Below are 144,179 nucleotides of genomic sequence, written 5' to 3'. Positions count from 1 at the left end.
GGTGTTCCAGGTCTTGGCGGCCAGGTAGGAGAAGGACCTTGCTCCAGTTGTTGCTCTTCGGATGCGGGGGACGGCGGCGAGGGCGTGGTTGGTCGATCGGAGGTGGCGTTTGGGAGCGTAGAAGTTGAGGCGGTTGTTAAGGTAGCTCGGGCCTTGGTCGTGTAGGGCTTTGTGTGCGTGGGTGAGGAGACGGAAGGTGATTCTCTTGTTGACGGGGAGCCAGTGCAGGCCTAAAGATTCTTTTTTAATACATAATGATCATCCCTCGGCTCAGACCTAAAAGCTCTTAGAGTACAGGACATAGTATTTAAAAGGTAGGACATATGTTTTTAGGTTTAACGTGTCCTGGTAGTGAAAAACTACAACATTTGTTTTCTACAACTGTAAGACTTATATCTCCCATAGGATAACATTGGGTTACTTTATTACATTTAATAAGTGCTAACGTTTGATTGGGAACACATAGGGATGGCAAGTTTGGACTCAAATGAATTGTAATTTAAAATCCTCTTTAATGGTGAATGGGATTTGACGTCTGTAACGACCGGATTTTTGGACCAGGTAGAATCAGCTCACAAAACACCATCAAACCCAGCCGAAACGTAACCACCTCCCTCGTCAGGACCTACTTACAAAAGGCACCTGGGTACCTACCTGAGGATGGGGAATTAGCAATATACAAGCTCATATCATCAAAAACACCACTAAATCTATAGGGATTACTAGAAATACTCACTGATTACTAAGGACTTCCATGCTCTACACCACACTCATACCTTATAGTCTCGCGGCAACTCAGACCCAGACTATGCTACCCTCCTACTCATAGTGAAGGGGGCAGTTCCGATTACTTACCATTACACACTGATCACAATCAGTGCTCGTGCAAGCCACAATCTTGTGGGTATACACACTGTGTCCTCCCAGTGCTCTCACTATTTCATACATACACAAACCACAATCCTGTGGGTATACACATTGACCACAGTCAATGCTCTCATTAACGCCACTTTCCCTAGCGGCGATCTCATTACACACCGGGTCCCTCCGGTGCTCTCGCAAGCCACAATCTTGTGGGTATATACATTGATCACAATCAATGCTCTCATTAACGCCGCTACACAACGACGATCACTGTCATATGAATACCTTCAGCTCTTTCTCTCTCTATTGGGAAGTTTCTCTATATATCTAATATCTACTGGGGATGTCTCATATACAATTGTTATATTTTATGTAGTACACAAGAATGGCCAAATCACAATATGCAAAGGTTATTCCTCAATTTAAGTGCTCCTCTACTCCCTTGCTCAGTTACCATTTACCTGGACGGGAGATGCATCCGTTCACATAACAGCATCTGACTAGAAGAAAGGTTAACTTTATTATGAATAATAACACTTGCACAGCTGTTCACTAAGAACTGGGGTTCCTTATTATAACATCACAATAACTGGCAATCTAGACATAGCCTGAAAGGTAAAGGGGAATAGACACATACACATATCTGCGGGGTCTCTTTATTATAATGGAAAGCTTTATTACTAACACATAAAAAGGGAAATGGATTATAACAGACGGCACACCGCTGAAAGAAAAGGGATTATTCAGTATAGCAATACAGTAGGGAATCTAGCCTAGGAAATAAAAGACAAGATTAATGTTTAAGTGTAAAGCAAACTAATTTAGAATACCTCACCTTATAAGAAATGAATGTTTCTCTCTCTCTCTGGTGGAATCAGGGCTCTCTCTCCCTCTAGCACCAAGGCTTCATCCACTGTCTCCAACTGCTTCAATAGCTCCAACTGGCAGCTCCAACTTTTCCATCTGACTGGAAACTGCTTTAATACATTCTGATAAACTGGCATCTCCAGCTGACAGTTCCAACTTCATTCCAAGATTCATCTGACTGCTCTCTCCAGCTCCAGCAACCAACTGACTGCTCTCTCCAGCTCCAGCAATCATCTGAACTCTACCATTCCAAGAACCGACTGACTACTCCGCCTCTTCTGCACTACGCTAATATGGAATGCTCTCCCCTCATGGAAATTTCCAACAGAAACTACCTCCCACCGAATTCCTGTGCCAGCTCCAAGGCTCTCCGTGCAAACGCAGTGGCCATCTGCATGTTACGTCTGGGCCCAAGAGACAAACACATTCTTTCGAAAAGATCCAGTCTCCGCTAGTTTTCCCCTAGCACACAACAGGATTAACTATAAACATCACCTTTACCCTGCAAGCTTCTCAGTCAGCAGGGGCAGAAAGCAAAATGGAGTCTCTCTGGTTCTGGGCCTTGTAGGCCCGAAAAGGATGAAATAGACACTTAACTCTATACACAAACCCTACCAATAGATAATATAAAGTCAGAACTACAGGATCCACCCTCTACTATAGGTAGGATGATGAAAGGACACATAATTATGTCAAAGCCAATAGGCAATAGATGGATTAGAGTCAGGAATAAGGGATCTATCATCATATAAAGCGGCTATCCTCTAGTGTATGCTTCTAGGTCTGAGAAGAGGCCTAAAAGGACCAAAACAAGCTAAGAATAGGGATCTAGGATGGTAGCAAGCTTAAAGTCACCATCACTCAGAAATAGAGCCAAAAACCCGGTCAGGACAACGTCACAGTTCTAAAAATGGATATATCAAAAAAGAGAGGGTACGCAGTTCACCAGTGTTAAAAACTCTGAAGACAGTTGAAACCAAAGTGAGTGAAGGCAAAAGGAAGGGGATCCTCCTTGTTGGAACTAGAGTCCTCACACACCCAGCAAGCTGGGTGTCATGCTTCATATGAGTTCGCTCCTCGTTGGGTCCGCGGTGCAATACCCGACGGGCACCCATAAAGGGGCTCTTTAGTGGAGATCTTCTGTTCCTGCCGTATGATGCCATGGGTGTGAGGGCCCTAGGGAAGGAAGTGAATGGTGTAGATGTGTGTAGGTGATTAAAAAGTTGGGTTGTCCACAACGGACTTTGAATAAAGTGGTAACCCACCTCACTAAAAACAAGAAGAGCGGTTGCTCTCTAGCTTAAGGGTCGAGGGAAGCAATGTCCTACTCTATATAGCGATGGTCGACATGTTTCATGCAATTAAGTTCCAAATGATACAGTGCATTTCTTCAGGACCTAAAAGAACTATCTACACTACTAGGTAAGGGTGGGTAGTGTCCACTACCTACTAATCAGTGTGCAAGCACGGAGTCCTGCCAAGGCTGGAACCCGAGTCATAGAAAGCGTCTGCTACAACGGTTTCCCCTGGCATTGACACCTCACTGTAAATGTCCTGTCCATGGTGGGACCAACATCGGAATCCTACCCCAACGCCTATGCCGGGGAACTGGGCAACTCGTTGTACCAGCTCCCTGTCATAGGCGCTGGGGTATGAGCTCTTAACAATACAAGTCTGATTTTGGATAGGCCTCTGAGGAGGGTCAAGGCATAATATAAGCAATATATCACATGGGTTGAAACTGATAATTTCAGAATATTTGTTTTTATGCTTTTGATCTCTTTAAATTGAATTCTTTCCCACTACTTGGATGTAGTACTTAAGGTGCATACTTTCATAAAAAAGAGAACCTAGGGATGTATTATTGTGCAGACTTATGGTGCGCACAGCCACCCTGGAGTTTCCCGGCGCAGGATAAAAGCAGCAGATAGGAGCTTCAGCGGATAGCTAAAAATGCCATATATTCAGATTCTTACGAAAGATAAGTAAGGAGTGACAGTTCCTAAGAGAGACCGGGAGTGAGTTCCAGAGTTTCAGGTCCAGGTAGGCAAACAAGCGTCCCTTTATGTGAGCAAGATGAAATCTGGGTGTCGCGAACAGTGAGAGGTTGGATGATCTCAGCTGTTGAGTAGGCACCTAGGGTGTCACCGTACCTTAAATGTATGAGGGTGCCAAACCATGTTGGGCCCTGAAAATATAGCACATAGCCTTGAATACAATATCCTTATCAATATTTAGTCAGTGCAGTTCATGAAGCAGAGGAGACGTCGAGGCATGTCCAGGCAGCTGGAAGGACAGCGAGCTGCTGCATTCTGAATAATCTGCAAACAACAAATTGAAGATTTTTCAGTGCCCAAGTACAGTACATTGGCGTAATCAAATCTAGATATCACCAGAGCTTAACAGGGCTTTGGGGTGGGGAGGGCAACTAGCGGGAGGCCTGCCCCTCTCAGGGGGTTTTGGGCCGGGGGGGGAGGGTAGCCAGCAGCTCAGTGAGGCTGGTTGGGCTGGTTGGGATCCTTGGGCTGGGTGGGTTAATTTTGGGCTTCTGCAATATTTATAGGGCCATTTTGGGGAACTACCCACCATTTTGGTGATAGTGACCCAGCAGCTGGTTGTAGGTTTCCTGGGGGCTTTTTGTGGTGATTTAGGCCTATTGCACGTGACTTGCTGGCATTCGGCCTCTGAGCAGTGCTTGCTGATATTGGGCTGTCAGGCGACGGTGGTGCTCGTGTCAGCGGACGGTGTGCAGCGAAGTACATGAGCGCGTCGTGTCTCTCCGGCTGCAGAATGGCACATCTCGAGGATCCCGGGTGGTGGAGGCCCTCCGCCTCCTTGAAGATTAGGGCCGCATGGACATACTGCGGCCTAGTATCAAGGTGAGGCCGCGGCGGCGAGCAATGCCGCCGCGAGTGAAGCAGCAGCTGGGGCAGAGGGAGGGGGGCGCAGCCGGGGACGAGGTATACTGCTTGGCGTGGGCACTTGTCTGATGCAGCAGCGTCGGGTGTGCAAAGGAAGGGAAAGAAGCAGGGCGCGGCCCAGAGGCCATCTTTGAAGTTTGTGGAAGGGGCCTCGAGTGTGGTGGCACAAGCGATAGTAACATCGCAGTAGGGACGGGCGTGGCAGAGCTAGGCACCGGGGGCAGGGCCTGAAAGGGTGCAAGGACGCACAGGAGTGGGAGCAGGTGGGGGGATGCCCCCACACAGGAGAGCGATGGGGGCATCTCCCCTCCTGCTAGACAGTTCAGGGGGGAAGAGGAGGAAGGGGTAGAGGCAGGAGGAGCTGGGGAGAGGGCCGGATGCCCACGGGGAGAGTGGAGGCCCTTGGGGGTGGCGAGTAGGCCGCAGACTCCAGGGAGAGGGGCGGGAGATGGAGAAAAAGGAGTGTGGCGCTAAGGGAGTGGGGGGGAGTTGGCGGAAGGAGGGCGGGGATTAGCTATGGGCTGGCGGATCAAGGGGCCCGAGCCGGCGCGTACGGTGCAGTCTTGGCCCGTGGGCGTGCAGGAGGGATGGGGCGGTCAGGGGCCAGTAGAGGGGAATAGTGGGGGATGTGGGGAGCGCCAAGGGCGAGGTAGGACTGCAGGGTTGTTGGGGAGGTGGGGAGGGGTTTCTGTGTGTCAGGAAGTCGAGTCGCTGGTGTGGAGCGAGCGTAAAGAGGAAGTGGGTGGCTGGGGGGATAGGGGGTGGGGCAGGAGGGGCCGGGGTGGGAAGATGGGGGTATGGCGGGATACCCCTTCGCATCGGGAGGGTCATTAGTCGGGGTGTGGAGGGGCGCGGGGGGCTTGGTGGGGCGGGGGGAGTGGGAGTGGCAGGGGAGATTTTTAACCCCGGCATGTTGGACTCCACTTATTTTTCCCGACAGGAACGCGTGGTGAGGTGCTCGGGAGACCAGCATGTGGCTCCAATCTGCAGAGGGGATGGGCCGGCTCTGCCTTATGCGAGCGGTCGTGATCCTACGAGGGACTGGACAAGAGCGTCCTGTGGGAGACGGGGTAGTAAGTCCCCATCAGCCCCACCCAAAGGGTCAAGACGGCCGCCAGGAGACGGGGGCGGAGGTCGTCAGCATTGATCGGGACCCTGAAGAGGAGCAGGATGAGAGGAGAAGGGAGAGTGTGGATCTGGAGGAACTGCTACGTGTTTGTAGGGAAAGGGCAGGACTTAGCCGGCTGCAGCCCATGGAGGGCGGGCGAGGGCAAAATTTGGTAGGTGGCACAGGTTTTGATCTGGAGGAAGTTAGGTCCCAGCTGGATTATGATGAAGACAGAACGGAGGAGGGGGAAATACAATAGGGGGGGGACAGGATGGGGGGAGCAGAGTAATGTTACTAGTGTTTTGCTGGAAAAAAGGAGGTGCAGAGCAGAGAGAGTGGAGGCCCCCATGCTCCACTGGTTAGGCGGCAGGATCCGGTGCGGATGCCGATCTTGACCCCAGGTAAGGAAAGCGGGGAGTGGGTCGGGGGGGCCCACTGGGGTACGGTGTCGGTGGGGATGAATGCAAAAGGAGAGGAGGAGGGAGTGCGTCTTAATAAGGGAACTTATTTGAAGGACACAGGGGTGGGTCCGGACGAACTGGCGTCGGTGGGGCCAGGGGGCGCTAAGCCGAACGGGTTGAGTAAAGGGGGCACCGAGGGGAAGGAGAGTCATGATATACCGGTGCGCAAACTGCCTTATATGGGCATCACAAATACTCTGGGGGCGCACCTGTCATTGGCAAAGAAGGAGAAGATTTGGAAAGGGGACTATGTGGATATTTTGAAGCTCTTACATCGTGAGCTGACGGTGAAGGAGGGGTCGAAGGAGGAGGAGCAGGAACTGGCTAAGCGGCCCAAGGTTCCTCTTAATATAGAGAACTGGATTTGATATTTTCCAGCGCGCACTGTGAGAAGTACCCGGAGCGGGCGGTCGTGCTTTTTAAATATATTGACGTGATACAGAGGCCACAGGTCACGTATGGGGGTTACGTGTGGTTGCATTATGATGAGGAGTTTCGAGCATGCTTGGCGGCGGATCCAGAGGTGAAGTGGGGGGAGCTCGACTCTGATTTGTATCAGCAGACCATGGGGGGAGCGAAGTTTGGTAAGACAATCTTTACCGTCAGCGGCCTGTTGCTAGCGCCCCACCCCTTTTCGACCCGCCCCACCTGTGGCGGGTTGGGGCAGGGAGAGGGTGCCACTAACACCACCGTCTGCACATGTTGGGCCAGTGGGACAAGGCTTGTACGCCGGTTAGACAGGATCGGCTGGAGACCCTCCTAGCCTCTTATTCACAGACCGAAGACGCAGGTGTGTTGTGGCGGGGATTTCGGGAGGGTTTCCGGCTAGGGTACGAGGGTTCGAGGATTGCCAGGTGGGTCGAGAACCTGAAGTCGCTCAATGCGCACAAGGCGGTGGTGCGGGACAAGCGGTTTAAGGAGGTGGGGGGGGGGGGGGGCATATGGCGGGCCCCTTTCGGGAGGCGCCCTTTAGGGATTTGATTATTTCTCTGATCGGCGTGGTGCCTAAGAAGGAGCCAGGGTGTCTTACTCGTCCGTGGATGTGGCACGGGGGCTAGTGGCGTCGGTTGGGGTGGGCACCCTTATGGCAAAACGCGACATTAAGTCAGCGTTGAGGCTGCTACCGGTACATCGAGAGGATCACCAGCTGTTGGGGATCCAGTTTGAGGGGGACATTTTCGTGGACAAGGCGTTGCCCATGGGGTTTTCGATCTCGTGCACTTTGAGCGCTTCAGTACCTTTTTGCAGTGGGCTTTTTTGTGACACACAGGCAATGAGACGGTGACGTACTACCTGGATGACTTCTTCTTGGTGGGCCGGCCTGGTTTAGCAGACTGCCAGCAGCAGCTGGACGGTTTTACGGAACTCATGGGCTACCTGGGTGTGCCCCTGGTGCCAGAGAAGATGCAGGGTCCCAGTACAGTGCTGTCATTTCTGGGAATAGAACTCGACTTCGTGGCCATGGAAGCACGCCTATCGGAGGACAAAAAGGTGCATTTGATGGCATTGGTGGACAACATGTTGAGGAAACAGAAGGTGACGGTTCGGGAGGGCAAGGTTCTTCCGGGGCATTTGAACTTTGCGTGCCGCGTCGTGCGGGTGGGCCGGACTTTTTGCAGACAGCTGGGTTTGGCGCTGTCCGGACTAACGTTGCCACATCATCACCTCCGATTGTCGGCGGGGACAAAGGAGGACCTGGGCATGTGGCGGGCCTTCTTGGAGCGCTTCAATGGTGCGCCCATGGCGCCCCCGAGGACTGGGAATAAAACTTAACCATGTCCTCGGATGCGGGGGGTGTGCGGTTTCGGTCTGTACTGGCAGGGGAGGTGGTGCGCGGAGGAATGGGCGCAGCATTGGCAAGGTGGGGGACGGAGCATTGCGTTCTAGGAGCTCTTCCCGCTGGTGGTGGCAGTGACTGTGTGGGCACGGGAGCTGGTGCACAAGCGGGTGATTTTCAAAGTGGACAACATGTCGGTAGTGCAGGCCATCAACAGACAGTCATCCAGGGATCCACAGGTGCTCAAGTTGAAGAGGGTGTTTATAATGAGTTGTTTGGAACATGACATTTTTTTTCAAGCCCGACATGTGCCGGGGGTGGACAATGACATTGCGGAAGCTTTGTCTCATTCACAGTGGCAGAGATTCCATGGGCTAGCCACGGAGGCGGACAAACACAAGACGCCAGTGCTGCTGGGACTGTGGTCAGAGGGAGAGACAGGGTCGTACAACTGGTAAGAGCGCTGGTGGCCATTTCTACATAGAAGGCGTATGAACAAGCCTGGCGGGAATTTTTGGAAGGTGGGGCTGTGCGGCAAGACGATCACTGGCTATGGGGCAAACAGGTGGTGCTGTTTATGCTGCGAATAATAGACCGGGGGATGACGAAAGCGACGATTGCCGGCAAGTTGTCAGCAGTCGCTTTCATGGGAAAGTTGTGGTGGGGCTACGCGCCGTCCGCGGGTGAATTATGAGAGCGTATATTGGAAGGTTGGGTGCGGGTGAGGAGTGCTAGGGTGAGTCAGCGTATGCCCAACACAGCGGGCATGCTGGTGGGTTTGATACAACTTTTGCCGTCAATTTGCCATAACCAGGCAGAGACCATTTTGTTTTCCACACTCATGTCATGGATGTATTTTGGGGCTTTTTGAGTTTCGGAACTGGTGGGGCTCAATGGGGAACCGAAGGTTCTGTGGGGGGAGGTGGAACTGAGGGATAGGGAGGTGGCAGTGAAGTTACGGCGTTCCAAAACCAACCAACCAACGGGGGCGGGGAAGTGGGTCGTAATGGGTCCAGTGGAGACAGGCGCAGTATGCCCATCACGGTTGGGGGGGGACTTCTGGCGTCCAAACAGTGTGTGGGGACGGGGGAAGATTTTTGATGGGTTGACAGGGGTAGGGTGAAAGCGCCTCAGTTGTTATGGGTTCGGGGGCACGTCCTGCGCGCCATGGATGAGGACCCACTCTTTCCGCATAGGGGCGGCAACGGATCCAGCAAGACAGGGTTGGGGGAGTGAGGAGCTCATGCGGTTGGGGTGGTGGAAATCGGATTGCTTTAAGACGTACATCAGGTTGAGGGGGATTGGGATGGAGGACCAGGCTTGATAGCGTTTTCTCTGTAGCTTACATGTGGTTCTTTTCAGGTGCGGTGGCGGGTCCGGACGAGGCTGTCCTGTTGATCCTCATTATGGGACATTCATTCGCGAAGCGGGCGGAGCGTGCAAAGTGGCATAAGACCCGGAGTTTGAATTTGGGATTGGATCCTGGGTTGTTTGTATGCCATTGGCAAGGAAAGGGGGGCATGAGGTGGCATGAACTGTTGCCAGCATTGAATCAGGTGGTTAGGAGGAGAGTGTGTCTAGATGTTTTAGTCATACACTTGGTGGAGAACGATTTGATTCAGTGCAAGGGCCTTGCGTTGGTAAAACGGATGAAAAGGGATTTGTTGGAGGTTCGGCGGCAGTGGTCTGGCTGCCGTGTCATATTGTCAGATTTGGTGCCTAGGCGGACTTAGTGAGGAGCAGAAGGCCGGGGGCCATAGATAAGGTGCGCAGGAAGATTACCTCTTTGAGAAAGAAGGTGTGGGTAGGAAGGAACATCCGGAGCTGCGCAATGGGGCAGTGTACTTTTTTAGGGAGGATGGGGTCCACCTCTCTTGGTATGGGATGGAGTTGTACATTGTGCAATTGAAGGAGGCTCTGGATAAGGTTATAGGGGTGTACAGATATCCAAAGAGACAGGACGCCTACGGGGGGGTCAAAAGTCATTAGGACGACTTTCGAGTGGCATTTTTCCTAAGTTCTGGGGGGATTTTAGGAGGACTGATTTACAGTTGGGGTAGATACAAGAAGTTATATAGTCAGGTAGGTAGGAAAGGTGGAATTACAAGTTGGTATTTATAATTGTTTGCAGGGGGAACTATGTTTAGGGGAGGGGGTGAGGGTATGTTAGGAAATTTATATTTAGTGAGGTTAATTTTTGTACGGCACAGGCCAAGGGAATTTATTTGTAAGGTGCATGTGTTTCCAATAAAGCAGCCTTTTTCACACCTACAAGCTGGTCTGTGGTATGTGCTGTCCCACCATTATGAGCCCAATAGGGCTTTGGGAGGGACGGGCGACCAGCGGGAGGCCTGCCACTCCCAGGGGGTTTTGAGCCGGGGGGGAGGGCAGCCAGTGAGGCTGGTTGGGCTCCTTGGGCTGGGTGCACTAATTTTGGTCTTCCTTTGGGCTTGTGCAATATTTATACGGCCATTTTGGGGAACTACCCACCATTTTGGTGGTAGTGACCCAGCAGCCGGTTGTAGGTTTCATGGGGGCTTTTTTGTTTCCCTCCCTCCTGCCCTCTTTGTTGTATAGGGTGGTTTCCTTTTGGGTGGTGACGGTTTTTTGGAGGTTGCAATTTTGCCTTGGCAAGGTGGTTTTGTTGGGAAAGGTTGCATCGGGGGGTACGTTGTATGGGGGTTTGTCGCTCGAGCAGGTGTTGGTGTGTTTATACAGTCCTTTGTGGTGGCATTTATCCTAAGTTCTGGGGGGGTTTAGGAGGACTGGTTTACAGTTGGGATAGATACAAGACGTTATATAGTTAGGTAGGTAGGAAAGGTGGAATTACAAGTTGGTGTTTTAATTGCTTGCAGGGGGGAACGATGTTTAGGGGAGGGGGTGAGGGTATGTTAAGAAGTTTATATTTAGTGAGGTTTAGTTTTGTTCGGCACAGGCCAAGTTAATTTATTTGTAAGGTGCACCTGTTTCCAATAAAGCTGCCCTTTTCACACCAACAAGCTGGTTTGCAGTATGTGCTGCCCCACCCCCACCCCATTATGGGCCCAAATATCTGTTCTCTGGGTGGAAGGAGGAATGCCAAAGGATCTTCTTGAACCACTTGAGAACAGAGAAGCAGGTGGCAGTGACCTTGGAAACCTGTGGTTTCAGGGAGAGCTTGTCGTTAATAATAGAGCTGAGATTCTTGACCTGTTGGTAGCAGCCCGTGGGATCTAAAAGGCATGACACCTTTCTGGGTAATAAAAGCATTCCTGTGTTAGAGTGGGTTAGAGAAATCCAATCTTGAGGTTATTATTCAAGTTTTTCTGTTACATCTGATAATGTGTTGTAAAAATATGACCTTCGAGCTATAGCTGGGTGTTATTGGGTACTGATGACAGATTACAACCAGTTATTTCATTAGATCACCAAACAGTCTAGCGTACAGGTCAAAAAGAGATGGGGCCAATGTGGAGTGAGGAGAAACACCAAGTGGAGCAGGAGTGTGATTAGAAGATATCTTTGTCTATTTCACTTTGTTCAGTGTTAACAGAGAGGTAGGGTATCAACCAATGCAATGCAGGTTTCCAACAAAAAGTGATATTAAATGAAGTCATAGCTGCTGAAGGAGTTGGGTTTCACGTTCTAGATCTACTCTGGAACCTCAGGTCGTTGACTCTTTTTATCAGCATCGAAGCGTAGAGGGGGAGAAAAATTGTTAGCCAATCAATCATTGCAGTTCCAATGAACTAGGACTCACACTAACTCTCAACTAAGTTTAGTTTGTTTATTACAAAGCCAATTGGGCATACATACAAGCACCTCAAGATGAGGGTGTGGAAATGTATCGGAACGAATACAAAGCCAAACCTACAGGTGAAGTTAAGGAGGTGCAGCATGCACAAGATAATCATTTTAAGTATCAGAATACAGAAGATGACAGCGCAGACGTCGAGATGCCCCTTCATTGGAAGTCCGTGGGTATAAACCTGTAGTCTGTCTCTATACTACAACTAGTGTGACATCCCTACTTATTATTTCCCAAGGGAAGATTGATTAAGGTGTCAGCGTGTGAAGTCCTTACTAAGAACTAAGAAGAAGTCTCTTCAGGTTAGATGTGTCAAGTAGCATAAAGCTACAGAGCTCGTTCTAAGATGCTCTCTCTCAAGGCAAGGCAGAGGTCCATTAACGGTTTCCCTAACTCTTATACACCAAACCCTTAGGTAGTATCCCAGGATGCATTGCAGCATCACTCCATTCCGTCAAGCCACCTCCTCGTAGTTGATTTTCCACTAGGCAGCAATGCTCCCAACCCTTGGCGAGATGACCTTGATTTCCAGTCTTGCACCGATGAGAAAGTACAGCAGTTGTTTATTATCAGTATCAACGTTCAATGTATCCTCTTCTCCTGAAGCCTAACTCCTAAAACAAAGACATTATTCTAACTAACATGGATGGATTCTCCACCTGCAACAGAAACTTTACAAAAAACAAATCCAACATGCCCTTGAAATTCACTGGTAAATCGAATGTGAGAGCTTCCAAGGGAGAAATACAATTCAGGCCTACAGAAATTACATTTATAAAATGTACATTAATTAATGAGCACATCAAAATTAACACATTACATAAGCACATCAATTATGTGAGTACTTGTCAGCGATATATATGGATTCTGCACGTTAATGTTTTTGGCTAAACACACGTAGTTGCAACGTTCATTTTTTCTCGTTTACATTAAAAATATCTATAACATGTCACTTTTCATGTTATCACACTTCACGTTCTAATGGCCTAAGTTAATCAAATAAAAGATTTTATGTAGGTGCGTACTACCCATAATCATAATGCAACCCTACAAATGAGCTCCAACACAGCTTTCATTTATTGTAATGGGAGAAAATATGGGCATCATTTGTTGCAGGTATGACAGATGTCATCAATTTCCATTAGTGTTGAACATTTCTAGGTGTGTGTGCGCAGTCCTAAATCCATATGAGCAAAGCTTACATTCTTGACTCTGTTGTCTTGTCTGTGAAACCACAGATGTCTTACTAACTTTGTAAAGACATAGAGGACTATGGTTGGATTTCTAGCTTTCCACGAGAATCATAACATAACATGTACACCTGTAAAACGCACGTATCACCCAAAGGTCTCAAGGCGCTGAATAACAGATGTATATTGTTACCCAACTCAAGGGTACTCATTTTATCGACCACAGATGGATGAAAGGCTGAGTGGACCCACCGGGATTAGAACCTGTGATCATGAGGTTGAACACAGGCCCCTACAGTGGATGCATTAGTCCACTGCGCCACCAGACCAGGCAATCAAAATCCATTTTTCAGGAGAGGTTTGATATGCGTGGTTTTGAGTCATTTAGATGCAACACTACTTTGGCTAGAGGAGATAATGGGGCCAATCAATGAGGGAGAAAGTCTTGAGATAGTTGTTTCATAAGAGAGGGCTTGATTGGGTCATCCAAGTATGAAGGCCCAAATTTCCTCACACCTTAGTGCCTTGCACTGGCTCACAGTGGACAAATGTCTCAACAAACGTGTGTTGACTTATACAGTGCTGCATCTAACTGGCCCTAGATATCTGTCAGCTACGATACACTCATATTGACTTAATAGGAAATTGTGATCTCCCAACAGAGTATTGGCTCAAGTATCTAGTATCTGCCGCTCAAAAACAAGAAGTCACCCTTTCATTTATCTTGGCCCCTCGGCATGGAATTACTCCATTTGGATCTCTGTCAAATTGACTCTGAACGACAGTTCAAAAGAAGCTAAAATGTGGCTCTTTTCTCAGATTTAAGCGTAGAAATTTACCACCATCTACGCTGTATTTAGAGCTGGGACACTCCTCGGAGTAGCTGTGCGCTCTTTAAGTCCCGTTTCATTCATTCATGAAGATGGCTTAGAGTCAGAGTTGTCAGAGATTAGCCCTTCTGCAGAGTTAGAAGATATGCTCCAAGTACATTTCAGGTTCTGTTGTTGTTGGGAAACAGGAACATGCATGGATACTCTGGAGAGTCCTTCTTCATTTTTTATCATTTTGATAGAGTTTGAAAAGGTACCCATCAACTCAAATTTATTGCAGCTGGTCGAGAAAACCTGATGTTCTTTCAATGATAGTGTATGCTGAAATAAGAAAACGTATTCGGGGCTTTGATTACATGATACCAGAGAGAATTTACTGTAATTTATGTTTTTTTAACTACTTTGTATCAATTCCACTCTGTATATACACAAATATATATATATATTTTTTTATACTGCTGTTTGAGACCTCAGCATGTAAGAATGGTCCTTCCAGACAGCTTTTTGATACAGTAATGGCCTTGTAAATTGAATTGTAGCATTCCTGAATAAGCTTCTAAGATTTGTCATCTAGGTAGATGCGTCACTTTGTAAACCCCTGCGCCACATTATACCTGCTCCAGGTATAATGTATGCAGGGTGGGTGTTTAGACGCAAGTAAGCCTCGTAGAAGTGACGCAGTGAAATCTATGAGATATCACTGCATCACTTCTAGCACGCAAATGCATAAATATTTTACGCCTGCCTCACAGCAGGCATAAGACTGATGCAGGCACATTTGAAATGGGACTTGCCCATGTGAAATGATCCATTGATGGAGTTGCGTCACTTTCGTGACACACTCTAGCAATGCGTCGTTTTTGCGCTACAGATAAGTCAGAAATACTGACCTATCTGTAACTCCTTGCGACAGAATGTGTCATACTGTAAATATGACGTATCCAGCATGTCGCAAGGAGGGCGCACTGAAAAGTGACGCATCGCTGTTTTCACACAGCGATGCGTCACCTTTCATACATAAGGCCCTATGAATTTAAATAGAACGCTTAAGAGAGGAAGATGATGGATACATTTTTAAAAATGCTGGGAAAGAGAAGTTGGTATGCACATTTTTTACTGTTCCTGTAGCACCTAAAGCATATTTTCAAATTTATTTGGAATCTGCGCTTAAAAAATACAGTGGTGTGCTGCACTTGTTTTTTTTTAAGTTTTCTTGGAAACAGTGCACACCGAGCAGGACAAAGAGCGTATGGTTTGTCTGGCTCACAGAGATATTACTGAAATATTTATTTTGTGCTACATTTGTTCAGAACCTTTGGATTTCTAACAGATATCTGTTCGAATTGGGCTGAAGAGAAAGTGGGACTAATCCACTTGGTGTACTTTGGGGCGGGTTTTGCCACCGATAATTTTTAATTTTCACTGGTCATCACTGGAAGCGGGTGATAAATTAGGACTGGCTTTAATTCATCAGGGTAGCATGCATTGAAATCTAGGTAGACGAACAAGCATTCAAACAGGAGTCTCGCGAGGGAGGCTTTATTTGGGTCACAAATGAAATAAGAATGCACCCATTTGCATTACTGTTTCAAATCGAAAGAAATAAATCAAATGTATCCCTCTTACTAAGTTCAGAGTATCTTTCAAGTGTGGCTCATGTGTTGTAATGCAAAGGTATTTTTTAAGGCCAAAAACGTTTGTTTCTTCATCTTTTTTAGCCAATGTATTCTTTTATATTAGTGAGGGTGTGACAGCTCCCCCAATAATAAAGTTTCATTTAAAAAACATGACAATGCAAACAGTCACAATGACAAACGAAGGAGGCTAGTAGCCAGCTCCTCACCTATTGGCTTTGCCATTGCTTGTGGTGACGCTGGGATTCCCACCTAGATTTTCACCTAACCATTCCGAGGAATCCCCAGGTCGACAGGTCTCTTTGGTCTGCTTGGAAGTATGAAGGAAGTTCTTTAAATTCAATATACCTTGACAGATTATCATAATCAATACATTTTAATCTAAAGGACCACTGACTCAGAGGAAAAGTTTAAGAATTTATTACGAAGCCAAAAATAACTGGACATACAAGCACCTCAACAAGAGGTTCAAAAAATAAACTGGCACTAATACAAACATAATCCTACGCAAGAGTCTCAGACGACTCAGAATAAAAAGCAGAGTTAATTCAAGAAGAATTAGACATGTGATCACTGTGCCCACTGGAAAACTCGAATGCATCGGTTCCAATGGCAAAGAAAAGATTAGCCTGCCCCTACACTAATTCTAAAGTGACATCCCTACATAACATGCCTCCTAGGCAAGAGAAAAAGGTGTCAGCTCTGAAGGCTCCCTAAGAAGCACTTTAGTTTTTTCCAGGTAAATAGCCCTAGCTACCGAGCTCGTTCTAAGATGCTCCTTAATTTCTCCTGCCTAGTCCCAACTAAGACCCATGTCTAACTGTGCATCCAACTGGACTGCCTTAGACAGGACTCAGTCTAAACCCAACTGGCCCTAACCCTAACTTTAATGGCAACTGACTCTCCACCCTCGGGGCACTTTCCCTAATACAAAATCCCCAAAACAAGGGGTACGCCCATGGCACTCTCCCTTCAGCAGGTACAGCCCCTCGTACTTTTCCAGTGTCGAACCTTCTTCTTACAAAAAAATGTTGCTGTATCCTTGGATCTCAGACACCTTCTCCGCCTAATGTTGTGAGTGCGCATTCCTGTAGACTCCTCTCGTCCGCACTCCTACTCTAAACAATGGCTCATTCTACCTAATGAGTTCTGTGGCATTGCACCTGCAAAAGAAATGCATGAGAACGACTTCCTTGTACGCTTTAAGTTTCAATCCCAAAATTCAACTTCAACCACAAGCTTCTTTCCAAAAACCCATTTCATTAATAAATCCTAATATTACATTCTATGTTATTGAACATTATTCTCATGTTAAAGCATTACGTTTCTCATTAAGTAGTCTACATGTGCAACTTTAATATGGCACGTTTAATCTCGAAGCACATTGTATACTCAGAGCATTTAATCCTAAGTTACATAAGGCATTATTCACTCGATTAAGCACTACATTAGTCAGTAAATGATATGAGCATAATGCTATATGTGGCAAGACTCTTGATTAGTCCTACATTTCTAAAAATCAAACATTAGTAGTGTCCTCTAAATATGCGGGTGCTAACTATGAACGATTATGATGCACCCCTACAATTTTCCAACAACATGGCGCTCTATCACTTGGTATAGTTATTTTTGTGGGGATGCATCTGCGCCAAAACCCCCTGGAGGGGGGCCAGCTTGTTTTCTGCACCCAGTCACTCAGTGCAGTGCGGGGCTGGTTGGTTCCCACAATTTTGCCACGGCTGCTTCGGTACCCAGTCGGGTGGCTCTAAATGCAGAACAACACAGTGGAGACGCCTTTTCCCCTCATGAGTGGCCCCAGAGGTAAATGGAGTAAAATCTAAAAATGTGCGAAGATGCTCTACTTTTCAGTCTACAACTCGAACACTCTATGCTTGTGCAGATTTCATCAATTTTCATCTAATCTACAGTAGACGAGTGTCTTGCTCTGGGTGGTTCACTGGTCCCGTAACATGCCATGGAACTAATGAAGAACAACGCGTGCTTCACTTAAGAAGTCAGAATAATGACTCTTATTTGCCAACTCTCTATGTGGAATCGAATGCAGAAATTCAGATGCTGGTTTACAATGACATATCTTTTCTTTTTATGCAAAGTAGCAAACCATTATAGTTCTATTTGTGCACCAGGCATCACTCCAGCCGCAAAGTGCCTTAATGCTTTGCCATCTGCAGATCAAGTGCTTCATGTGAAATGCAAAAATTGAATGTACCAGTCCAGAATTCCAGTCCTGGCAGGCTGAAAACCCCAGGAAAGATGGACATTTCACACCTAAGGTGGACAGTCTAGAATACTTTTGTCCATCCATGTGGCAGTGGATTGGAGACACATATTCCACACCCATGAACTATTTCCCTACCCCAACAGCATTTCTTTAATAATTAAGGATATGTGAGGTTCAAATTCTCATCAGTAACACTTTGGAAATGTTCTATATTATCAACGAAGGAGTATTGGATCAAGGCCTCCTTGGGAAGAAGGCCTGTAGCTGTGGCATTGGCCTGTAGACAGGCAGACTAGTTTCTCAACAGCTCCACAGGCAGAGGGTTTGGAATGCAAAAACAGAATGCCGAAGAGGTAACAAGTGACAAATCGGGCACTGCCCGCTTCACAATAAGGCACTTCAAGAGCTTTTCACTGCTTGGGAAGAATGAGAGACTGACCTGTTTACCTCAAAGACCTGCAGAGAATGGCAGCGGTTCTGCTCCCTGTGGTGACAACCCCTGGAAGGCGCCATCTCAGCAGCATTAAGTCTTCAGCTCAGATACGCCTTTCCACTCTTTCCTGAGTGAGTCAGTAAATAAGAACATCTGGTAATCCTCATTGCACCATAATCATCAGTTAAATCTTGGTATCTGTACCTTCTGGGTCACAGCCTTGGTCCCTACACATATTTTTCTACTCCTGGGAGAAGGTGCGTACGCTCTCCACTCTGCCTGGTCACTACAGGTTGGATTGCTTCCAGGAGACTTGATTATCAGTGACATCCATCTATATCTGGGTGTCATTCACTTATTCGTTAACTCAACAAGCTCCCTCGGTATGTCAGGTTTTCTCTCCAGAGACCCTCTCTGGCAGTCAGTGACACCCAACACAGAAGGTCAGTCACAGCCTGTGTCCAAGTACCGTAGATAAAATGGTGTGCAGGCTTTTCTGAGATGGCCTAAAAGTGCTTCCTCTGCTCACTTGGCCTCCTGGTGACCTCAGTCACTGCTGCCATGATTAGATTAGGTCTAAGCAATCCCCTAGACTGCTAGCTATTCCTTCCGCCTTCCTGCAAGAGATCATTGGCATCTGTTCAGATGGAGGAACATGATCTCCTTATTGACTGTGCGGGTGGTGCCAACAGCTGGAGCTACAGCATCCCAGAGTGAGTGACCACAGGTCCATGCTCACACCTTCCCAAATACATGGGTTTGTGCTCTAGTCTCCATCTGTTTATCCTCAGATCTCTGATTCGAAACCTGCAACAGCGTGTCTTGTGCTGTTGATGTTCACTCACCGTAACATGACTTCATCTAATTTTTACACAGCTTTGGCTCCTTCGTAAGCATGGCTGACAACATTATTTACCATAATTAATTTCTGGTCCACAATGCGCACAGTAACATTTTCACATATTTAGCCAACCCTCTTTCACTCAGAGAAAAAGATGACCGAGTACAAGTTTGTACTTGCCATATATCTGTATTTTTTAGAAAGATATTTAATTTGCATCTCTTAAACAGTAACTGGCTTTATATTTGTAATTTTCAACATTGGTGCTTTCCAGTCACAGCAGTTCATAGGTATTTCAAGAAAGGATTGAATTACTAAAGACTGAAAAATGATTCATCAGCACTTTCTATACTATTTCAAACACTAGAAAATACCCCAGTAAAAAAAGGTGCTCATCACCTGGGCCGTGATCGCTGTTCTACCTGATGGGTACAATGGAGGTGCATCAATATTACTAAATCATTACATTGTTTAGAACAACTTAAATATTTATGTTATATATTTCATTATGCTTTAACCCATAGTGCTTGCACAAATATAAAACGCTGAACCTTAACCACTTAAGTGCTGATGACGGAACCGCTCCGTCATCAGCTACGGGTGAGCTGTGCTGATGACGGAGCGGTTCCGTCATGGCCCGCTCGGCGCGCCTGCGCGGCGCGAATTTCGCGCCTGCGCTGACGTTCTATTGAGCGGGGCGGGCCATGACGGAACCGCTCCGTCACAAGCACAGGTCAACCGACGCTGGTGACGGAGCGATTCCGTCACCAGCATGCGGCCGCCGCGCGGCCGCCCCGCCCCCTTAGCACTGCGGCGGAATAGCCGCTGCAGTGAAGGGGTTAAACGAGAGGCAATGTAATAAATGTATGACCCGTGCACTGTAACTACATACCACAATAATTTGGATTTCGACTACTCACTAGACATCATGGGGAACACAGCATAATGATTTTGGGAAAATATCCAAATAATATGTGTTCACAAGGACTGGTGAAGGTGCACTTTGGGAGCATTTTCAACTGTTAACCTTTTTTGGATTGTTTTATTACATCAACTAAGGAAGAAGATGTAGTGATTTGCTATAGTCAACATCGGGACCTGCTTTAGCATCCAGCTGGGCACTTGACCTAAATCTGTGCAGTTCTGGGCAAATCACTTAATATCGGATGATACCTTAATTGTGTGTAACTGCCAGTTATTCAAAGGTGTAAGGCCTTACTATAAGCAACCTTGCTTTGTTTTCTATTACTCCCCATAAAATAAAACACGTCCTTGCTCCCCATCTACGTTTGTGCTACAACAAAATAGACATACATATGTTTTCACATTGTGAAGTTATTTTTCTTACTCAGCTATGTAAATGCAACTCCATTTTGAGCACTTTGTGAACCCCCTCATTTTGTGACCTTCAGATAGAAATATATAATTTTCTGTAGCCCAGACCACAAGTCACGCTTTTATTAGTGGTCATATAAGTCTACTTCTTGATGTCTGTGGGGACACTTTTGTGTGTTTATTGTGAGACCCCCATGCACATCTTCTTGCACCATGGAAGTATTTGTTTATTATGTGTCTGAAATTGCATCTGGTAAGAAAAGACACTTTTCCAACATGGCTTCAATTCTTTCTTTTGTGTGTGTCAGATACGCACACATGCAGAAGACTCACTCGGTACCAACCATCTTGCCGACATCCGCAGCTCGCAGGTGTTGTGAATACTCTTTATGCTACAGCGGTGCTTAGTGTCTGAGTAGATATTAATGGCAAAGCCAATATATCAGGTTGTAATTTTCTGGAGAATGAAAATATAGACAGGCACACATGCAGTTTGCATGCAGTAACACATTAAACGGAGACATATTGCAAATGTGTTCTCTTATACTGTTTGTGAGGATGGTTCTGTGTTATGTGGTAGCCCCACCACTGTGGCTTGAATTACTAGCCCTCTGAAGTTTGGGTCTAGTTGCGCCCCTGATGAGGGGTGGCATTAAGATTCTAGAAATGCTTACTTAAGTAACAGAGTTCTACTAAATGCAGAGGGAGGTATATCATTTGTTCATAAAATGATTCTGAGATTATGGAGTGTATGTCAGGAATAGTGTTAAGGCGAGAGGTTGCACTATGCCATGCATATTCCAACAGATTTGAGATGTACTCATTATTCCATCAGATTCCAGATGCACCTATTATATGCCATGGATGGCCACCATATAACAGGGATGGTCAACAAGTGCTATAGATACCTACCTTATGGCGGAAATGATAATCATATGAATAAAATGGCCACCAGATTACAGGAATAGCTTGCCCATCTCATAATAAATATTGCCTCTGTATGTCAGGAGTGGCAATAAGATATTTGGGTGATCTCATCTTACAGTACATCTGGCACCTCATACTAGAAATCTCCACCTTGTGCCAGGACTTGTCATTTTATGCCAGACTTGATCAACAAATCAATCAATCACTCATAACATTTCTAAGGTGCACAATATCCAAAATGATCTCTTGGCAAGGATACCTATATTATGCTAGCTTTGCCACCACATACAATATTGGTGACAAGATGCCAGGAACGAGATTCCCTCCCGATGTTTCAGCAGACCCACTGTCCGCGCAGACCTCCACCTCATTCCCACGGTGGCTGAGTTTGTGTTTTCAGGCTACAGGCATGCGGGATCATTCAGGTCCACAGTCCTAAATACAAATATTCCCATACAGCAGAGAGAGGCATGGCACAGCGGCCAGAGCAACTGACTCCAGAGCGTAGGGCTCACAGTTTAGTCCCTGCAGCAACTCAGCATTTTGTGACTCTGGGTAATAGTTCAATTAATCTCCCCGACTACCCCAGCGCCTTCAAACCTTTAAGGGGGTGATATGTTTGTGCTTTTCAAATAGGAATTATTATTACAGCATGCTTAGGGCTGGTGGACTATAAAGTTAGTTCTTGCCAAAGAGCACCCTCATGACATAACACAAGCTATGTTATTAAGCTCCAGCTCCCACCAACTAACGCGCCCTATCGGCTCCTTAACCACCCTCCCGACCCTGATACAGAGACCCATAAGAACTGTTACAGAGATCCCGACACAGAGACCTATTAGAACCAAAGCCGCAATGTCCTCACAAGAAGGGGCTGTTCTAGCCTCAACGTACGACTCTCCCCCACAGCATCCCCAAAATCCAAGATCCAAGTGATCACAGGTTTCGGAAGAAATTACCCCCTCCCTAAACCCGAAGACCCCACCCTTCCTCACCACCATACCTAGGAAAGAACCTCAGCAAATAAGGGTCTTCCACCAACTGCATGTTCATAAACTGCAGATCAGCCTCAAAACATGCAACTGAGCTAGCAGAAGCCATCCTCTCTCATGACATAGACATTGTGTTCATCACAGAGACTTGGCTAAATGCACTCTCCTCACCAAGCTTAGATATGCTTGTGCCCCCAGGCTTTAATATTATCAACAAAGACAGAAAAGATCAATGAGGTGGAGCTATCATACACAAGGACAACATCGCCATTGTGGAAATAGACACCTTCAAATACAGCACCTTTGAATGTCTGACCCCCAACATCAAGACAAAGTACAATAGAGCAATACTCTACCATCTTCTCTATCACCCCCCAGGCAACACCTCCGCATTCGGGGAACACTTCTCCAACTTGATTGCCCACTGGTCACTCAGTGACACTAGCAACTTAATTCTTGGTGACCTAAACCTACGTTGGAATGAAAAGATCAACTCACTAATTCAAACCCTAAACAATCTTCTCCGTGACAACAATCTATCCCAACACTGTTCAGAGAAAACGCACAATAAAGTAGCAACCTTGCATGCCATTATCGCTCAACGAGATGCAGTTACGACCAACCACATCCTCCCTGTGGACTAGTCGGACCACCACATCATCTTATTCCACATCAACCAAAAACTGCAATCCCAGCCACCCTTGTAAGACCCTCCAAATGGGCTACCAACCTAACCCAGAGTCCCCTTGTCGTCCTAGAAGAAAGGATAAGCGTGCTCCTCCCCAGTGCCAATGAGGACCTCACCACACCTGAACTCCCCTCGCTCTACAACTCAAATATGGTGGACATGCTTGATCAACAAGCCCCCCTGAAATAAAAAAAAAGCAGGGTTACTCCTTCCAGATCATGGTTTAAATCTGACATCAACTCCGAAAGATAACTAAGAGCCACAGAAAGATGCTGGAGGAACAATCCTACCGTTATCCTTCGCGAACAGCTCAGTGGAGTTCGCAGGAAGTACAACAATCACATCAAGAACAAAAAAAACACGTTTTTCTGCACTGCGCTTGACAGCGCAAAAAACAAGATCACATGACAAGATCACCAAGATTGAGCTCTCACTGGTCACCAACAACACCCCCCTCACCAATAGAAGCACATCTGGGGCGTATGATAATGCACTCAAACCTCCACCAAACCCTGGTCACTCTTCCACCCCCTTAAGGAAGCAGAGATAGTCAAATTGATCACCTCCAATCCCTCATCTCACGTCTTAGATCCTATCCCCCTCCAACTGACCAAAAAGTTCAAACTCTCCCTAGCCCCACTCTGGTGCAAGCTCATAAACAGCTCCCTGAGAAGCGGAGTCATTCCTAACTGCCTCAAAGTTGGTAAAGTCACGCCATTGCTGAAAAAAACGGGCCTTGTCATAAAGGACAAGAATAACTTTAGACCTGTCTCTAACTTACCTCTTCTATCAAAAATCCTGAAAAGATGCGTGCTTCAACAACTAACCCAACACATAGATAGTAAAAACCTCATTGACTCACATCAGTCTGGCCTCAGAAAAGGTTGCATCACTGAAACCACAATCCTCAACGTCATTTATGATATCCACAAATCACTTAATACAGACCATTGCTGACCCGCATTGGACACGGTTGATCACAAACTACTCATTAAGGCCCTTCAAGAAATGGCCGGACTTGACAAGGTGGCCCTTCACTGGTTCTCCTCCTTCCTACACAACCGCACCTAAAGAATCAAAATCAAAAACTGTACGTCCGACCTACACCCAGTCAGCAGGGGAGTCCCTCAGGGTTCAGTACTCACCCCACAACTTTTCAACATTTACATGGAACCCCTCACCACCCTACTAAAAAAGCCAACATTCCCTTCCATCTGTATGCTGACGATGCACAGATCTACTTGGAACCCTCCTCCATCAAGGACATTCAAAGACTCAGCGACACATTGAGAGAAGTCCAACACTGGCTCTCAAGTGACCACTTCAAACTCAGACAAGACAAAACGGAAATACTCCTCATCTTGAAAAAAGAAGAGAACCCCCCAAATTGCGGAATGGCTAAAAGCTATCAATGCGCTCAACAGGAATCTCACCACACAAGGTACTTTACAATACAGGCCCTACCATGCTACACAATAAAGTCAAATTCCATAGACCATCAAGGAACCTTCGTTCCAGAACTTTAGGAAGAGCAAACATTACCCGCGTGAAGACTGTCAGGATGGGAGAGCGGGCTTTCTCTCATCTAGCTGCAACCAAATGGAATGAACTACCTCCCAGTCTCAGACTGACAGACAGTCTCCTATCATTTAGGAAACAATTAAAGACACCACTCTTCCCTAAACTAGAGTAATCAGTAATCAATGCGGTTATCGTACCTCTCAGCACCAAACCTCAGCGCCGTGATATCCTACCCAGGATGATTGTTAGCGCTTTATAAATAAATTAAATACAAATTAAATAAAAATAAATACCCTGGCCGACTCTGTGAAATCACTAGGTATCACGCTAGACCCGAAACTGCACATGCCTAAACACATTAAGAACTCAGCTAAGAGCGCCTTCCTTAACCTGAAGCTACTGAACAAAATAAAACATTTCATCCCACCCAATGATCTCAAACAAGCCACCCAAGCATTGGTGTTGTCAAGACTAGACTATGGGAATGCAGTCCTCTCAGAAATAGCAAATTCACATCTTGCTCCCCTCAAAACAATGCGGCAGCCAGAATGGTCACCGGAATCAAATTTTTTATCACATCTCACCTGCACTCAGAGAACTACATTGGCTCCAGGTTGAAATGGGGGTGAGCTTCAGAACAGCCTGCCTCACACACAAAGCCTTTCACACTGGCAAACCAGAATATCTGGCTCCCAAACTCAAAAAATCCGATCAGACCAGGAGCCTCAGAAGTTCGAACACTCTGCTACTCATCTCTCTGAAATCACGCAAACAAAAAACTGTGGCCCTGTCCTTTGCCAGGAACGCACCCAAAATCTGGAACTCCATTCCCTCTCACATCAGAACTATTCCATCTAGGCAAAATTCAAAAGTGAGCTCAAAGTCTTGTTCCTCAACTGTTCTCTAGTCAACCGATAGGAACAGTCGAAATGCGGAAGCAGACACCTCACACCGCTTTGACTCAGTGTCCTCAAGACTTTAACCCCCACCTCACACCTGACCCAATTCTCGTCACTCCTCCCTGAAAGTGGAGCTCTATTCAGGACAGTAACTTTCCAAGACCTCAGCGCCCCATGGCTACGCTACAAATTGCAACTCACCGTCCATGACCCACACTATTAATGTATTGTGTTATTTTCTGCATTGCAACTGATGTAAGGTGTTCAGATACCCTCGGGTCAGCCAGCGCTATATAAAACTTCTTAATAAAAATAATAAATAATAATAATAATAATAATATCCTTTATCTAACTAACAGCTTTCGGATGCAATCTAAATTTACAGCAATTATTAAAGGATTCTTCCTGTGAAAACCATATGCGAGCATGGATACAACAGACTATGCTTCTAGTTGCAACGTGCAGAGCCAATTGTGTTTCATGCTTCAAACCATTCTCCGGAAAGGGTTAACATAATCCTCTGTCGCTTGGAAGCTCCAAAGCCATTCAAGTAATTTCTGTTCTACTCATATCAAATTGTTCTCTAAATACCTCCACTTCAACTCCCGCCACCAAGGGTAATTTTCCGTCATTTAAAGCTTATGATATTTTTACAGCCTCTTGTCTGCTTTCTTTATGACCATAAATAGCAGAGCAGATCAAGGTGGGAGTGTGAGGATACTGCAGAGGCGATGGAGTGATTTAAGGAACTGGTGGAAAGGATGCTGAAAGTGATTCGCAACCAGCACCATCATACAAGTACTTCTCATCTATTTAAATAGATCTCACTACAAAGTGGGGCCAAGAAGTGTGCTCATGTACAGTGCCTATGAATACATTCCCGCTTTATCTTAAATGGTTTGAGGCACGTATTTGGAAAGAATAGGTGTAGAGCATATGCTGAGACTCTATGTCATGGTCAGGGCCACTGGAATGATGCTGCAATGGAGGAATAAATTATGTGGCAATGAGAACTAGATTATCCAGCAAGAAAAGTCAAATTATGCAGTGAATGCGGTACATTCTATGGCATTGTTATTACATTCTTTTTATTTTGTAATTTTTACAAACTTTTACAGTTCCTTTGAAAAACATATCTCATTAGTGCCAACATTGGAATACACCAATCAGCAACTAATAGGTGATAGGATTACAGATGATCTCCCACTGTGCTGCCCCAAGTGTGGCATTTTGTTCAATAAGTTTTGATCCATTTGAACCAAAAAATGTATCTGTAGAAATCTGAAAATGAGGCATTACATGGGGATTAGAAGGCAAATGCAGTAAATCTAAAATGTGGCACAAAAAGCAGCAGACGCATATAACTTCAATAGCCCTCATCATTGGCAATATACAGCATAAGAATCCAGATTTCTTCTATTTTAAAAAACATTTTTATTAGCATTTATATAAATAACGTACAGCACGACATTATAATGCTCCTTTGGCAATGAACAATGATACAGGTATGACAATCAGTTGTTGAGAGACCTAAGTTCAAGTCCAAGAGTACTGGATAAGAAGCAAAGGTGTTTCCTCTAAAGTGTAGATAATGGATGTGCAGAGTTGAACAGTTCAGTGCTTAAAACCTAGCAATTTATTTTGACTGTGCCAAATTTGTTCAGTGCATTGCTTTCAATTTTAGACAAATATTGGGAAAAGCAATAGGTTTGGCTTTGGCCGCCAGCCTTCTGACAATTTGTGTTTTATTTTGTCATTGGGTTTGCAAAATTGTTTTGTTTGAGAATATGACGGACCCTCGTGAATTAAAAAAATAAAATAATTTGCTACAGGCAAAAACATTTAAGTTTTAAATAAACCACATATAACTAAAGTACTCCCTAGCTCTGAAGGGAACTACTTTATGTGTGGATGTACTCCTTGTGAAATGGCTGCATGCCATAACTCATAGTGAAGCCAGCCAATCACTGAGGTGGGCTGATACATTACCTCTTAATTCATGCTGGTCTAGGTAGAAGAAACATGACACTAAACACAGACTAATCTATGAAGTCTGGTGAAAACCACTATAAGTAACTGGATACACTAACATTTAGTCAAATCAAAAGGTGTTGGCTAACATAGACCTACAACAGTCATTCAGAGTCGCAACTGGCTGAAGCCTCTTGTCGTTGGGAAAGAAAAACAGGAAGTAAGAAAGAATGGAAGTAAGAAACAAACAAACAAACAAAGAAACAAACAAACAGGAAGGAAGAAAAAAGGAAAAGGAGAGAATGATTGAAAGAAGTAAGGAAAATGTAGGAAAGAAGAGAAGGAATAAAAGAAGGAATGAAGGAACAAGAGAAGGAAAGAGAGGAGAACAAGAAGGCATGAAGTCATGAATGAAAGAAGGAAAGAGAAAAAATAAATAATGCAAGAATAAAAGAATGAGCAAAGGAAAGAGAGTAGAAAAGAAGCAAGAATAAAAGAACGAGAAGGGAAGAAAAAAATAAGAAAACATAATGTATGAGAGAAAGAAAGAAAAAAGGCAAGGTATAAAAGAATGAGAAAAGGAAAGAAAAACTACAATAGAAAGAGAGAAGGCAACAATTAAGGAAGAAAAGAATGAAAACAGCCAGAAAGCAGGCATGAATGAAAGTAGGAGAGAAAAAAAGAAGGTGAGAAATAAAGAAGAATGAAAGATGGCAAAAATGAAAGAAGGCAAGCAGGAAGGAAGGAAAGAAAAAGAAAAACAGAAAGAATGAAGGAAAGAAAGAATGAATAAAGACAGAAGGAGAGAAAGAAAAAAGTAAACAGGGGATAATAATACAAAGCAGTTTCAAATTGACACAATCTCATCTGGTATGCTGTAAAATAGCAGCAGTCAGAAAAGTAAAACACTCCAAAAGGTTTTACAATAGCATTGGTGGGAGATGGGATCTGATAAAGATGAAATGTGCATCAGAAGCACCCTGCTCTCAACATGGCTTTAAATACAAAGGCAACATTAAAGTAATTATCATACAAAAAACACTGGCACTAAAGGAAACGAGCTTGTGTGCAGATGTTCTCCTTGTGAGAGAGCAAAATGCAGTCACTCAAAGTAAAGTTTACCAGTGCCTTTAGGAGGCTGACCCATTGCCCCATGCTATATGCTGTAGTGAACTGAAGCAAAATGTGAATGACACAATAACAGACCACTGGACGAAGAAAGGTCGCTGACAGCCCTTGTATGCAAGTATATCACATATTTTTTAGTAAAATTAAAAGGTCTTGGCTAATGCCACACCTAACAAGCATCTGTAATGCAATAGGTATCGCATTTGCGAGAGTTACCGCTATTGACTCTGTAAATTACAATGTCTTTTACCTATGTGTTTTGGTATGGAGTGTAGTGGATGTATGTGTTGTGGAGTGGAATTATGTGGGGTGTATTGGAATTGTTAGCTGTGGAATTGTGTGGGATGGAATTTTGTGGTGTCTGGAAAGGGCAAGAGCTGCACAAAATAGATAGAAAGGAAGATAGAGAGGGAAAGGTAGTTAGTGCAGGAAGTGGTGAATGAACTTGAAACAGAGGAGCAGAAAGAGTGTGTGAGAAAGAGAAAAAGAAGGTAAGAGTAGGCCACACCTGAATAAAGAGAGAGGACCTGTGTACGCTGTAGACACCCTAAGAAGAGGAGGAGTGCATGGGTTTGAGGGATGGAAATCTTGAAAGATTTTGCAAAATGAAGCTGCAGATTTTATAGTTATTTCTTTATTTGTAATTTTAACTCAAATGAATACAGTCTGGGCAAAAGTTTTGCCTTATTAGTGCCAGTCTGCCAGTACCTAAAAGGTAACCAGTTATACTTTGAAAAATGATCTACCACTTTACAACACCACAAATGGCAACTTTTTAGTAACATTTGACCTGTCTGTGTTAGATGTATTTTTTTGTTGACATCTAAAACGATGCAGCATCTGAGGAAATATGTGGTAAATGTAGTAAGTCCATAATTAAACAGAAAGTCTGTCCACAGAATTGCATTTCAGAGCCCCCAAACATCTTAAAGCAATGTGATAAAGAAAAAATAGAGACAGACACTACTCCCACACTGTCTCACATGCATAGTCATATTAGGCGGCTTATTTTCCTTTCTATATGAAAAATGAGTAAGGTGAAGGAGAAAAATACAAAAATAGTTAAAAAGTAGCATAGCTTCTCTCTGTATATCACAATACTACCAAGAAATATATAAGATAAAAAACATCACTTGACAGAAAATAGCCGGTTGCCACCGTGTATTGTATGTAACTACGTTCTTGTACCATAACCCTTACGAGGTGTAAAGCGCATGTGTAGATTGGAAACGCAGTACTCCGTGGGAGTGCTACGGATGAAAATGTGTTCTTGTACAGTGTACCAAAGCTTAGACATTATGTAATATTAGTATACTGATTTGACTTACCATGCAAATAAAGCATTTGTTTGGGTCATCACCTCGCGATAGAGGGTGGGGGCAATGAGACAGCGAACAAATTAACATTACAACATGGTGAAATTAGGACTCAAAAAGGGCATGCCCCTATGAAAGGTAAAAATCCTGTAACATAAGTTCAGTGGGCCCGATTCACAGAACTAACTTAAGACAAAATCCTAAACTTACTACCATTTTGGTATTCACAGAAGGCACTTACTCATTTTGGTATTCACAGAAGGCACCTACTCATTTTGGTATTCACAGAAGGCACTTACTCATTTCGGTATTCACAGAAGTTAGGAGCCCTAACTTTAGGACTCCTAAATGCCTTCTGTGAATACCGAAAGTCTTAAAGTTAATCTTTTTCTCAGTTTAGGAGTAGTAAAGTTAGCACTCCTAACTTTAGGACTCCTAAATGCCTTCTGTGAATACCGAAAGTCTTAAAGTTAGGATTTTCTCAGTTTAGGAGTCCTAAAGTTAGGAGTCCTAACTTTACTACTCCTAAACTGAGAATAATGCTAACTTTAAGACTTTCGGTATTCACAGAAGGCATTTAGGAGTCCTAAAGTTAGGAGTTCGAACTTTACTACTCCTAAACTGAGAAAATCCTAACTTTAAGACTTTCGGTATTCACAGAAGGCATTTAGGAGTCCTAAAGTTAGGACTCCTAACTTCTGTGAATACCAAAATGAGTTAGTGCCTTCTGTGAATACCAAAATGAGTTAGTGCCTTCTGTGAATACCAAAACGAGTAAGTGCCTTCTGTGAATACCAAAATGTTAGTAAGTTTAGGATTTTGTCTTAAGTTAGTTCTGTGAATCGGGCCCAGTGTGTGTAACGAGAGGTGTTTTGAAGGGGATAGGCATTTTAAATGCTGGTGTACATGACCTACAGCCATGGTAAATGTTTCAAGCTATCCAAAAGATTAAATCAACACAAATAAAATGCAAATTGTAATTTTTTTATCAAATCCAAAGTTTTACTCTTAAACTGTAGTAACTGAGTCCAGATGTATAGAGGATCTTCAGATTTTTAATTGTAGTTAGTTACAGGTCATGAAGTTAAGTCCAATACAAGACCCCACCAGGAGCAGCCAGCATGCTGCTCAGCCATTCTCAACTGACATCTCTGGCTCCCAACATTCTGTAACACATCATTCATGGAACCTTCCACCGGCAGAGCAAGAGTTTATATGAATCACCTCAAAGCCAGGGTACTACATGTCCCCTTTCCTTCTATATATAAACAATAATGAAAGAAAAAAGAAAGAAAACCAAGATAGAGGAAAGACAATGAGTAAATTAGAAACATCACAAAAAAAATGAGAGAAGAGAGCAACAAAGGAAAGTGCGAAGGTATAAATGAGGAAAACAGAGAAGCAACAGGTGAGTAAAACAGATAAAACAGAAAGGCAAAAGGTGAGAATACCATCCTCCTTTCCAACATAACAACAGGAATGAAAAGAGAAAACACCAATGACTACCTCAAAACATACTTGCGGGCCAGGCATGTCTAAAAAGAGACAAGTCATAGCACAACACAATGACCAACAGACCAAAGCCAGACACTAACAAAGAGTAGGCGAAGAAAACCTCCAATGGAAGAAAAAAACACAACGAAAAGAGAAAAAGAGAGAAAAACGAAGAAGAATAGAATCTAGAATCCACAGATGACACCAATAAAATATATCAAACGGAAAACTGAGCTGTAACAGAAAATATTGGGACAATTAAAATAAATCACTCAAACTTCCCATTAAATAAAAAATCTCAAGATAATTAAACATTGCGTTGAATACCAAATGGAAAATGTAAACAAAACACAATAAACTTGAGAGAACACCAATTGGTATTCAGACCAAATACACCCTTAGTGAAGGTACTATTGTACTAAACATATGGTGAAGGGGTGCACACTGTGCACTGAACTGATGAGACCAAACCCATAAAACACTCCACGTGAAAAATGTTGTGCACTGTTGTGAAGGGACTAGAACCAGTACAACACGCCCTAAGTGGGGTAAAATGTAATAATGTTGTGCACTGTTGTGATGAGACTTGAACCAATACAACACACCCTATGTAGGGTAAAACATAAAAATGTTGTGCACTATTAGAAACAGAGTACAACTCACACTACACACCTTAAGAAAGGTAAATTGTGCACTGAGAGACAAGAGCATAAATGAGTGTGAGTAAGTACGTGAACGAACGCACCTCAAATTGAGGTCACAAGTTGTGCACCATGTGTAAGGACGCACCTCATGGAGAGGTACTGACACCGTGCACTGAGCAATGGGAAAAGGACCCAATGCGAGACACCTTGAGTGGAGGTAAAACGTTGTGTACACCAGGAGCAGCCAGGTAAAACGTTGTTCACAGGTAGTGCACTGTAGCGATGGGATGGAACCCGTGCGACACACCTTGTAGGGAGGTAAACACTTCATGTACTGTAACTGTAGCAATGGGACTAAGACCCATGCTATTCACCTCGTGTGAAGGGGAAGACAATGTGCATTGTACCTATGGGAAAAACAACCCAAAGAACACATGCCAGCATCCAATGCAAAGTAGTGAAAACTTGAAAAGGCCTGAGTACTTCCAGTGTCCAAACTCTGAATTCAGAATGGCTCTCAATGACTCACAATGCCCCCACCGGACCGAGATAAAGTGCCCCGTTTGCTGCTAGAACGCGGGACACATCTAATTTGCCTGCCGTGATTGGGTCGCGCTGTTGTTTGGATTCCACTGCTGTTGCTGCTCGCGGAACCCGCTTCGCGGGTCCCGCATCGCCCTGGGACTTGGGCTGAACTTCAGGAAGTCACCTGTGAGTGAGGATTTGGGCAGGAGGGCTGCGAGCAAAGGGTTGTGGACTCGCTTTCCCAGGAGTCCCAGGAAAACCCGCGCCCGTTACACCTGGGCTGCTCTCCCTCATTGCCCCGCCCCCACCGGACCGAGATAAAGTGCCCCGTTTGCTGCTAGAACGCGGGACACATCTAATTTGCCTGCCGTGATTGGGTCCCGCTGTTGTTTGGATTCCACTGCTGTTGCTGCTTGCGGAACCCGCTTCGCGGGTCCCGCATCGCCCTGGGACTTGGGCTGAACTTCAGGAAGTCGCCTGTGAGTGAGGATTTGGGCAGGAGGGCTGCGAGCAAAGGGTTGTGGACTCGCTTTCCCAGGAGTCCCAGGAAAACCCGCGCCCGTTACACCTGGGCTGCTCTCCCTAATTGCCCCGCCCCCACCTGACCGAGATAAAGTGCCCCGTTTGCTGCTAGAACGCAGGGCACATCTAATTTGCCTGCTGTGATTGGGTCGCGCTGTTGTTTGGATTCCACTGCTGTTGCTGCTCGTGGAACCCGCTTCGCGGGTCCCGCATCGCCCTGGGACTTGGGCTGAACTTCAGGAAGTCGCCTGTGGGTGAGGATTTGGGCAGGAGGGCTGCGAGCAAAGGGTTGTGGACTCGCTTTCCCAGGAGTCCCAGGAAAACCCGCGCCCATTAAACCTGGGCTGCTCTCCCTCATTGCCCCGCCCACTCACCTAATTTGAGCAAGCACCCTATAAGAAACTTTGCATCAAGCTGCTTGGGAGCGCCCGGGGCTAAGTCCGGGCAAAGGGCGGGCCCTCTGTGGCCCTCCGAGGCCTGAGGAGGCCGGGCCGGGCTAGAACCCCTGGTCGAACATTGTACTGTCTTGGACTATTGGTGTAAGTGTTTGGGGGTCAAATAATATTGGACATTATGTCTATTGAAATCCTAACCCCGGAGCTTGTTGGCCCTGAGAAACCTGTGAGCTTGATCAATGGGAAATTAGATAATTATTTTAAGAAATCTGTTATGGACACCCCACTACTCCTACCCTTGCAGAACGCCGGGCTGAGCGCCGACACTCGGTAGAAAGCCTAAAAAATAGATTATTAACCAAATCACCTGATCTGATTACTTCTACTCTGGAGGGTACTTCAATTGAGAATGTCTGTACTCTCTCTCGGGATAGCGTTCCTTTAATATTCAGAGAGGGTACGTCTACGACTGATATTGAACCCCAGGACATGATCAATACATCTACATCTAATCCTATTAATCCCAGTATAACTAACACCATAGTTACAACCAAGGCACTAATAACCCCCACCCCTAGGCAAACCAAAGCAGCAAGAAATAGGGTAAAGAAAGTCACGCCTGTTAAAATGTATGGCCCCCCACCTAATAAAAAAAGGCGGAAAAGGTCTGACTCACCAAAGAGAAAAATTAACCATGCTGATTTTGGTATCAAAAACAATGCTAGTATAGGGGGAGAACGGTTACTAACAACAGATAAAGGAAGGATAGCTACATCACCTATACATTCTTGCCCCACCCCCAAAGTAGCACTGGTCAGCTCCATACCTGATAACTCTCCTGCTGCCATGACACCACAGGAATCTCCAAATGGTGCCCTACTCGATAGCATAGAGTCCATAATAAGGACCTACACTCTTGCTATCGTAGAAAGACTTAATAAAATGGACGATAGGCTCGGGAAGATAGAGCGCGAACTGGGTAGCAAGGTAGCAATTACTAAGGTACCATCTAATCCTGCTATACAAATTTCCAGCATACCAACCCCTTCAAGTACCCCAGTTATAATCCCTACATCTGTCCCTGCCCAGACTGCAACCATGTCACAATCATTACATACCGTGAGTGAAATTATACCTAAAGGTAATCCTGTTTTACCAAAAAGTAAACCCACACTGCCCCCCGGTGTAACGGTCAGCGGACCGACGAATAGCTTAGGTCAAGCTACTGGGAATCAGAAGAGGGATAGGGGGAATGGGCGACCCACTCGGGGTAACTATAATAAGGGCCCCCTTCCAGAACTTCCACCGGAAGCTGTGCCTTTCGTGGTGGTCCTTACCGGGGTGCCAGAGCTAGAGGCGAACAAACGTGAGGGTTTTGCCCAGTTGAAGAATAAAATAATGCATTGGTTGAGTATGTATAGACCCATTGCAAATAACATCAATGGCGAAATCGTCCATGTTCGTCGTCTTCCCTGGCTGGGGGGAAGACCCAAAGACATTGAGGGCGACATAGTGGTCATAAATTTTAGAGACCAGAATTCTGTTCATTTTATACTTAACTGGTCCTCTGATCACAATAGGAATCATATCACCCCTCGCCCTCTCACTTATTTCTATCCTCGCTCAGTGGTGTTCCCACCCCATCACCAATTCCTGTCAGCCCCTCTCCCCTAAGCGTGGGCGGAAAATCCGTTCCGCTCGCGGATTTTGCGGATTTTCGGGAAATCCGCAATCCGCGAGATTTGCGGATTTCCCGCAAAATCCGCAAATTCGCACGCAGCGGATTTTTTTGGCGGCGCGCGGCGTTGGTGATACAATTTTTGCGGCGCGCGGCGTTTATCATCGTTTGCCGAGTTGTTTTTTTCGATAGTTTGCGAGTGCTGCGCCATTTTGGATCTTGCTGTGTGATCCCGCGGGAATTGGCGAGCGCGATTACGTCATCGCGGCTTGCCAGCGATAGTTTGTCAACGCGAGTACGACGAGATCACGTCTCGCGGTACTTCGCAATTGCGAGATTTGAGATGCGGCGAGCGAAAATATAAATTTGCAATTCTGCACAAGAAATCCACCAGCAAGCAGCATAAACCTTCTAGAAATGATGATTTTTATGTGAATAACTCCTTAGTTTGACATTTGCCTGCACTTTTTTAGCGAGGAGTCCATTTTGGGGAGGGGGGCAGGGGGGTGGGAGGAAGGAAGTGCCCCATAGTCTTCAACTTCCTGTTCCTGTTCAGCAGGCTCCTCCCAGTGCTTTGTCCATCTCCTGGTCACTTTTCATTCGGATGTGGACCTGGAAGGATTACTTTTTGTGGATGCTGCTGGATCTTTGGATTTGAGGCCTTTTTGACTTTCTTTGGATCACTGTTGGATTAGAAATTTTACAAGTAAGTTTGTTTGGGGCATTACAGTTGCTGCAACTAAAATTTTGGGATTTTCGATTTTTGGGCTGTTTTGGGGCCTTTTCCCCAGGGGTACTCAGTGGTGGGTGGACTGATTCTTTCTGTGGGTTGTCTTGAACTTAAACATCACGGAGGCCATAGATGAATTGGGATTCTGCTGATTTTTCTGTGTTTTTCGATTTTTTTTTTTGTAAAATTTTGTGTTTTTCGATTTTTGACCTGTTGTTGGGGCCTTGACCAGGGGTAGTGAGTGGTGCATGGGCCTAGTCTTTCTGTGGGCTGTCTTGAATTTAAACATCATGGAGGCCATGGATGGAATGGGATTGTGCTGATTTTGCAGTGTTTTTCGATTTTTGGGCCTGTACTTGTGGCCTTTTCACCAGGGGTATTTGAGTCTAGCATGGGCCTAGTCTTTCTGTGGGCTGTCTTGAATTTAAACATCATGGAGGCCATGGATGGAATGGGATTGTGCTGATTTTGCAGTGTTTTTCGATTTTTGGGGGTGTTCATGGGGAGGGACATGCCATGTGGCTGGTGGCCATTTTGAGTGCAGCTACAGGCACTGGCCATGTGCTGGCAGGCAAGTGGCCATTTTGAATGCAGGCTTTGTTGTTAGGCCTCCAACCATTTTGCCTACTTTTCAACCTTTATTTATGCCCAGGGGTAGTGAGTCTTGCATGGGCCTAGTATTTCTGTGGGTTGTCTTGAATTTAAACATCATGGAGGCCATGGATTGAATGGGATTGTGCTGATTTTGCAGTGTTTTTCGATTTTTGGGCCTGTACTTGTGGCCTTTTCACCAGGGGTATTTGAGTCTAGCATGGGCCTAGTCTTTCTGTGGGCTGTCTTGAATTTAAACATCATGGAGGCCATGGATGGAATGGGATTGTACTGATTTTTCTGTGTTTTTCGATTTTTTTTTTTTGTAAAATTTTGTGTTTTTCGATTTTTGACCTGTTGTTGGGGCCTTGACCAGGGGTAGTGAGTGGTGCATGGGCCTAGTCTTTCTGTGGGCTGTCTTGAATTTAAACATCATGGAGGCCATGGATGGAATGGGATTGTGCTGATTTTGCAGTGTTTTTCGATTTTTGGGCCTGTACTTGTGGCCTTTTCACCAGGGGTATTTGAGTCTAGCATGGGCCTAGTCTTTCTGTGGGCTGTCTTGAATCTAAACATCATGGAGGCCATGGATGGAATGGGATTGTGCTGATTTTGCAGTGTTTTTCGATTTTTGGGGGTGTTCATGGGGAGGGACATGCCATGTGGCTGGTGGCCATTTTGAGTGCAGCTACAGGCACTGGCCATGTGCTGGCAGGCAAGTGGCCATTTTGAATGCAGGCTTTGTTGTTAGGCCTCCAACCATTTTGCCTACTTTTCAACCTTTATTTATGCCCAGGGGTAGTGAGTCTTGCATGGGCCTAGTATTTCTGTGGGTTGTCTTGAATTTAAACATCATGGAGGCCATGGATTGAATGGGATTGTGCTGATTTTGCAGTGTTTTTCGATTTTTGGGCCTGTACTTGTGGCCTTTTCACCAGGGGTATTTGAGTCTAGCATGGGCCTAGTCTTTCTGTGGGCTGTCTTGAATTTAAACATCATGGAGGCCATGGATGGAATGGGATTGTACTGATTTTTCTGTGTTTTTCGATTTTTTTTTTTGTAAAATTTTGTGTTTTTCGATTTTTGACCTGTTGTTGGGGCCTTGACCAGGGGTAGTGAGTGGTGCATGGGCCTAGTCTTTCTGTGGGCTGTCTTGAATTTAAACATCATGGAGGCCATGGATGGAATGGCATTGTGCTGATTTTGCAGTGTTTTTCGATTTTTGGGCCTGTACTTGTGGCCTTTTCACCAGGGGTATTTGAGTCTAGCATGGGCCTAGTCTTTCTGTGGGCTGTCTTGAATTTAAACATCATGGAGGCCATGGATGGAATGGGATTGTGCTGATTTTGCAGTGTTTTTCGATTTTTGGGGGTGTTCATGGGGAGGGACATGCCATGTGGCTGGTGGCCATTTTGAGTGCAGCTACAGGCACTGGCCATGTGCTGGCAGGCAAGTGGCCATTTTGAATGCAGGCTTTGTTGTTAGGCCTCCAACCATTTTGCCTACTTTTCAACCTTTATTTATGCCCAGGGGTAGTGAGTCTTGCATGGGCCTAGTATTTCTGTGGGTTGTCTTGAATTTAAACATCATGGAGGCCATGGATTGAATGGGATTGTGCTGATTTTGCAGTGTTTTTCGATTTTTGGGCCTGTACTTGTGGCCTTTTCACCAGGGGTATTTGAGTCTAGCATGGGCCTAGTCTTTCTGTGGGCTGTCTTGAATTTAAACATCATGGAGGCCATGGATGGAATGGGATTGTACTGATTTTTCTGTGTTTTTCGATTTTTTTTTTGTGTAAAATTTTGTGTTTTTCGATTTTTGACCTGTTGTTGGGGCCTTGACCAGGGGTAGTGAGTGGTGCATGGGCCTAGTCTTTCTGTGGGCTGTCTTGAATTTAAACATCATGGAGGCCATGGATGGAATGGCATTGTGCTGATTTTGCAGTGTTTTTCGATTTTTGGGCCTGTACTTGTGGCCTTTTCACCAGGGGTATTTGAGTCTAGCATGGGCCTAGTCTTTCTGTGGGCTGTCTTGAATCTAAACATCATGGAGGCCATGGATGGAATGGGATTGTGCTGATTTTGCAGTGTTTTTCGATTTTTGGGGGTGTTCATGGGGAGGGACATGCCATGTGGCTGGTGGCCATTTTGAGTGCAGCTACAGGCACTGGCCATGTGCTGGCAGGCAAGTGGCCATTTTAAATGCAGGCTTTGTTGTTAGGCCTCCAACCATTTTGCCTACTTTTCAACCTTTATTTATGCCCAGGGGTAGTGAGTCTTGCATGGGCCTAGTCTTTCTGTGGGTTGTCTTGAATTTAAACATTATGGAGGGCATGGATGGATTGGGATTGTGCTGATTTTGCAGTGTTTTTCGATTTTTTTGTGCTCTATAACTGAACTGATGTTCCTCTGTCTTCCATTTTTTTTAGGTGCACAAGACTCAAGAGAACCACCAGTGCCAGGAAGAAGTCCTGCAGCGGTGTGTGTGTGCAGCATAACGTCACGCGACGTCACGTCTGGCCTCAGACAACTCTACAATTCGTGCAACTGCGGCCTGCTGTCTGACCTGCTCTGAAGAAGATGGCCCCAAAGAAAGTTCTCCGTAGCTCCTCTAGCAAGAAAGTTGCTAGTAAGGAGCAGAAGAAGCAAGTTACCAAGGAGGCTGGTGTGCCACCCGCCACTTTTTTTGGGAGCAAAAAAAAAAGTACGCCTGCAGCAGCAGGATCTGCTGGGGACCAAGCTGAGAGCAGCACCCCTGCTCCATTGGGTTCAGTGCCTCCACCACCACGCCAACTTAAGTCAAAGCCCTTGAGTGCTTCAGAGGCAGTCAGTGTACTTCTCCAATCACCATCGACCAGTGATGTTGGCTCATCGCAAGAAAGTAGCAGCAATGTCCCTGAATCAACACAGGTTGTTGTAACTCATCTGACAAGTGTTGAACAACCACAGCCGCAACAACAACACCATGTGCAAGTACACGCCCAAGTACATGTGGAAGGAGAGGCAGCAAAAGGAGATGCGCAAGCAAAGGTGCATGGAGGTTCACAAGTGCCCACAATAGTTGTTCCTCCTGAAGTAGGGGCACATTTGGAAATCGACATTGAAGCTGAGGTATCATTGGAAGCCACTCCTCCTGATGATCATTCATTGTCTTCCACATCCCTAGCAAGGAAAAGATCAAGGGGGGTGTCTACATCTTCTTCAAGCCCACCTCGTTCTGGTGCAAGTGATCTGTCTTGGGAACCACCACAACTGCGGTCTGACAGTGAGGCAGAGGCACACCATGATCTGACACCGGCACCTAAGCGTAAAAGGAAGGTCGTCCAAAAACTCAAACCTATGGAGTGTGATGAGGCTCAACAAGAAGTGACAGATACTGCTGGTGATGAAGCCTCTCACGATGACGACGAGCCAGTCATCACAAAGGTCACTGCAGCCCCACCGGGCATGCAGCAAAGAGACATTTTGACCCTATCCCGAGAAGCTGCTGAGCGTGATGATGATGTCGGCGAGGAGGCAATGGAAATGGAATCATTAGATTTGGAGTTAAGTAGTACACCAAAACCTACCGCTTCCATATTTCTTCGCAAGAAGGTACCCACCTCGTCCTCGACCTCAATTCGTGGTGGTGAAAGTGCAAAACGTACTGAAGTTCGGCAATCCACATCCTCCACTTCATCTGTCATTAGCAGCAGGACCACCACCACCAGTATCGCCGCCTCCTCCGGCCCCCGAAGACATTTCAAGTCTCCAGTTTGGGACTTCTTTAGTGTTTGCCCAAAAAAGGAAAACGTAGCCATTTGTAGCCTTTGTAAGCTTCTAGTTAGTCGTGGTAAGCTTGGTTCTAACTATGGTACTGGAGGCCAGAGAGGTCATCTTGAGAGAGCGCACCCTGTCCAATGGTTTCCGCACCTAGAGGCGGTCAAGAAAGCCGGAATTGCACATAATGAAAACGTTGATTTGTCATCTGCTGATGACGAGGAGGTACAAGAAGACGATTCAAACACTTCACTTACACCCAGTTCCCATGTCAGCAGCACACCCCATGGGAGCCACACTAAGAGTGTGGGAGAGAGTGAGACATCAATGCGGAAAAGTTCATCAGCGAGCGTAACTGGGTCGAAGAGATCATCATCATCCCGTAAATCATTGGTCCAGGGCAACATTAAAAAGATGTTGTTTACAGAAGCGCAATATGAACGCAACCACCCAATGACCCGTCTGTATAACACTAAGCTGGCTAAAATGCTAGCTCTGGACCTTCTCCCTTTTTCTTTTGTAGAAGGGGTTGGTTTTCTAGAATTAGTGGCAGTGCTCTGCCCTAAATGGAAGGTTCCTAGCCGGTTCTATTTTGCCCGAGTTGCGGTTCCAGCACTACATGAAGATGTTCTGAAGGTGATTGGGGCAGCTTTGCAGAAGAGTGCTGTTCACACTATACATCTGACAACAGACATGTGGACCAGTGGCGCAGGCGCTGATTACATGTGCATCACTGCACACTGGGTCTCTTTTTCAGGGGCTAAAGCAAAGCTAAACTCAGGTGTTGACACTAACATTGTTTTTAAAGGTGCTCGGAAACATGCAACACTAGCCATGTTTGGTTTGGAGAAACGTCACACAGCAGAAAACATTTTGGATGTCTTTAACACAAAGGTCCTTAACTGTCTGTCCCCACTAAAACGCAAGGTTGGTTATGTTTCCACGGACAATGGCTCCAATATAGTTAAGGCCATGAGGGACGGTTACTATTTCAGAGTGCCGTGTTTGGCGCACTGTATAAACCTGGTTGTCCAAAAATTCTTGGGTAATAAACGCAGTGCAGCGTACAGTGTATTGGAGAACTGCCGAAAAATTTGCAAGCATTTCAGGCATTCTTTTAAGGCCGGAAGCAGCTGAGGAGCATGCTATATCAATGTCAAATGCCAGTGAAAGCACTCATCCAGGAGGTGGTAACACGTTGGAACTCAACCTTCTACATGCTTGAGCGTCTGTATGAGCAGTATACGCAACTCGATCAATATTTCTTGAAAGAGGGTATAGAGGAGCTGAGGATGGGTGGGCCGCAATGGAACATAGTTGAAAGCCTAACACGCATGCTTCGTCCTTTTGAGGTCTTCACGCGTGCAGTCAGCAAGGAGGACTCTAATTTGGGAAAAGCTATCCCATTGTTGTACATGCTGGAGGACCAACTGAAGGAGGTGTGTTCTGTGTTTCGAAAAGATGACAAAAAGAAAGACTCTTTGCTTCTGGCTGAGCAATTATTAGAGCTCCTACAAGGTGATGAACGTCTTCAAAAGATCCACTCAGAACAGCATTACATTTGTGCTACTATTCTGGATCCACGCTACAAAAAGGCGCTGGCAGGCAGAGCATTCTTTCCTTTTGGTGATGAAGATGTTACAAAGTACAAACGTTGGCTAGCCTTGTCAGCCAAGAAGTTTGAAACAGAACGGCTGGAAATTGAAGGAAATGGCAGTACATCAGCAGGCCATCCCCAGTCAAAACAATCCACTTCTGCACCTGTGGCTGTGGCACAAGTGACCTCTCAGCCGTTAAAGACACCGGCAACCGGATCATCTGCACGAAAGACAACAGAAACATTGGAGGCTGAAGAGGATTGGCTAGCTCTGCGTGGGTTTGGTTCTCAAAAGGTCAGAGGCACAGCAAGAGCTACGCAAAGTGGAGGAACCTTGGAGGAGGACCTTGAGTCGATGGTGAAGGACTATCTGAATGACTCCACAGAGGTCTATGTTAATTCTGACCCATTGGCGTATTGGCATGGGAAAAAAGAATTGTGGCCACAGCTCACCAACCTGGCTATAAACAACTTGTCTTGCCCACTCGCAAGTGTGTCTTCTGAACGGGTTTTCAGTGCGGCTGGTGGGATTGTAACTCCCAAACGGAGCCGCCTCTCGCCCAAAAATGTGGAGAGGTTAACAATGATCAAGATGAATCAGCACCTCATACCACCAGATATAAGAGTACGAGAGAGCGTGCCGGATGAAGAGGAGGTGGCCAGCACCATAGATGAGGGAATTTCTACTCTGTCAGGTGGCACTGACCTCACCCTGGCTGAATTCGCAGAGTATGATGACGAAGCCTTATTCTTATTCCTGGACCGTGATACCGACTTCGAGCCCTGAAAATGAGACAACGAATCAATAACTTTCTTTTTCATCCTTATTCACTTTTATTCCTGTGTGTCTGTCTTTCTTTGTTGTGCACAGTTAATATAATTCAAACTTTAATCAGATAATCACAAAAACAAGCCCATCAGCAGAACTGTCTTCACTTGTTTGCTAATTTATTTGAAGGTGCCGCAGTCTGCATTCCTCAGGTTCACAAGTTCAGAAGAACATGCTCCTCTATCCTCCAGACTCCTATTTCCATCAAAGCAGAGGGCTGGTTTACGCCCAATGAAGAAAGACTCAGCACTTGTGGGGGTGTTGTTCTACCTCTTTGCAGGTGAGTTGACGGGTCTGGGGCCATTGCTGGGAAGCACTAAAAGTGGTTTGGACCAAATCCGAGGCGGAAATTTTTTTGTGTTTTTGATGACTTGCTTGCCTTTGAGGTGCTCTTAGGGGGGGTTCCGTCTGTTTGTGGGTGAGTTTCGTGGTCTGAGAGCATTGCTGGGACACTCTAATCTTGATTGCATTTGCTTTTCAGGAAATCCGTCGTGCCAACCCCGACTTATGGCCTAGCTACGCAGCGCGTTTGGACCGAAGGCCCAGAAATATTGCAAGTATGAGATTTTGCTTTTGACCTGTTTGGGGGTGTTATGCTTCTTGGCGGGTGGGTTGCCGGGTCTTGGGGCATTCCTGGGAAGGTCTAATACCGGGTAGAAGTGGTTGGGACAAAATCCAGGCCGATTTTTTTTTTTGGCTATTTCTGACATTTTGCTCTATGTAGCGTTTTCGGGGGCCTGTTTGGGGGGCTTCCTGGTGTTTGCGGTGAGTTTCGTGGTCTGGGAGCACTGCTGGGACACTCTAATCTTGATTGCATTTGCTTTTCAGGAAATCCGTCGTGCCAACCCCGACTTATGGCCTAGCTACGCAGCGCGTTTGGACCGAAGGCCCAGAAATATTGCAAGTATGAGATTTTGCTTTTGGCCTGTTTGGGGGTGTTACGCTTCTTGGCGGGTGGGTTGCCGGGTCTTGGGGCATTCCTGGGAAGGTCTAATACCGGGTAGAAGTGGTTGGGACAAAATCCAGGCCGATTTTTTTTTTGGCTATTTCTGACATTTTGCTCTATGTAGCGTTTTCGGGGGCCAATTGGGGGGCTTCCTGGTGTTTGCGGGTGAGTTTCGTGGTCTGGGAGCACTGCTGGGACACTCTAATCTTGATTGCATTTGCTTTTCAGGAAATCCGTTGTGCCAACCCCGACTTATGGCCTAGCTACGCAGCGCGTTTGGACCGAAGGCCCAGAAATATTGCAAGTATGAGATTTTGCTTTTGGCCTGTTTGGGGGTGTTATGCTTCTTGGCGGGTGGGTTGCCGGGTCTTGGGGCATTCCTGGGAAGGTCTAATACCGGGTAAGCATGAGCGGATTTTGCGGATTGGCAATCCGCGAATTTTGCGGATTTGCGGATTCGCAATCTGCAAAATCCGCGAATTCCCGCGAATTTGCGGATTTTTTTTTTTTTTGTGTTCGCCCGTGTTTCTGCCAGTTCGCGAGGGTTTTTACAATTTCGCAATTTGCGAACTTACCTGTCGGGTCGCAAGTTTTGCGAACTTGTTGTTTCTACGTGTCCAGCCTGTTTGGGACACTCTTCTTCATCACTGCCACTCTCTGTCACCACTGCCACTCTCTGACTACTCATGCCACCCTCTGGCCCACCCATGCCACCCTCTGTTTCATCACTACACCCTCTGGTTGTCCAGTGTACATTATTTTCGGCAAAGCAAAGCACACCTTCCCTGCCTCAAGTGACCTGAATTAATTTGGGGCTGATTAATGTGTCACAGAATATTTTTTTAGCTGGCACCTGCTTCCTTAGTGCGCCCTGATTAGTGATCTTTTGCACTTGCTAAGTGCTTTCATTGTTGCAAAATTAGTTACAACACCTGCCCTGCCCCAACTGACAATAATGAATTAGGGGCTGATTAATGGATTTTAACTTCCAGCCTGGCTCCTGCTTGTCTCCCTTAGCTGTAATTCAGGACCTTTGTGGCATATGTGTAACTATTCTGAGGTTCAGAGCAGGGTCACATAATAGTTTCAACTGGCAACTGAACTCTGGAGGGGCCCCTCAGGAAGCACTACAGGAAATGGCTACTAATGATGTGCCTGAACTTTTGAACCTGGTAAGTAGTTACTTTCAGTTTTGCCAAGATCGTATTTCTGCAATTTTGCACTTATTCGCGGGGCGCGAACTCACGCGAACAGTGCGAGCAGTGCGAGCAAAATCCGCTGCTCGCGGATTTGCGGATTTTGCGGGAAATTCGCAAATCTCGCGGATTGCGGATTTCCCGAAAATCCGCAAAATCCGCGAGCGGAACGGATTTTCCGCCCACGCCTAATACCGGGTAGAAGTGGTTGGGACAAAATCCAGGCCGATTTTTTTTTTGGCTATTTCTGACATTTTGCTCTATGTAGCGTTTTCGGGGGCCTGTTTGGGGGGCTTCCTGGTGTTTGTGGGTGAGTTTCGTGGTCTGGGAGCACTGCTGGCTATATATACTTTACTTTGCAAGAGGTTTGAAGCAAATCCATGGTGGCAGAGGGGACTTAGGGCCTAGCTGCAGAGCGCGCGCGGAGTGATTTGGGAAATTTGTGAAAAATTGACTAAGTCCCCATTTTTGTACTTTTGCTCTTTGGCTGTTTGGGGGTCTTCTACTCGTCTTCTCCTGGGTTGACGGCTCTGGGGCCATTGCTGGGAAGCTCTAATACCGGATAAAAGTGTTTTGGACCAAATCCCAGGCGGAATTTTTTTTGTGTTTTTGATGACTTGCTTGCCTTTGAGGTGCTCTTAGGGGGGGTTCCGTCTGTTTGCGGGTGAGTTTCGTGGTCTGGGAGCACTGCTGGGACACTCTAATCTTGATTGCATTTGCTTTTCAGGAAATCCGTCGTGCCAACCCCGACTTATGGCCTAGCTACGCAGCGCGTTTGGACCGAAGGCCCAGAAATATTGCAAGTATGAGATTTTTCTTTTGGCCTGTTTGGGGGTGTTACGCTTCTTGGCGGGTGGGTTGCCGGGTCTTGGGGCATTCCTGGGAAGGTCTAATACCGGGTAGAAGTGGTTGGGACAAAATCCGCGCGGAAAAGCCTTTAGTTTTGGCACTTTTTGTAACTTAGGGTTCGTTAGGGTTAGCCCTAGCAGCAGGATTGCATGTGTTTCGGGGTGTTCTAGATTTTTCAAACTGAGTTCTGGGGTCTTAGAGCACTCGTGAGAATGTGTAATTTTGGTTGCAAGTCATTTGAAGAAAATCCATGGTGGGAAAGGGGGGATTTGGCATAGTTAAAGAAAGCCTTTGCCACTATTCTTAACTTAGGGTTCGTTAGGGTTAGCAGTATTTCTATTGCATGTGTTTGAGTGGGGGGGATTTCGAGTCTTGGAGCGATGCTGGCTATGGCTACTTTTGCTTGATTGCTTGCAAGTGGTTTGAATGCAATCCACGGTGGGTAATGGGTAATTAGGGTACTTCGGCCTACTTTTACTTTCAAAGTAAGTTTTGTCACCAGTTTTCTGCTAAGCCTCGTTTTTTGAGATTTGATTGGGGGTCTTCTACATTTTTGCGACTGGCTTTAGTAAGGGTCTGGGTGGGAGCACTGCTAGGAAGATCTAATTTTGTTCTAAAACACAGTTTACAGTACACCTAGCTTGAGGGGCAAGATCCGCTACATTAATTTGCCCATACTTATTTATCCTTCAAAAGGTGACTCAGAGTACGCACTTTCAAAAACATTGTACTGTCTACTAGGAAAAACAAATTGTGACTTTTTGCACTCCACAGCCTACATACCTTATATTTATTTATCAGTGGTGTTGTAATATTATATCACTTCCTGTTTTTCGTTGAATAATTACAGGCCGGGTTTCAGTCTCTGCAATGGGGAAAAAAGGATGGAGTCAGGCTTCACAGTAGCGAGCCACAATTCAGCATCAGGCAGGCAGTGGACAGGGTGTCTTCTGGTGACCAACATCGGTGGACGAAGCGTCGGCTGCAATGGAGGAGTGCCGCTAATAGGAGGATTTTTTTTCTGCGGGCAACTTACTTACCACTTCCAACAGGACCACTACAACCACATAGATACAGTATCCCTTGCCTTTTTCTCTGACTGTGACTGCATTTCTTGCCTCTCTCTCGGCTTCTACATTGATCCCTTAACACATCACTTAGTCCACTCCACTATCTGCACCACACATAGTCATTTGTAAGTGCTCCTACGTAATTCGCAAGTCGCAGCACGCCCCAGGCCGTAGAGGACTGGGATGGCCCCAATGATGAAGCATGTCACCAAGGGGCAACCCTGGTGAGTGAGGGGACACCTAGAAAAAAAGCAATTTCTCCTTTTCTATCTACTATACCTTCTGTCAGGTTACGCAGCCCCTAAGCGCCTACCGTACTATGAAACTACATTTCCCATGAGTAGGCGGGAGACTTGCAGACTATTTAGTGAGACTATATGAGAGTACCCTTGTATGTTAGGACAGCACTTCACTGATGCCTGTCTTGTCTTCTGTTACAGGTCTCCTTTCCCTGCTGACCCTACCTTTACCCATCCCACATTTTTTATTTTAGTTTGTTATTTTTCTCCCTCGCCTAATGCCTCGAACACCCTGTGTTTACACTTCTGGGTGTTGGTGACATTTGGAGGTGGAACCATATTTGCATCGACTGGATCACGGCGGGGAGTAAACCTGACACCTTCCAGACCAACCCCATTGAGTGTTGTTGTGAATGGATTTATAGTGACCAGCAAGGCTCTCGGGTATCTGGCTACAGAGACCTTATGTTGAATATCGTTATCAATAATTCCACACAGGCCCTGTACTGTCGCATTCTTTCTTTCCACAGTTGTCGATGATATATTCTTACTCTGCTTGACAAAGAACCATTGCTAATGTGAAAGAACTTCAACCGAATTAGTAGTTATACTTTACCATTTGTTAGGCTACAATGTGGCACTGCTCTACTGTACTTCTGTCACCTGCTATATTCTCAGTTGTACCGTTGAATTGCTCAGGAGGACAAACCAGATTTCATTTTCTTTTTTTTCATAGGCATGCAACTGCCACTGTGTCACACCACTAGTACCACCGCTATGAGGAAATTTTATCCGACCAAGATTGCCAACGTTATTCGGTGTTTCCCGTGGAGCCAGCCCTGGGCCTAGCCCTACTTTCAAACACAAATTACAGGTAAGATAAGCGTTTGGTGGTTTGGGGGTATAATGGAGTATTAGTACGAGAGACGAGAGACTGAAGGTAGTACTACTAAAGTCCTAGGACTCTTGGATTCACTTCACTTAGTCTGTGAGAGGCACTTAGTGTTGAAAACATTTGGGCATTTACACTTAAAGGAAGAAAATGGAACTAAACTTTCAGGAAAACAGTCAACGTTAAACCCCCACCCACCAGGCAAGCAGTAAAAAACAGGTATGCTCAGATAAAGTTTGAAAAAGTATATTTATATCCCTAACAAAATAATCTCCCGCAAGACCCTCCCTAACCCCAACGATTGTCCTTCAAAAGTCCCCAAAAACCCAACTCCCAATTCCCACCCCCCAAAAGTCTCTAAAAAAGGGGCAAGGGACACTATGGGTGGATGCTGTTAACTTTTTGGGCCAGGGCATCATGCTCCTCGCGGAGCAAGGCGAGCTCCTGCTGAAGGCGGGACACCATCAGGGTAGTGCGGCGCAGGCGTGCCTTCACTGCCTTGCAGGTGCAAGGCCTGTGAGAGGCAGCTGTTGGCCTTGCTGCTCGGCGGTGGCGTTTGCCTTTGGCAGCCCGGCTCAGTCTCGGTGGACCACTGTGCTGGGTGGCAGCCCGTGGGGCCACGGAGGCCGATGCAGACAACGTTGTCGTAGTTGTCGACCGCACACTTTCCACGTCCTCCAGGGCCACCAGCCGCCGATATTCCGCAACAGTGGCCTCGATCCTCCGTTGCCGGGCCGCTCTAGCCAGCTCCTTCCTCCTTGTTCGTTTGGAAGGAGAACCTATATGAAGAAAGAAAGACATAGTCTGTAACCAATGCTCTTTAAGATTAACTCAATCATTCAGCAGAAATTTGTGCTGCAGTACAACTAGCAACTTGCAAGCGCATTACATAACTATTGAGGCCAGTATCTATCTAACCTCACACTTCTTCATCCTTGCTCTAACATTAGTGGGAGTTTAAGGAACAAATTCTATGAGCACTGTGGACTTCCATTGGAGTCGACTATGAAAGTACACCAGTCTTATTCTTCTTCTTATCTCTTGTTTTGGAAAATTGGTACGTTATTTTCTGCAAGCCGGCATAATGCCAGCGCGGTAAACTTGCACCCGAGAAAAAGAGACGCACGCCATGAGGAGTGACCTAGACTTGCGTTGCCGTTGCGTTACTGTACCCGTCCAGTACATGCAGGTGGTGAATCTCTTACTTTTCTATTACGGGTGGCACTGAGAATACTCTGTTACAACTCAAGGGCTACTGCTTAATTAATTTAACTTTCACCCTACAGTGTAAATGAGTACTAGAAATGGAAAATTGAAGAAGATAAATAATCTGATTATCTATCACTTCACATGGGATGTTTTTGCTTATATATGGGATGACTTTAGGTGCTTTGCTTTTTATTGAGTGACCAGTGATACATCCACACATGAATGACTGAGTACTACTAAACTTATTAGGAGAGGTAGGGAGTGGCCACCATAATAACCGGATCTATGCAGTGCTTGCAATACAAACTACTGCTACTATTTATGGTAGTATTTGGACAAAATTAAAAGTTCTTTTCCTTGCCTTTCCTACACTGGAACGGACGTGCGGGTGCAGTGTTACATGCTCTTCAAAGTTACACTTAGTTCATCCACTGACCATCTACTCTCTCTAGATCATGGGTACTCACAAACTTTCTCTCAGGGGCTACATTTACAGTGTAGTTTGGGGCCGAGGGCCGCACTGGTGGGGGCGGAGTCAGAGGGGGCGGGGCTAAAGCAAAACGATAACTTGTGACCATGAGGTTGCACACAGGTCCCTGCAGCAGATGCCCTCATCCACTGAGCCACCAGACCCAGCATTTACATACATCTCTCTCCCTCCTGCTCTCCCTCCTGCCCTCCCTCCATCTCTCTCTCCCTCCTGCCCTCCCTCTCCCTCCCCCTCTGTCATCTCACTGTGTGTGTGTCTATCTGTGTCAGCCTTCAGCCCGGGTTGAGACCGCTTCCTCAACGCGCACACACAGACAACAACACCAAAGTACTTAACAGGTCTTTAAAAGACCATTAACATATTATTGAGGCTTTGTTTGTTTTAGCGCCCCTGCTTCTCCACCCTGACAATCACTGCTTGCCCGGCCCCACAGAGCAGAGGCTTTGTTCTATTTCACCTCTTTGTGGCCTTGCATCTCCACTCTGCTCTGTGGGGGCCGGGGGAGCAGTGATTGTCAGAGTGGAGATGCAGGGGCGCTAACAGGTGAAATACAAAAAAGCCTCTGCTCTGTGGGGGCCGGGGGAGCAGTGATTGTCTGCAAGGTCTGCGCACCGCCAACGAAGGCTTGCCGGGCCACCACCGGCCCGCGGGCCGTACTAGGAGTACCCCTGCTCTAGATACACATATGCTATCTAAGAGTCAGATAGTAGCATGATCCAGGTATATGGACACATACAGTTTCTGTGTCACCCACCCAGGCTGTTGTCCTTCCACCCATCATTGCTTCATCATTCACCCAGCCATGCATCTCATATTCTTGCCTTCCCAGCTAGTCTTCAATCTCAATAAGTAAGGAATATATAAGAGCTTACCTCTGGCCGCCACCACCACCGTCTCAACTCTCACAGCTGCCGCCGCCGCCTCCTCCCCTGAAGAATCGCCCTCCGCCTCCGTGTCGAGCACCACCACCTCCACACTGGCCCCGCCACCAGATGTTCCACCTACAAAGTACATTTAGGAATGTTAGAATGAAGCACTCACTAGTCACTAGTATTTGGTCTAGGAATGAAGACATGTGAAAACAATGTAATTTGTGACTGTCTACGTTAAACTTAAAAAAAATGTCCCTTTTTCCAGGGAAGGTTGTCTTGCTGCACTTTTAGGCACAACTGATGAAATCTGTTTTTTTAACACGCACCATTTTTCTCCACACAGACAGAAGATGGACTTCTAACAACAAGATCAAGTTGAAACCAGGTGAGAGCTCGGCTCGACCACAAGAAATGTCTTCAATTAATCGTCAGCACTAACCACTTTTCCATTATCAGTTAAACGTTTAGTTTTATTATGACTTCATTTAATAAATGTGTTTACTTTTAATAAAGCTTTTAAACTTAAATACAATCTGTGTTTTTTGGTCCAGACTAGAGTGACTGAGCGAAAGGTTTTGCAATTTTTGCAAGCATGAGTCCAGATAGAACAGTTCAAAAGACATTATGGACAATCCCAGAGGACTGCACTAAGTTGATAGAGCTATTGCTGACTAGAATCATGGGAGTTTCGCCAACCGTGCAATCTTAGTTAGCTACACAGACAGACTAATAAGAATAATCTAGTAATACCACAGGGAGTCATAGTAGAGGCAGGATAAGAATTTAGATACAGTCTACAAGAAGAGCAAAGACAATTTTGAATAAAGTCAAATGAGGAACGCTAGGAAAAATGGGTACTAGTCTAAAATGAAAACTTACTGGGGCCAGCAGAGGAGCCCTCGCCTGCCCGATCCTGGCCCTGTTGATGAACAGCATCCGCCGCCTGCTGCTCCTGTGTCCTCCTCTCGCCCCTGGGGGGAGCTGACGTACAACATGAAAGAAAGAACAGAAAACATGGATGATTGTTGCTTGTCAATGTCAACCAAATCAAACATTTCAAAAGAACAATAACAAAATATTTCTGCGAAATTATATTGATTATGGTTACTTTTCATTTATTTGCGGACCTGTGACTTCGAAAGTCACGTAACTCACTAAACAAAGTACTGAAACGTTCACCTAGGACTGGCAGGCAGCAGTCCGCAGGCAAGACGCAAAGTGACAGACAAACTCCATTGTGATTTCAGTCAGATCAGTGACAACACTAACAGTTGCCTGCTACATTACCAGTCATTTAAATAGTCAAACTATCAATCCACCGCCACTATTTTTCTTATTGTCAGGGTTACAAAGGAAGGGGCAGATTTAAGCCCTTGCGGCTCTTTTGCGCCGTTCTTGCGTGACTTTTGTGACGCAGCAGCTAAACAAAAAAGGGCGCCATGGTGCGGCGTATAATATTATAACAACGTGACGCGTTTGGGAGATGCATCCCGTTATAAAGCCCTGCGCCATCAGGGGGCGTTCCGGCGCAAGGGAGGGCATTCCTGCGCTGGAACACATCCTAATAGTGGCTGAGGGAAATCTACAAAATATCAATCAGTCACCTTTAGGACAATGATGCGTCACACAAACCCTGCACCTGCTTGAAGCAGACGTACGGCTTGACCCAGCATTGGGGAGATAGGGTACCCCAGAGCATTGATGGAGCTGCGCCATCGTTGCGACGCAACTCCAGCAGTAAAGCTTCGGTGACGTTTTGGGCCCATGGTGCGCCGCATTGCAAATACGGCGCACCATGTTTGGTGGTGGTAGCGGGCCGCACAATTAATGGCGCATCCCTGCTACTTTGCAGGGATGCGACGGTAATTGCAATTCTGCCCCTTAGGGGCATACTTACTTACGCGTTCTGGCGCATCTCCAGAGATGCGCCAGATCAAATGCGTCACGCAAAACTACCCTTGCGACACGGCAGATGTGCCTCATTTACAATGCGGCGCGCCCTGGCGCAAGGGTAGGCACTTGCGTGAGGCATCTCGTCACGTAAGAGCGGCGCATCGCTGGAGTCACGTCGCCAACGCAATGCAACTCCAGTAATGCTCAGGGCCACCCAATACTTAACATGCTGTGTCAGTCCTTTCGCCTGCTTCGAGCAGACATAAGGAATTGAATTGACGTAGCAGCGTCGCAGAAGTGCCTGCGTTAAATCTTGTACATTTCACGCAGGCAATTTTGCGAGGCGCACAGCCGCTGGACCGCGGCGCCCACCCTGTGTACTAGGAACGCACCCATTGTGGTGCAGGCCCATGGCTTTATAACATGACGCATCTCCCTAGATGCGTCATGCTGTAAATGACTCGCAGGGATGCGGCACGTTTATGCCGCTGTTGCGTCACGCAAGGCAACGTAAACGTGGCGCAAGGGGCTTGTAAATGTAATCTGCCCCCTAGTGTCTAGCATTACGCAGTTCTGTAAAGTACACTCATACATAATAGTTACTCAGGCCAATGAGACCACGAAATAGAAAACAAATAAGCATAGTAGCAACGCCACTGAGAAGGAGAGCAGTGCACCTGAAATGCACAGAAGATTTTGAAATATAATTTAACTACAATGTAATCGTCATCAGCGGCATTATTGGCTTGCTCCATGTAAAAAACAAATATTTGCAATACAACAACACAGAGCAGGAGAAAACATCATAGTAGTGAGTGATTAAATGGCTACTACTACTCACCAAGCCCGGGGATCTCCAAGCCGAGCTGGTCCAGCAGGTCGCGCTCGCGGTCCAGGAGGTCCGTCCAGCGATGGGTGACCTGGCTGTAGGTGCGCTGGACCCCGTAGAGGTGGGATATGGCCCAGCACACCTTCTCCCACCGCTTCCGGCGCTCCCGCATGTTGTAGCCGCCGGCCACGATCCTGCCGCCTCCCGCGATGGTCCTGGGCAGGCGGCGCTGGACAAAGTAGACCAGCGCGCCCACTTCCTCCGGGCTGAAGATCTCCCGTCGCGTCACCTGCTCCCCCCTCAATCTCCCGCATGCTGTCCTGCCACTGGGTCCAGCACTACTCCCCGCCGCCGCTGCGGCCCTCAAGTGCCTGGGCAGCTTCACGGCGCCTGGCTTGACCATGGTCTGGGCAGGTAAGGTAGGAAGAAGTAGAAAATTAAGAAAGAATAGGATAGGGAAGAAGAAAAGAAAAGAGTTTAAAAAAGTAGTTTAAAAGTAAAGAAAAAAAGCAGAAAAGACAAAAATATACAGCTAGGAAAAGAGAGGGATAGATAAGAAGCAAAATCGTAAAAAAAAAACTGAAAACAAGCAAAGGATGGCAAAGATACCAAGAGGATTAAACACCATGCCCAGACACAGGAAATGAATGAAAAACAAGATGGCCGGCGCCCGTTCACGAGCGCGAAAGAAAGTTCGCGCGAGATTTTCCTCGCGATCTTGTGCGAACCTGTAGATTTCCCGCGCGATCTCGTGCGAACCTCTACTCGCAATGCGCTTAGTGCGCGAGATTATACATAGCGGGCGGAAACGGAAATACGTCACGGAAACAAAATGGCCGCGCCCGTACTCGACCTTGGGGTAAATTCGCGTGTTGCGCTGCAAGCGGCTCGCGAATACTGCAAAAAAACTCGCGAAACAACAAGCCGCAAAAAAATAAAATGCTCATTCGCACGAATTGGCGGCTTCCGCGGTCGGTTTCGCACGACGCCGCGCCCCGCGAATAGCGCGAAAAAAACCGAAAAACGATTTCAGCAAAAGCAAAAGCAATGAGCAGGTGCAAAAGGTCAACCTCATGATTTGTAACGATTCTTTGTAGTGCTTCCTGAGGGGGCCCTCCAGAATTCGGTTGCCTGCTTGCAACTATTTTGTGTGACCCTGCTCTGACCTTAACTGTATGCCACAAAGGTCCTGATTTACAGCTAAAGGAGCAGACAAGCAGGTGCCAGGCTGGAACTTTAAATTCTTTCAGTGACACATTAATTAGCCCCTAATTCATTATTGTCAGTTGGGGCAGGGCAGGTGTTGTAACTAATTTTGCAACAATGAAAGCACTTAGCAAGTGCAAAAGATCACTAATCAGGGCGCACTAAGGAAGCAGGTGCCAGCTAAAAAAATATTCTGTGACACATTAATCAGCCCCAAATTAATTCAGGTCACTTGAGGCAGGGAAGGTGTGCTTTGCTTTGCCGAAAATAAGGTACACTGGACAACCAGAGGGTGTGGTGATGAAACAGAGGGTGGCATGGGTGGGCCAGAGGGTGGCATGAGTAGTCAGAGAGTGGCAGTGGTGACAGAGAGTGGCAGTGATGAAGAAGAGTGTCCCAAACAGGCTGGACATGTAGAAACAACAAGTTCGCAAAACTTGCGACCCGACAGGTAAGTTCGCAAATTGCGAAATTGTAAAAACCCTCGCGAACTGGCAGAAACACGGGCGAACACAAAAAAAAAAAAATCCGCAAATTCGCGGGAATTCGCGGATTTTGCGGATTGCGAATCCGCAAATCCGCAAAATTCGCGAACGCGAGATCCGCAAAATTCGCCCATGCTTACTCTCCCCCCTTTGCCGAGGCAAGTGTATCCAAATCCATACTGTCCACCCGTCTACAATAACGGTTTTACATTCAATGATCATCATCCCACAATAGTAGTAGACCCGCATGGGTGGAACATTGTGGCCCCAAGGCATAATTCCCTAACACACAGGAGAATGGATCATCTTAAACCCTTCACGCCCCTAGAGACCACCAATAGGTTTGACGTGTTTAGTGGCTTGGAGGACTGTGATTGATGCCAACAAGCCACGGGGGAGGTGGGCGAGGGAACATGTGGAGATGCAGGGGGGGATGTGGGTTCGAGTATGGTGGCAAGAGGCTCTACTAAGGACAACCTGCCTAAAGGGTATAATGCTGCCCGTTATCCCAGTTGCAATAAACTTAATATTGGGCAGATTCAATGCAACCCGGATTCCTTTACCCCGGGTGATGGTATCATAACACCCATAGGCCCACCGATGTGTGATAGTATTCCTCGGTTATCCGATGACCCCATGATCAGGAATGTAACCCCCCTCCACATACGTCCTCTGCCCAACGAGGCTGTAAGTTCAACAGAGAGAGGCTATAAGCTGGGGAGTTGGAATATTGCTGGGTGGAATAACAAGACGGATCGTTTAGGGTGGCTAGAGTTTTTAACCCAATTTGACATCTTATGTCTCCAGGAGACCTGGGCGGCCGAAGACGTCTACCTTGATGGGCATGCTGCCTATAATTGTCAAGCACAGACATCCAACATGGGTAGAGCCAGCGGTGGGTTGGTGATACTGCTTTCTGTGAGGCTGCCGGTACAAGTGAAAATCCATCTGACTGTTGGTTTGCACTCGCAGTTGTTATGGTTGCAACATAGGAATGGGCGGAATTTCCTAATAATAAATCACTACAACAATGTTTTTAACCACTCTAATACTGTTATGGTTGAAGAACTTGATGCGGAGGTGGAAAGGCTGTGTGGCCGTAGTAGAGTGTCTTTTGAAATTCTGTGGGGAGGCGATTTTAACATTTACATGTGTCCCTTTGCTGGTAAGAGGGTGTGTGGGTACGGTGGGGAGGTTAGGGAAGATCAGGCCCACTTCCTACATTCTGCCTATGGTGACTCTTTAAACACTCTCATGCTCAAATTGGATTTATGTATTATGATACCTGGCGTAGACAGTGAGGGTAACCCGGTACCAACCTTTACTGGTAGGAACTGTGCAACGGTTATCGATTACCTCATCGTCTCCTCCAGCATTATGGCTTTGTGTACCTCCCCCGTAATAGTAGACTTAGCCCTTAGTGACCACAACTGTTTAACAATGTATTTTTCTTTGTGGGGGGATAAGTCAAAGGTGACGCATGGTACAGTGACAGATGTAGTTCCACACAGATCAAATGGCCCAAGAATTAAATGGGGTAGGCATAATGAGGAACGCCTACTAAGCACCATAGTGTCAGCCTGTTTAGATGAGGTAGAATGCTGTCTTGAACCCGATAAAGGTAGTGCCGACATTTTAGCTAGTTTTGATACCATTAATAAAAATATCGCAAAAATCTTAACTGGTACAAAACCTAAAGGCACTAGGACTACTAGTGGATGGTTCAATAAGGAATGCACTAAATCCCTACAAAAACTAAAAGCCGCTCTTAATTGTAAACCTAGGGATAAGGAAGCAGATAGGGCTCTGAGGAGGGAATATACAATTCACCTGAAGGCCAGGAAACAGGAATTAAGGGAAGAGGCCTGGAACAACTTGACTATGGCCGTGGATCTTAAGGATGCCAAGGTCCACGGTCAATAGTCCTTTTCTTCAAAAGGACGAAGCCCCGGTATTGTCTGCTCAGGTGAGCGAAGAACAATGGGTTGCTCATTTTTCCAGCATTTTTAACCCCGATGGATTAGACGCAGGGGGTGATAAGGATGCTGTGGTTGCCACCCCCCTACCTCTTAACATCACAGTCACCGAGGTGGATGCTGCCATCCGGTGTAGTAAGGGGGGGAAGGCACCGGGCCCCGACGGGGTACCCGTTGATCTCTATAAAGCCGAGGTATCCCTTTGGAGTCCACTGCTGACCAAGGTGTTTAATGCAGCAGCAATGACCCTGGCACCTCAGGCCTGGGGGGAGCCCATCATTATCCCTATTTACAAAAAAGGTGCGAGAGGAGAGGCAAAAAACTATCGCCCGATTTCACTCCTTACTGGACCCTAAAAATTATGAGTAGGGTATTATTGAGCCATTTGGAGGACTGGGTTGAAGAAAAAGGTGTCCTTGCGGACTCCCAGTTTGGATTCCGTAAGGGGCTAGGCACAATAGAACAATGCATAAACCTGCACCTCATCATAGGCAAATATACACGTGCTAAGCAAGGCTTGCTGTTTCTTTGCTTTGCTGACCTTTCCAGTGCTTTCGACCTGGTTGACCATGGTCTTCTGTGGTCAACCCTACTGGATATGGGCGCCCCACGGGAAATCATTTACTTCTTGGCCCAACTGTATAGGAACTTGTCGGCTAAGATACGTTATTGGCGATTGGGAGAGTGTTCCCCTAATATTCTGGTAGGCTCTGGTATTAGGCAGGGATGTGTCCTTGCTCCCCTTCTTTTCTCCCTTTTTATCAATGCAATTGAGTCTGAACTACGGGCCGTCAGTGCTGACGCACCGACTGCCGACGGCATACCCATTCCGATACTGCTCTATGCTGATGATGCGGTTCTACTTTCGAGAACCCCTCTTGGGTTGCAGAAACTCATGGACAAATTTGTGGATTTTATCAATGAGAGAAAATGAAAAATTAACAATTCAAAAACTTTTATTATGGCCTGCGGTAAGAAAGTCAAAAATCTAAGACCTTTTACAGTTATGGATCAAACAATACAAGTGGTTGACAAATTTTGCTATTTAGGTATCACTTTTAATAGTGGGGGGATGTGGGCGTCCGAAATGACCAATGTAAGAGCTAAAATGGCCAAGTGTTCCTTTGGCATATTTAAGTTTGCATCTAAGCTTGGTTCTAGGCGGATACCCGACATGTTGTACTTATATCGCCATAAATGTGTTGCCCTGGCCCTCTATGGGTCAGGTGTATGGGGCAATTGTAATCATAATATGCTCCAGGTGGAGGAAAACAAATTTGTTAAAAAGCTTTTGTGTCTACCTTCCTCTGCTTCAACCAAACTGATCCATCAGGAGGTTGGTCTGGAACATCTTTATGATTTGATCAGTTTAAGACCACTGTTAGTATGGAGATCTATATGGATTAAGGAGCAGACGGGGTTCACAAAAAAGATCATTTCAGACTGTCTCCACATGGATAAATGTTCCCGTATCCCCTGGCTCAACTATATTATTCGTGTATTTAAAGATGTCTTCAATCTTGCTGTGTGTGATAACCCACTCTGTGTTATAGACATCCCCAAGATTGAGCTTAAACATGTATTTCTGAGGGCTAGTATGGTAAAGCGTAATGCAGCTACCTCTCAGTATTCTACACATGTTTTTTACGATAGGTATAACATGGTAGAATCGGGATTCGCAGGAAACCTTAAAATGGTTACCATTCGTTCTCACCAATATGTTTTGACAAGATTGCGGATGGGGACTGTTTATTTGCTTGTTGCGTATCCACATATTAAGACCCACACTATTACCCCCTGTCCATGTGATGGGACTACAAAGCAAAGCTCGGAGCACTTTCTATTGTTATGCCCTTTTTATCTTCATCTCCGTAAAACCTATTTGAAACCACTTTTTAAAAAATACAATGTATCTACTGTCGAATCTGCTATGAGGCTTTTATTTGGACTTGATTCGCAGGACATTTGCTTTTTTACTGCTGTATTCATTCTGAAGTCGGTACACCTGAGGAATAATATGTCCCTTGATACATGATTATTTTTAAATCAGCTGTATTTATATGTATCTTAACTATTTATGTATGTATGTACTTTTATGATTATTATCAACAAATGATCGAATAAAGTTTTTGAATTGAATTGACTCACAATACAGGCCAGACTGGAGCAGTCAGACACTTAGGGCCAGATGTAGGTAGGCCGTTATCGATCGGTAACGGCCGAAAATACCGATTTTGGGCCCTTACCGATCGGTATACAGCCATCGAGATGTAGGGGAAAAAAATAAGACCAAATCGGAGCGAAAACCGATTCGGAATGAGTACCGAATGGAAAAGAATCCGATACGTACATACCGAAAATCGGATATGTAACTAATCGGTAACACACCGATTCGGATGCAAACACCGATTCGGTCCATGTACCGAATCGGTAGTGACACCGATTCGGAAAATATCCGATTCGGTCCATGTACCGAATCGGTAGTGACACCGATTCGGAAATTATCCGATTCGGTCCATGTACCGAATCGGTAGTGACACCGAATCGGAAATTATCCAATTCGGTCCATGTACCGAATCGGTAGTGACACCGATTCGGAATTAAGCCGAATCGGTCCATGTACCGAATCAGTAGTGACACCGATTCGGAATTAAGCCGAATCGGTCCATGTACCGAATCGGTAGATATACCGATTCGGACAGAAGCCGAATCGGAGAACCTACCGATTCGGTTGATTCACCGATCGGGAAATTCCCCAATTCGGACAGATGGGGAGATGTAGGGAGGCACAGAAACACCGATTTCGGCTCAAAATCGGTAGAATTCACTCGGTATTTACCATGGATTACAATCAGGTGGTAACCAACTCCAACCCATAAAAACAGCCCCACAATGCATTGCAACTTGCAGGATGGCAGCTTTTTATGTCATTGCGAGGCGGCTACGGCTACAGCAGGAAGGACAGAGGGAATGGCAAATAAATGAACAGGTCTACAGACAGAGGATAACCCTGTTCATGCTCACAGAGGCTGAGATCCTACAGAGATACAGGCTGGACTCTGACACCATTCTTGAGCTCATCAGGGACCTCAAACCATTGTTGGACCACCCCACCCCAAGGGCACACGCCATCCCAGCACACGTCCAGGTGCTATGCAGCCTACACCTGCTTGCGTCTGGCAGCTATCAAAGTGGAGTTGCAGCGGCAGGAGGGGTGACCCAGAGCAGCCTGTCAAGGTTCTTCCACACATTCCTTGACGCCATGATACACAGGATGGACCAATACATCTCTTTCCCTGCAACCCACGCAGAACTGCTACAAACTAAAGCTGACTTCTACCAGATGGCACAATTTCCCCAAATCATTGGCTGCATGGATGGTACGCACATTCCGATTAGCCCACCAGCGGACACAGAATACAGATACCGCAATCGGAAATCTACGCACACCATCAACGTGCAGGTCATCTGCAATGCGAAGTGCACCATCACAGACCTGGTAGCAAAATTCCCAGGGAGTACCCACGACTCCTATATTTTCCAACAGAGCGGCATCTATGCACGGCTGATGGCTGGCGAATTTGGTGAAGGATACCTCCTAGGTGAGACACATCATCAGACCCCCATAACACAAAGTAGCTAGGTGTAATACATGTATGCATGTGTGTAATGTTACCCCTTTTCCTTCCAGGCGACAGTGCATATGCCCTCCGCTCATTCATACTCACCCCCTACCTCAACCCCTCCACACCCAGCCAAAGGAGGTATAACCGGGCCCACAAAAGCACAAGGAATGTCGTCAAACGGACCTTTGGCATCTGGAAAAGTAGATTCAGATGCCTGCACAAGAGTGGAGGTGCAAGGCAGTATACCCCCATCACCTGCTGCAAGATCATAGCTGTATGTGCAATGTTACACAACCTTGCGGTGAAGAAGGGCACTGAGGTGGAGTTGTCTGACTACGAGGACCATGACGACGACGAACCTGTGCCACTAACACAGCCAGCTGGGGTGTCTACGCCAAGTGATGGCAGATACAGACGTGAGGAGATTACAGAAAACTATTTCTGAGTGAGTACAGATGCACAGACAGGTAAATGGTTGTTGTGAAAAGCAAATTTTAAAACTGTTGCAACACCGTTACTGCACTGATGTGCAACAAAAATAAATGTAATAGCTAAGAAAACAAAAGTCCAAGGTACAGGTTGCATCACCCGCCCTTGCAAGCCTACTTCTTTTAGCGCTTGGCAGCCCCACTGGGGTGTCCCTCACCCCCTTCACAATGTCCTGCGGCCTCTGCGGAGCGCCTGGTGCTCCTGCGCGGCTCTGACGCAGCGCTGGCCGGGCTGCTGCGGCTGCTGCTGTCCCCAGCATCCCCCAGGTCTAGGGCAGGATTGGCGGCAGTGTTTGAGATAATGATAGCCTCCATTGCTGTAGTGATGCGGGCCATTACCCTGGTTATCTCGGCGGTGTTTTGGGTGAGACTTGACTCCATATTGGCACCGCGCTGACAGAGTTGCGCCGTAGCAGCAGCAAGGCGGCTAATGGAGCGTATGGAGCGGTTTTGCGCGCGGGCATCCCGCCTGCGCGAGAGCTCATGCTCCTCTAGTCTGCCGCATAACTGGGTAATGGCAGTGGTCAGCCTGCCAAGACCTGCTGCTACCTCCTTGTTGGTATCTACAAAGGCCTTGAAACCTTTCACCATCTCGCCCATCTGCAGGTTATGATGGCGGAGCTGGCGCTGGCAGGCCATGATGGACTTCGCCTGCTGCCTTTGGATTTTCACCATATTCCCTTCAAGGCCCAGGAAGACACTGCCCTCCGGTGCCGGCGCTGCAGTGCTGGGAATGGCACGCCGCCGGGTACTGCTGCTGCCGCCCTGCTGAGTGGGCTGGGGTGCCACTGGTGTGGGTGTGGTGCTGGCCGGGGCCTGAGCCCCTGCTCCCATGATTGGGTTTACTGGAGCCACAGCCATAATCGTGGCAGGAGGTGGTGTAGGTGCATGGTGGTCCCTTGTCGGGGAGTTCTCTGGGGAGAACATCAAGGGGGGTGTGCTTGGCATTTGTGGGGCGTGCAATAAGTCATAGTCAATTGCCAGGTCTCCCTCAATACCCAGCCCGATGGTGTTGTCCTCCTCCTCCTCGGCAGCCTGACTCGTGCTAGGCCCTGCGACTGCACTGGTAGTTGCTGCTGCTGCCTCTGTTGCCTGTGGTCCTCTGCCTGATGGTGCCCCTAGGTATAAGGAAGCATTTGTAAATGGAGTGCCGATGTATTACAGTCAGTACAAATAAAGCATTGCACATGTCCTTGCATCTCCTTAGAATGTGTTCCACTGTTTCCTATCTTGTCATTCTGCACTGCCATATTTTGCTAACTTCTGCTGACTACATATACCATGATGCATGTCTGTTGTATGTTGGTTACAGTACTGGGCTGGGGTTTGGCTGTGCATTGTGTCTAATGGGGAGGTGTCTGGTAGGGTGTGTCATGATGCGCATGCTTCTTACCTGTAGCTGTAGCTCTGGCTGAGCTGTCCAGGGTCCCGATTCCGGTCACGCTCTCCCTCTCGATGGTGCTGGACACCAGTTCCTCCAGCTCTGTGAGGGGAGGCGCCGGGTTCCTGCCTCCACCTGTTGCTCCTGCTTGCCTCTGGATCTCAGCCATCTTACGTTTGGTCAGGCTGCGGATATCGTAGAAGTGCTTTTTCAGCTCGTCAAGGGTCCTGGGGGTGACACCTACAGCATTGACCTTTTCTGCGATTTCACTCCACAGCCTGCTCTTAGTGCTGTCCGGCACAGTGAGGGACAGCTTCCCGAATAGCTGCCTGTGCACCCTCACCACCTCCTCCACCAACACCTGCAGCTCGGTGCTGCTGAACTTTGGCTTCCTCTTCTGGCTGGCCTTCTGGCTGTCACTGGGGTTTGCCATCTTGCTCTCAACAGTTCACTGCCTCCTGCTCCCACTGCTGCTCACTGTGAGTGTTCAGCTCAGGCTGGCTCTCCAGAAAGTTCTTAATTAGCTGCACCTGCCAGGGTTGCCACTCCCTGTTTGGGTGGGGGAGGGGGGATCCACCTCATTGGCTGAATCGGCTTTTACCGAATCGGCTTTTACCGAATCGGTGAAATCCGAATCGGATTTTACCGATTCGGTAAAATCCGATTCGGATTTCACCGATTCGGTTTGTTCAATGCATTCCTATGGGCTTTTTGGCCATGGGTGTGTTTTCATACCTCCGAATCGGTAATTGCCGAATCGGATTTTACCGATTCGGCTATTTCCGATTCGGTGGTAGCCGAATCGGCTATTTCCGAATCGGTGGTAGCCGATTCGGTAACTTCCGAATCGGTCCGTGCCGAATCGGTACGTAGCGATTCACATTACCGATGCCGACCGAATCGGTATTATTTCGCTGTTTGTTTCCTACATCTCGTTTTCCGATTTCAGAATACCGATTCGGCCCGCCTCTGTATTCTGAATTCGGAAAATCCCTTTTACCTACATCTGGCCCTAAGTCCTTTGCTTAGTACTGGGGCTTGCATATAACATATAGTTACGATATCCCCAGACTCCATCAGATTTTGACCGAGACGTTCACAACACCTTTGAATCTCCATAAAACTTTATTGCTGAAAATAAAAGACAGCATGGTTGAAAGAGAACAAAGGAAAAGAACAAAGCACAAAGAAATAAGTGCTTCCGCCAACCCTAAGATGGCACCACGCAGCTGGCATGACACCGGGTGGCTCACGGCACGTTGGTGATCCAATAACGTCCCTGGAGCAGCACAGAACGTCTCTGAAAGAATGGAGACACAGGATGCATTTTGGAGACACATCAGGTGAAATAGTGTGCGCTGTAGACATGTCGTGCAACAGAAATTTAAACAGCAGCATGGCAGTTGGCAAACCCCCACCGACAACACTTCTCAAAGGGGGCCCAAAACCACAGACACAAAATAGCCTCACCGGACAAATTGTCCTTGAAGTACTGGTGCATTGTTCATATGTAGACACTGCCAAAACAAACTGTAAATGTCCATAAAAGACACGATATGTGGAGAGCTAAAAAAAAATCTGTGTAATCGTGTTGAGCAGCATCACTGTAGTGGTAGGACCAACAAAACTCTCCAGGTGAAGTTTTCAAGAAACTCAGGACTGTGTGCTGGCATCCATAGGAAGGCGCAGTGAAACAGACATCCAGATATCAGTGATGCTTTGACTGGTGGACAGATACAATAGAACACTTCTTCCCCAGACAGTGCAGACGGCTATATGTGGCAGTTGAGCAAGATATGTCAGGCTTACCCTCACTGATGGTGCAGCATTGCAGAACAGCACATACGAATGGGGCCTGTCCAATGTATGGACAACTGGTGGGATACGTGCCATGCTGTCTTGAGTTATGTTTCTTGTTTCTGTTGAATCATCTGTTACCTCTGTGAGAATATCTTCTTTGTTGATCATGTAGCACAAGGGTAGGTTACCAGATAGTCACCAATAAAATGTTGTAACTGAGTCCAGACGTGTAGAGGATCTTCAGATGTTTATTTGTAGTTAGTTACAGGTCATGAAGTTAAGTCCAATATAAGACCCCACCAGGAGCAGCCAGCATGCTGCTCAGCTCTTCTCAACTGATACCTCTGGCTGCCAACATTCTGTAACACCTAATTCATGGAACATTCCACTGGCAGAGCATGAGTTTATATGAATAACCTCAAAGCCAGGATATTACAGCTACCAATAATACAAGAAAACCTATTGGGTATGGCCATGGTCATAGCGAACCACATCATTAATGTACATTGACAGAACCTTGTTTTCCAATTCTAGATTTAATGTGAGCACTTATGATAATGTAATGCACTATGTGTGGTCCTATTACTCGAGTAGCGAGTGATGCTGCAGAACAAGTATGAGACATATGGTTTAAACTCTATTTATAACAGGGCTAGTCATTCTTTACATAAAAATAATTTGGACTCCTATCGTCTGGCTGATTGGTTGATTGAAAGCGTATGTGGTGGAAACGAACTGCCAGTGTCTCCCTCAATAACCCCCACCATTGCCTCTTGAAGATTCCACCAGTGACCACGTTGTGGGTCGCACCACTGTGAGTTAGAGGAACTGGGAAGGATGTAAAGGGGAACAAAAGATAGGCAGTGCATCGGCTGCGCTGCGCCATGCATAAACAGAGTGATGTCACAAAGTTTGCTGTGTTGGACTGCACTATCACTTTTAGGCATGGTAAACCGCTTACTTGCGGGATACTGGGCTGTTTACAAGTTGCATCAATTGTAAATGCTCACACCCCAAGCACAGCAGAGCACATTTAATAAAACATAAGATGCATTGAACACAGGCTTACATACATCACACAGTGAGTAACACAGCACCAAAACAAAAAAGAGTGATCAGCACGGGCCTCCAGTCACCAAAGACCCACACTGAACAGAGGAAAACGTGCTTGAAGTCATGCCATGACCCCTGCCCATTTCAAGACATGCAATCTAACGGACCATATCATCAGTGAGGACAGACCAGGAACCTGCAACCCTGTCTGCTGCATTTCTATGGATGATGTCATAGCATGGAGTTTGTGATAAAACATTAAGATGACTGCTATATCAGTCTAATCAATTTGGAGATGGCTTAACGGCAAGAGTGGCTGACTTTTAAACTGGGGAACCGGGTTCAAGTCTCTGCAAGGATGTGCAACAAAATGAGGCAAAGCGTTTGATATGTCGGGAGGGGCAAGCTGCCAAGAGGGCGTTTGGTGCATGAACAGGTGCCTTCTGAGAACAATAAAAGCAGCAATGTGTGTAAAGCAACTATTTCAAAAAAGGAGTTCTCCCAAAAAAACAAATAAAGAATGAAACCGTGAGGAGACTGTACTTTAAAAAAATATATATTTATCAATTTTATCAAATGCACTCCATAAGTAGTACACATGCAAGAATGCAAATCCATACATGTCGAATCAGGAGCAAAAAATATAAAAACCCAGAAACATTCCCCCCTCCCACCCCACTCCCAAAGCCATCCCAGGCAGCAGATACGCCCCCAACACGTGGTGGTGCAACAAATCAGCTTCTGTATAGCAAGCAAATTACAGCAAGAAACATCGCTGCAGAGGTAGAAGAACCCAAAATTCAGTCACTGTAGAAGTCTAGATTTTGTCCATCAGGAGTGTCGCAAGGTTCAATATAATAACCTCAGCACATGGAACAGGACCATTTAAAACAAATCAGGATGAGCCGTAAGATATGCTGTGATGGGGCTACAGAAGTCCTTAGGGCGGGAGGACTCCGACAATTCCTCCTCATACTCTAGCAACTGGTCTCTGCAATAAACCAAGTCCCTAATCCACTGTTTTATAGTAGGGGCAGACCTCGATCCCCATCGCTGCGCCACCGCCCGCTTTGCAAACAAGGCGGAGATCGCAACGATGCGTCATCTAGCTGGCTTTAGGGGTTTCACATAACCTAGGAGACACAACTCAGGCGTACAAGCGACAGGCTCCAACACCACCTCTGTCAATATGCGAGTCACTTCAATCCAGAAGGTAAACACAGTCCCACACAGCCATGCAACATGATAAAAATCTGCATCCGCAGCGCCACACCGCACATAGTTTGCCGTTTCTCTCAGGCCATATTTATGGAGCTTTAGAGGCAAGTAATATACCTGGTGCAGGAATTTAAAATGGATGATTCTGAGGTTGTAATTGGCCGTAAGACGGCACATGAGCTGGCAGCATGCCGTACACACCTCCATCGTGATTGGTCTGCCTATCGCAGCTTGCCAGCGCTGACATGATGGGTGATCCTCCAACTCCCGCTCCCGCTGGGAGGCATTGTAAAGCCTAGTGATAAGCCCTTTGCGACTCTCCCCATTCAGCACTGCCTGCAGTGTCCGAAGAGTCGTGGGCTCCGCGGGGAAGTCCGGATATGCATCCCGAACAGCCTGTCGGACCCGCACAAATGTGAAGTTGAACATGAAGCTGTGATCCGCGCTGTTCTGAGCCTCGCCAAGAGTTTTAAAGCGTCCCTCTTTATACAGATCCCCCACCCTAACAATTTCCGCCTTCGCAAGTTCACTCAAAGCTGAAGATTCCCGCGCAGCTGACACCCCCAAATGAGAGGCAATCGGCAGAAGGGGAGCTGTGCTCTAGCAGCCAGGGCCCGCCATGCCCAGAACGTGCAAAGCAGAGGGTTTATTTCCATCCTGGCCCACTCAAGCCTCCTGACAGGATCATCGCCTGCACCGGAACAGGAAGGACAGCATCCACTTCCATAGCCACATGCGGTTGAAAGCGTTGCGGGAATTGCCAGTAATGGGCAAAGTGGGCTTGCGCACAGAAAGACTTGGAGCCTCAAAGCCTCCCCGATCAAAAGGTTGCCCCAGTTGATCCCATCGACATCGGGGTTGTTTCCCCCCCCCCCAGACAAAGGTCAGGAGTGCTGACTGCAACGTACAAAACAGCGCTATATTCAGTTTTATAGGTATATTAATTAAGAAGTACAGCATCTTGGGTAAGAATACCATTTTTACCACAGCAATTCTATCCGCCAATGATAAAGGGAGACGTGACCATCGCTCTGTCTGCTCTATTATGCGTCCATAGTTCTCTGCTATCACTACAGCGGGATCGCTGTGGATCAACACCCCCAGGTACTTCACAGGTTCAGAGGCCCAGGACAATGGAAAGTCGAGGTCAATTTCCCTTGTGTGCATCGTAAGTGGGAAAACCACAGACTTGGACCAGTTAATGCTGAGTCCCGAAAACCGTTCAAATTGGACATCTTCCCTCAGCAGTACGTAGAGCAACATATCGTCTGCATAGAGCGAGACAATCAACGGCCGCTGTCGGAATCGTCATACGTCGGCAGAATGTTTCTGGCGAAGTTTGCACGCCACAGGCTATAGTACCAGAGAGAATAGCATGGGCGACAGGGGGTACAAAAAAAGGGGGGAACCCCATCCTGCTCAAAACCGTGAACATGTATGACCAGTGCACAGAATCAAATGCTTTTGCTGCATCAAGCAGCACAGCAACAGCCTGGAAATCCGGTTCGGAATAATGCAGCGTGAAAAATAATGTGCGCAGGTTATGTGTAGTAGAGCGCTCCGCAACAAAGCAGACTCTTGTCTGGTAACACTAGTAAGGGTGATAGAGTGCGCAGGTCACCCGGCCCTACAGACTGCCAGATTATAACGCACTTGGGCCCATGTATGCGTTCGGATACCCCAATTTACAAGTCGGTGATTTTACACGCTACTATCAGTATTGTGGGTGTGTCTCCTGTGACACTTCTAACAAGATACCTGACTTACCACAGGTATTTACTCCTCCTGATGGACCAGGAGCACGAGGGTAGGTGATAAGGTTCCAATACACATCACTTATTTATTCAATCAACATTTGATGTACTTTTTTAGAATGACCACAGACACCTTAAGGTATTTCAAGGGTTTTTATATAAGTAAATTCAAAGAGACAGAATTATGAGACAGATGCTGATAAGGACATCAGTAAGCAGTATCAAGAAGATGAAGTAGCTATGCAAAAAGGCTACCATCATTTAAGGGAAACGGAGTTTCTAAAAGGGTAAGGGTAACAGGGAACATGCTATTAAATTTAGACTTAAACTAGGGACGATAAGTTCAAACCACACCAATTAGTGAATTTATATAGCCTATGAGAAATTCAGCCCTACTCCTAGTCTGTCTAGCTAAAGACTTATTGCAATTTCTAAAGTTCACCACACATTTAATAATTCAAAAAAATAGTTCAAATACCTCCTAAGGGAAGGGAAAAATAGGAACATACTATTTAAACAGTTGCAAATGCATCAGAGGAAAGATCGGAGCAAAACAACATGTGCATAGAGGCTTTATTAAGAGCATAAGGAAAGAGATAGAATGACGGACACCCACAGGTAATATTTACCTAGGCAAAAATGAAGACTAACCCTGGTCACGGGTCAGTTTCAGGAAGGACGAGGACAAGGACCCTCAAAGAGATTAAGATACCAGTAGGTGAGCAGGTAGCAGCTCACGGAAACCAGGACAGGATACCCCTCAGGTTCTGGGTCAGGACTGGGCTCACCAAAGGGCACGACCAACCCCCACAGCTTCTGAAGCAACGCCTGCGTTACCCCTTCACTGCACGGAAATCCGCCAATAACCCCGATTGGGTTCTCGAATCCCCAGCCAAAATGCTTCGCCAGCACTTAAGTCTATTTCCACCCCTTGGAGTTTGTGGAAAATTTCGGACAGAGGGCTCCGCAGCTCTCTGTATCAATCACCTATAGAGTCGTGGGGTCAGTGACAGGTCTGCTACTCGGACAAGTCGGACGATTTTTCCCTATCTGACTAGGCTAGATATACTCTTCTGGGGTTCCCAGACCACCCACAAATGTTGCAACTAATAGGGTCCCAACTTCTGATTGGTCAGGAGAAATGATTAGGTCACCTTTACCTCCTAAATTCTACGTTCCCATACTTAATATTAATATTTAATACCCGCCCCCCTGCGTGCATGTTCCCAGGCATAGGAATATGAAAAAACAATGGGTGTATACATCAGTTTGATACATTGTTGCTTAGTTCAAGGTGAATGTCAGCATCTTTGTCAAGAACCAAGGTAGGTTCTCAGGCGCATCTTGCATCAGGAGCCAGCTGGCTGATATTTGCTTCTGCGCAGTGTGATTTTTCCTCGTCACGTGTCAGGGTCGGAACGGGTTACAATATGGAGTCGGGTTCATACCCAGGCCAATGTATGTGCGGTACATGAAAAGTAAGCGAAAACAAATTAATATCACAGCAAAAAAGAACAATCTGTACACCATGAATACCTACACTGCACCCCTTACTTTATAATAACTATAGCGATTAATAATTAGTGCGAGAATAGACAGAAATGCGAAGCAGCATGGGCAAGCGCAGAGCATAGTTAGATCAAGCGGGCAGGTCAGCTACAATGCGCATGAGCGGACTCTTTCCCTCCAAATCTGCGAGTGCGTCACATCACATGGGTATGACCGACGCATGCGCAGACTGAATTTCTGCAAAGCGGCCATTTTATAGTACGCAAGCGGTGTTACTGTTAGTAAACACATAGGCAAGCATCTCTAGGACACCCGCGTGTACTGGAAAAGGGGATATTAATGACGAACAGGGTGGTTTAGTATTATTACAAGCCTACTCGAGGTTCATACATAGAGCTTGTTGCGTTAGGCGCAAACTTCCACTCCATCAATCTCCTCTGATGATATTTACTATCATCACTACTAATGGAAACAGATGCCAACTTCAATTTTCTTACATCTCGTTCATTTCAATTTCCACAAATGTATTACTATGCTGTTTGTCTGCAGCTTTATTTGGGTGGGATTCTCTAGCTTTTTTATAGATCTGGCTCCTTAATTCTTCTAATTCGAGTTCATCCAAATTTCGTCTCACTCCCCTCCTATTTACAGTGTACTTTTTCCTGCATCTTTGGCATTTGCAGCAGATTATTATAATAAACACAATCAAACTTATTCCAGCTATTGGCATCAGTATTTTACCTACTAGACTACGTCCTACACTAGTGAACCAACTACCTACAGAAGAGAGACCATCAGACAGTCTCTTCCAGGCACTGTCAACCTCCAATGGTTTAAGTTCTCTTTCCAAATTAGTTATATTTTGCACATATTTTTTAATTTCTATACTTTTGTCTGGAATGTAAGTGCAACAATGTTGCGCCTTCAGCATTCTACAGACTCCGCCCTCTTTTGCCAATAAGGTATCAAGAGCAAGGCGATTTTGCAAAACCATTGATCTGATCGCAACCATTTCAGTATTGACCAGCAGGAATCCAGCAGCAGTGTCAGTTGATAACCGATCCACTACCGTAGATAATTTGCAGATACGGTGAGTATTCAGAACTACCCCCATTCCAGGTATCAGTGCACTAAAAATATCACCTATAATTTCTCCTACACTCTCACGCTTACTACGCACTAAGCCATTGGTGTCTTCATTGCTTCCAGCAGCGTTATTCACATGGTATATTTTCGGGAAGACAATGCCAAAATAGCAGCTTCCATACCAGTGATCCGGCAATTTGAAATAAGCCTTGTTTCCACATATATAATAAATTCCGGGAAACACAGGTTCTGACCCATTTTTGAAACCCCAACCTCCAATTACCTTGTAATTATGTTCGCATTCGCTGGAACCGATGAATACATTGTTATAATAACTAGTCTTTTCTCTATGAAGACAAAGTTTCCCCTTTCGTTCAAAATCCAACAACAGCACAGGATTTGCATCGCCATTTGAGGTGCCTTCCATGTTTTCAGCCCATTTAGGAATTTGCTGTTTCTTATCATTAGCCTTTCTTTGGAAACTCTCCCTTCTCTTTTCTGCCATTTTTAAGAACATCTTTTCTTGCTCATGTAATGAGCACGTCAAATTATCTCTTCGAGCTTCATGTAAGTCTATGTCACCTATAGTCAGGAAGTATTCTCCCATGTATTTGGTTACCTCGCTTTTAATATGCACAACGTTTAGGTTCCCTCGGACAGGGAGTTCAGAAAAAATCACGTCAGTGTTTGAATAGTAGTACTGTAACGTGCTCCTATAAAACAAGCTTGCTAATATACTACGGGAAATCCCATAAGTCAAGGGCAAATGGTGATAAGTCACGCCTTCAGCTACAGAAGTAGGTAGCTTCATGCAGACATAACAATCTTCTATTTCCATAGCTTCTACGTAATGCACTAAAAGATTTGCAAAGACATTTAAATGTGAACGATTTCTCATGTGGTGAAAATGCAGTCCATCCTCATCTGGTGCTTCTAAGTCATGTCGTGTTTGTCTTAGGCTAACTGAGTTGTCATGTCTTTCTACACTTAGTGGTGTCTCTTCAATATGTACAACTACTGGATCTGGGTTCATGGGTTTAGTAGGGTACAGGTTAGGATCTTTACTTATCATAAAAGGTATAACGACTGTTAGTCCTATCCAGATTACTATAACTATTGCTACACTGCATAAGCATATTTTACAGCAAGTTTTGCAACAATTCCCGTTTGGTCTCCCATTTACACTTGAATCAGACATTTTTGTTTCTGGGACTTTTCAACCCCTCTTTGTTTCGGTTCAAGAGGCTATCACAGTTTCACCTTTCAGGGTGGGTCTTCTACCTCAGAGCTGCGATCCTCCACGGAACTGTGATCACTGCGGTCACTTTCTTCAGGGTCGTCAATTTCTTCCAACACCAAATAGGTCCATTCAGGACTTCGATAGTTCTTGTTGGCTTTCTTAAACCTGATGCTGCATCTATTTTGTTGAGCCTCGTCTTTTTGTCTTTCACATGCAGCCTTTTTTCTGTCTTCTAATTTTTCTTCTACAGTTTTCAGTCTTAGTTTTAGTCTCTTTATATATCTTGGTCTCGCCTGCTTTCTAGGCCTCTTAGTGGTCGAGGATACTTTGCCTTCCTCGTGAATCCCCTTGTTTTCACTTTGGTGTGGCACTATTGTATTGGCATCGTCTTTTCCCTCTCCTGTCTGACTAGGTCCAGGTCTTTCATCAGTTTCTTCTGCCTGGTGTCTAATCTGGCCTTGTTCAGGTATGGTCTGTATTTGATCTTGATTTTCAACCAGCTTGGGCTCTGGTTCCTGAACACGTTCGTCTGTTTCTAACTGTTCCTGTTCATGCACTTCGACCCCTTGATTTCCTTCCGCATGAACTTCAACTTTAACCACTATCTGTCCCTTTCCAGCTTCTGGAGTCTCTGGAGGAGTGTCAATGACTTGGTCTGTCCCTACTTGGCCTATTTCCTGATCAGGTCTGATGTGATCCTTGTTAACCTGACCTTCTCCTTCTAGTCCTGTCTCACCCTCACTATCCCACTCTCTATCTAAGTAGGAATATTTTCTGGTTCTTATTGGATCAAGAATCAGGTCATCTGCTGGAAACCACTTGTCTTGGCTGGAACCGGGTTGTATCACTTCAGCTAGATCTGGACCCTCGTCTGGAGTCTCTTCAGCTGCATCTCCCTCCTCTTCAGCCGTTCCTCCTTGGCTACCTTCTTAGTGTGGCTGGCATGAATCCACTTCGGCACTCCAGCACACTTTACAGCTGTGGCAGTTACAAGGATCACTTGCCTCTTTTTCCCCCCACTTTGGTCCAAGGCAACTCTTCCGGGTATGTTTCATCAACACCACCCAATCTCCAGGTTTGATTTTATGGACTGGAGTGGTTGGCCATCCATCAGCAGTCTCTCCAATCTGGTAAGAGATAGAACGCACTTGGTCACCCAGCTGCCTGTAGTATTCTAGCACCAAATCATCAGAAATACTCAGCAGTTTGTGTCCAGGTACCCATGCCTGTCGCATCGCTCTTCCCATAAGTACCCAATGGGGGCTCAGGCCTGTTTTCCTGTTCGGGATGCTCCTTAATCCCATCAAGACAAGAGGCAGGGCTTCTATCCAGCTTAATTTAGTGGTATCACACATTTTTGCCAATCTTGACTTAATAGTGCCATTTATTTGTTCCACTATTCCAGAAGCCTCTGGATGATAAGCACAATGTAGCTTAGGCTCAATTTTGAATGCTGCATAGAGTTCCTTCACGACGTCCCCAGTAAAATGTCCACCCTGGTCTGTTTCAATAGTCTCTGGGAAACCAAATCTAGGGATCAGCTCTCTGAGTAACAATTTTGCCACAGTAATGGCATCATTCCTTTTGGCTGGGTAAGCTTCCACCCATCTTGAGAATAGGCAAACTATCACTAGGACATATCTGTATCCTCTACACATGGGCAATTGAATGAAATCTGCCTGTAATCTGACAAAGGGGCCTTCTGACCTTCCAATGGTGCTTTGCTCTACTGCCGTCCTCTTTCCTGCATTGAACTGCTGACACACCAGGCACCTCTGGCAGTACTTCTCCGCGATATTCCTGAATTTTGAATTGTAGAACACCTTATCAAACACACGGCACATTCCATCCCTTCCAACATGAGTGTCTCCATGGATCATCCGAACCATTGGGTCAGCCATATAGTCTGGCAACACAGGCATACCATCTTTACTCACTATGATACCATCCCTTTCTCTGAGTTGACAATCCTCAGTCACCCATCTTAGTTTTCCCCCTCAGGTGTTGCTTGTTGCAACTCTCTCAGTTCCCTCCAAGAAGATACATTCTCAAACATCATAAGTTGGCAGCTGTTTCCTCCCCATAATTGGATTTTTAGGGACATTTTGTAGCGTGCACAGTACTGAGCAATTTGGTCAGCATACCTGTTTCCAGCTGCCACTTCATCCTTTCCAGATTGGTGAGCAGCACATTTGACCACTGCCAATTCTTTGGGAAATTGGATAGCCTCCAATAGGGTTTGCACCACCTTTCCATTTCTGATGGGGGTACCTGAGGAAGTCATGAATTCTCTTTGCAGCCATAGTTGGCCGAAGTCATGAACAACCCCATATCCATATTGACTGTCAGTATATACAGTTACTCGTTTGCCCTTCCCATGTTTGCAAGCTCTGGCCAATGCTATGAGCTCGGCTACTTGGGCAGATTTGACTTCACTCAAATAAGATGCCTCTATGGTGGTTTCCAGAGTGACTACAGCATAGGCAGCACTCAGTCCACCATCCTCATGCCTCAGGCAAGAGCCATCCACAAACATCACTATGTCAGCATTGATAAGGGCCAATTCTTTTATGTCAGGACGAGGTTAAGTACTAAACTCAGTTAAATCAATGCAATTATGTTCGAATTCACCTTCCTCTCCTGTATCTTGGGCAAGGGGCAAAAGCGTTGCCGGGTTCAGGATGTTGCATCTGGAAATTATTATATTTTCTGCACCAATAAGAATTCTCTCATACTTAGTCAGCCGACTAGGAGTGAGATATTGAGTCTTGGTTCGGGTTAACAGAATCACAACTGAATGTGGAACATAAACCGTTACAGGATGTCCCATGACAATGTTCTCACTCTGTTCCAGACTGCTGCATGTGGCAGCTACTGCTTTCAGACACCCCGGAAGCCCAGCAGCTACTGGGTCCAGTGTGGCTGAAAAGTAGGCCACAGGACGTCTAGTCAGACCATGCTCTTGGGTCAAGACTGAAAGTGCACAATTGTCTCGAGTATCACAGAATAACTCAAAGTTCTTGGAATAGTCAGGCATTCCCAACGCAGGAGCAGAGCATAGACAGTTTCGCAATTTTATCCAGGCGGTCATGCTTTCATCATCCCAGGTGACTGGATCGTCTGCCCCTTTCTTTGTCATTTTTATCAGAGGTTTGGCAAGTACCGCAAACCCCACAATCCACTGTCTGCAATATCCCACAACTCCGAGGAACATTCTAACGTCCCTCTGGGTTCTGGGCAGTTCCATATCCCAAATTATTCTAATTCTCTCTGAGGTGACTCTTCGGATACCTTTCTCGATCTGATGTCCGAGATACTTTACTGAATTCTGACAGAACTGCAATTTGTCAGGAGATACTTTGTGTCCACCTCTGCCCAGGTGATTCAGTAGAGCGATTGTATCAGTAACACAGTCGCTTTGAGTTTTAGACGCCACCAATAGGTCGTCTATGTACTGGACCAAGACAGACTTCTTTGGCAGTACCAATGATTCAAGACATCTTTTCAAAATCTGATTAAAGATGGAGGGGCTCTCTGTGTACCCCTGGGGGACACGATTCCAGACATAGATATGACTGTCAAACTCAAAAGAGAAAAGAAACTTGCTTTCTGGGTGCAATGGGATGGAGAAGAATGCATGACACAAGTCTATGACAGTAAACCACTCCGCATTCCAGGGAATTTGATACAAGATCACAGCAGGGTTTGGCACAATGGGACAACAAGGTACAACAATCTGGTTTACCTTTCGCAAGTCCTGCACTACCCTGTACTTTCCACTAGGCTTTTTAATTCCAATTATGGGTGAGTTACAAGGACTGCTCAACACCTCTTCAATTATGTCTGCCTCTAACAATCTGTTTATTTCAAGTGCAACTCCAGCTCTCACTTCTGCACTCATTTTATACTGTTTTGTTTTTGGGTAGGTAGCATTAGGTTTGATGGCTTTTCTGACTGGGTCCACATTTGCCATTAACCCTACATCTTTCCCGGTGAAATCCCAAACTTCTGGTATCACCTTTTGCTGGAGTTCTTCAGGTAGATCAAGAATTGTTAAGGGTTTGGCTTCGGTATTAGGCCTTAATAGCATTAGCTTGTACAGGCCATCCTCAACTGGGGTCTGAATCTCAACACCTCTTGGAGTGCAAAAGATGGTACAATTCATTTTGCATAACAAATCACGTCCCAGTAAATTTACGGGACTGGAAACACAAACCACGAATCTGTGCATTTCTTTGAAATTCCCTATAGAAATCTCCATAGGTTCAGTTACAGGAGTGCTAATTATCTGGTTCGATACGCCTACTACTTGGATTGCTTCTCCCGAGAGGGGTAGGTTAGGAACATCCGCTGTTCTCACAGTCGAACGGGTAGCACCAGTGTCCAACAGAAAGGTGACATCTTTTCCTTCAACCTTTCCTTCGATGTATGGCCCTGACTGGTCTACCGGTAGGGATGCGCCAAGCACGCACTCCCCTTCCTCCCCTCTCAGGCTCCGTCAGTATTGATCATCACGGAGGAATGTATCATTTAACAAGAACTGTGAGGTTGCCTGATTTCTCTCGTTCTGTCCCTCCCACACTTCAGCCCTCTCATTCTGTGGGGCCTGATTCTTATAATTAGGTCTAGGAGCTCTAGGTAATGGAGGTAGATTTACCTGTTGCTGATTCTTTCGTGGCCCCTCTTTCTGCACCTGTGAACTTAAACCATTGATTGGGGCGTTACCAGCTTGTAAATGAGGACACTCGTCTCTCCAATGCCCTATCTGCCCGCACCCGTGACAGGGGAATTTCTTCTTAGCCTCTTCTTTGCTCAATTTAACTAGAGGCTTCCCTCCCCCTCCCGGAGTGTTGTTTGTAGGATTGCTATTCATTTTGCTCGACTGTTTTTCTTGTTGTTCAGCCAATTTAACCTTTGCCCACATCACTTTTTCCTTCAGTGCCTTTTTCTTATTCTCCATTTCATCCTCACAGTACTTAGCATACTTGAGAACATCATCTATAGGCTTTCCCTGCCAACACATTTTATTATCTCTAATCCACTGGGATATTTCTGGTTTTAGCCCTAGCACGAATCGATAAATAAAATGAGTCATGTCTTTAATTTCAATAATATCGATGCCACTGTAGGTCTTGAATACCTGCAATAGCCTCTCATAATATGAATGGACTGTTTCGTTGTGGTCCTGGGTGGTTCTATCGATTCGGGTCCAATCAGTTTCTTTTGCTGGCACCTTTTTCTTTAGAAATTGTATGACTTGGTCATACTTTCTCATCACTTCTGAAGAAGGGGCTCCAGTGTGTGGGTCCCTTTGATATTCTTCACTGGGCCAATCAATCTCTATTTTGCAATCAGTCCATAAATCTACCGGAACTACAATGTCAAAGAACCCATCCAGATCTTTCAAAAGGCACTTCTGGACCTTCACAAATCGTTCTACCTGCCTATACCATTCCACGGGCTTCTCCCTCAATTTTGGGAAATCATTGGTGAATGACACAATGTCATGCCGGGACCATGGGACATGTACATATTTTCCCCCTGGCACTTCCCTCATGGGACACAGTTTTTCTGCTTGGCCTACTTCTTTTAGCACATACTTAGAAGCTTTGGGCTTTGTCTTACTCTCCTCCTTTTTCTTAGCCCACCTAGTTTTCCACTTGTCCAGATCTCCCCATTTCTGTAATACATTCAACAATTCCTTTATCTGGGTTCTCTTTCCTGACATATTCATGTTCTCCAAATCCTTGTCTGAAAATTCTGCCCTATACGGTTTCTGCAGGACTTTGGATCTGCTTATATCAATCCCCATGTCTGTAGCCGTGTCCACTAGTTTTTCATGAAGTACTCTAGTATTTCGGGTAAGGCTTTTGCTGATAAACAGCAACTCTTCTTCGCTAAGGGTGTTTAGCCTATCCAATCCCACATTCCCTGCCATTAATTCCTCTATCTCTATCCTTAGTCTGTAAATGTCCAAAGGTTTGGGCAAGGAAGGTTCTCGATCCATTTTCTTAGTCCATCTATCCAGTTCCTCGGGAGTCACCACGGTTGCACTCCGGATCCCTGATGTGGTCTCTATGAGGACTTCCTTGGCCTTGGTCTGACTCCCTGACCTAGACCCACTGGTACTGGGCTCTCTTATGGGCAGATCCATGAGAGAGACTACAGACTCACACTCGCTTGCCTGGTCATCAATAACGAGTGGTTCCTTTCTTGGGGGAACCGTCATTGGAGTAAGGATTGGAGCTTTAGGACTAGTCTGTCTATCTCCATAAATGGGTATAGCGGGACCAATAGTCACAGGTATCGTCAGAGCATCCGGGCTGGGATGTATCTGAGCTATGGTTTGAATCAGTTCATTCCTTTGTTTAATCAGGGCATCTCTCTCTCTCTCTTGCAGGACCCTTTCTGATGAGTTACCATGCAATATTTGAGGCACCAAAGGAGGGTATATACTCGGGGCAGTGGGAACGGCTGACCCGGTCTATCCTCACCAAAAGGTCGGTAATTTGGGACCGCAGTACTAGGTCTACAGAACTCATCACTATTGCTAGATTTACTGCAGATACCAGCTAGGTCTGTCTCGCTCGCCCTCCTACTCCTAGCATGGTGGAGAAAAGGATTTTTCGAACTCAAAGATCCTGAAGCTTCGGCATAAGGTGGTGGATTTTTCATTAACAAATCCTCCAGATATTCATCCTCTGAGTCCCCCATGGCTATTAGAGGTCGACTCTTCTCTGTCTTTTTTCCACCTGTTTGCTCAATTACCCCAAACATCGGGAACAGCCCTTCAACCATCATATTTTGTCTCCACCGTTTCATCTTTTGTTCCTTGGTCTCCTTGTGTAACTTAGGATACCATTTGGTCACTCCCTTTTCCATTCGGGGCCTGTCTCGTTCTAGAGCCTCAATCTCCCATTCCTCTAAAGCTTCGTACTGTGTTAGTCTGGGTCGGGGGTGTAATTCATCCATTCGGGTTCTCAGATTAAACAAGATCCTACCATCAAAGGTACCGTTTAGGGGAAAAGCTAGGACTCCATCCTCTTCTGTGTATTTTACCCAATTCTCCAACCACACACAGGTATGGTACCCTTTTTCAAACATCATGAATGAAGCGGGAGTATCAGGGGATGGAATAATTACTCCTTCCCTAGTTCGAACGGGCTTATCTTTTTTGAAATAGTTCCTTATCTTTTCAGCGAAGGACATTTTTCTCTTAACTCCGTACATATTGTGAGGTCTGCCTCTTCTCATTAATTCCCTATGACACCCTAAATTTCTTGGATCAGGCAAAAATTCAGGATACCACATACACCTCTCGACACAACCTACAAGCTCGGTTTGGAAAATTTTGTTTACTTTTTGTGCTTCCAATGCAAATACGTCTTTCAGCTCCCGTCAACCAATCAGCATAGAGATTTCAAATCTGTTGACCAATAGATGCGCGGCCCCTTTGTAAAACGCGGTCTCACTCTGCGGCGCTCACCCCTCCCTTACAACTCTATCTTCGCCTTGTATTCGCCGGCTCCTCCAATACCAGCGCCACACGGAGTGACGTCAGCGCAGTCTTGCGACCGACTCCCTCCTTTACAAGGTAACGGAAACTTTGAATTTTTCCTAAAGTGCGCGTACAAATTTTAGCTAACAAAGTAAAACGACTGCCACTATGCCAAAGGGTCCTAGAAAGAAAAAGAGTCTTTCTCTTACTGCAAGTAAACCACTTCTGTCTACTTTTCATTCACAACGGATAGATCCCTTCCGCCTATCCTTTTCACAAAAGCAATTAGAGAACCTGCTACTCTTTTGACTAATCCACTTCTTTCCGGGATATATACCAAGTCAAAATTTCACCACTGCTCTCCTTTGCTGCCACGCAAGCTCCAAGAACCTATTACTCCTGCCGTCTGTGACCCTTACTAGGTGATATCACAACGGGAGTTTCACCATGGTCCTGATAGCTAACATACACACTTCAGATAATTTTTTGAAAAGAAGAAAACCCTGATTAGTGCTTCCAGTTACTTAATCTTACCCAAAGACTTACCCCTAACACTAAAACTAACCTTAAACATTGCTCTTACCCTAATCCTTGCCCTAACCCTAAGCTTAACTCCAAAACATTCTCGACCCCTGGTGCTAAGCCAAACTTGGAAACGAACAGCCTTATTTAAAGTTTGGTGGAGCAGCACCATAAGTCTGCAGTGCACCTTCCCCCGAATTCACGGTTGTCGTGCTCTATTTAGAGTTGAGAGAACAGGCAGGTTTACATCATTGGAGCCACCAGTAGATCTTCCATGGTGTTCCAATGACCTGGTGGCTCGTTTACCAAAGGGCCACAAGGTCACAATGAAGGTCATATTGCAGGCGGGGTGACTATCACTCATTTTCCCTGCCCATATCCACCAGGCTTATGCATGATGAACAGAGGGAGGTAAAATGTAGAAAAGGCCATGCATGCAGGGAGAAAGCTACCCAGCATCAGGGCAATTTCTTCTTTTAGTTTAGGAAAGAAAGCTCCTGCTTTGTGAGTTTTTCTCTAAACAAAAAGGTTTGTCAAACAGACACTTTAAAAATTGTGCGTGCTCTGCAAACCTTTTATGCTGCAAAAGCGCTCCCTTCACAGAATGAGAATACCCTCTATGACGGGATCACCAAGCAACGCACGAGAAAACTACAAACCATCCAGAACTTGGCAGCCAAACTCATTCTCAACCTCTCAAACAGAACTCACATCACACAACACCTCAGGGAACTACACTTGCTCTCGATACACAAACACGCTCAATTCAAACTCCTCACACACACACAATCAAAACACAACACAACTCAGGCCAACTCGGCAATGCAGCGAGCGCAAGATAAATAGTAGTATCTATTTATTTACTTACTTTACTCCTGGCCGGCATATGTCTGACTCCACTACCCCACCACACTGCCCCTCCCCAGCCTCACCGCCTGCAGCACTCCCCTGCGAGCTGCCACTGAGTGAATCCTAAACTTGCCTACCAGGCCCCTGTATGTGTTCTCGGTTTTGGGTACTTCTGGAACGCTATTTACTTTTATGTTTAACTCAAGCAGTTACCTTGTGATATATTTACAGTGAGCCTAACATATACAGTCTATATGCTTTCCTTCCCCGTTTCGAGGGCTGTGGTTGCTTTCTCTGGCCACTGTCTGGCCTTTTATCCTCACTTCACTCCTTCGATCAAACAGAATGGAATCTTACTCTCCCTAACACACAATCACACAACACATAATACCAGTACATGCAATGGCAAATACATACTCCATCACACACAATCCCACTCCGGGCAACTCCTGTATACTCAATGCCACATAATTATTACCCACATTATACCAATGAGGTCATGCAACAAAATTCCACTACACTTAACTCCACTCAACACCACACAATCTATGCCACATATTTACACAACAAACAATTCCAAACCAACTCACATAATTCCAATCCACACCACATACATACATACATCTACTCCACTAAATGCAAAGCTAGCCACACATTTCCACACCAAAAAAAATCAACTCCACACATTTTCAATCCCCACCACATTATTCTAGACAAAACCACATAATACAACTCAACAATGCAATTACACAAAACATCACATTTATCCACTACACACCACAGAATTCCACATGATGCAACAAAATTCAACAGCAAACCACATAATTAAACTACACTACATAACACTCCACAACACAAAACAGCATTCCACATAATTACACTCCATAACACACAATCACACTCCACATAATTCCAAAATACTCAATACCACATACTAGCTATCCACATAATTCCACATCACCCCATAACACATAATTCCTCACCACAGGGCCATTACACACCACACAATTACATAGCTAACTACTCCAATCCCACCCACATAATTCCATTACACACCACATACATACACTTCATAACCCATAGGTAAAAGCCACTGCTGTTTACAATGCCAATAGTTCTAATTCAAATAAATGCGTGACCGATTGCATTTCTAATGCTTGTTTATTTGTGGGACCCTATCCACCCCCCATCCCCCGGCTTCTCATCCCCAAACTTTCCACCCTTTCACCTTCAGTTTTGTTTTTTTATTTGCTTGGTGCGGCTCCTTTCCCCTTCCTCCATTAATTAGCTCAACTCGTACTGTTAGAGACGGAGGCATCAGGTGGACACCCGCCTGAAGAAACATTTCTGCAAAGGGTCGGCTAAGAGGACGAGAAAGGAATACGTTTTCGATGATTATTCATTCATTCAACTCTTAAAAAGGTTTGATTGGACTGTAAATAGCTCCGAGATATTAAAAATATATTGGTGTTCTCTTCTGAATAGCGTTCTTCTCTTTGAAGTCTCACTTCAGACAGAAGCTGTGGAGCTAATCACAAGGCCGGGCGCAGGAACGAGTGTCTTTCCGCGGACAGTTAATGCCTCCAGCAAATTAGGTGAAGGACCGAGGAAAGGAGGCCGGGAAGGTACGTGTCGCACCAACACTGCAATAAGACGCGCGCGCCCTTCGAATGGATTCAAGAGAAGGCGTCCATTTAAATGAATGCTTACAGCTGTTAACAACCAGCCCTCTACGGAACTGACTACAGCTAATGTGTTCGGTGACTGACAACAGTGCAAGGACTGATCAAGGAAACACTGACAGCTGAGTGGAATCAGTATGAAATGGATAGCATGGGACCCCACTATTGAATTGTGCTGCAAAAACATAAAACACCATTTTTGCCATTTCACATAAACAGTGCAAACAACTTCCATGAAAATGCAAAGCAGACACTTGCATATACCTTCCACACAAAGCTTGCGCGTCAGGGGCACAAATGACTCTAGTCAAGTGAGGAGTGTTGGGGAATGATTCCACTCTAGAATGGCTGCACACATCGGAGTTGGAGGAGTGCCCTGGTTGAGACAGAGAAACTGTTTGGTCCAATGTATATATAGGAAGTAGAAAGAGCTAAAGGCGGGTGAAGTACCCGCCCATGCCTTAAGAGGGGGGTCAGTAGCATGGGCGACGACGTCAAGCATTACTGTCGGAGTTCAGGTCAGGGGAAGTCTGGAGCCGAGATTTCCCCTTCTTAGGAGAATCATTCAATAAAAGGGAAAGCGGGGCTGGTGTGAAGGCCGTCACTCCTCTATGAGAACGAGGGTACTCACCGACACAAGAGCGTACTCAAGAGCTCATCAAGGCCCAGGTGGATTAGATTGGAATGACAACTTGTCCAGGCTGCTGATCAGTTAGCCAGGTGACCCCATGGCAGCAAACTTTCACCTCTGGGGCTACCACTAATGCGAGCAATAATGTGTCCTATTGCCTAGCACTCAAGCATATTCGTGGACCCCTGTCCTCTTCCCTAGGCATGGCCTTGCTCTCTGCTTGTGCCCATTTCACAGGGGCCAGTGCCAGGCCACAAACGAAGGAGGGAGCACAACCTGCCCTTTCATGGTGATAGCCCATGTACCTATTAGTAGTTAGGCTATCGGGTGTACAATCACTGGTAAGGAGTGATGATCGTTGGAGGCACATAACCAGGTTGGGGGATCTAGCATTTCAACAAGGAAACTTATATTCAGCAGGCATTGCACAGAACGAACAATTTCACTGCATTTCATGTCAGCCCAATCAATCAGTCAATAAATCAGTCATTTGTTAAGCGCACTACATACCCGCGAGGGTCTCAAGGGGCTGGGGGTCGGAGGTGGGGGCCGCTACTGATCGAACAGCCAGGTCTTTAGTATCCTCCTGAAGGTCAGCAGGTAAGGTCAGCAGGTCTTGGGTCTGTCGTAGACTCAGTAGGAGGGTGTTCCATGTCTTGACGGTGAGGTGGGAGAAGGATCTCCTGCCAGTGGTTGTTCTTTGGATGCGTGGCACAGTGAGAGGTCGGCGGAGCGGAGCTGGCGGTTGGGGGAGTAGAAGGAGAGCCGTCTGTTGAGGTAGGCTGGGCCGGTCTTGTGGAGTGCCTTGTGTGCGTGGATGAGAAGCTTGAAGGATATCCTCTTGTTGACGGGGAGCCAGTGCAGGTTTCTCAAGTGGGAGTGATGTGGCTGTGCCTTGGTACATCGAGGATCAGTCGTGCCGAGGCGTTTTAGATGCGTTGTAGTCAATTGATGAGCTTGGTCGGGGCTCCCACGAAGAGGGCGTTTGTGTAGTCGAGTCTGCTGCTGACGAGGGCCTGGGTGACTATCTTTCTTGTATCTGTCGGGATCCATCTGAAGATCTTGCGGAGCATGCGGAGGGTGTTGAAGCAGGAGGAGGAGACGGCGTTGACTTGCTTTGTCAATGAGAGCATTGAGTCGAGGATGATTCCCAGGTTGCGTGCGTGGTCGGTGGGGGTCGGGGCTGCATCCAGTGCCGACGGCCACCAGTAGTCATCCCGGGCTGATGGGTTGGAGCCGAGGATGAGGATCTCCGTCTTGTCCGAATTCAGCTTCAGATGGCTGATCTTCATCCAGTCGGCGACGGCCTTCATTCCTTCACGCTGCATGACCGTGAGGCTGCAGCGGAGGTGCTTTTTGTCAATCTACCGGTTATTAACTGTGAAGCTGACAGACAGCCAAACAGTACGTACTTTAATGACATCTGGACTTTATTAAGGAAACCTGAAAAACTTCAAAATGATGGGAAGAAAAATCTTTACAGAAATATCAGGATGCAGGAAGGGTGCCACGAGGTTTAAAATTGATTGCACCCACCTTTGAGAACCCCCATCCGGATATGCTTTCAGAATGGGTAACTAATAATCTCCAGGCATCAATGAACATGGTGAATATCCTCATCAAATATGTGGAGATCGAAAGGGAAAAAATCCTCAAAGAAATTGATGAATTTTTCAGCACTCTTGAAGCCAGTGACCAGAAAGGTTTCCAAGGGCAGAGCCGATATTTTAATAAAACTGAAACAACATGAGGATACTATCAAAACTCGTAAAGCTTTCAAATTAACCCGGGATCAGGACGATTATGCTGCCGGAAGGGTGTTTACCTTTTCCCGCAAATTTGACAATGTCAAGAGGAAAGCTTTAACCAGTCAAATATCTACGACAGTTACACCAAGCGGAGAAGGTAACAGCACTGCACAGACTCTGATATCAACTCCCTAACAAGTGGTGATTTGGATGATGGTTCAAATTTGCCTTCCAATGTACAAACACCAGTGGCAATAAAACATACTCTTTGTGAGGAGTTGAATTTGTTAACTATGGACAGGGGATCAACACTACGCCAAAGGAATCCTCAAAACATAACAGCCGCAGCACCAGCAAATGCCAGAGGGAGAGGCACCGGCAACGGCTCAAACTCATCAAACAAGGGAAGAGGAGCGCCGAGGTGGAATCGGTAAACCAGCAGGACTATACCATCATCAATCTAACTGATACCACACACACCAAAGCAGAAATGCAATTGGTAGGCTTGGGTTTGTCATTCTGTCCAGAATCAAACTATTCATACAAACAATCTCGTATTGAAGTTTATAAATTTATACGAAACATTAAGCTTAAAAAGTTCTTCCAGGTAAATAAACCACTGATTCCGTCAATCAGTGATAATGCCACACCAGACAATCTTCAAGCTAGAGCCCTCTTCACTCTTCGTGTGTTTGCAATCATTGGCCAAAGAGGACTACAACAACGTAATAACTAATATGGAGGTGATCAATACAGGATTGGCGGCTGCCAGTCCGTTTCGTCCACCTTCATCTTTTTATCCTGTGATGCCCAAAAATTCACGGGATGTATTCAGTGACATGGTTATCAAAGATCTCAAGAAACTCAACATTTCTATTAACTCTTGGCGCAAACAGCACAGTTATCACATGAGAAATTACTGGGCATTAATGAAAAAACTGCGTAAAAAGGATGAAATTGTTGTCATGGGTGCATACAAGAGTGGCAATATAGTATAGTAGCCAAGGGCTGACTACCTTCTAGAAGCTCAGTGCCATTTGTTTAATTCTAGCTGTTATTTTAAAGTTGGTCGAGAACATTTGATTCAGGTGAAAGACACTGTAAGCAGACCTTCCCGGATTTCGCGAATTATTGGTTATCCGCAAAATCGGCACTTTTGTAAAAAATGCTGCGATTTTACAAAAGTGCATGCGAAATCTGCACTTTTGTAAAAATGCAGCGATTTTTACAAAAGTGCCCCGAAATCAGCACTTTTGTAAAAATGCAGCAAGTTTTACAAAAGCGCCCACAGTGTTAATGCAGCGGCTTAGCCTGACGAAAACTAAATACTTTTGGGCTGGGTGGACTGAAGGAAAATGAAAGCGCATAAAACCCCACCAAAATTAGTTATTGAATGGGGGGATGCTAAGCACCGTACTATGGAGGGAAAGTCTCAGTTTTGTAAATAAGGATCCCGCTAAATGTGGTCGCTCAACAATACGTTGGGCCAAGAGGTAAATGCAACAGAGGAGTTGTATAAAAAAGTAAGGTAGAATGGCAGCTATGTGTAGATGCGGCACCCACTCCCAACCCGCTGAGGCAGCAGCACTCCTACAATCCAGTGGAAGGCCGCTCAGCTGGACTCCATCACGCTGCCCCAGCATGTGCTCGATCTGTCCCTGCCGCTGCGCTTGCTTGAACGAGAGGAAGAGGACAGCAGATGGACCTAAATACCCAGAACCTCCAGGTTTTCGCGATTTACTGAGAAATCAGCACTTTTGTAAAAATGGCGCGATTTTTACAAAAGTGCCAGCGAATTTGGCACTTTTGTAAAAATGCCGCAATGTTATAGAGGTCTAATTCGTAGAGAAATATTTAGTAAATTAAGCCTTTTAATGCTTACAGAGCAAGTAACATTGGTAAAGACTAGGAGCACTGCAGTTCTCATAACTGAATACTTACTTGCAGTCTTAACGCCCTGCACAATGTCGTTAGATACTCTTTCCCAACCAGCTATGTCCTAGACTCTAATCATCATATAAATCAGAAATCGAGTACAAAGACAAGGAGAAAGGGTAAGACTGGAATCTCTGGGAACAGAACATGTAATAACAAAAGTAAGAATTCACAAATGAGGAAAAGGCAGTCTGGGGTGTAAAGAATGCTGAAAAAATGTATCTGTGCAATCTAGTCATACATTTATTTCACAGCCAGCAGGTGATGTCTATATAAAAAAAACACAGCTTTATTCATATCTGTTGCTGCCTTCAAGTCTGGGCCATGAGGAGACTGAAGATTACTCAATTAACTATGAAAATGATAGAAAATCTGCAAAAAGGAATTCTAACCTGAACATGCTAGAAAAGTGAATTCTTCTGCACATAGAAAGAAGTGCCAAGTTTGCAAATTTTGCTTAGGCCTCAAACAAGGCTTAGCTTAGAATGAGGCTAAACAGCTCTCTTTTGAGAAAGCACATTACACAAAGTCTTAGACATGCCCTGAAATCAACACACAAACATGTTGCCAAATTAGAGTGCAGTCAGACCAACACACTACAAACAAAAACTAACCAAAACGTACTAATTAATATTTTTGGCATAAAGAGAAATATGCCCTTTGTGCGCATTTTGGAGGAGGCCTTTAAAAAACAGTTACATTGTTAACTGGTACACAAATGAATCAGAAAATTGTGCAAAGAAATGGTAAACAAAATGGTTCCTACCTGTTCCTTCTTGCTTCAGAGGAAGGGATTGGCTAGCAACACATTGCATTTCTGGGTGCTGGATGTGGCAAGTCAAGTAAACCTTTGAGGAAGACCTACTGCACAGAGTCTAGTGCAGTATTTTTTCTAGATTCGGTGGGACGTCGATTGAGGCACACTAGATGTAGCTTTGAGTACTGCTTTACTCAGTCTACTTTGGTCGGCCCTGTGGAGAGTGGGATGCCAAGGGGATTAGATGGCCCCTCTTGAGTTAGAGCTTGGCAGTGTGGTGCATCTGGTTAGAAGAGTAACCAAATAGAAAAGGCAGGGTGAACACTCTGTAGTTCTGTATGGAAGGGTCAGGACTAGGGTGACCAACTGGAATGGGTGCAAATTCAGGACGGGGAGTGTAGAAATTCAGGACAAAGGGTCAAAATTCAGAACAAAACTTCTGGACAAAAGGTAAGTTTTACAGACCCATCAAAGGAGGTTGCACATTATTATGTAAGTAAGTAAATAGTAAACCATTTAAGCACTAGTCAAAATAAGTTTATATCAGGTTGAACCAATCGTGTACTTCACAGTTTTTCAGTATGCACGCAGCTTTGATCAACTGTGAAGGTCTTTTTGTGATATTTCATAATGTGATTTTTCATAATAATCTATATATATGGTTACAGCACTGGGTTGTCCAGTCTGATATTTTGTTTACAATTCATGGTTCTGAGCAAGCATGTTTGGTGAGAGAAATGGTCGGGAAGATCTGGTTGGATAGTCATTGTGAGATGTAAAGTGTCAAACATAAGATGCTGCTAATCCAGATCCAAACATATTCAACCATTTGCAAACCTATCCATCATGTATTCTTCCATCCATCATTTCACTCATCGATCCCTCCATCCACCCTTTTACTCATCCATTTATTATCCACCCATTCATTCACACTTCCACCCATCCATCCATTCACTCACCCATCCATTTACCCTTTCACCCATCCAGCCGCCCTTTCACTTACTCATCCATCCACCCAGTCACTCATCCTTCCACACATTCACCCTTTCAGTCATCCACACATCCATCCTCACTTTTTCTCTCCATCCACCCTTTCACCCAATTCATCCCTTCACTCATCCATCTAGTCATTTCCCCTCTCACCCATCCAGCCATCCTTTCACTTTCTTATCCATCCACCCAGTCACTCATCCTTCCATCTATTTACCCTTTCAGTCATCCATCCTCCCTTTCTCTCTCCATCTACCCTTTCACTTAGCCATCCATCCTTCCATCCACCCAACTATCCATCTACACATCCATTCATGCATCCATCCATTGACCCTATCACTCATCCATCCTTTCAATCATCCATCCATCTTTTCTCTCATCGATCCTTTCACTCCTTCACTCATCTATCCTATCTTTTGCCCATGTACCCTCCCTGTCACTCACTCATCCATCCTTACGGCCACCCTTTCACACATCTGTTCATCCATTCACTCTTTCACTTATCAATTAATCAATCCATCCATCATTTCACTCATCCATCCACCCATTCTCTCTCATCATCCATCCATTCACCCTTTCATTCATTCATTCATCCTTTCACTGATCCATCCAGCCATCCCTTCACTTGCTCTCTCACCCACCTTTTCACAATAATTTTGAGCGGAGCCTTTGTCCGCAGAGTTGCAGACAGAAGAGACTCATCAGGAACTCAGCCCTCGCTGTAGTTCTTAAAGCAAAGGGAGGGGTTCAAGATGCCCCTGCACATAGTCAATCTGAAACCTTGGAAGTCATGAGTCATGCATGATGCACAGTGCCAGGCCATAAGGTGTCTGTGACATGGTGTTGTTTCCAGGGCTTTAAGTGGGATGACAAAACTGAGGGGTCTCTCCAAAGGGGGTGTTCAATGTAATTAAGGGCGTAGCTTAAAACACCTAAGCTACAAATCTGTGCTTAGCATAGTGTGCCGCCCGACTGGTATTTTGCTGCTTCTGTCATTGCGTTCAGATATATAATACAGCAAGTAATGTTACACCTACAACAAGCCAGAACTATAGGTTTTGTCAATGGTTGTTAGTTGCATAAAATAGAAAAGCTGCAACCATGACTTCCTTGACTGTAATATTGAAAATGCATCAGTTCTAAAATGATGACACTGAGAAAGAACTATAACCCTTTTTTTTAACTTCTTGCACCACCTTATTTTGATTAACTAGATTCTCTTGTAGCAGCAATGATGTTATTGTGCATTTCTTCCTTCTGACAGGATGCCCGAGGCAGTAGGAGGCCACCACATGCTTTAAAGCCCAGACTGACCCATTGTCATTCTGTATGTGGCAATCAGCCGCATACAGAATGACAATGGGCGGGTCGGGCTGCTCTTGCACTCAGAGGAGTGCCAGGCGGCCCCATCAGGGAGTTGAGGCTTCTGGCAGTGGAATAGTGCTGTTCCCCAAAGGCCAAAATTACGGACAAAAGGCGTCCGTAAAAGGGATCATCAAGGACAACGGACGTGAGGTTCCAATTACCGACGGTCCATGAAATTTACAGACGGTCAGTCACCCTAGTCAAAACTGTCTTCTTTCTGAACCTTAGGAGTTGGACTGGGTCACTGAAGGCCTACACATGTATTCCTTCCACCTGGGAAGGATAGGAAAAGACTGGCACCTAAGGATATGAAGATGAAGCAGCAGCCTGTTGAAGCAGGTTTTCTCGGCACCTGAGGGCTGGGCAGGTCTTTGCTTTGACCTCCTGCTGCAACTTCTGGATACGATCCTCCTGGTGGTGGGTGCTGTAGAGTCCAATTTGAAGTTGTCTGGAGAAAGCTGCTGGCAAGCTGCTTTTATGTTCCTCACCTGGCTAACGTGGCCGTGGTAATCAGGAGGCGGGAAGGAAATCTATGGATTCTCACCCCCCCTTCAATCCAGAAGCTGTGTCTTACTCGCTGACCGAGAAAGGGTGTGTGGTCAGAGCAGTGAGTCAGAAACCTATTTGCCTGCTGTTTTTCCACTCATGCTGGCAGTGAGTAAGGGGTGTGTACATATGGAGGTGAGGCAGGAGCTGGGGAGGGAAAGGAATGCCACAAACATCACCCAACAAGATCCCCCATTGAGGAGCGAGTCACTGGAAATTATGAATACTATGAAATGTTATCTTAGTGCAAGCTTAGACTCTCCCAGAATAACAAAACAAGCATTTACAATGCAACGGTTTCGCCTTTGACAAAGTTAGAGCTATTGGCATTGTAAATGACAAATTGTTTATTTATGTGTTGGTTTTAAAAACAGATAAATAAATGGCATTGTCATTTACAATGTCAATAGCTTAATCTTTCGCAAATGAGGCAGTATCTCAGACCATGCCCCGTTTCATGGTGGAGCGGTCGGTAGACGGAGGGTAGCATCAATGCATAGGTTGGTTCAGGTTTTTGCATACTCTCGAATATATATTACCAGGAGCAGGACGACGCGGTACTTGCGAAGGGTGTCACAGCTTTCATGTAGCTAAGGGTCAGCCAGTTCCGCTGGGGAAAAGGGGCGCATCTCAAAGGCAGGGGCAAGCAGAATTTGGATAAAGGGCAGAGGCAGCTGTACTACGTTGTAAAATGGAGCGGTTTTTAAAAACCAGAAAAGGGCGCTGCTAGGTTTCATGGCATAAATGCAGGCCGTCACAAAATTCCTTCCTCTTCAGACCCCAAGCCATGCGATGGAAGAACCACGTCCAAGACCTCTCCTTAGCTCTGAAAAGCTCCATGACTCGACCCAGGACCCATAGCTCAGCCCATACCTGCACGAATAACTGATACCTGTACATGAACTTGTTACTTTGCACGTGCACCTCAATCTTGACCTGAAATACCACAACTAATCTAGTACCCTCGGTCCTCATCTACATCTGCCATTTCTGCACTGGAACACGCTCCCAGCTGTGCCAATGACCCCCCATTCTGACCCTCAGCACTACTTTCTGTTCATGTAGTAGGTAAACCGTTATTGTGTCATTTATATTAAAAATCAATACAATACACGGTCTTGAATAATAAACCAACCTGATACTTGCAATCCAACATCAATTAAAATCCAAATTCTTAAAATTATGTACATTGCCCCATTTTTTTTTTATTTAGACTGGGCCTTCAGGTGCAGCTCTACCAATAAAATACATTTGGTAAGAAACTCAATATATTTGTTAGAGCTCCCGGCAAAACAGAACTGAGACGTGCCATTCACTGTCCTTGTACCTGCCTGCTGCAACAGGGGTTCAGAAATGTATTTCTCAAATCTTGTTTAAATACCTAAGCAAAGGACATGTTCTACTTTTTCAGGAAATAGATTACACACGCAGCATTGCATATTGTTATTCCCAGTTTTGTTACAAGATTCCTCAAACTTCAATATATTAGTCTAAATCCATTTTAAGTTCAAAAGAGAATTTTATTTGATAATAATAAAGAAGATAAAAAGCAGGTGTCAAAACAGAATACACCGGAATACAAAGTTAAAGACTCTTAATAGAACATAAGTGTACAAATGCAGTTGCAATAAGAAAGAAATTTGGGTACAAAATGAAAAATAAGGAAGAGAAACAGGAAAAATGCATGAGCGTAAAATATGGCAATCATAAAAACATTAGGAAAATATAAGAGAGTGATACGGTGAAGGATAAATGGAATGTATCGGGCGATTAGGGGGGTTTGGGAACTTCTTGTTGTGAAGGCAGTGGATGAAACAGACGTTTGCTGCAAGAGTCCAAATAAAGTGTAACTGGAGTCCATAAATCCATGCGCTTGGCAGCCAAACATGCCGGATAAACATGAGTGGTATCGAGTCTGTGGTTATGGCAGACATTGAACCACCATGCTTTGAAAGAGATTTTGGAGAAATCCTTCCAATTAACTGTTAATTGTTGGAAAGCAGCAGCAAGTAAAAGGTCAATAATCTGGGGTTTTAAGTCAACAGCATCCCAGCAAGGGGAAAGGCTACCCATAAAAATATGTGTGTGGAGAAAGGGATAGAAGTATGGAAAATCATATTAAGTTGAGCCCATACCTGTAACCAAAAACTACGAGCATGAGTACATAAAAACAACATGTGGAATAAGTCAGCTTGTGGAGATGAGCAAGACCAGCATGTGTGAGGAGTGTTAGGGAAGCGTTTGTGTAGGTCAGAGGGTGTGAAGAGGAGTCTATTGTAAATAAAAAATAGAGTCTGAGTGAGTGTTGCTGCTCTTGAAGATTTGCGGATTTTGGTCCAGATTTTGTCCCAGAGGGGGATTGACCAAGAGACAGACAGGTCATGCTCCCAGGATTCCTCGACTTTGGATTTAGGTCTTGGAGTCTCAGTAGCAAGGAGGTATTTATAAATAGCAGTAGCTTTTGGTGCAGTGCGTAAGAAGGAGTGGAGTGAGGTAGTGGGTGTGGATGAGGGAGAAGGAGGATTGGGTTGAGTGAGGAGATCATATTTCAATAAAACTGCATTTTTAAGCGAGTGGTATTTGCGTACGAAGGAGGCGGGTAAGTCATAAAGAATGCGAAGTTCACGAAACGATAAAAAAGAGGAGTCGGAGAAAAGTTGGGAAATCCATTGCAGGCCTCGAGTGTGCCAAGACTTCCAAAAAAAGGGTCTGTCTCGGATGGGTAAAGAGGTGTTATGCCATATGGGGGAGGATAGGAAATCAGCAATAGTGGTAGGGGGTAAATGAGAGGAGGAGAGGAGTATTTTTGTGGTAAATTTATGAATTGGGGTAGAAACAGATGCAGGGTTGCGAGAAAAGGAAAGATATTCAGAAAAAGAGAAAGGAGATAAAAGAAGGCGTTCAAGTTTGGCCCATAATGGACAAGGGGTGTCAAGATCTTGGAGCCAAAAAGAGGCTTGTCTTAATTGGAACGCCTTGTGATAGGCTGGGAAATCAGGGAAGTTAACCCCCCCCTCAGATTTAGGATGAATCAAACGCGCCAAGGACATTCGTGGTTTCTTTTTGTGCCAGAGAAAGGAGGTTAGAATGGAATTGATCTGTTTGAAAAATTTAGATGGGATAGGGACCGGAATATTAGAGAGCGTGTATAAAACAATGGGAGATAACATCATTTTTATAGTGTCTAGACGACCCCACCAGGAGAGATAAAGAGGGTGCCATTTGGACGTAAGATCTGTCAATTTTTGAATACATTTGGTCATACACAGGGAAACAGTATCCGGGATGGTGGGGGCAATATGCATTCCAAGGTACTTGATATGGGAAGGTTTCCATGCGAAATTGGAGGCGGCAAAATCTGGTTTGAATGTAAATTTGGTTAAAGGGAGGATCTCGCATTTGTCATTATTAAGTTTGTAACCAGAGATTTGGGAATAAGCATGGACTTCGGTAAGAAAAGCAGGAATGGAGACAGAGGGGTTGGAGACAAATAACAAAATGTCATCCGCATAAGCAGCTAGTTTGATGTGGGAATCCGATAATTGGTAACCATGGATGGAGGAGTTTTGACGAAGCTTGGAGAGGAAGGGTTCTAAAGCCAGGTTAAAAAGAAAGGGGGATAGGGGACATCCTTGATGAACACCTCGTTTTAGGTCAAAAAATGAAGAAATTTGACCATTGGCACAAACCGCTGCGCGTGGGTTCGAGTAAAGCAGTGAAATTAAAGACGTAAAAACAGGGCCAAAACCGAACCATTGGAGGGTGTGAAACAAATAGGTCCACTCAACCCTATCAAACGCTTTTTCAGCGTCCAAAGCAATGGCCGCAAGAGGGTGAGGTAAAGGGCGGGATTTAGAGAGAATGTTAAATAAGAGTCTGGTGTTGTCGGTGATAAATCGGCCTTTGACAAAGCCGGACTGTTCTTCACCCAATAGATCTGGGAGGAGAAGGTCGAGTCGAGCTGCTAGAGATTTTGCAAAAATTTTGTAATCAATATTGACCAGGGAAATCGGTCTGTAATTTTTGCAGTGTTGAGGATCCTTCCCCTCCTTGGGTATGAGGCAGATATGAGCGTCTGAGAAGGAGCCGGAGGAGGAACCCAAGGAAAGGAAGGTGCCAATAAGGGAATGGAGTCTGGGGATAAGAAGCTTTGAGAAGTGAAGAAAGAATTCTACCGTGAAGCCGTCGGGCCCAGGGGCTTTGTCTTTCTGGAGGGTTTGAAGTGCTTTGAGTAATTCCTGTTGGGATATATCGTGTTCTAATTGAGAAAGGTCAAGTGGAAAATGCGATGGTTTTTGTATGGTGGAAAAAAATGTGTCTAGTGAGTGGGAAGATGGTTGAGTTTCAGAAGAATATAAAGTCTTGTAGAAAGTAGAGAATGCAGTGAGAATGTCTGCGTCTGTGTGTTTAAGGTTCAAGTCAGAGTCATAGATCGATTCGATGTTTAGTTTGTTATGTTTCACCTTTAAATAATTGGCCAGGATCTTGCCAGCCTTATTTTTGCCCCCATAGAACTTGGCACTGGATTTTAATAAATATAAGGATGCATCATCAGTAGATTTTGTGTTAAATTTCATTTTAGCGTTGATAAGGGCAGTTAGAGTTTGCTGCGAGCGGGAGGTAAAATAAGAATGCTCCAATTTCTTAATATCCAGGAGAATGGTTTTAGTAGCTTCTCGAGCAGCTCTGCGTTTTTTAGCAACAAAGCTAATGATAAAATCCCTCGCTGCCGCTTTAAAAGCATCCCAAATAGTATGTTTAGGAACAGGAGAGTTATCGTTTAGGGCAAAAAATTCATGGGAGAAAGAGGTGAAGGTGGTAGTAAATTTGGGGTCTAGGAGAAGAGAGTTGTTGAAACGCCAACGTTTAGGGCCAGTTGGTTTGGGTAAGAGATCTAATTGAACTAATGTGGGGGCATGGTCAGAAAGTAAAATTGGACCTATTTCTGCATAAGAGAGAGTTTGGGCAATATTGTGGGTAACAAAAATGTAATCGATTCGAGATTGGGAATGATGACATGGGGAGTAGAAAGTAAATTCTTGGAGATTTGGGTTACAAAGACGCCAAGCATCGGTGAGTTTATGTTGGGAGATGGTGTGGGAGAAGGATTTGTGAGGTTTATTAGGAATAAAATGTGCTTTGGAGTTCCTGTCTAAAAAGGGATCCAAAGGCTGATTGCAGTCTCCCGCTAGAATAAAATTATCATCAATAAATCTGGTGACATGTTGGGAAAATGAATGCCAGAAAGTGGAGTCACCAGTGGTAGGGGCGTATACATTTAGGAGAGAAATTGGAACATTCTTAATAGAGAGTTTAACATAAGTCCAGCGGCCCTCAGTATCCGACTCTTGAGCAATCATAGAAGGAGAAAGAGCTTTGTGACAGAGAATAGCAACCCCATTGCGTTTACCATCCCCAGGGGAAAAATAAACATCACCCACCCAACATCTTTTCAACTTAACAGATTCTTCAGCAGACAAATGGGTCTCTTGTAAAAAAGCAATGTCCACATTTAAACGCGAAAGATGAGACAAGATTCTTTGTCGTTTGATAGGTGAATTGACGCCCTTAACATTCCAAGTGATTATTTTAAGAGACATAACATATCAAAGAAGAAGAAAAAAAGAAAAAGTGGAAGAAGATAATAAAAAAGTACTGAAAAAAGAAGATGCGGAAAAAGTGAGAAGGTAGCCCAGGGACATGTCATATCAAAGAAAAAGAGGAAAAGAAAAGAGAGAGAGGGGAGTGCAAAGGAGACCAAAAGAATTAAAAAGCCAAAAAGAATAATAGAGTCAATAAGGATCAGTGCAGTATAATAGAGAGTAAAAGGATGAGGGAAGAAGAAATAGGGTGGGAAAGAGAAAAGTAGAAGCGAGTTGTGTAGAGGAGAGGATAAGGTAGTGCAAGAAGTAGGCAGAATAATAGATAAAAGAGAACAATAGAAGAGTATTCGAGAACCAAGAAGAAGAGACACCTGTGAAACAGAGAAAATTGGGAGACGTAAAAACAAAAAAGACACAAGGAGGAAAGTGAACAGCTGGAAGGAACGGGAAAACATACTTACGAAGGATAGAAATGGGGAGGGTCGATCACCAGGGGGAGGATACGCGAGGAGATGGATGAGGGGGGGAGCGAAAGGCAAAGGAAGCAAGCGTCCGATGCAAACGAACCAACAGGTCGGGGGAATGACGCCAAACATATGGTAAAACCTGCAAGGAGAAGGGAGGAAAGACAATAATGAATGAGACGAATGAGAGAGGGTGAGAACAAGGCAATAATGAGGAGCAATAAGGTACAAAAACAGGCGGCAGTAAACAATACTAAGTAATGAACAGGGAGAGAAGAAGTGCGAAGGGGAATAAGGGGGAGAACAGAGGAACATAAGAACATAAGAACGGGAGCCGCCTGACAACATAGCAATAACAAGCAAAAAGACATTCAACTGTGCATGACAAGCATGCAGATTAACTGAAATTGCAAAGCTTCAACACGCAAAAATCATGGCGGAAAAGCTGACGATGAGCTAGAAAAGTCCATATCAGAGGCTTGAGTTGCATTCAAAAAACTTCGTAGGCGAACAGGATCTTCATATGTCGTGGTCTTGTTGTTGTAGGTCACTCGAAATAGGCATGGGTGGAAAAGACCGTATCTGGCTCCAATGGCGCGAAGTTCTGGTCGCATGTCCAAGAAGGCCTTGCGTCGAGTAGCTGTAGCTCTTGCATAATCCTGTGCAAAGAAAAGGTTAGAGCCTGACCATTGCAGTCGAGGTATGGCACGGGCCGCTGAAATAACTTTGAGGAGGTCAGTGTATTCTAAGAAGTACATGATGACACCTCTCGGCCGTGAAGAAGGAGAAGAAGTAGAAGGGAGACGTCCCAACCGGTGTGCACGCTGGATGTTAAGCGCGGTAACTTCAGGTAGGTGGAGGAGCTTAGGCAGGAATGATTTGAAGAAGGCAATAGGATCAGCCCCCTCGCAATTCTCCGCCAGGCCGTAGAGACGAAGATTATTACGCCTATTTCGATTTTCCAATTCTTCAACTTGCTTTTGGAGAGAGGAAATCTGAGATTGCATGTGTGATACCTTGGAGGATGACTCTTGAAGAGAAGTGATAGAGTGTTCCACTGTAGTCACTCTGGCATCCATTTGGGCCCAATTATCGGTAAGAACCTGCAACTTAGAATTGGTTTCTTCCATGAAGGGCCTGAGAGCACGAATTTCTTCCAATAACAGTTCCATGGAGACAGCCGATGTGGACCCCGTTGGCGATGGAGGATCTTTTTTAGGACGTTTCGTCGTGATTTTCCCTGAAGACTGAATAGGTCGTTCCACAGATGATTGCGACATTTGAGTGACGAGAGTCTGAGAGGCCTCAAGGTGTGCCAGTGCAGAGAAGACTCTTGAGTTTTTGATGAAGACACGACGTGGATTTTTGGGGGTCCGGGAGGGTGCCTTCTTTTCCATAAAAGTGAAGTAGAAGGGAGTCGTTGGTAAGGAGAAAACAAAGAAAAAGTCCAATGATAAGCACTACTGGGTCAGAGGCAGTGTCAAGATTCCGGACTAGAAAATTGCACGGAATGCAGCAACAGCAAAGAGTCAAAAGGATGGTCGAAGCTGCAGCCAATTCAGTTTGTGATATAGAGAGGACTCTTCAAGTGGAAAACATCAAAAAGATATGAGTAGTAGATAAGGAGAGCGCGTGAAAGCCATGCTGAAAGCTGCCCTGAAATGCATATAGCGCTAAATATAGGAGCGTGAGAAAAAAAAAAACGCCTCCAGCACAGAAGTGACTTAGCTTAATGACACCAATAGGGTATTTGAGGAGAAGAAAGTCAATTTGCTTAAAATGGCCGCCCAGGAGATGCAGAACGCTGAAAAAAACTCTCTGGCTTCATTAAAGGGCAGCTCATACAAAAGTTGTGCAGCGTTGAAACTTAAATGCAGAAGAAAGTCTCACTAGAAGGAGTTGACAATGGCCAAGGATCGTAAACAAGCTCGCATGTTCAAGGAAAAGGTGCGCCGCAGTCCGCGCTGACTGAAAACAAAATGGCGGGCGCGACTATCACTCAGCCACGCCCGCTCCGATATTGCCGAAACTAACCATTCCGGCGCTCAACGGAGCCTGCGCCCGGTACCGCTTCGTTGGCTGTAGTCTCCGCTTCAGGAAGGTCTGGTGTGCAGGCGGAATTGGTGGGGTAGAGGCGGCGGAATCCCCGAGCGACCGGGAGCGCTCACATCCGCGCTGCCGTCCTCGCCGGGCGCCAAGCCACGCCCCCATTAGTCTAAATCCTAGAAAAGTTTTTTACCCTCTAATTTAAATTGGAATCTAAACAAGGTTGTCTCTTATTCATAAAAGTTTCATATGTGTAATGAAAATGATTTTGTTTTGTTACAACAAATAAATTACTTTCATTTGATACCGACTTAATTTTCTTTTTGATAAGCAGTTTATGGTCATCTTAGGGATTGTCGCTACAGTTTTTATCATAGGAAGCGGATAATTTCATAGTAGAAGTTTTGGCACCAAATCCATTACAATCACTTGATCGACTGGGTATATTTCTAGATCCTGTCTGATTAATTCCCAGATTATGCAAAGATGCATTCTGACAGTCACATAAATAAACTGTTATTTAAAACACTAATTCAGTAAGACCAAACTCTAGTATGATCGTAGCATGTGGAGGTAAAGTCTGTAAAATAAATGTATCGTATATTTAGCATCACAGTTATATTTAGGACCTCCATGGTGTGTTTATTAATTATATTTCCCCCATATAAAATAATTTTATAGATTGTTAGCATCGAACCCATTGCAGACACCCCCCACCTAAACGCCCCCAATAGATATGCAAAATGCACTACGTCTCTGGCAGCAGTTTTCAATCTATTCGTGATCCGTTCCATATGTAGCGACCATGTGAGTTTTGTATGTATGCATGTGTATATATGTACGACGCGTTCGATCTACTTATCCAGGTGGATATTGACCTTATTTTACTAAATTACATTATTTTTGTTTTAGTGTAATTAATAAGTAAATCGTTTTCAGAGGTATATTTTCCATTCGTCGTAGCTGTTTTTGGAGACCTATCTGGGTCCTCGAGATTAAAACCCAGATCTTCAGCCTAAATTAAGTGTGAAATGTTGTTGCCAATGTTTGAAGGATAATGTAGTAGGGCCCTACATAGTGCTGCTCGTGCACCTCAAGCCTACCTCGCGGCACTACTTCCTCTTCATGTACTGGGCCCCTTCAGTACTTTGCTGGTGCTCATCAGTCCTCGCCCACAACACCCCTTTATTTGTGGTCGGTTTCATATCTCCAGAGCCTTGGTCTCCACCTGCAGCACCCCATGATGTCAGTAGGCCTATCTGCCAGTGCACTCAGTTCAGGCCATCCTCGCCCTTTCTACTCACTGACTGCTCTGCAACATCCTCACTAGTATACTACTGACTGGGGCCTGCTGGCAGCATTGACAGAGCGCCTCAGTGAACCTCGGCGTAGCTGAGCATTCTTGTAACCAGGGGCACACTTTCAGCTGTGCTAGTGCTCCTCCAGCACAGCCTGCAGCTGCTGGGGGCTGCCAGGCCTCCGCTCAACTGCTGGCCATGCCGCTCGTGCAGCTGCTCTGGTGATTGGCACGAGGTGCAGGGCCAGTCCAGCCAGCGGGCTAGGGGCGCCGTGCAGTAGGCAGCAACAACACGAGCCTGGATAGAAATAGCGGATTTCCAGGCATTGTTTGGAGTCCCCTGTACTAACACAATCCCTCGTGGCGTTGGGAGCAGAGAGGTGAGGCTCGCTGCTTGTGTCCCTCCTCAGGGACACCCTGCTGATGCTCCAAAATTCCCTCCCACCGGCTGCCCTTCCCAGGTCCTCTCAGCACACAGCATCCTGTGTGCAATGGGATCTCTAAGGAAGAAGAGGCGGGAACTTCAAAAGTGACATTGCCCCCCACAGAGCCCCGTTCACGTTTCTTACCCCGGGGTGGCATTGCGAAGTCCGAGCCAGAGCTGTCCGGGCAGTGCCAGGAGTAGCAGAGGGTGAGCCAGGGGTAGCACTGCTACCCTGACGTCTGAGCAGCATCGGTCACGCGCAACGCGACACGTGACATGGGGTGGTGGTTTCCACTGTGTTCTGCAGTTCAGCACACATTCCATCAGTCACTGGAATCCACAAGCCCAGGGCATGAATGTACTCACTCAAGAGAGCGCTTCGGAGCCACAGTAATGGCAGTAGAGCGCTATACAATCCGCTAACATGACATAAGTAGGCGAATGTCTTACCTTTAACTGACGCGCTTTACATCATTCAATTAAGACTCGGTGGTTGCGTTCACCTTGCAATCCCTTGCTTTGTGACGCAGCGATAATGTTTTATAATATTACCTGGAGAGACAGCTCAGTGGATCAAGGCTCCTGCTGCAGAGATGTAAGTTGTAGGTCGCTAGTTTGAGTCCCGAGTGGACTGATTCGACCGCCGCTCAGGGGCAATTAAGTCGGCACATTAAGTTTGGTACCAGTAGCATCTGTTATGTCTTATTGAACTACCGCGGAGTCTAGGCGCTAATAAAGCGCCGCGCTATATTAAAAAAAGAAGAACCTGTTACTTAATAGAGGTGGCATCTACATCTTAATCCCGGACACTTGTAGCAGTAGTAGTGACAGCAGTGGCATTTAGAGACACTCTAAACCCCAGTCCCCCTAAACTGATAGTCACCACATGATGCAGCTGTGGGAACTGCCGCATGCGCAGCACCATGCAGTTTTCATCTTCATCAGATGGTGGGTGACTTCCCATCGGTTCTCTGCCTCTTGATACAGTAAAGAGAATCTTTCTTGTTACGGCGCTGTTCTGAATATGACATTTTTGTTGCGGTTCTTCACAATTTAAGCTGGTGCCACCTGTTTTATATCACTGCTTTAATGTGTAGGATAGCCCTGCCAGGTGTGATGAGGCGCCGACAGGTAGGCCAAGGGTCGCACTGGCATTGCTCTCCGTCTCTGCCGCCTGCCGTCCCAGCTGGCGCCTTTTGACCCCGCCTCCTAAAGGCTGCATCGTGGGAAGGGGCTGGGTGCACAATCAGAGTTCAGTAGTAGTGGGCGGGGGAGGGGCGGTGATAGCTGAATGGGCCACAGACCCTTCAGACAAACTGTTTTGTTTGAAAGAGCGGCTGTTGTCCTCTTTGTGCGTGTCCATCTGTGGCGGCTGGTGCAGGCGCTGCCGGGTCGGCAGTCATCCCGTCTGCTGTTCTGAAGTGTACAGAGGCCGTCCCCCGTCCAGGGTGACGGCGAGTAGTGCCTTCTACAGAAAAGACTAACATTCAGAGCCCCTTCCCCCCCCCTCCCCCGCCGAGGCCGGTCTCAGTTTGAACTTGATGTTCACGCTGTAGTATTTCTCTTGGCCGCGGGACTCGCGTGAGTCACACGCAGCTGTATCCAATCTTTATTTTCAGAGCCCGCTGTGCAGCAAGGCAAACCCAGGCGAGTGCCTAGTGTGCCACTCTGCCACCTGCAAGAGGGCACCTCTGTTATGCACGCAAATGCACATTTGTTTTTTGCGACCGAGAAATCAAGGTATTGAGCCAAAGCGTTCCTAGTTTACACATCGTAAACCTCGGCGTGGGTGCCTCTCGGGACTCTGAGACTGCGCCACACCCCCTCGCACGGAGGAGGTCTTCGTGAGGTAACCTCTATGCACGGGTCGTTTTAGATGTGTTTCGACGAATATTCATTCATATTTCATAACGTTTCCTGATTCTGTGTCGACCGGTTTGATGGTTCAAATAAAAACATTTGCAAAATGTGCGTCTCATTTGCATTATTTATTTTCAGACGTAATTGTTTACTCTTTCAAGTAAAACAATCCAAGCTTGTGTCTATACAGTTTAACAGCACCAACCTTGTGGGATATCCCACCAGAATGTAGCCTCTAACGTGGGCGTCGATTTGCAAAAATGGCAGGAATGTGCGTTGAGCCCACAAACTGCGGAGCTTCGCAGGCAAGCTACTGCCCGGCCGCCATCTTCAGAGAAACGACGAAAACAAACCTTGACGACAAAAAAAAAACCTCGCTCACAGCCGCATGACGTTTTCAAAGGGGTGGAAAGGGAAAAAATCGGCGGAACGCCCACCAATCGCCTCGGGAAATGACGGACAGTTCTCTCTTCCAATGGCTAGCCTCCATTTATGGAGCTAGCCAATGGAAGAGAGAGGCGGAACGAAGGCCACACTGTTCTAACATTAGATTTCGCCTGCGCCGAAAAGCTGCGCAGTGCGCAGCTTTCGACAAGGCGAAACCTAAAGAACATAGAAGTAGAATGGTGCACCCGGTAAGAGGTACAGAATGACTTAAGGGTCAGAGCGCAGCCTCCACAACATAAGAAAACCAGAAGGGGAGGCAATAAGGGGAATTAAATAAAAATAAAAAATTTGCATCCGAAAAGCTGTGTTAAAAAATATGGACATGTTTTTATAAAGTGTCCTCTTTAATTGTCATGGTCCCTTTGCAGAATCATAAAGCATGAACAAATGGTTATTTTTTATAGTTGTTTTACCATTTGGCAGTTTTATACAGTGTAAATTCAGCCCAAGACAAAGGCGATTTGAGTTCTATTCATGAGTACCAATTACAGTACACATGATCTGATTTTTTATTTAAGGGCCTGGGCGAGGAAGTGATCTGCCCAGAATCACAGGTTGTTGAGCAGAAGCTGGGACTCAAACTTGAATCCCCATCTCTGCAACTCTGGTGTTAGGCCAATTATGCATATGCACAGACAAGGAATGAAAGTGGGAGGATACTGTTCTTGCGCAGGACACAAGGCCCAGGTGACAATGGCCTACATACTGAGCAACTGAAAAACTAGCAAAGCCCTTTCCATCACAAAATTATTCGAGCCCTCCACCACAAAAGCACCTGAAAAGCAGTGAAGCCCCTGCTATTACTAACATACTCAGCCCTCCTCAGACCTTCAGCTCAGGAGCACATGAACAGCAGTAAGGCCCCTGCAATTTGTAAATTAATCAGCACAAAACACAGCTGCTGGATCATCCACAGTAGCCGGGGTGGGGGTGGGGGGGGCTAAGGTGAAGATTGTGCGCTTTCAAAACATCACCTGGCCCCCACAGCCAGACCCATTCTTCCTCGCCCACTGTGCCCTGAATGTGAGGGGCTGTGGGCGAGGTGTTAAGACTAACACTGTTTCCCCGCTGCGTGGGCCCCAGGGGGGCCAAGGTGAAAATGGCTCGAAAGGCCTGAGCAACACCTGGCCCCCAGGGAGGCGGATTCTTGTAAACAATCACCCCTCCCCAGCCCGGCCTCAGCGTGATTGCTTTGCAGGGCAGGGGTTGCAGTAGAGGCCACAGCTGATAATCGCTGTATGGCTGCACAGTTTAGAGCTTTCATTTCTGTCTCTGTCTCCGTGCCCTCTGTGGGCCGTTTTTTTTCTTCCCTTTCCCAGTCCACAGAGAGCAGACAGCAGAGAGCACTCTCTGTGGACTGGGAAAGGGGAGGAAAAAAACGGCCCACAGAGGGCACTGAAACATCGGCCCTTCGGCCGATGCCCAAATGCCCGCAGTGCCAATCCGCCCCTGCTCACAGGGGATAATTACAGCGCTTCTGCTGCGCTGTCGAGAAAAGAACATCCAGCGGGGAATACCATCCGCTACACGGGAGCTATCCAAATTGTCAAGCGCCGGCCTTCAGAAGAGGCGGAGCTTTTATCGGAAGAAACCATTTCGGGTCACCTGGTTTCTTCTTCCTGTGACGGCGCCCCATGGCCTTCTGGGATATGTAGTGCATGGAGTTGAATTACCTGAAACAGTGTTCTCAGTCAAAACCAGGAAGGGTGTATGAGGCTTTCTGACTGTGTCTGTACTCCTGCCTAATCTAAGGCTAGCTATCTCGACACCACGTGAACTTTGCCTGATAACTAAAAAAGAATACAATGGTGGAGCTTTGACTGACTCTACACCAGATAAAACCCAATCCATTCGCGTAATTACCACCTACTGTAAACAAGAAAAAAATATTCGAAAGATTATCTACAAACACTGGCCTATCATTTTAACTGATTTAACATTGACATTTTTGTTAGCCAATCTCCCTGCCATCACATTCAGGAGGGCACCTTCAATAAGGGATGCTTTTTCCAAATCGAGTCTGGAATTGACAGTCAAAACCACCAGGCTTTCCAAAACTGGCTTTTTTAAGTGTTCTTCGTGCCGGGCATGCAAATTTGGAGTCAATGTATCTAAATATTGTACAGCTTTTAGTAACATCCCAGTCCCAATAAAAGATCATTATACTTGTCGGACTGAGCATGCTGTGTATCAGTTAGAATGTACATGCCATCTTACGTACATTGGCAGCACAAAACTCCCAGTCTTCAATCGGATACTGCAGCATTTGTGTGGAATTGTCAACTCGGATCCCAACTACCCAGTTGCCCGAAACTTTAAAGCCATTCACAATAATAAAGTGAGTGATTTACAATACTATGTACTTGTGGCAGTCCCTCCCTCCACTCGGGTGGGAACAGGGAGAAGAAATGACGGCATTTAGAGGCTTCCTTTATTTTAACCCTGTTGGCCCCGGCCCTTTAGGCAGGTTCACCCCGAGACGTTTTGCTTTTTCCTAGCCTGTTTATGGAACCTGGTGGTGGCGATTTTAGGCCTCTGCGCACTTTTTCACTGTGGTACAGTGTAAAGTGCTTGAGCTCTCTGTGTATGTGTGGTGAGTGACCTGCCCTCCCATAGGAATGAATGAGGAATATATATGCCCATGGTAGTTCCTGATGTGTGGGGAGTGCAGGGGCGAGTTTGATATGTACGAACTCGTGAGAGTGAATGCTGCGTAATTGTATATGCGGCATGACTGTGTCTAGTCTAGAAGTGCCACTTTTTGAAGTTGGTATATTTGTGTAATTTGTGTCTGGCGTGTGATTGGCTGGTGAGCCTGGTCCAGGAGTGCCTGGGCCTGCTTGTGGATTGACTGTCTGGTTTGAGGGTGACAGGGGCTGGAGAGCCCAGGAGGTTGTCTGAGTCAGCCCGTGGATGAAAGGCAGCATCTGCTGCCAGGGAAGTGGGAGGAGATGGCACCTGATAGTGAAGGGCTGTGCCTGCCTGACTACAAAGCTGGCTCCACCTCCCGCTGGGCGACTGTCACCTCTGTCCCTGATACTGACAGGACTTCCCTATAACCAGTTCTAGCTGGTTCTCACACTGCCTACACAAAGTCTTCAAAGACTTTTCTGTGTATAAGAAGGGGCTGTGTCCCCTTCCAAAATGTTCTTGTTTCTAACTTGAATCTGCCAGGGGCATGCTGCTGCTGGGGCTCAGGGGAATCCCTGGGCCCTGCCCAGCCCCTGGACTTCTGATGGACTTTCCTGGACTTCTGGGGGACCCCTCTGCCTTGCTGGGCTGATGGGGGGACTTTGCTTTGCCCTGGGATCCCTTTGGACCTTCTTCCTATCCCCCCCAGGACTTGCTGCATCCCCTGAGGAACTTCTATGGACCTTTCTTGTTATAGGGGTCATTTCTAGGGGCCTGTGGGTGCTGCCAGTGCCCCCAGCGCGATGGAAGCGCTTTATTTTTGTCCCATAGCGCTTGAGAGCGCTTTATTTTGGACCCGTAGCGAGCGTGTCGCTATCACGCATTTTGCGTGAGGTTTTGCAGGTGCCACCCTGCTTCATGCCCGATATCGCTATTTGCTTTGTTGCGGGTGCCACCCCGTTTATTGGATTGTTTGGCGAGTGCCCACCTCACTTCTGCATGTTGGATACTCCTCGAGGGTGCTTACCCCTCGTTATGCCCCATGGTTCACCGCCGCGGCCCGAGCTGTGGTTCATGGCCGCCGAGGGAAGCTGATCGAAGGTGCCGCGCTGTGATTGGCGGGCCTGGGAGGCTCGCCCTGTTAGGCCGCGCACTGATTGGGCCGCTGGAAGAAGCGACAACGGCGTCACAAGAGGCTCGTCTCCAAGGCCGCGCTGGGATTGGCCCACCGTTGGTGGAAGCCCCTGGAGGAGAAGAAGATGGCGGCGTCTGTTGTGGGGCTCCCGTGACCGAGAGGGAGCCCCGAGATGAAGAGCGGCAGAGAGCAGCTGAGCGTTCAACCGGGGCTCCGTGGTGGAAGAGGAGCCCCGCGCTGCCCAACAGAAGAGACCGGCAGTGAGTGCTTCCCTGCCCCCGCAGCAACCGCAGACAGCCGGTGAGTGAGTCGAGGGAGAGGGGGCGTCGGGGCACCTTGCCGCTGCCCGCCTCTCTCCTCCAGCACCAGTGCTTGGGTGTTAAGAGGCGGGGGGGCCCCACTTGATACCGAGTCCCCCGGGAGGGACTCCAACGGAGAGGCTCAACCCGCCTATTTTAATTTACGAGCCTGCGAGGCTCGTGAGGGCATTTGTTTGCGTCGAGTCTCCCGTGAGGGACTCCAACGAGGCGGCAGTATGAGAATTGGAGCCCCGAGGCTCCTGGTGGCATATTCGATGAGCCCTGCGAGGCTCCCCGCCCACAATTGTTGAGAGAGCCTGTGTGGCTCAGAGGGGCCATATTTTGTTTAAGGGCCCGTGGGCTCCAACGATGGGCATGTCTTATTCCAGAGCCTGTGTGGCTCCAACAGATGGCGCAGATGTGTCCAAGGGCCAGTGAGGGCCCTGTCGCAGTTTTCTCTCAGCTGCCCAGCAATTAGTGGGCAGCTGCACCGTTTAGGCGCAATTTAAGGAGAGAGTCCCTGTGTGGGACAGAGAGGGCACAGTGGTGCCAGGCCTTCACAGCTGCGCAGCACTTAGTGCCAGCTGCTACGTTTAGGCTTTCTTTTCTTGGACTGGCGCTGCATGGCAGCGCACCCTGACATTGAGACTCAGGGCGTCTTAGCCCCAACAAGGCCAGTTGGCCTAGGGACTGCCACAGGTGGTGGCTTATGTAAGTTATGAGCAATGTGATTTCTATGTTTTTAATAGTAATTGCCTACTGTGTGTTTTTGCGCTATTGTGTTGTGCTGGCACCTCTGAATGTTTTTAGGCATCATGTGTCTTTCTTTCCATGCGCTGCACCTCTGAATGTTTTAGGCATCATGTGTCTTCTTGCGCTGCACCCCTGAATGTATTTTATTGCATCATGTGCTTTATTCTTAACACCTCTGAATGCTTTAGGCATCATGTGTTTCTCTTTATTACTCCTCTGAATGTGTTTCATGCATCATGGGTAATGTGTTCTTGTGTAGACCCCTAAATGTATTTTATTCTTAGATGGTTGTTCTTTTTAGTACAGGTTGTCCTAGTAAGGTCCTGGTTCCTGTTACCAGTGGATACTGGTTGTGATCTTTTTGATTACCATTTTATGTTTATTATTTCTTATTCTAGAAGTGCTATATCTGATTCTGACAGTGGCCCATGTGGCCCTGTCTTGTAAATAATCCCTTATGAATGTTGCCCGTGCCAGTTGGCACAATGTACATGTGTGATTTTTATCTGATATGTGTTTTGACAATACAAAAGTTATTTTATAATAACCTGGTGTGGAGTCCCTTTTGTGGTGTGCCTAGTATGTTGTTGCTGCTGTGCGCTGACGCAAATGCTTTACACATTGCCTCCGAGTTTAGCCTTACTGCTTGTGCCAAGCTACCAAGGGGGTGAGCAGGGGTTATCTTGGCGTGTGACTTCCTTGCCCTGACTAGAATGGTGGTTTCTGCCTGGCTTTGGCGTCAGCCATAGCCTACCAGAAATAGGCAATTCTAACATCGGTGGTCAGCGTTGCGGATTTGAACTTGTGTTTGCGCAGTGCCACAGCGACAACTGGCTACATTACAAAACTCTGCAATTTTTTTCAGATAGTCACATGTTTGGGATTATTGTTTTTGATTTTTGTTTTTCCTCAAAGTGTCATTTTCAAATGTGATTCTGCACTTTATGTTTAGTTGTAGATGAGAGAAATTGACAGGGCGGGACGCCAGTAGAGAGGGAGGTTCCCATAGCTTAGGAATCCCTTGCTGGGTCCAGTGCCCAATCCCTGTTCCTGTCCCCATGTGTGTGTGTGGGTAGATAGGAGAGAGAAGGGGTGTGGAGGAGAAATGGCTAGCTCAGGAGGGTGTTTGTTCCCTGAGTGTAGTGTGTGTGTCTGGATTCCCCAGTATGGTAGGATCAAGTGGTGGCAGCTTAAATATGTCCAGTGTGCGTGAAGTCTCCTTCCCAGTTCCCAGAGTATGGTGCCTGGTGCTCAGTAAGAGGGGTACAGGTTGTGAGTCAGAGGCAGTGAGGAACTGTCTCACCAGTCTGGAGGGGGAGTGTGTGGATGAGTGGTGTCTTGAACTGGAAGAGTTGGTGTGAGTTTTTTTAAGGAGCTTGCACGTGAGGTGTACCTCTGGTGATGTGCAGGAGGTCCTGCAGATGCACTGGACAGGAAGGTGGATGTCTGGCGGTGTGCTAGATGTCTTGCAGAGGCATTAGGGAGTGGTTCCAAAAGGAGTGGCTTGAGTATCTGATGATCCTGTGTAGGAGAAGAGGTTACTGTGTAGCCCAGCTAGATCCCAGTAGAAAGGGTAGGGTGTAGGGGCTCAAGCCCTGTCTCAGTGGAGGCAGAGTGAGTGTGGGACGGTGTGTCCCACGTTGGCCCGAAACCCTATCTCAGGGCCTGGGGGGTTCCCTAAGGGAGTGCCAGGTCAGGGGCATAAGCTGTACATAGGTCATTTGAGGAGGATCTTCCTGTGTCTAGAGGACGGGGAGTGTCTGTAACCAGAACTCCGGCGGTCCTAGTGTTGGGCAGTACCGCTCCTAAGTGGAGGGTGCAGAAGTCCTGGCTCGCTGAGCATTTGATCGTCTAGAGTGCTTGACCATTTGTGGGGCCTCTAGAGGTCGTTCCCCGAGGAGGGGGGAAAGTCAGGTCGGGGTTGTGGCCTGACCTGGAAGAAGTGCTGAAGGAAAGTGTGTCACTGTTACACAGCTGGCGTGTGCTCTGTCTAGCCTGGGACATACTGAGAATTACCCTGTGATAGGGAGTACTGTAGGAGAGTGTGTCGCTGATACGCCGCTGGCGTGTGCTCTGTCTAGCCTGAGACATACTGGGCCTGTAGGGGGTGCAGAGGGACGGTGTCCTTACTTCTGACCCCGGTGCAACCTGAGGGTTTAGATCTTAGGTTGGGAGATTAGGAAACGTCTAGGTCAAGAGGAAACTCTGCCAAAGTGGATCAGCTGAAGAGATTGAGGGGGCTGCCCTTCCTGTGTGTTCTGGGGCTCACCTGCAGTTTGTTGTTTCCACTTAGGTAAAGGAAAGGGGGCTTTGCTGTGTGCTGTGTCCCCCCACCTGCTTGAAGAGGGACTGTGCTGTGTGCTTTGTACCTCAGAAGTGAAATAGTTTCCAGGTGGTAGACCAGGGAAGGAGTGAGATCCTGATCTGGTGGGTAAAGTTGTGTTCTGGTGAGTTCTTCCATGGAGGGTGCGGAAACCCAGAAGTAGAGGTAGGGTGGGGCATTCTTGCCCGTGACCTCTGGTCAGCCTGAGGGTGTGGTCCCTAGGTTGTAGGATCAGTGGTAGATGTAGATACACTGAGAGGGAGAGTGGAGAATGGCTATTGTGTGCCAGGGGTTACTGCCCCCCACTCTGTGGATTGGTTAGGACCTGTGATTTGGATGGCCTATGGCCCGGTCCTGGCTGTGGACCGCTAGAGAGTACCAGTGGGATATCCTAGTTGGGTCAGAGAGTTCTGGTTTGGAGGTAACCAGGTGGGTTCAGAGTGGCGTAGAACCGGAAGGTGTCCCTGCAGTGCGGGTCCGTGTCCGTGTTTTGTTGCCCAAAGCAAGGAAGCCCATCAGTGGAGTGATTGGTCAACCCTGCGTTTTGGCTGGAAGGGGATTGTGTTGGACCCGGCCCTTTAGGCAGGTTCACCCGAGACTTTTTGCTTTTTCCTAGCCTGTTTATGGAACCTGGTGGTGGTGATTTTAGGCCTCTGTGCACTTTTTTCACTGTGGTACAGTGTAAAGTGCTTGCGCTCTCTGTGTATGTGTGGTGAGTGACCTGCCCTCCCATAGGAATAAATGGGGAATATGTATGCCCATGGTAGTTCCTGATGTGTGGGGAGTGCAGGGGCGAGTTTGATATGTACGAATTCGTGAGGGTGAATGCTGCGTAATGGTATATGCGGCATGACTGTGTCTAGTCTAGAAGGGCCACTTTTTGAAGTTGGTATATTTGTGTAATTTGTGTCTGGCGTGTGATTGGCTGGTGAGTCTGGTCCAGGAGTGCCTGGGCCTGCTTGTGGATTGACTGTCTGGTTTGAGGGTGACAGGGGCTGGAGAGCCCAGGAGGTTGTCTGAGTCAGCTCGTGGATGAAAGGCAGCATCTGCTGCCAGGGAAGTGGGAGGAGATGGCACCTGATAGTGAAGGGCCGTGCCTGCCTGACTACAAAGCTGGCTCCACCTCCCGCTGGGCGACTGTCACCTCTGTCCTTGATACTGACAGGACTTCCCTATAACCAGTTCTAGATGGTTCTCACACTGCCTACACAAAGACTTCAGTGACTTTTCTGTGTATATGAAGGGGCTGTGTCCCCTTCCAAAATGTTCTTGTTTCTAACTTGAATCTGCCAGGGGCATGCTGCTGCTGGGGCTCAGGGGAATCCCTGGGCCCTGCCCAGCCCCTGGACCTCTGATGGACTTTCCTGGACTTCTGGGGGACCCCTCTGCCTTGCTGGGCTGATGGGGGGACTTTGCTTTGCCCTGGGATCCCTTTGGACCTTCTTCCTATCCCCCCAGGACTTGCTGCATCCCCTGAGGAACTTCTGTGGACCCTTCTTGTTATAGGGGTCATTTCTAGGGGCCTGTGGGTGCTGCCAGTGCCCCCAGCGCGATGGAAGCGCTTTATTTTTGTCCCATAGCGCTTGAGAGCGCTTTATTTTGGATATATATATGTTACCACACACTACCAAGATTCTCGGAAGTAAAAAATAGACGGCACTCCAAGTCAGCGTTTTACCGGAGATGGTTTATTTGGCAGACCCCCCTGCCCCCTTGACAAACGTGTTTAACCCTTTAGGCTTCATCAGTGTCAGCCATTACTCTGTGCAGTACACCATTTTATTCCCTACCACTCCTTAAACAGCAAGAGTGGACTAAAGCTCGCCTCGGTCTTATCGGCGGCCATCTTGAAATGTGCAATTTCACAGTTTATTTATACACATAAAAAAATTATATACATGGGAAAAACGGTAATAGAAAAAGTGCTTGTGCAGTATTAAAAACAAACAACAGATTATATACATCATAATGTCGATTATTATATATACACATACTTTTACATAAAGTGCTGTAGTGCTAGAAACCATAATACTGGTATCTCATTTTCTCTATACAGATGCTCTGTGTGTCAGAGTATTTCTTTTCTGTACAGTATCATGCCCTGTATGGGCTTAGTCGACTAATGTTCCACCCCCCTGTTTCTTACATACATGCAGCTCTGTATGGGCATAATCCATTGATTAATTTTACACATCTCCCAGATAGGTTTCTTAAGACTGGAAAGAGTAGTGGGTATGGTGTTTAGGTCCTATCCATGGGACTTACATTCAGTTACCCTATCATTAGACACCCCAATATAGATGGAATGGAATGGAGTTGTCTAGTTGCAGGATCTCTATATATATCTTGGCAGTAACAGTTTAGGGGGGTAGATTTGTATTATTCCAAGTGAACCCAGAGTTCCTCATCGTTGTTAAGCCCTTTCGGCTGCATACTTTGGAGATCAATTATGTACCTGGATTCCATCGCTCTTAGTGATCTGACTCTGTCCCCAACCCATTCTTTTTTGTCTAGTTGGTCTATCATATAAAAAGACAATAGGTCCCTATTGCTTTTGTGGTGGGTCTCGAAGTGGTGTGCCACAGGATAATTTTTATCTCTGTTTGTAATGGCACGCATGTGCTCTAAGATACGTTTTTTAGCTGGGTTAATTGTGCTCCCAATGTATCTTATAGAACACGGGCATACCAGGCAGTAAATTACAAACTCCGAGTTGCAATTCAGGAACTTTGTGATCTCTCTTGTGGGCCGTGGGTCATTGCTTCTCTGCTCATATTTAGTTCACTTCTTGCTGTACTTGCATGCTTTGCATTGCATGCACGGAAAGAAACCATTTATGGGTTTAGATTTTAATGTTCTGGGTGGTTCCTCGTAGTGGCTGGTAGTTAAATGGTCACTGAGAGACTGGCAGCGTCTGTAAGTTATAGACGGTTTAGATGGTAATACCTTTTTCATGGTAGGGTCAGTACCCAGGATGTGCCAGTTTCGATTAAATATCTGTACCAATTCGCTAGATCTCATGCTAAAACTGGTAATCATCCTCACTGTACTGTCCTCCTCAGTCTCCCTTGTCTTGGTCTGGATGAGGTCTTTTCTGTCTATTAGATCCACTCTATTAGCTGCTTCTGTAAGGAATGATCTAGAGTACCCTCTATTCTTAAACCTGGATACCGCTTCATCCCGTGCCTGTGATAAATCCCTAGGATCTGAGCAGTTTCTCTTCAGGCGTAGTAGCTCCCCAAATGGGATGTTTTTAATCATGCTTTTGGGATGGTGGCTCGCCGCATGCAAAACGGTGTTGCCAGCCGTAGGCTTGGGGTACAGTCTGGTTTGTAGGAAGTTATCATTAACGAAGACCTCTAGTTCGAGATAATGTACAGATGTCCTGCTTATGGTACTTGTAAATATCAAATTGAGATCATTATCATTTAGCGTTGCCACACACTCCTCAGCCGAGGATATGTCGCCCCGCCAAATGATAAACAAGTCATCGATATATCTCGACCAGATCATAATATGATCCAGCCACTTCTCATTGGAACCCCCCAGCCACGTGCTTCTCCCACCAGCCTACGAACAAGTTCGCATAGCTGGGGGCGAAAAAATAAATAAATATATATATATATATATACTGTTTCTGGTGTTATCAATATTTTATGGTGTCTTTTTATTAATCAATCTAATTGTGTGAAACCATTCGATCATGTGCATTGACTGTGCATTGACTGAAAACTTTTGTACAATTATTTATTTTGATCTTATTAATGTTTGTATCCTAAAATAATGAGGACAGATAGAAGGGGGCCAGTACCCCTGATTTGATTCGATTTGCACTAATGCATAGTTTTGCACAAACAATTGCACTAAAGGCGATATTTGCACATTAAGAATCTTTCACTTGCACTTTATATATCTGTTGTTCTATTACATAGCAATTGATATCGATTAACATGGAACTATAAACAATAATGCTGTACCCAGAAATATTGAAATATTGAATTTTTATAGTCTTTAAAATATAAGGTATTTGACTGTGACACCTCGTTTTAACCATAATGTTATCAATGTTGACAGTCCAATTCAATGCACTATTTGAATTGTCAATTGTTGCTAAATTCGGTATTTTACTGTAATTTACAAATAGCATCTAAACAACATTGTCATACATCGCAACTACCCTGTAAACCTAGTATTTTGTTTATGTCGATGCAAAGCCCTCTCATGTGACGACAATGAACCTATCACTGACACTTTATAAGGGCCAACCATATACGAGAACATTGTCATGTGAACAAGGCTCTTGGAGCCGAAACGTCATGAGACTACCTTCACTAGAAAATAAATAAGGAAAATCACCTAACTAGTCCGTGTCCGTGTGCTTTGTATCCTGGCTTGTGTGACCCCAGAGCGCGGTAACGAGTGACGGAGTGTTGGATATATATATATATATATATATATATATATATATATATATATATATATATATATATATATATATATATATATATATATATATATATATATATATATATATATATATATATATATCCAAACCAAACATGAAAGGTCCTTCCGGGATCCTCTCTCCCATAGTCAGGTGGCGCGCAGATTCGGCGGACCTCCAATGCCGAACATTTCAATAATCCGCAGTTTGCTTTTATGCAAGACACGCACTCAGGAGATTACAGCAGCAGATTTCTTTCTTCTTAGTTCACGCTACGCCTTTCAACACCCAATGTGCCTTGATCACACGTTTAACCATTCTACCAGAACCTGCATGTTAAATACAAAAGTAAACATAGATAAGGTTAAGGGTAAGGTCATGTGACTTTACACAGATAAGATTCCGCCATCTTGGAGTGGTGATTTTCAGATGTAAATAATAAAGTTTTACATTCAAATTATACTCCTCATACTTCATGATCTATTAACATATAAACAAACAGAATATATTAATTCCTAATTTGTACGTCAAATTCTTCCGCTTTATACGAATCTCACGGGACTGTAGATCAAGTGTATGTTTGCAAACCCATCGAGTAAGGACAATACATGAGTCCATGAGTTTCATTTCTCTCGGTCTAGTGCCCGAAATTACCTAAATATAGAGATAACCCATTTTATATCAGTTGTCTACTGCAGGAGACCTCAATTCAACGGTACTAGATTAGCGCAGTAGCTTAATACGATGGTTCACGTAAACTCTTGGTGAAACCCAATTAACCCAGTTGATGATACACTTTCTTAAGTCAACATGCCAGGCATGGCCAGATACCAGTGCAGAAGTGGGGGTGATTGTCTCTTTTTCATATAAGTGAAGTTGTGTCTTCCATCCAGGTGAGGGAAAGGGGATAGGGGAACCGTGAAGTGTACGTGAAAAAAGTGACTTCTCCCTTCCTTTCCTCCTAGAAAAAACATACATACATACAGTTAAAATTTTCAGTATGAGTGTCTGAGTGTTTATATAATTTGGTGGGGAATATTACTTAGCACATAGATGCATTAATGAGTGACTCCCTGTTTATATGTGTTTTGTAGACAGCATGTGTGCAGGACTGTATGGGAGGATTGTATGGTGTGTTAGTGAGTGAATGTCTCAATACTGTCTTTATGACTAAGTAAATATGTGTTAAACTACTATATGTGAGAATTGGTGTATATAAGTGAGTTTTTTCGCGATACGACCCGAGGGAGGACGAAGGATTAGACCTGAATGTAGCCGGTTGGATTTTTGAAAGCATTCCAAGTTGGACCAGGAGGCACAAAAATCTACTGCCTCGGGGACTGAAAACAAGAGGGAAGATTAAAACTACATTCTTTGATTCGAGGAAACAAGAAGGAAAAACTGTTTTAAATTGCCTACCCGCAGGGGACATAACTGCGCAGGAAGAAGAGAATTGAAAATAGTAGCGTAAGCCAAAGGAGAGTTAGGACACAAGAGAAATCTAAAAACCATATTCCTTTAACGCTGACTACCATAACTCTGGGAAGAAAAGAAGACGTTTTTTACAGACACTACCCGCAAACAAGAGGTAACAATTACAAAAAGACCTAAATAATAAGAAGAAACAGGAATAAATCGGAAAACAAACAATAGAAGAAATTATTTAGATGACTGTAAAAACAAAAAATGAGATGTGGAAGAAGTACAAGGCTAATATGATATACGGATTTCCTTGAAAGTGGCAATCATCCAGTGCCAGTGTTAGGAGAGACGTACCTATTCTGTCCCGGTCACATTTTAACCTAACCATCTAAACGCGTCGACACCCAGAATCACATAATCAAGTGATAGAGCTTTTTCCATAGACATCGAAATTAGAGTGTGTCCTGGACTAGTCTCTTATATATGAGTTCCCTGATATGTATACATATGACAAATAGGATTGTCTGTTACTTGTTCTCTCCTCTGTCTTTCCTTCTTTTTTGATCATAATTGGTTTAGAAACCTTTTTAAAAAAATTTATTTTTATTTTATTGTGATGTGGTGTCTATAGATATGTATTTGAATGCATTTATAATGTATTGTTTTTAAACTTTGCTAACACAAAAAATCTTTTTTAAAACTGAAAATAAAGAAGAATTTTTTAACTTACTGATTGGTTTGTAACATTCACTTCTAATATATGGGCTAGAATACTGTAAATCACATACCATCTGGTTGTGCTAATCTGTTCACCAAGGGATCCCTTCCTTTTGTACTATCTACTAGTAATCTAATCCCCTGGTTTGCACGGGTCTCTCTCGAATTAATATTCAGACATGTAGTTTACTCCTTTCCTTTGCCTCCCTCAACCTTAATTGAGAACGTAATGAGGTGAGTCAAAATAAGTCAGTGCTGTCGTTATTGGTTTAAATTTGCAAAACAGTAGGTAGTATAGATAAATAAATAAAGCACTTGACACAATGCAGAGTGACACTGTATTTATTGTATTTATTTTTAGAATATTTTGAAAATAATATACACTCATGTACAAAATATTGTTGCTTTAATTGTAAGACATTTCATATAAATCGTCACATATGCTGATATTACAGTGAAGATACAATTAAGTGTTTATGTTTTTGTACAAGGACCTACAACATAAGAAATTCACTATGGAAAATCACCAAAATTTGAAAGACGGTTTCAACATTAGTGACAGTGTCATATAAGAGCTAAACATAATTTTTATAAGTAGGGAGAATGAAGAGGAAGATATAAATGCTTCGGATATCAGGTGTGATTTTCTAAACTAAACTTTAGATGCTGATTTTGTGGAAGCATTAGATGACATCGAGTATGATCATATGAATTTGTGTAATCAAGAAATTGAAGTAAATCTTCCCAAGCATAGTCAGCAGTTTAGCGTAAGGAACTGTGTAGGAGTTTCTAAGTTCTTTAGCATACATTTTAGTTCTCCATGACGACAGTGCTAGTACTCATTAGTACCACGCTGATATGCCATGAGATTAATCTGCTGTACTTTGTCTATAAATTCCTTTGCCAAAAGATTTTGCAGATGTACCCTGTTTTCAATATATGGTTGACTCTATAAGAAAGTCCAGACAAGTCACTCTCAAACAAAAGATGGAACAAATATGGAATACATTGTTGAAATCTTGGATTTTCTGCATATAACATTGATGTCTGGTATTCAGATGCAGGAATCTGCACAGGTCGGTCATCATATCGTCCTCTTTTTCCTGTGGGAAAAAACTGAGGGAAAGAACGATCTTCCAAGTTTTTTTTAGCATACAGTAATGGGACTTCCCATTGCTTCTTTCATTTGGAATAACTCTATAGTATTCCCCATCACTTCTTTAGAATGAAGTGGATGAATACTGTAATGTTCGTAGATTTCTTCAGCTATGGAAACATCCAGTTTTTCAATTTGTCCAGATGGCAAGTCAGTATCTTCTACAGTTATTTATTCTTTTCCCACATACACATTTTTGTAATATTACATTTTTTATAGCAGATAGAACAGAACGTTGCCTTCTTCACTTTCCTAATATCTACTAATTTTTGCCATATTTACTTACTCTTAGTAGGAACCCCATTGACAAGAATAACTAAATGTTCATACTGTAGCTAGCGCTCTTGGTGTCTAGTTGTGAAATGTACTGAGTGTAGAATTGATTGAAGGCACTTCTAAGCACACATAGTGAAGAGAAATTTACATTGAAAGCTGAATTACAGTTGTGAACCCCGCTGTCTGTAATGTAGATCGAAGGTACTAATTGATACAAATATTGATGTTCCACGGATCACACATGTAGAGCTATAACTTTGTTCGACGCCCAGGAAGCAACGGGGGGTGAGATCGCCATGATCCTGCTCGACGCAGAGAAAGCTTTCGACTGGGTGGGTTGGAGCTTTCTCTGGGGTATTTTGGCGGGGAGGGGTTTTGGGCCGAATGTCATTAGAGCTATTAAAGCTATGTATATGGACCCAGTGGCAAGAATCACGGTTATGGGGGAGAAGTTGGATAAATTCAAGATAAGGAGAGGGACGAGCCAGGGTTGTCCCTGCTCCCCCATCTTTTTTCTCTGTACATTGACCCTCTTATTCAGAAAATATTAGAGTGCCCTAGAATTTCCCCAGTGATTTTTAATGGTCATGTTAATAAGATTTTAGCATATGCTGATGATTTGGCTTTCATTACGACGAATCCACAGCAGGCACTTCCGGTGTTGGTACAGATGGCCATGGTTTTTGTTCAAGGTTCTGGATACCTTTTAAACAAAGCCAAAACTCAGATAATTTGTTCTAAGAATATACTGAAAACTGACTAAAGATATGTGGATTCTGCTGTGTATTTAGGGGTAAAGATCAATGCTTCGGTGGGTAGGATAGTGGAAGAGAACTACCCCCTAATTAAATCTATAGAGGCCGAATTGAAAAGGATAGATGTTCTCCATCTTTCTTTGGTTGGGAGGGTTAATGCGTTAAAACTGATGATGTTTCCCAGAGTGTTGTAACTGTTCAGAGCTATACCCCTATTTATTGATGAGAAAATTATGAAACATCTTGAGTCTGTGTTCATTAGATTTATATGGCAGTATGGTAAGGTTAGACGATCTACGAGCCTTATGTCCTTACAGAGGGAAAGGGGTGGGATGGCACTTCCCAACTTGAGATTGTATCACTGGTCATGTCTCCTGATCCAAATGTCTATCCTGTTTCAATGTGATACTGGCTCGGTGGCAGGAAGTGTTAATCCAGATGGCCAGGGCCTCCTCCCAATTTTCAAATTGCTGTTGGGGGGGAAAGCAACTGGTCTCCTGTTGATGGAATTGGAATATAGGTTCTATAAGAAGGCACGATTTAAGACCCTGCATGGGGCATAGCAGGTCTGGAAAACAATTTTAAAATTCTTTCATGTTCCTAAAGTCAACCCCTCTCTTCTTCTGGAAAACGCGAGTCTTTTTCCTCAGTTAAGAAAGGATAGGAATCTACAAGTATGGATGAGTTTGGGGGTTAAGACTATTGGAGACCTAATGGTAGGAGACAATATAATCAGGTTTGAGGATCTGCAAAGGAGGTATGGCCTCCCTGTAAATCAGTGGCTCATATATGGTCAAATATCTCGCATTTTATTGGCCTATAGGCCCAAACTGAAGCCCCTGGTAGATTTCTCTGTGGTTGAGGTCTTGGGAAGAGGCTGTAGGAAGATTAAAGTAGTTTATAATCTTCTGGTCTCGAGGATGCAGGACGATGTAGGAAAAGTGGAAAGTGACTGGGCAATTAAATTGGGAAACCCGGATGTTGACCTGGACCTTGCATTATGTTTAAATTAAAAGCTTTTTCGGGCTTCTAATTTATGGGCTCAGCATTTTAAAACTGTTTTTAATCTGTATTATACACCGGCTAAATTATTTGCTTGGGGTGTCAGAAATGATGATCGCTGCCCAAGATGTAATATGGGGCAAGCAGATCTAGTACATATGTTTGCCACCTGTGATCGGCTGGCCCACTTTTGGACGCAGTTATGAAATTTTGGGAGGGGCTGCTAGGTCAGAAGATCGATCTATACCCAACATTGATGCTATCTGGTTCAGATTCTAAATTGGCTTTGACAGAGGACGAAGCCGCTTTGGTTTTTATGTCGGTTGCTGTGCTCAGAATCTTGATCTTGGCCGGTTGGAAGGATGTTACAGCCCCCTCATATCAGATGTGGCTTTCGAGATTCTTAGGTATATATAATATTGAGTCCTGTCTCTATGATCTTAAAGGTGCTAAAAACGAGAGATGGGAAGACGACTTTGGGCCCCGGTCAAGAAGTGGCTGGAGGACAGAATCTGAATCCGATATGTACTGTATTGCTATATCTATTGGAAGATAAATGTATCTTATTCCCACATTATGAATTGTGCTTTTAGGTGTTTATATTTGAGTGGTTTGATTGATTTGATTATTTATTTGTATCAGATGTTTTTATGCCTCGCATGTGATTAATTAACTGTTATGTCTTTTATGCACCATGAACTTCAATAAAAATGTAATAAAAAAAGATACAAATGTTGATGAATGCTATTTTGTACAGTTAACAGAATATGAGGACAGAGTACAATTGTCTCTACGTTAAGGAAAGCAAGGAATGATCAAATGGTGTCCTTTTTTTTTCTTGGATAATCAAGCATAATCAAACACTAACATATCATATGCTAGGCAAAATATACAGATACCAAAACAAAATCAGAAGCCACACATCAGGCCATCTCATGAAGATTAATCACAGAAAAAAGAAAAAAAACAACAACATAATCAATTTGAATCAGTTAAAATCAAAGTACGAACCCCAGATTTTCTCAAATTTACGAGTCACCCCAACTCTTTGAGCATACAAATGTTCACTAATTCTGACTTTTTGCATTTTATAGCACCATTCATATAGATTGGGGCAATATTGTGAACGCCAGTTCTGTAGAATTAGCGATCTCGCTACAGCCATAGCTATATATATTAGTTTAACTAGTTGCCCCTCTAACATCAATTCAGGATCAAATCCAAACAAAATCAATTTAACATTGACCGAAATTGATATTTTACACTGGATTTGTATATATGCAAATATTTCTTCCCAAAAAGGTACAATGAGCAACAACATGAGACCAGTTAGCAGGATTATAATGCAGACATCTATAACAGTTGGAAGAGCAGTTAGGATACATTTTACTAACCATTGCCGGAGTGAAGTACAGAAGCCATTTACTAAAAAACAGCATTCTGCGCCAATTGGCACCTCTTAATACGGAAAAATTCAGAACATTAATTCTCTTCCATATAGCAGGGGTTAATACCATATTTTCCTGCCCTTGCCACTTATTGGTTGCTTTTAAACATAAATCCAGGTCCCTATTCGCGGTTAAGCATCGTTTCCACTCCCCCGGCTTTCTTTCTTGTATTAAAGAGAATAAGTCATTGAATAACGGAGCAGGGGAAGAGAGGAGTGAAGGGTCTAGTTGGATCAAAACTCCATAAATCAACTTGTACGATCCCAGCAATAGGAAATTACCTTGAACCAGGGTTGACATATCAGACATCCTAATCCAAGCACCATCTTTCATAAAATCGCTTAACATCGTAAACCCTATCTTCTGCCATTTTTCTAGCAGATCCGTGCTAATATCCACTTCGAAGAATGAAAAAGCCGAGCAAAGGGAAGAGGATGTATTGAGAAACGAAAGGGAGTATCTCTTTAGGAGTGCTGTACGTCTCAGTGCAGCACCTTATACCTGACTGTTTTTGTTGATTTAAATAATTTAAGTGGGGAGGGAATCTGGGTTTCTTCACAAATCAAATCAATGAAAAAATGTATAAAGAGTTGCTGAATATTATCTTTGAATCTGGTCATGAATTGAGCTAGATATGCATTATAATAGTCTTTAAGGTTGAGAAGGGCCAGCCCACCTTGTTATGTTATGTTATGTTAAGGGGGTGCTTATAAAGCGCACTGTCACCGTGAGTTTCCTGGCGCTGATTGGATGCTGAAAGGAACAGAGGGACTTTAGCTAGATTGTGGAAAAAGCCAGGTTTTTAGTGATTTACGGAATTGGATGAGAGTGTTAGAGATCCTAACTGGGAGAGGAAGGGAGTTCCAAAATTTGGGGCCAAGGTAGGCGAATCTCCGACCACCAGATCTGCAGAGTTTAATGGAGGGGACAACCAAGAGGTGTAAGTGTGATGATCTGAGGTTACGTGAAGGGCAGTAGGGCCGAATGAGGGATTTCAGGAAAGCGGGGCAGGAGCCAGAGAGAGACTTAAAAATAAGGCAGCCAAGCTTGAAGGCTGCCCTTAGGCTAACAGGGAGGCAGTGCAATTTGATGAGAAGGGGTTTGGCAGACTGCCATTTTGGTATCCCGAGGGCCAGTCTCGCCGCCTGGTTTTGAATGATTTGCAGCCTATAGATGGAACATTTAGGCAAACCATGATAGATGGAATTCGAAAAATCCAGGAGGGAGAGGACGAGGGCCATGATAACTTGCAACAGAGCATCGGGGGTGAGGAGGTAAGCCACCTTCCTAATCCTGCGCAGCTGGAACATGCAGGAGGAGACCACCGTCCCCACCTGAGGCCCGAGAGATAGCCCAGCGTCAATGGTGACCCCGAGGCTTTTCACCGAGGCCACCGGGATAGGAGGGGGGCCAAGTTCTGCCGGCCAGAAATGTGGACCCCAGTGGGCAGCGCTCCTACCAGGAAGGAGGAGCTCCGTCTTTCCTGGGTTCAGTTTAAGCTGGTTCTGACACATCCACTGAAGGATATGGGACATGACTGCCTGGAAATTGGGAATAGCAGAGGGAGAGTTTAAAGAAAAGATGAGTTGCAGGTCGTCCGCGTAATTAAAGACGGTGACGTCCCACTGCCTCAGGGAAAAGAGAAGAGGACGAAGATAGAGATTAAAGAGAAGGGGGGATAAAGAGGAGCCCTGGGGGACCCCACAAGGCAGGTGCTCCCTAGGAGCCCTGAATGTGCCTAGGCTGAGGGTCTGAGATCTCCCAGTGAGGAAGGATTTGACCCATGCCAGCGCCAGGCCCTGGATGCCGGCCTGTTCGACACGGTGGAGAAGGATGTCCCTTATCTTTGAATAAAGTATTCAAGGCAATACGAGGCGTCTTTTTGGCCCAAATAAAGGAAGAAAACAAGGCTTCAGCTTTGGAAAAAAAAGATCCCGGCAGAGCACAAGGTATGGTTGAAAATAAAAAGTTAAATAAAGGGAGGACCGACATCTTAATTAGTGCGACCCGACCAATAATAGTTAATGGTAAAGGATTCCATCTTTCGAACATTGCTCGTACCTTCTGCAACAATGGTATAAAATTCAAGTTGTAAAGATCTGAAACTGCGGGAGAGAACATAACCCCAAAATATCTTTTCGGTTTGCTATTAATGCATGATCTTAAATCAGGGTGAATTACAGTATTAATGCCCCCGCAAACTAAGATTTTTTTTTTTTTGTTTATCCTATACCCCCAAAGCGCCTCAAACTCTTCAAATATTTGAAGTGCATGAGATTGACATTGCATTTCCGGCTTAATTAACAAAATTATATCGTCTGAATAAAGTTTGATTTTAGGCATCAAATTAATAGGGGGAATAAAAGAGGAGCTTTCCTAATTGCAGTTGCTAAGGGTTCAATAAAAAAAGCAAATAAAACCGGAGACAGTAGGCAGCCTTGTCTAGTACCCTGTTTAACCGATACTAGCCCCACAGACTCGGCATTGATTATAATATTAGCCCTAGCCCCTGAATAAAGACTCCGAATCAAATTTATAATGACCTTTGGGATAGCGAAGTGCTGTAAAATAATAAAAAGTGTCTCCCATACCACCAAATCAAAAGCTTTTTCGGCATCAAATAATAAAATTAAATCAGGGATCTTACGTGACTCAAAAAAATGCGAAGCCTCTGCTAAAAAATGAGTGTTAGGCAAGAGCTGCCTGCCAGCAACAAAGGCATTCTGGTCTGCGTGAATCAAATCTCAAGAAAAAGAGTTAAATCGTGTAGATAATAATTTAGTGGTAATTTTGTAATCTGTGTTCAGTAGCGTGAAGGGTCTATAAGAATTTGGGTCGTTGGGGGGTTTACCTTTTTTAAGAAAACTTACTACTGTTCCTTCCCTGAAAGAATCCGGGATATGTCCACCCAACAACATAAAGTTTAATAGTTGGACGAAAACATCTGAGAAGGAAGTAAAAAAAAACTTTAAAAAACTCTGAGGGAAACCCATCCGTCTGGCCGCTTTCCCTAGTGGAAGCTGTTGTACAACTTTCTCTACTTACTCTCTAGTGAATGGAGTTGCCATACTAATTTGATCTGCAGGGGAAAGAGTGGGAAGAGAGTACTTTTGCAGATAATTCAATATTTTTTGATAATCTATCGTCGATTGAGTATAATAGATCCTTTTATAGTGTGCGACCATTATTTCTCCAATTTCAGCTGGAACCGATGTTTCCCTGAGAGTGTCTGGAGAATATAGAGAGTGTATGAGATTAGACGAGGCTTGCTCTCTGGCCTGCCACGCCAGGAGTTTGCCAGTGAAGTTACTCTCTTCATAAATTGTTTGTGAGCTCTTGCAAAAGATCTCATCACTCTGAGTATAGAGCTCCTGAGAGAGCTCACGTTTGGCCGCATTTAATTGATCTTGAACGGATCTAGCAGAATTTTGTTGCCTGAGTACAGTCAGAGCCTGAATTTTTTGTTGGAGCAATTTATTTTTATTCTTAACTGCTGAAAAATCTGCTGCATCTCTACCAATCACCAGGCCGCGTATATATGCCTTAAAAGAGTCCTACACATAATTGAGGGGGGTAGTTCCTATATTCCGAGAAAAAAAGGCTGATATCTCAGTTTTAATAGCCTCCACCCAAGTGTCATCAGTCAAGTATTTTTTATTAAAGACCCAACGTTTAGGGGTTCTTGCCCTATCTGCCAATCCCAGTTCCATAATAATCATAGCATGATCCGAGAACCCGTTGTGAATCATCGTCTGTTTAGAAAAAATTATTTGACATGAGATTAGAAAAAAATCAATTCGTGAGGAGGATTTAAATCTCTCGGACCAACAAGTATATTCTTTTTTGTGCGGATTTTGATTACGCCAAGGGTCCCACAGATTAAATAGCAACATATTATTCTTAATAGACCTAAGAGATTTAGGCTTGAATTGTGTCTTCGATTTGCTGGATGAATCCAGCTCTCTGTTCATTGTAATGTTGAAATCCCCACCAATAATAATCTCACCCTTGACCATCAACAAAGAATGAGAAAACTCCTCATATATCTCTGGAGTATCCTCGGTTGGAGCATAAAAACTCACTAACGTAACAGGATTAGTTCTATTTGGGATCACACAGGTGGCCCAGCACCAACAGCCCGACCCCTCTTGTTCCACTTGACCCAACTGGGCCTCTAATGTTTTATTAACAAATAACGCCACTCCCCTCTGTGACTCTGAACATGAAGAGAATACTCTACAAGAAGCCCAGCTTTTAAACATAGAGAATTCCTCAATTTTTAATCTAGGTATATGGGTCTCTTGTAATAGAATCACATCAGGTTGTTGCGTTTTGGCCCATAATTCTATTGCTCTCATTTTTTTTTTTATTGTTTAGGACATTTACGTTAAAAAAAATAATTTTCAGCCCCATAATAAAGAGTAAAGACAAAAAGCGACCGCACCTGAACTTTCAAGCTGATTGTGAACCAATTAGATACCGCATTTTTCAAAAAAAGCACCATTCCAGTATTCATAACATACTTAGCCCAGCTATAAAGAAAGAAATTACAAGCACATATCCAAGACTTCTTTTTTTGGTTTTGTGCCCCCTGCCCTCCTTGCCCCCCTCCAACCCCTGTAACCCCCCCTTCCTTTATGGCCCTTCCCCCACGCTGGCCATGCTGGACCACCCCTACCCTTAAGGTGCCTTGGATTAGCACCCCTTGACCGTCCTATGAGTCCAGTCCTGACCCTGCCCCTCCTCCCCTATACAGACAAAGCAGACTTAAGAGCATATATTGGCATCCTACTACTTTCCATGTCTCATGAAAAAAAGAACACACCCAATACAAGAGTTTATTAGGCAGCCTCGCAAACATGGAACATTAATCCTGGGAGATCAGACGTAGCAGCCCCTGTGCTTCATCAATGTCCGTGAATAAATGGAATTTGCCCTTCACTAAACTTTCAATTTTGATTGCTGAGCAATCATTGCTTGCGCTCCCCTGTCTTTAAACATTTGCAGCATTTTTACGAATTCCTTCCTCCTCCTAGCTGCAGCAGCAGACATGTCCGAATAGATCCGGCATTTAGTGGAAGAGTTAACCGAAAATTGCCTTTGCTTGAAGGCCTTAGAAAGAATAGTCCCTTTCACTCGGATATCTGAAAAATTAACAAGAATAGTCCGAGGTAGAGTGGAGTTGGAAAACGGCTGTGCCGGGACACGATGGGCGCGTGTAATCGTTAAATCACCTTTGAATTCTGGAATGACCTCGCGGAAAAAGAAGGAGGTAAGCCACTGTTTCATGTCAGAACCCTCAATTTTCTCGGTAACTCCCACGATTCTAAGGTTCGACCTCCTATTATAGTTTTCAATTTCGTCCAATTTAAGCTCAAGAGACTTAGAGGTTTTGGAAAGAGATGTAACCTCTTTTTTTACATCGCTCATGTGATCCTCCAGGCCCGAAATCCTAGTCTCTGCTTCTTGTAGCCGGACAGGAAAGGAGGAGATTGATTCTTCAATTTTGTCTAGTCTTTGGTTGATAAGGGCCAGATCAGATCGTTGTGACTGCTTCATCTCCCTCACTTCACCTAGTATCATGTTAAGCATGTCTTTAACCGAGATCTGGAATTCTCCTGTGGTCTCAGTCTCCATTCCTAAAATCGGACTTTTCACTCCAGGGGGAGAAGAGACTATGAGATCCATCTGGGGTGAGACTTCGTCTTGTGTAAGATTACTTTCTTGCGAGCCCATTAAGTCCAAAGAGGAGAGAGTTTTGACCCCATTTATAATGGTGGATAGACTGGAATCACCCCCTCCTTCCACCATACCTTCTGGTAGGCCCATAGGACTTGAGCTTAAACCCACAGATGGAAAAGGAGCGGGCCTTGAATTATCAGTTTTTTTCTCAAATAATGGGAAATTTTTAGTGACTTTAGGGGCCACCCCTGACACCCCGCCTTTGGAGGCCCCAGGCTGCGAACGATTATCCAGTGCATCGCTCATCTCACTCCCATTTACATCGTGTGCTAAATCATTTTGCTCTTGAGGCGGATTTTTCAAGGGCGTCAGTCGAGATGGGTTTGAGAAAACCGAATCCGTTGTCTCCTCCTCCTCATCAACCGAGGTTCCAGAGATATCAACCAGCGAATCTTCTTTCCCAGCGCCTGTATCAGCATTTTTTTGAGCAGCGGCATCGTCCTTTAATTGCTGGTGTCTGATTCGCGCTTTGGCGCGGGCATTTAATTGTTTGCCCATCCCACCAAGAAGCCAATAAAGTTTTCTCCAACACTACCTTGAGAAGCCAACCGAAGTATTGGATACCTCCCGAAATTATTTGAATGGGAAAACAAAAGCGAAGGGCTTTTAACCCGATAGCCTAAAAAGTCTTTCTGTCCTTCTTGCTTCTTAGAGCATGCAAATCCCCCAAACTGCAGCCGCTGCACACTTATCAGCAGCAGAGAGAGTCTTTACAAGGCAAGCGGAGTCCCACCGGGCAGTGCTAAGCAAGCAAAGAACCACCAGGCAGCACAATCTTCTGCCCGCTCGTATATCACAAGCCCAAAAGTTAGTAAGTATCCAGCCGACCGTTACTTTGTATCCTTCATCAGCGCAAATCGTAGGAGATCGTAGGATCATAGGAGATGAGACGCCGCTCACCTCATGCTTTTTACTGCTCCGTTTCTTTTTTTTCAGGAAGAGCTTTACACATTCAGCTCAATCCAAGCTCTACTCTGCGCTGAAAAACGGCCATTCCTCGGGGAACTGCTTCACGCGACAATGCCAGCAGAGACGCCTCGCTGCATCGCCATTGACCGCGAGGTGAGGGAGGAGTCAGGAACAGGAACTCCGGCTACGTGGAGGCGTGGAACTCCAGTGTAGCGATCCCACTCACACATTTGTTGTGTCGAGTGTGATCCAATGGTGTCCTTAATGTACAAGGAAAGTTGAATTGAAGTTGTGAATCCGGCTGTCTGCAGTGTACATTTAATGGTGGACTGTATCATCTGTAATCACAATTGAAATGAAAGATAGAACTTGTATGGAATGCGTTGTCAAAATATGTCTGTTTCAGGGATATAATAGTTCAAATTGTAACCTGTGTTGTCTGTTGTGTAGACTGTCATTCAGTGTTCTTTTGGACTTGCCAGATGAATTTTGTTATAGTACTAAACCTATAACTGATATAAAAGAAGTTCATGAAATTCAAGAATAATTGATAACCCTAGCCAAGTAAGGTAGCAAGTGTGCAAATTGTTAACTGCATTTGGGTGGGGTAGTAGCTACATCAAAAAGGCTTGATAAAGGGCCTTGAGTGAGCGGAGAATTGATTGAAAGCACTTCTCAGGACACAAAGTGAAGAGAAATGTACATTGAAAGCTGAATTGAAGTTGTAAACCCCGCTGTCTGTAATGTAGATCGAAGGTACTAACTGATACAAATATTGATGAATGCAATTTTGTATAGTTAACAGAATCTGAGAACAGAGTACAATTGTCCCTATGTTAAGGAAAGCAGAGGTAGATCCAATGGTAGCACTAGAAGTGATCGCCCAGGTCTGCTAGGAAAATTCCCATCAGCCCACACATGTGGTGGAATGTCGTCATGTGGGAGATGTCACCAATCCCAATCTCAAGCAGTGCACCTAGTCATGGTGCAGAGATGGACTACCATGGTGTAAATGCAAACCACTGGGCTTCACTGGTGATGCTAATGGGGTGCAGTGCAAAAAACAAAAGTGAAGAATGTGAAGGTAAAATTAACTCCAAGGGCCTAAATTAATTTTAATCAGTAAGGCACCTGGGTCAAGATTAAAATATGTTGCCTGAATAGTTTGAAATAATAACTATATGTGGGCAAAGTGAGTGAAGGTCGACATGTTTCAGCTGTTATGACTGTTGGTCTCAGCTTTCTTCAGGACCATTAAAGAAACTGCGACTGCAAAAGAAAATAGTGATGTACGCTGATGTACAAAGGATAGATCCTACCAGTTCCTCTGGGCCCAGATGAATACTGTAGGAAATCCAGAAATTTATGTATCTCCCAGCATTATGTGGGAGTACGCCTCACCTCACCCGGAACCAACTCGGGAAAAAGGGAGGCCCCGCTCTCTCCGTCGGTACCTCGATGCCGGCGTCCGAGAAGGAACGGACGCCGGCATCGAGGTACCGACGGAGAGAGCGGGGCCTCCCTTTTTCCCGAGTTGCACCATGACTAGGTGCACTGCTTGAGATTGGGATTGGTGACATCTCCCACATGACGACATTCCACCACATGGGTGGGCTGATGGGAATTTTCCTAGCAGACCTGGGCGATCACTTCTAGTGCTACTAATGGTTTTGGGGCACTAGCTCAGTTGCGGCATACTTACAGGTTCCTGACCAGGCCATTCTTTGTTTGTTGACGGCTTCTCTCAGGGCATGAGTGGTTCTTGGTCATTAAATATAGCCCTACATTGACCCTCCTCACACTTATTTTCTGTAGATCCAATGGTGCCTTTCATGTAGAAGGAAAGGTGAATTGAAGTTGTGAATCCGGCTGTCCGCAGTGTACATTTAATGGTGGAGTGTATCATCTGCAATCACGATTGAAATGAAAGATAGAACATATATGGAATGCATTGTAAAAATATTTATGCTTTAGGGACATAATAGTTCAAATTGTGACCTGTGTTGTCTGTAGTGTAGACTGTCATTCAGTGTTCTTTTGGACTTGTAAGACGAATTTTGTTATTATACTAAACCTATAACTGATATAAATCAAGTTCATGAAATTCAAGAATAATTGATAACCTTAGCCAAGTAAAGTAGCAAGTGTGCAAATTTTTAACTGTGTTTGGAAGGGGTAGTTGCTACATCAAAAAGGCTCGATAAAGTGCCTCGAGTTTGAATCAGGATATGAAATTGAAGAATAGTTGATAACCACATTGAAGAAAGGCAGCAAGTAGGTTTGTGTATGTGTGGATGATATGTTGATTGAGTGGAAGATGAATAAGGTGAAAAATAGGAAATGCTGAAAATGTGCAAGCTACCCATTTCCTTGTGAGGGAAGTGGGTGTTTGGTTTTCCAGTCCATTACACCGACGGGGTGTCGGTTTCTGCAGTGAGACCCTGAGAAATGGGTACCATATATAAGGAGGCAAGCTGGTGCAGAAAGTACACACGCTGTGCGGTAGAGAGGACGCAAGAAAGGACGTAAGTGTGCAAATTATCCACTGCTATTCATGGGTAGTAGTTACCAAGAAGGGTCAATGAAGGGCCTGAAGTTTGAATTTCAATTTCAAGAAGAATAATTGATAACACTAGCGAAGAAAGGGTGCAAATGTGATAACATCTACAACAAAAAGGCTTAATAAAGAGCCTTGACTTTGAATCAGAATATAAAATGTAATTATAATTGATAATCCCAGTCAAGAAAGGCAGCAATTGATCACTTTTAGTACAATAAATACATTAGTAGATAGTGCTCAAAGCTTTATTATTTTTCAACAATAAATGTATTCTATTAATATCTCATAATTTAACAGACATTCCCAATGCAACTTCATCAGATATGTCATTCAGATCAATTTCCTTAATAGGAGTTTCTGATTTAATTTGTACTAAAATTTCAACCTACTTTAAAACTGTGCAGTATCTATATGAAAAAGGCTTCGGACAGGGTAGTACCTACAACAAAAAGGCTCGATAAAGGGCCTGAACTTTGAATATGAATATGAAATAGAAGAATAGTTGTTAACCATAGCCAAGAAAGGCAGCAAGTAGGTGTGTGTATGTGTAGATGATGATGATGTGTTGATTGAGTGGAAGATGAATAATGTAAAAAATATGAAAGTGTCCAAATTACCTACTGCCATTCACAGTAGTAGTTAACAAGAAGGCTCAATAAAGGGCCTGTACTTTGAATTACAATAACAAACAGAACATTTGAGAACCATAGACTGTACTGGTTCTTTTTAAGTATTGTTAGACTTTTAAGAGTTTGTTTATACATGAACGGTAGGAAGTGCGCAGATTACCCACTGCCAATTTAATTCAAAATTGCTTTATTCGAGTAATTACTCATAAAAGCAAGACATACAAGCACATTAAGAAGCAATTAAATGTACAAGTACTCAGAAAATACAAAGCACTTACAAATCCATAAAACCGTTATATAAAACAAACCACAATGTTAATAAACAATTAAGAAGGTGTAAAAGTTCATTATTAAAATCTTGATTTTAAATGACCAAAGTTACCATTCACGGGTAGTAGTTACCAAGAAGGCTCAATAAAGGGCCTGTAGTTTGAATTTCAATAACAAAGTGAAGAATTGATAACCATAGACTATACTGGCTCTTTTTTAATATTCTTAGACTTTTAAGCTTTTGTTTATCACCTTGGCTGCTAGTGATATTTTCCTCCTGTGCTTACTATTATGTTTTCCCATTGTTCATGACGAGCTCAGCTCATCATGAGCACAGCTCAACTGTGCCTCATGACGAGCTGAGCTCGTCATGAGCTTTACTTAGGGGTTATACATGAACGGCAGGAGGTGCGCAAATTACCCACTGCCATTTAGGAGTAATAGTTACCAAGAAGGCTCAATAAAGGGCCTGAACTTTGAATTTGTATTATAAGAAGGACAATTGACAACCCCAGCCAAGAAAGAGCAAGTGTGCAAATTTCCCACTGCTTTCGGCCGGGGTAGTACATACAACAAAAAGGCTTGATAAAGGGCCTTGACTTTCAATCAGATTATGAAATCGAGGAATAATTGATAATCCCAGCCAAGAAAGGAAGCAAGTGTGCATCTAAAGCAACAAAGTTCAGTTGAGTGTGTGATGATGTGTGGTGCAAGCAGCACGGATTGGTAGGAAAATCTTTAAAATCCAGTTTTCTAATAAATATTGATTGTCCATTCACAGAAGTAAGTTGAAGTATATTTTCAAAAAGTATGATGTATTTTTACTAAATACGTCATCTCATTCAATATGGAGACATGGTGATGATTTGTTGTGCACTGAGTTAGTAATACCTTTGGCGCTGAGCTTGAATGTACCCTCTGATGATGTGTGGTCGGGTGAGGTACAGTAATTGAAGTAATGTCTTTTGTTGATTGAATTCTGCATCAATTCTATTTAAAAGGGACACTATGTCTCACTGTGACATAAAAGTGTTCACTCTTGTTTGTGATTATTTATGGTGTGCTGAGTAAGTAGTATCTTTGGCGGTGAGCTTGTATGTTCCCTGTGGATTGAAGGCAGTTGTTAACCGACATAGATTAATGTTTTTTGTCACTTATTTAAACAAAATGTGAAACACATATACCAGAATTTTGTCTGCATTAAATGAATGAAGGCTGAATTTCCTAGTGTTCAAAGTTTAAGAAAATGTGAGGATATTGTGCAATGGTCTGTGTTTTAAGTAAATGAAGATTGTATTGAATGTTTTCTGTAGTGATGGTGCTCTTGGTATCTAGTTGTGAACTGTACTGAGCTCAGAATTGATTGAAGGAGTTCTCAGTACACATAGTGAAGAGACATTTACATGGAAAAGTGAATTGAAATTGTGAACCCTGCTGTCTGTAATGTAGATCGAAGGTACTAATCGATAGAAACATTGATGAATGGTATTTTGTACAGTTAACAGAATCTTAGGACAAATTGGAATTGTATCTGCGTTAAGGAAAACAATGTTGAATGTAATGCTGTTCTTAATGTAGAAAGAAAGCTACATTGAAGGTCTGAATGCAGTTGTCCGCAATGTAGATTGAAGGCAGTTTTTGACACAAAGATTGATGAATGCTATTTTGTACAGTTAACAGAATATGAGGACACAGTATAATTGTCTCTGCCTTAAGGAAAGGAAGGCTGAATGAAATGATTTCCTTTATGTGGAAGGAAATCTGATTTGAAGTGTTGAACCCAACTGTCTGGAGTGTAGATTGAAGGTAGTTGTTGACAGAAAGATCTGTCAATGCAAGTTGTACAAGTTAAGTGTATCTGAGGGCACAGTATAATTGTGTCTGTCTTAAGGAAAGTAAAGCTCAATATAATGGTGTCCTTAATGTAGAAGGAAAGCTGAATTGAAGTTGTGAACCCGGCTGTCTGCAGTGTAGATTGAAGGCAGTTGTTGAGACAAAGATCGAAGAATGCAATTTAGTCACAGATGACAGAACCTAAGGACACAGTATAATTGTCTCTGCCTTAAGGAAAGCAAGGAAGAATACATTGTTGTCCTCAATGTAGAAGGAAAGCTGAATTCAAGTTGTGAACCCAGCTGTCCACAGTGTAGATTGAAGGTAGTTGTTTACAGAAAGATCTGTCAAGGCAAGTTGTACAAGTTTACAGTATCTGTGGACGCAGTATAATTGTTTCTGCCTTAAGGAAAGCAAGGCTGAATACAATGCTGTCCTTAATGTAGAACGAAAGCTGAATTGAAGTTCTGAAACCAGCTGTCCACAGTGTAAATTGAAGGTTGTTGTTGACGGAGAGATCTGTCAAGGCAAGTTCTGAAAGTTAACAGTATCTGTGGACGCAGTATAATTGTATCTGTCTTAAGGAAAGGAAAGCTCAATACAATGGTGTCCTTAATGTAGAAGGAAAGCTGAATTCAAGTTGTGAACCCAGCTGTCAGCAGTGTAGATTGAAGGCAGTTGTTGACACGAAGATCGATGAAAGCTATTTTGTCACTGTTTGCATAACCTGAGGACACAGTATAATTGTCTCTGCCTTAAGGAAATCAAGGCTGAATACAATGCTGTCCTTAATGTACAAGGAAAGCTGAATTGAAGTTGTGAAACCAGCTGTCCGCAGTGTAGATTGAAGGTAGTTGTTGACAGAAAGATCTGTCAAGGCAAGTTCTGAAAGTTAACAGTATCTGTGGACGCAGTATACTTGTGTCTGTCTTAAGGAAAGTAAAGCTCAATATAATGGTGTTCTTAATGTAGAAGGAAAGCTGAATTCAAGTTGTGAACCCAGCTGTCTGCAGTGTAGATTGAAGGCAGTTGTTGACACAAAGATCGATGAAAGCTATTTTGTCACTGTTTGCATAACCTGAGGACACAGTATAATTGTCCCTGCCTTAAGGAAAGCAAGGCTGAATACAATGCTGTCCTTAACGTAAAAGGATAGCTGAATTGAAGTAGTGAACCCAGCTGTCTGCAGTGTAGATTGAAGGTAGTTGTTGACAGAAAGATCTGTCAAGGCAAGTTCTGAAAGTTAACAATATCTGTGGACACAGTATAATTGTGTCTATCTCAAGGAAAGTAAAGCTGAATACAATGGTGTCTTTAATGTAGAAGGAAAGCTGAATTGAAGTTGTGAACCCGGCTGTCAGCAGTGTAGATTGAAGGCAGTTGTTGAGACAAAGATCAAAGAATGCCATTTAGTCACAGATAACAGAATCTAAGGACACAGTATAATTCTCTGCCTTAAGGAAAGCAAGCAAGAATACAATGCTGTTCTCAATGTAGAAGGAAAGCTGAATTAAAGTTGTGAACCCAGCTGTCCGCAGTGTAGATTGAAGGTAGTTGTTGACAGAAATATCGGTCAATGCAAGTTGTGAAAATGAACAGTATCTGTGGATGCAGTATAATTGTGTCTGTCTTAAGGAAAGTAAAGCTCAATACAATGGTGTCTTTAATGTAGAAGGAAAGCTGAATTGAAGTTGTGAACTGAGCTGTCCGTAGTGTAGATTGAAAGCTCTTGTGAGCATTTATAGATGAATACTATTTGTGACATTCTTTTACAAAATCGGAAGACATAAAGTCCATTAGTCTCTACCTTAAATAAAGCGAGGCTGAATTCAACACTTTTTGTAGTAGTGGAGCTCTTGGCATGAAGTTTTAATTTTTACTGACCGCAGAATATATTGAAGGTTGTTTTAAGGACAGATATTGAAGATAATTTTAGTTCTAAAGCTGAGTTGAAGTTGTGAACCCTTCTGTCTGCAGTGTATATTGAAGGCAGTTGTTGACACAAAGGTCGATGAATGCCATTTCATCACAAATATAGAATCTCAGGATACAGTATAATTGTTTCTGCCTTAAGGAAAGCAAGCAAGAATACAATGCTGTTCTCAATGTAGAAGGAAAGCTGAAGTGAAGTTGTGAACCCTGATGTCTGCAATGTATATTGAAAGTGCTACTCGACACAAACATTGATGAATGTTATTTTGTACAGGTAACAGAATCTGAGGACATGGTACAATTGTCTGTGCCTTAAATAAATTGAGACTAATATGTCATACTCTGTTTTAAGACTTTGCAGCATTCTTAAATGCACAAAGGCAAGCATTAAGTTTTATACCATGCTTATGTCATCAATATTGAGAAGTTTGATTTTCTTCAAGAGTCTTCACAACAAGCTTCTCCAGATAACTTGTGGTATTATAATTTGTAGTTATGCTCCATAGGTAGTATAAGTAAATGATGTAATGTAGCATTGGTAATGTTAACATTTGGTTATATTTTTAATATAAGGAAGTTATTACAAATATGCAATAAGGAAATGATGCTGAATATGGAACTATTCTACAAAAAATAAGAATTGGGGAAATGACTGAATATATCAAAGAAGTTTTACAGAGACGAATAGTTTGAAATTTGTTTCCAAAAGAAAATAGTGGTACTAAGCTTATAGGTACTTTTAAAATAATTGACAACCCCAATGAAGAAAAGCAGCAAGTGTGAAAATATCCTACTTTGTTCGGCCGGGGTATTAGCTACAATAAAAAGATTCGATAAAGGTCCTTGACTTTGAATCAGAAATTGAAATTGAACAATAATTGATAACCCCTAGCCAAGAAAGGCAGTTAGTGTGCAAATATTCACTGCCTTTGGCCGGAGTTGTAGGTACAACAAAAAGTGTTAAAGGGTCATGAGTTTGTATCAGAATATGAAATTCACGAACAATTGATAACCCCAGCCAAGAAAGGCAGCAAATGTGCAATTTTTTACTGCTTTCGGCTGGGGTACTTGTTACAACAAAAAGGCTTGATAAAGGGCTTGTAGTTCGAATACGAATATGAAATAGAATAGTTGATAACCATAGTCAAGAAAGGCAGCAGGTAGGTGTGTGTATGTGTAGATAATGTGTTGATTGAGTGGAATATGAATAATGTAAAAAACTAAGAAAGGCTGTAAGTGTGCAAATTAGCCACTGATATTCACGGGTAGTAGTTTGCAAGAAGGCTCAGTAAAGGGCCTGTACTTTGAATTACAATAACAAACAGAAGATTTGATAACCATAGACTATACTGCCTCTTTTTCAATATTGTTAGACTTTTAAGCTTTTGTTTATACATGAATGGTAGGAAGTGCGCAAATTACCGACTGCCATTCATGGGTAGAAGTTACCAAGAAGGCTCAATAAAGGGCCTGCACTTTGAATTTGTATTTCAAGAAGGACAATTGACAAATCCAGCCAAGAAAGGCAGCAGGTGTGCACATTTCCCACTGCTTTCGGCCGGGGTACTGGATAAAGGGTCACGAGTTTGAATCAGAATATCAAATTCAAGAATAATTGATAACACCAGCCAAGAAAGGCAGTAAGTGTCCAGATTTACCACTGCCTTTGGCCGGGTTAGTAGGTACAACAAAAAGGCTCAATAAAGGGCCGCGAGTTTGAATCAGAATATGAAATTCGAGAGTAATTGATAACCCCAGTCAAGAAAGGCAGCAAGTATGCACATTCTCAACTGCCTTCGGATGGGGTACTTTTCACAACATTAAAAGCTTAATAAATGTCTAATAACTAATGTTGAGGACAGCGCTGCTCCTGTTTCTTGTTTTTGATGAGGTTGATATCGTGTTTGCATAACACAAAAGGTCATCACAATTAATGCATAGAAATTTAAGTTTATGAAACTCAAGATCAATATGCGAGTTTGGACTGTTTGCTAAAGGTGATGTTGCAGCTGTTGATGTGCTTGGTGTAGCAGCAAGTGGTTGTCCTGCAATCTCTCAAGCAAAGTTGTTGCGGTGCAAGTAGTTTATGTGTTTTGTACTATATTTGAAATGCCAAAGGAGTATTTTTTGGATTGATCACACCTTGAAAGAGTTGTTTGGCAAATTTTATAGGTTACTATTGGTCGGTGTGTTTCAGTTAGTATGTGTTTTGACTTCGCTTGAATGTCTAAGGGACGCATTAGGGATTCCATAATACAGAAATACTTTGTACTTAGTGACATCCAATTCCATTTTATGAAGAACAGTTGAATTCTACATCCACCTCTAGGACTAGTGGGAGAGTAGTATTTCAAAGTGTTTGACAGGTTACACTAAATGTTTCTATGTAGCTAAAGAAAAGTTAGCTTGGTAATGTATGGGCATGCTCTCATACAAAACTGATCAGTCAGCATTCAGGATTGTAAAGGCTTACCATAGGAGTGACTGATGAGTTTACATATGTCAGTTTAAAAAAGAGAAAACGAGTACCATTGTTTTACATTAGAGATATACAGTCCTGAAAGACTATGCATGTAAATTCATGAAATCTTTTTTGAAGGTTTGGAAGAAAGCAGTGAAAGGGTGTTTAGAAGCAATACTGTCCAGCATAAAAAGTGCATAAGTATTTGGACACGCCTGAAGTCTAGTCTTGTGTCCAAATTATCTTAAAAAGTAATGTTGAGACACACTTTTTTTCACCTGTTACGATTTGCACAATGCTTTTAGAGTTGGAGCAGACTTCGTCTAACATTCCTACTTAATTTTCTTTTTGAAATTGAGTAATTATTTTGTTTATCTGTTGAAATATAAATTTAAATCTTCCTCTTTGAAGGTGAAAAAGCAACACTGCTCCTCTACACTAACAAGTAGTGGTAATTCCACTATCACCAAGGTAGATATCTGATATAGAATGAATTATATTTTTATACTATTATTCCATAGTCCTAATCCAAAAGGTGTGTTTAGACTCAAGAAAATTAATACATTTTCCTATATACAGTCAGAAAAAGGCAAGTATGATTTACATTTGCTTATGTTAATTGAAGGTTCCGTCATCTGATGCATTGGAAACATTGGGACTGTTGAGAAGAAAGTGAAATGTATGTTGTAATTAATATTACATTGTTTAAAGGTGAATAGCTTTTTGAAATAAAAACTTTATATGTATTTACATGGTAAACATAGTTCCAGGGTCAGAACGGCCTTTTGAGTCTGTGCAAACCCACTAACTTCAATGTTTTATGCATTTTTAACAACTCTTCTCTAATCTTTTGTCATAGTGAAGAATGTTGTAAATGTCTTCCCGGCAATGGCAGATATCAACCTTCTTCGTTGGGAAAAAAGGTGTTGGAGGAAAAGTGAATTTGTGAACATTCAGATTTTCGCATGAGCAAATCTACACATGCAAATTTGCTCATGTTGAAATGTAGTTCACAAATATTTTGTAGGAGTACTATTTCTTGTCCTATTTGTGTACATTTTTGGGAATTCACAAAAGCTGTAAAGCTGCACTTAATGCTAGGACATATTCCATGGGTGCACGTTTGAGACTTTCTTTGAATAATTGGGCCCCTAATTTGGTCTGGCATTAACCGTGACCTTTTGCTTTTATATTCTCTCTTTCCCTCTCTCTCTCTCTCCCTCTCTCTCTCTCTCTTATGGCTTCACTGTGAGTCACAGCATTATGCTGTTTCACAAGGAGTATATCAGCACACAAAGTAGTTTTGTTCAGTGCCAGTAACTACTGTGAAAGTTTGTACTTTTTAAAACCAAAAAAATGTTTTGCTTTTGCCAAAGTTTGTTATAATAGTGAGGGCGCAGCAGCTTACATGGAAATAACGTTTTACAAACACGATGCCAAAACGAGTCACACAATGACAAAAGTAAAAAGGTGACCAACAATTTCAGACCTACTGTGTTTGCCAATGCTTGTTGAATTTTGTTTCCCATAATCTTATTGAAAGTAGATACATAGATTTTCCATAATGAATATTTTTGGGGAAATACTAGCATGGATGAGCACGTTATTAAATTATGCTGCAAAAAAAATGGTAACAGAAATTTTATAGTTTAGCAAATTGTTTATTTTCCTGCTTTCTCTTTTTTATGGACATTTTAATTTGAAAGCAAAGTATTACCAAACTTGCTTTTAAGCTTCTGCAATTATTTGCGTCAAATCTCAGAGTATTCTGGGAGCAGTCTACATAGACTCATAGTGCTAAACTTTGGAAGTGTGTGTACACTTTTTTTACTACACTACAACATTTATTTGGGAGAGTCACTCTAAGTAATAATAATGACTGCATCAATGTCGTACAAGTTTGAAGGTCTTAAACATATGGACACAAATAGTAACTCAGCAGTAGACATTTCTGATAAGCATACGTTGGGTCAGGGGCTGCACGCTTTTGTATACTGGAGCCACTGATAGTTGTGCACTCAGAGGTTACCACATTTACTTAGAGTGCCCTCCCGAGTATTAAATGCATTCAATTAATAAACCACAAATACAGGTTTGAACAGTATTAACATATGGGCAAATATATTACGTTAACTACAGACAGTGCCCTTCTCTGACCCATTATGTAGTACTGCTAACTGTCAGCCATAGGGTTTGTGCTGGTGGGAGTTGTTTTCATGTGTATTGTGTCCTTGGCACAAGTAGGCCAAGGACACAATACACATGAAAACTTGTTGCCCTTGACCTCAAACAATACGTGCTGTGTGTCGGGCTAAAGGAATTACACATCCTTGACAGTGTCAGGTAAGTACCAAAAAAACACACATAAAAACAATTTTGTTATCCGCGCTGCATCGCCAAATGTGATGCAGCACGGGCAACGAAATTCTTTTTTTTTTTTTCCGGTACTTACCTGACATCGTCCATATCCCGCATTTTGCAAACCCCGACCCTGCCCCTCCTCTGCCTGACATCACCGCCCAATGTAACGTCCTGCATGAGCCATGGCTGCTGACGTCATCGCTAAGCGTAACGTCATGCACGAGCCGTGCCTGCCAATTACATTTGTTTAGACTTACAAGTATTCGAAAACGAATACAGGCTTGGGAGTGTCACGTGACACAGTAATAAATATTAAAACTAATGGGAGAATTAGGAGGGAGCAAATACAATGAACCAGAAAGCATATATTCCAGAAAAATAAAGCAAAGCAGAGCTGGGAGGGCCATGTGATGGATAGAAGGAAACATTCGAGCAATAACTCACTGTCTACAACTCCTTGGTTAGCAAGAAAGGCCACTTTATAAAGACAGGTGCAAATTAAGTTCTAATCAAACATCTTGCAATTCATTATTTAATCAACCCAAAAAAATTCCTTCTACTTATCTTAGCATCCATATGAAAGATGAAACCCCTACCAAGTTAACCCAAACAAACCGAGGAGCAACTGACTCTTGTTGATACCCCCCTCCTTTACTTTAAGTGCCCTTTGAGGATGGACCAACCCGCTCCAGGCTGCCCACCCCCCAGAAAAAGCGGCTACCAACTAAAATTGCACCTAGATCTGCCTTAGCGTGGCAACCAGGACAAAACAGCTCCGTCAGTACCCAAAGCACAATAAAACAACACAGAAACAGGACCTGAAAGAGAAAGAGGGAGCGTGGGCAAAAACAACCTTCGGCACCCGCCTCCGCTGGCACAGTTCCATTTCCCGCCCTTTCTACCCCTATTTATCCCTTTTCCCTTCCGCTCCAACTATTTAATCTCCTTTCCTTGCACCTGGTGTCAGTTCCCTTGTGCCAGGAGGCCCATAGGAATGATTGTGAAATAATTCTCAAATTGCGAATTCGCAATTTGCTAATCGCAATTTGAGAATTATTGCAAGGGTGCAGGGGTGTCTCATGGACACCCTGCTGCACCCCTGAAACTCACATGTGTGTGCATATGGCCCACATACATGCCCTTTGGGCATGTATGTGTGCCACATGCCACCTTCAAAATAGCTTAATTGTGAATTTTGAATGGAATTCTCAAATTAACACCAGCCTGAAATTGGTGTTAATTTGCGATTTCTTAACCTGAATTCGCAAATTGAAATTGCTTCATACATGGCATTTAAGGAATCGCAAAATTGCGATTCCTTAAATGCTTAAGCAAAATAGGGAATCGCAATTTTTTGCGATTCCTTATTTTGCTAATTTCTCATACATCCCAAAAGATGCAAAATGTCCGTTTGCGATTCGATAAGGCCGAAATTCTGCGAATTTCGGCCTTAACGAATCGCAAAAGGCTTGATACATCTAGGCCTTAGTTTTTTCAACAAATTTCTAGTTTTATTTTAATGTTAAGTAAGATGCATATCACAATGGATGGTGGGGGTTGGAAGCAGGGCCTGGCATTGTGCTGCCGCCACCCAAGCTTGGTGCTCCTGTCATCCCTCCTCCTAGCCATCCATTGTCCAAGTCCATGTCCCTGCTCCCTTATTACAGCTCTGGGTGGCCATTGTTCTGCCACTGGCCTTCCCACCTTCTCTGAACAGTTAGCTTGCTACCCCACCCACCTCCTCCCTAACCTCTGTTGTTTGAATCCATGGACTAGCCTCCTCCCTCCTGCCATGCATGGTCTGATGTGCTGCCACTGCCCTCCATTTAGCATGATGTACCAGTCCACTCCTCCTGCCCTCCATTGCTCAATTATATGCCCAATCATTGACCTCCTGCTTAGCCTCTGTGCTTTTATTGCTGCCTCTATTCTCCGTCCCCTGCCCTCCGATGTCTGTGTGCATGCCCCATCCTTTTTGCCCACCATGTTCCATGGACCTGCCACTCCTATCTAGCCCTGGGCGAAGAACTACGCTCCGTTCGCGGAGTTTGCGGAGTTTCGGCAACTCCGCGCTCCGCGGAGAACGCGAAGTTGTCGAATACTCCGCGAACTGCTGCGTAGCGTAGTTCTCGCGCGCTCAATAGCATTTTCGCGTGCGCGAGGATGCTTGTCGGGAAGATCGAGTTGCCGAACACGCAGAAACTGCAATCTGGCACAGAATAACTCGCGAACACGTTAGTAGTGACCGGAAATAAGGGGACGCAAGCGGGCGGGACAAACCTCATGGGTAACTTCGCGCGCTACACATCCCGAGCATGCAGGCAATCAATCAATCAATCAATCAGGATATTTGTATAGCGCGCTACTCACCCAGAGGGTCTCAAGGCGCTTGGGGGAGGGGGGTCCACTACTGCTCGAACAGCCATGTCTTGAGTTGCTTCCTGAAGCAGAGGTGGTCTTGGGTCAGGCGGAGGTGGATGGGGAGAGAGTTCCAAGTCTTGGCTGCCAGGTAGGAGAAGGATCTTCCTCCCATGGTGGATCTTCGGATGCGTGGCACGGTGGCGAGGGCGTGGCTGTTCGATCGTAGCTGGCGGGTGAGCTGAGTGATGATCCTTGTGGTACGCCGCATATGACTTCGGTGGCCTTGGATCTGTACGGGGGGAGGCGGACTCTCTGGGTTCTTCCGGTGAGGAATTAGATGATCCACTCCAGTGCCTTCTCTTGGATTCCGATGTTGCTGAGGCGCTGCACTAGGGTGCGGTGGCAGACCGTATCGAATGCTGCGGAGAGGTCCAGGAGTATGAGGGCCGCTGTTTCCCAGTTGTCGAGCAGGGCTCGGATGTCGTCAGTGGCTGCGATGAGGGCGGTCTCGGTGCTGTAGTTGGCGCGGAAGCCGGACTGCGAGTGGTCGAGGCTGGTTGGGCGAGCGCAATTGGTGATCCACTGTGTGAGGTTGTTGGCTGCTTGGTTGAGGTCCGTTGAGCTGGCGGGAGGGTTCTGGCTCAGTGAAGTGGTGAGCTGGTCGGTGGTGATTTTGTTCCAGTTCCTGCAGGGAACCTGTTGCGGGTGGTGGTGAGTCGTGGTCTTTCTGAAGCTGAAGTGGACGCAGCTGTGGTCTGTCCAGTGAAGTCCGGTGGAGTGGCTGAAGGAGATGTACTTGCTGGAGGAGAAGACTGGGTCAAGCGTGTGTCCGGCATAGTGGGTGGGGGTGTTCACCAGTTGCATGAGTCCGAGGTTGGCGAGGTTGTCCAGCAGGGTGGTGGTGGTGTTGTCGTTGTTGTTCTCCAGGTGGAAGTTGAGGTCCCCTAGGAGGATGTAGTCAGCGGAGGCGAGGGCATGCGGGCTGATGAAGTATGTGTGTATCTGGAAGTGAAGACGTTAAGCGGCTGTGAGGGTGTTGTCTGATTGGTCGTGATGCGGATGGTGTTCTTGTGGACGATGGCGATGCCTCCTCCTGTCTCGTTGACGCGGTCTCTCCGGGTGATCTTGTATCCGTCCAGGATGGCGACGGCGATGTCGGGCGCTGAGGAGGCGTTCATCCATGTTTCCGTGAGGAAGGCGACATCTGGAGATGTGGTGTCGAGCAGGTTCCAGAGTTCCACGGCGCTCCCGAAGACGAAAAATGGCTCGCAAACGGGTCAAGCAAGCTACTACGCATGCTCGCGGAGCTATGCGTAGTTCGCGGAGTGCAAGTGCATCTTCGCGTAGCTCGCGGAGTGCGGCTACGCGAACTACGCCCAGGCTTACTCCTATCTACTCTGAGTGTTCTGTTGAGCTGCCACTCCACTCCCACCTGCCTAGCATTGACAGATCACTGTAACCTGCCACATCCACCCTGCCTGTCCTCATTCCATGCCCCTATCCCTTTCCTCCTGTCCCCCATGGACCATTTTACTGCCACACCCTTCTGCCCTCCCTGGTCTGTTGTGCTGCAACTGCTCCTCCTGCCTGCCATGTGGTCTGTTGTGAGGCCCCTTACCCTGAACGCTCTTGTCTGTGCCCAGGTTTTGACCCTCCCTTCTGTCCTCCATGGTCCTTAGTGCATGCCCCTGCACCCTCCTTCTTGCCCATCATAGCCATTGTGCTGCCACTAACCCTCCCATTTACCATGCATGGTCTTATGTGCTACCAAGGCCCCTCCCACATTCCCTGTGTGGTCAGCTAGCTGCCCCTGACCCCCTCCCACCTTCCCTCCATGGTCTGTGTGTATGTCATTATAGTCTCACTGTTGCTCTCCATGGTGTGTCTTGCTTCTAGTGCCCATCCTGCCTGACCTCCATGGTCACTTTGCTGCTCCTGCCCTGCCCCCTTCCCCCAGCCCTCTGTTTCCATGTGCAGACCCCTATTACCTCCCTCCTTGCTTGTCTGTTCAATTGTAATGCCCCTGATCCATCCCTCCTGCCCTTTATGCTCCGTTATGCTGCAGATTCCTCTCCTGTCTGTCCATTATGGTCAGCTAGCTACCATTGCCTCTTTCCCCTCTGTTCTCTGTTGTCCATGTGCATGGTCCTGGCCCCTACCCATTGCATTCTTTGGATTGTTGTGCTGCACTCCCGTCCCGCATGCCCTGTGTGGTGTCTTGTGCTGCTGTAAACCCTGATGCCTGCCCTGTAGGGTCAGTTTAGTGCCACTCTCCATGTCCCTCCTGTCCTCTG

Source organism: Lissotriton vulgaris, chromosome 2_2 (genome assembly GCF_964263255.1).
Source record: "Lissotriton vulgaris chromosome 2_2, aLisVul1.2, whole genome shotgun sequence".
In the NCBI taxonomy this organism is placed as follows: Eukaryota; Metazoa; Chordata; class Amphibia; order Caudata; family Salamandridae; genus Lissotriton; species Lissotriton vulgaris.
This window is presented reverse-complemented; position numbering follows the sequence as displayed.